The sequence below is a fragment of the Salvelinus fontinalis genome, chromosome 14, assembly GCF_029448725.1.
Source record: "Salvelinus fontinalis isolate EN_2023a chromosome 14, ASM2944872v1, whole genome shotgun sequence".
NCBI lineage: Eukaryota > Metazoa > Chordata > Actinopteri > Salmoniformes > Salmonidae > Salvelinus > Salvelinus fontinalis.
Window position 1 is genome coordinate 51,058,613 of NC_074678.1, and position 144,179 is coordinate 51,202,791.

Sequence of the window (144,179 nt, forward strand, 5' to 3'; positions counted from 1 at the left end):
CACCTCCACTACTGTTCTAACAACATTTACATTTACATTTAAGTCATTTAGCAGACGCTCTTATCCAGAGCGACTTACAAATTGGAAAGTTCATACATATTCATCCTGGTCCCCCCGTGGGAATTGAACCCTGGTCCCCCCGTGGGAAATGAACCCACAACCCTGGCGTTGCAAGCGCCATGCTCTACCAACTGAGCCACACTGCATATGGCCATAGGCTCACTCCATTAGCAGTAATCAATCAATAACATGCATTTATAAAGCCCTTAATGGCACCAAGTACCAGAGATAGTTATGGATTTGAAACTCAAAGAGTTTTCCCTAATTTGTCCTTCTGTGGCGTTCACACCTGTGAAAGTGGCTCTCTTGAGTTGTTGGTTCCCTCGGGTAGAGGGTGTATTTGTGCGCATTTAGATGCCAAATGTTAAGCTAATGATGATGTCACGATCGTCATAATGACTGGACCAAGGCTCAGCGTGCGTAGAGTTCCACATCTTTTTAATAAATCGAAACTCAAACAAAAACAATAAAGCACAAACGAAACGTGAAGCTACTGGTGTGCACACAGGTAACTAACTTGTAGACAAGATCCCACAAATCACAATGGGGAAAATGGCTACCTAAATATGATCCCCAATCAGAGACAACGATTAACAGCTGCCTCTGATTGGGAACCATATCAGGCCACCATAGAAATACAATTCACCTCGATGACCCACCCTAGTCCCTATCACACCCCAACCAACATAGAGAATAAACAGCTTTCTATGGTCAGGGCGTGACAGTACCCCGCCTCCAAAGGTGCGGACTCCGACCGCAAAACCTGACTCAATAGGGGAGGGTCCGGGTGGGCATCTACCGTTGGGGGCGGCTCCGGTGCGTGGCGAAGTACCCACTCCGCTCATAGATACGTCTTTATCCATGGCGGCTCTGGTGCGGGGATCATTGCCGGAAGCTCCGGACCGTGGGTCGCCGCCGGAGGCACCGGACCGTGGATTGTCGCCGGGGGCGCCGGACCGTAGATTGTCGCAGGAGGCTCCGGACCGCCGACCGTCGCTGGTGGTTCCGGACCGCCGACCGTCTCAGGAGGTTCCGGACCGCGGACTGTCTCAGGAGGTTCCGGACCGTCTCAGGAGGTTCCGGACCGTGGACCGTCTCAGGAGGTTCCGGACTGTGTGTTCCGGACTGTGGACCGTCGCCGGAAGCTCCGGACTGGGAACCGTCGCCGGAAGCTCCGGGCTGGGAACCGTCGCCGGAAGCTCTGGAATGGGGAGGCACACTGGAGGCCTGATGCGTGGGACCGGTACAGGTGGCACCGGGCTGATGACACGCACCTCAGGGCGAGTGCGGAGAGGAGGCACAGGACGTACTGGACTGTGGAAGCGCACTGGATGCCTGATGCATGGGACCGGTACAGGTGGAACCGGGCTGATGACACGCACCTCAGGGCGAGTACGGGGAGGAGGCACAGAACTTACTGGACTGTGGAGGCGCACTGGAGATCTGGAGCTTAGAGCTGGCACAACGCGTCCTGGCTGGATGCTCACTTTAGCCCGGCAAGTGCGGGGCGCTGGCATAGGACGCACTGGGCTGTGAATGCGCACTGGTGATACAGTGCGTAGAGCCGGCGCAGGATATCCTGGACCGAGGAGACGTACTGGAGACCAGGAGCGCTGAGCCGGCACAACCCGTCCTGGCTGGATGCTCCCTTTCACACGGCAAGTGCGAGGAGCTGGCACAGAACTTACCGGGCTGTGAATGCACACTGAAGACACGGTGCCTGACCGGTCACACGCTCCCCACGGTAAGCATGGGGAGATGGCTTAGGTCTAAACCCTGACTCCACCAATCTCCCCGTGTGCCCCCCCCCCCCCCCCCCCACACAATTTTTGGGGGGAGCTGCCTCTCGGGCTTCCGTCGTTGACTTAACTCCTCATATCATCACCATTCCTCTCTCGCTGCCTCCATCTGCTCCCTTGGACGGTGATACTCTCCGGCCTGCATCCAGATTCCTTCTCCATCCAGGATGTCCTCCAATGTCCACTCCTCCTGGCCACGCTGCTTGGTCCGTTTTTGGTGGGATCTTCTGTCACGATCGTCATAATAATTGGATCAAGGCGGAGCGTGCGTAGAGTTCCACATCTTTTTAATAAATCGAAACTCAAACAAAAACAATAAAGCACAAACGAAACGTGAAGCTACTGGTGTGCACACAGGCAACTAACTGTAGACAAGATCCCACAAATCACAATGGGAAAAATGGCTGCCTAAATATGATCCCCAATCAGAGACAACGATAAACAACTGCCTCTGATTGGGAACCATACCAGGCCAACATAGATGTATAAATCACCTAGATAACCCACCCTAGTCACACCCCGACCTAACCAACATAGAGAATAAAAAGCTCTCTATGGTCAGGGCATGACATATATCTAAAACCTTTTCATTCTTACCATTACTTGAATACTGGCTTTGGGCCATGTGTATTAGTCACAGCATCTGTTTTCAAAGATATGATAAGTGTATTCATATTCAAAACTGACAAACATATAAATCAGTCTGGTAATTTCATAATAATGCAAATAAAGTTAGCATAAGGCAGTGGCCTCAAGGCTTCAAATGAAACATTGGCTGGCCCAACTCTTACAACGATATGTTGATAAGTCTTTGGGTGTTGTAGCCCAGGAGATGTGTTCATGACGCAAATAAAGTAATTAATCAATATGAAAACGCAAATTAAGTAATCAAATGTGATCAAATCACAGGTTATTTCTTTAGATTTTATAGAGCAGCAGTCATAAGGACAGGTTTTAGCCACCAGCCCTTCGTCTTATAAGCAGACAAAATATTCTGAACATAAATATAAACGCAACATGTAAAGTATTGGTCCCGTGTTTCATGAGCTGAAATTAAACATCAGACTCACAAAAAGCTTATTTCTCTCAAATGTTGTGCAGAAATGTGTTTACATTACTGTAAGTAAGCATTTCTTCTTTGCCAAGATAATCCATGCAACTGACAGGTGTGGCATATCAAGAAGCTGATTAAACAGCATGATCATTACACAGGTGCACCTTGCGCTGGGGACAATAAAAAGCCACACAGTTTTGTCACACTATGTCATAATGTGCAATTGGCATGCTGACTGCAGGAATATCCACTAGAGTTTTTGCCAGAGAATTTAATGTTCATTTCTCTACCATAAACCACCTCCAACATCATTTTAGAGAATTTGGCAGTACGTCCAACAAGCATCACAACCGCAGAACATGTGTAACCACGCCAGCCCAAGACAGCTTCAGTCTACATCTAGCTACTTCGCCTGCGGGACCGTCTAAGACAAGCCACCCGGACAGCTGATGAAACTGAGGAGTATTTCTGTTTGTAATAAAGCCCTTTTGTGGGGGGAAACTTATTCTGATTGGTTGGGCCTGGCTCCCAAGTGGGTGGGCCTATGCCGTCCCAGGCCCACCCAGGCCCAATTAATTTATGTCAAATTACTGATTTCCTTATATGAACTGTAACTCAGTAAAATCATTGAAATTGTTGCATGTTGCATTTATATTTTTGTTCAGTATAGATATGATGATACTTGATACTGATGATACTGTATATGCAAAGGTGAGAATTAAACACTTTTTTGTTAAAGAGCATAATACTTCTATTATTTTAAATAACACAAAAGTATATTTTTGTATTTGTTTCATTAGTCCATTGTTGATATCGTCCCAAAATCTTTTTCATGTCAGCAATCAAGTTTCCACAATATTTAACTTTCAAAATACAAAAATACAGCCTGTATGATGCATTTAGGATATGATGCTGTGTTTTGCATCATACCGGAATTTTCATTTAATTTATACATTTTCAAAACTGTCAATAATATAAGCAATGAGTCTTAAAATGTAATATCAGTAGCAATATTGCACAGTTATTATATAATATGATAATAATGACATAATAAAGTGAATATAAGGTAACGGAACTGGGTTGACTTAAGGCTTTAGCAGACCAAGCACACCAAGACAGTCGTGAAGAGGGCACGACAAAACCTATTCCCCCTCAGGAGACTGAAAAGATTTGGCACGGGTCCTCAGATCCTCAAAAGGTTCTACAGCTGCACCATCGAGAGCATCTTGACTGGTTGTATCACTGCCTGGTATGGCAACTGCTCAGCCTCCAACCGCAAGGCACTACAGAGGGTAGTTGAACGGCCCAGTACATCACTGGGGCCAAGCTTCCTGCCATCGAGGACCTCTATACCAGGCAGCATCAGAGGAAGGCCCTAAAAATTGTCAAAGACTCCAGCCATAGACTGTTCTCTCTGCTACCGCACGGCAAGTGGTACCGGAGCTCCAAGTCTAGGTCCAAGAGGCTTCTAAACAGCTTCTACCCCCAAGCCATAAGACTCCTGAACACCTAATCAAATAGCTACCTAGACTATTTGCATTGCCTACCCCCCCCCCCCCCCTCCTCTTTTACACCGCTGCTACTCTCTGTTGTTATAATTTATGCAATTTATGTCACTTTAATAACTCTACCTACATGTACATTTTACCTCAACTAACCGGCACATTGACTCTGTACCAGTAGCCCCTAAATATAGTCTATATATAGTCTCGCTATTATTATTTTACTGCTGCTCTTTAATTACTTGTTACTTTTATTTCTTATTCTTATCCGTATTTTTTAAAACTGCATTGTTGGTTAGGGGCTCGTAAGTAAGCATTTCACTGTAAGGTCTACAGCTGTTGTATTCTGCACATGTGACTATTAAAATTGTATTTTATTTTATTTGACTACATTTGATTATAAATAAAAGAAACAGATATGTACAAAAGTGACAAAGACATGCCTCAAACATGTAAGGATAACTTCATAATAACATTCATGAATATGCGTCAATAAATTACTTATTAACTATTCAAAAATCCTTTATTTCATTATTTACTATTTTAAAAAGTACAACATATGCTTGATGTTGGGCAATTTATCAACCCCAAAGGTTTTTCTCAAGCTAGAGGTCATTTGTGCAGGCAGCTTTCCTTTCTCACAATAGCTACCCAAACACCCCATAATGCTCTTTCAGCTCATCCTTACGGGTTAATCTGAAATCAATAGCAGATTTTTTAAAAAGCAAATCTTTTTCTGTTTTCTGGTCAGCAAATAATTTCTAATAAAAGCATCAGCCATGCGCAAAGACCACATGCGTATGATTTATTATTGACCTTTTTCAGATATGACCTGGGATGACTCTTCGTACCCTTTTTACCATTTTAGAATGTGTGGGCCGAACATTTTAGAATGTGCCGAGTGATCTTTGGTCAATTCTGTTTGTTTACTGTGCTCTCCCAGCCCACAGTGCGTGGCTAGAGGTCAGAGGTGACTATGGCCAGGACCGCTCTCCTGAAAAAGCTGGCCACACAATGCCTGACTTGTTACCACTGGTGCACTCTGGAAGTGGGCCCAAACCAAACCGTAACACAGTTCGCAGTCACTGGCAAGAGTCAACCCTCGGACCAGCACAAATAAACATGACCAGCTACGCAAACAGTTGGGCCTATTTGGAAGAGCCTGCACACAAGTTTTTAGGGTCCGTTTCTAAGTAAGGATGATGCAACTTAGTTTGTCAGGCAGTTAAGGTGAGATGTGCCATTGTAACCAAACCTCATTGCAGAATTAGATATATTTCCACAAACTGTCAGAACTAATATACTTAATCAAATAATGCCTAGGGAGTTGTGTTCATTTATGAACACTCAATGCTGCAACACATGTCGCTGTTCTCGAAGTTTATATGAGATATTTATATCCTGGATTAAACTAACACTAAAAAAACATTTGAATCAAGTCCTTTGAGAAAGTATATGTAAACGTGTAATATGATAGTCAGTCAAGCCAAAACTGATGTAAACAAACTTGGTTCTTTGCTCTTTAGCAGCCTATTAAAAGGACACTCTAAATATTGGTGAAAACAACACTGATTTGATTGCCATCCCATCAAAAATTTTGCTGTACATCACAAAAGAATCGCTTAATTCTTTAGAGTCTAAAACATTTGGAGACAGGGGGGTGCTAAGCCGACACATGGAATTGTATTAAGATGGTCATACTATGGATCATGTAGGACCTCTTGAAGTATCAAATAAAAAATATATAAAAATGATTTGATAAAATATTGCTGTAGGTATCCTGGAGGGCAGGCAGTTTGCCCCCAGTGATGCATTGGGCAAACCGCACCACCCTCTGGAGAGCCCTGCGGTTGCGGGCGGTGCAGTTGCCATACGAGGCTGTGATACAGCCTGACAGGATGCTTTCAAATGTGCATCTGTAAAAGTTTGTGAGGGTTTTAGCTGCCAAGACAAATTTCTTCAGCCACTTGAGGTTGAAGAGGCGCTGTTGCGCCTTCTTCACCACACTGTCTGTGTGGGTGGACCATTTCAGTTTGTTGGTGATGTGTATGCCGAGGAGCTTTCCACCTTCTCCACTGCGGTTTCCTGAAGTCCATGATCAGCTCTTTTGATTTGTTGATGTTGAGTGAGAGGTAATTTTCCTGGCACCACACTACCAGGGCCCTCACCCTCCCTGTAGGCTGTTTTATCATTTTTGGTAATCAGGCCTACTACTGTTGTGTCGTCTGCAAACTTGATGATTGAGTTGGAGTGCGTGGCCACGCACTCATGGGTGAAAAGGGAGGAAAGGAAGGGGCTGAGCACGCACCCTTGTGGGGTCCCTGTGTGGAGGATCAGCGAAGTGAAGATGTTGTTTCTTACCTTCACCACCTGGGGGCGGCCTGTCAGGAATTTTAGGACTGCAGTGGCACAGGGCGGGGTTCAGACTCAGGGCCCCGAGCTTAATGATGAGCTTGGAGGGTACTATAGTATTGAATGCTGAGCTAATATCAATTAACAGTATTCTTACATAAGTATTCCTCTTGTCCAGATGGGATAGGACAGTGTGCAGTGCGATGGCGATTGCATCGTCTGTCGATCTATTGGGGCGGCAAGCAAATTGAAGTGGGTCTAGGGTGTCAGGTAAGGTAGAGGCAATATGATACTTGACTAGTCTCTCAAAGCACTTCATGATGACAGAAGTGACTGCTACAGGCCGATAGTCATTTAGTTCAGTTACCTTTGCTTTCTTGGGTATAGGAACAATGGTGGACATCTTGAAGCATGTGAGGACAGCAGACTGGGATACGGAGAGATTGAATAGGTCCGTAAACACTCCAGCCAGCTGGTCTGCGCATGCTCTGAGGATGCGGCTAGGGATGGCGTCTGGGCCGGCAGACTTGCGAAGGTTAACACGCTTAAATGTTTTACTAACCCTAACCCTAACCCGCAAGGCAATCAAACAAGCTAAGCGTCAGTATAGAGACAAAGTAGAGTCACAATTCAACGGCTCAGACACAAGAGTTATGTGGCAGGGTCTACAGTCAATCACGGATTACAAAAAGAAAACCAGCCCCGTCGCGGACCGGGATGTCTTGCTCCCAGACAGACTAAACAACTTCTTTGCTCGCTTTGAGGACATTACAGTGCCACTGACACGGCCCACTACCAAAACCTGCGGACTCTCCTTCACTGCAGCCGACGTGAGTAAAACATTTAAACGTGGTAAGCCTCGCAAGGCTGCAGGCCCAGACGGCCTCCCCAGCCGCGTCCTCAGAGCATGTGCAGACCAGCTGTCTGGTGTGTTTACGGACATATTCAATCAATACTTATCCCAGTCTGCTGTTCCCTCATGCTTCAAGAGGGCCACCATTAATCCTGTTCCCAAGAAAGCTAAGGTAACTGAGCTAAACGACTACTGCGAACACAAAAGGGAAAATGGCTAACTAAATATGATCCCCAATCAGAAACAACAATAAACAGCTGCCTCTGATTGGGAACCATATCAGGCCACCATAGACATATAAATCACCTAGACCTACAACAACCCTTGATATACAAAAACCCTAGACAATACAAAACTAACGTACCCACCCTAGTCACACCCTGACCTAACCAAAATATAAAGAAAACAGAGATAACTCAGGTCAGGGCGTAACACATATATTCTAAATTCCATTCCCTTACTTTAGATTTGTGTGTATTGTTGTGAAATTGTTAGATATTACTTGTTAGATATTACTGCACTGTTGGAGCTAGAAATACAAGCATTTCACTACACCCGTAATAACATCTGCTAAACACGTGTACGTGACAAATAAAATTGGACTTGATTTGACAACAGTTCGCCAGAGGTTTTTTTCTGGCGAACAATTCTCTCGAGATTCTATTTTAATCTGTGGCAAGCCTGTGGCAACAATATTTACTGCCACTACGAGCAAACAGTTTACCATAATTTGTTTATGGGGAATATATAACTTCCAAGACCAGTAACCAGGTGTGCAACTTTCAGGGGACACGTCCCCCCACATTCTGAAACTGCATTTTTGTCCCACCCAGTTTTATCATTGGAATGTGATACAAAACGAGGCAATGGTGTAATTTAGGACCATGCGTACGCCTCCGAGAGGTCGGGGCGGCTGTTTGGAGTGTTTATCCGACTGGATAATAAAATTAATAAATAAATAATTATGACCTTCCCCCACTTCTAAAACCAAAGTTGCGCCCCTGCCAGTAACCGTTGAGGGTAGCAGAAAAATCAGTTGCAAATGGAAACCAAGCAATATACCTATCATAGTTGACTGGTAAGTGTGTACAGTAACTAATTGATTAATTAAACATCCTAATAAACTTTAAAATGTGTTAGCTAATTGATGCCTGGTTTGCAGTGTCATGTTTTATGGGATAGAGTGAAACACACTTTGTTAACTATATCAGTTTCAATCTGTCAGCACCACTGACAGGCTAGCTAGCTAGCTGATGCTTAGCTAGCTAACGTTTGCTATCATATTTTTTGCACATTTAATGTGATAGATGGCTAACTAACTAATGATTTGCCGGATATTTTAAACATTTATATTTTTAGGTGAAGACGTTGTTGACTTTTAATACCTACAGTGCCTTCGAAAAGTATTTAGACCCATTGACTTTTTCCACATTTTGTTATGTTACAGCTTTATTCAAAAATGTATTAAATATTTTTTCCCATCAGCAATCTAAACACAATACCTCATAATGTCAAAGCAAAAACTGTTTTTTAGATTTTTTTGCAAATGTATTAAAAATGTAAAACAGAAATAGCTTATTTACATAAGTATTCAGACCCTTTGCTATGACACTCGAAATTGAGCTCAGGTGCATCGTGTTTCCATTGATCATCCTTGAGATGTTTCTACAACTTGATTGGAGTCCACCTATGGTAAATTCAATTGATTGTACATGATTTGGAATGGCACACCCCTGCCTACATAAGTTCCCATGGTTGACAGTGCATGTCAGAGCAAAAACCAAGCCATGAGGTCAAAGAAATGTTGGTATTTTATTAGAATCCCCATTAGCTGTTGCAAAAGCAGCAGCTACTCTTCCTGGGGTCCACACAAAACATGAAACACAATACAGAATGACATAATACAGAACATCAATAGACAAGAACAGCTCAAAGACAGAACTTCATTAAAAAAATGAAAGGCACACGTAGCCTACATATCAATGCATACACACAAACTATCAAAGTCAAATAGGGGAGAGGCGTTGTGCCGCGAGGTGTTGCTTTATCTGTTTTTTTAAACCAGGTTTGCTGTTTACTTGAACAATATGAGATGGAAGGAAGTTCCCTGCAATTAGGGCTCATATAATACTGTACGCTTTCTTGAATTTGTTCTGGATTTGGGGACTGTGAAAAGACCTCTGGTGGCATGTCTGATGGGGTAAGTGTGTGTGTCAGTAAGTTGACCATGCAAATAATTTTGGATTTTCAACACATTCATGTTTCTTATAAAAAGAAAAGGGATGCAGTCAGTCTCTCCTCAACTCTTAGACAAGAGAGACTGTCATGCATAGTATTTATATCAGCCCTCTGATTACAATTAAAGAGCAAAACGTGCCGCTCTGTTCTGGGCCAACTGCAGCTTAACTAGGTCTTTCCTTGCAGCATTCTCCATAGAGGTTCGAGACCAGATTGTGTCGAGACACAGATCTGGGGAAGCGTACCAAAAGATGTCTGTAGCATTGAAGGTCCCCAAGAACACAGTGGCTTCCATCATTCTCTAGAAGAAGTTTGAAACCACCAAGACTCTTCCAAACTGCGCAATCGGGGGAGAATGGCCTTGGTCATGGAAGTGACCAAGAACCCGATGGTCACTCTGACAGAGCTCCAGAGTTCCTCTGTGGAGATGGGTGAACCTTGCAGAAGGACAACCATACCTGCAGCACTACACAAATCAGGCCTCTATGGTAGAGTGGCCAGATGGAAGCCACTCCTCAGTAAAAGGCCCATGACAGCCAGCTTGGAGTTTGCCAAAAGGCACCTAAAGACTCTCAGACCATGAGAAACAAGATTCTCTGGTCTAATGAAACCTAGATTGAACTCTATGGCCTGAATGCCAAGCTTCACGTCTGGAAGAAACCTGGTACCATCCTTACAGTGAAGCATGGTGGTAGCAGCATCATGCTGTGGGGATGTTTTTCAGATGCAGGGACTGCGAGACTAGTCAGGATCGAGGCAAAGATGAACGGAGCAAAGTACAGAGAGATCCTTGATGAAAACCTGCTCCAGAGCGCTCAGGACCTCAGACTGGGGGCGAAGGTTGACCCTAAGCACACAGCCATGACAATGCAGGAGTGGCTTCGGGACAAGTCTGAATGTGCTTGAGTGGCCCAGCCAGAGCCCGGACTTGAACCCAATCGAACATCTCTGGAGAGACCTGAAAGTAACTGTGCAGCAACACTCCCCTTCCAACCTGACAGAGCTCGAGAGGATCTGCAAAGCGGAATGGGATAAATTCCCCAAATACAGGTGTCGAGCTTGTAGCGTCATACCCAAAAATATATGAGTCTGTAATTGTTGTCAAAGGTGCTTCAACAAATTAAACTGAGTAAACGGTCTGAATACCTATGTAAATGTGATATTTCAGTTTTTAATTTTTAATACATTTGCAAAAATATGTAAACCTGTTTTTGCTTTGTCATTATGTGGTATTGTGTAGATTTTTGAGGGAAAAAAACAATTGAATACATTTTAGAATTAGGCTGTAATGTAACAAAAAGTGGAAAAAGTCAAGGGGTCTGAAAACTTTCCGATTGCACGGTATATGCATGTCAATATGCTAGCGTCACTGTTCAGTATCATGTTAGCTAGCACAACAGCGAAGGTAGCAATGATATGAGCTTACATCAAAACATCACTTTTGCAGAACGATACCCTTCCCCTACCCGTGGTGTTGGAAGAGTCTGCACGGGGATGAAGATGCATCGACACATTGGAAAGATGTTTGTGGTGCACTCAAGCTTGATAAGGTAAGAAAATGCATGTATAATTCACATAAATGTAGCCAATAAATTCATGCTTTGTGACAATCTTTCATTGCTTTAAACTAGCAGCTAGCTCATGTTGTTCTTTCTCTTTCTTTCTAGAAGCAATCAGTTGCCAGGCAAAAAGACAGATTGAAGCCTTCAATGAAACGGACATAGAAATATGTGTGCACCAGGCCAAGACTTCTTGCATCCATGGCCTTGAGATGTAAGTCAACAATAATTTATTTTGGAAAAATAACATGAATTAGTATATTAGGCATAACTCAATTTTATGTTGTTTTTCTTCCACCCACGCATTATACACCTGAGTCAGGAAGAAGAGACAACGATGTCGTGTTGTGACTTGCATTACTAACTATGTTTAATTGTTACTCGATTAAATTAATCATATAACAATTAACTCATTAGGAATTTCGGGCACCACGGGAAATGTTGATTAACGAGTTACATCAATAACAGTCCCTTATTAATATTACCTCATCAGTCTGATTCTGAATGTTGCATGCTCCTTGATATCTGCAAGAACCCTAACCTTACTGATGAATCAACAATACACAAATTGGCTTAATTATTTATTTACTAACTAAATAAATAATAACACAGAATAGACAGTCACACTTAAGTGAGATAAAAGTCCCTAGTGGACTGACAAGATATGACAGCTTGTTACACATATGGAGAGGGAGGGATAGGTATTTTATGGGGAGAGACAAAGTAAGAACACTTGGATACATTCGGAACCTACGCTCAAAGTAATAGTAACACTTTGCACATGAACCACCGCCCATTCAGATAAGAAATGCAATTTAAACAGTTGAAGTTGGAAGTTTACATACACTTGGGTTGGAGTCATTAAAACTAGTTTTCAACAACCACAAATTTCTTGTTAACAAACTATAGTTTTGGCAAGTCGGTTAGGACATCTACTTTGTGCATGACACAAGTCATTTTTCCAACAATTGTTTACAGACAGATTATTTCACGTATAATTCACTGGATCGCAATTCCAGTGGGTCAGAAGTTTACATACACTAAGTTGACTGTGCCTTTAAACAGCTTGGAAAATTCCAGAAAAGGATGTCATGGCTTTAGAAGCTTCTGATAGCCTATTTGACATCATTTGAGTCAATTGGAGGTGTACCTGTGGATGTATTTCAAGGCCAACCTTCAAACTCAGTGCCTCTTTGCTTGACATCATGGAAAAATCATAAGAAATCAGCCAAGACCTCAGAAAATAAATGTTTGACCTCCACAAGTCTGGTTCATCCTTGGGAGCAAATTCCAAATGCCTGGAGGTACCACGTTAATCTGTACAAACAATAGTATGCAAGTATAAACACCATGGGACCACGCAGTCGTCTTACTGCTCAGGAAGAAGACGCGTTCTGTTTCCTAGAGATGAACATACTTCGGTGCGAAAAGTGCAAATCAATCCCAGAACAACAGCAAAGGACCTTGTGAAGATGCTGGAGGAAACGGGTACAAAAGTATCTATATCCACAATAAAACGAGTCCTATATCAACATAACCTAAAAGGCCACTCAGCAAGGAAGAAGCCACTGCTCCAAAACCGCCATTAAAAAAGCCAGACTACGGTTTGCAACTGCACATGGGGACAAAGATCGTACTTTTTGGAGAAATGTCCTCTGGTCCGATGAAACAAAACTTTAACTATTCGGCGATAATGACATTTGTTATGTCTGGAGGAAAAAGGGGGAGGCTTGCAAGCCGAAGAACACCATCCCAACCGTGAAGAACGGGGTTGGCAGCATCATGTTGTGGGGGTGCTTTGCTGCAGGAGGGACTGGTGCATTTCACAAAATAGATGGCATCACGAGGGAGTAAAATTGTGAATATTTTGAAGCAACATCTCAAGACATCAGTCAGGAAGTTAAAGCTTGGTTGCAAATGGGTCTTCCAAATGGACAATGACCCCAAGCATACTTCCAAAGTTGTGGCAAAATGGCTTAAGGACAACCAAGTCAAAGTATTGGAGTGGCCATCACACAGCCCTGACCTCAATCCTATAGAACATTTGTGGGCAGAACTGAAAAAGCATGTGCGAGCAAGGAGGCCTCAAACCTGACTCAGTTACACCAGCTCTGTAAGGGGGAATGGGACAAAACTCACCCAACTTATTGTGGGAAGCTTGTGGAAGGTTAGCCGAAATGTTTGACACAGATTAAACAATTTAATTGGCAATGCTACCAATTATTATTGGAATAATAATATATAATATTATTATTATTCTGACATTTCACATTCTTAAATTAAAGTGGTGATCCTAACTGACCTAAGACAGGGAATTCCTACTCGGATTAAATGTCAGGAATTGTGAAAAACTGAGTTTAAATGTATTTGGCTAAGGTGTATGTAAACTTCCGACTTCAACTATATATTTATGCGTAGCTGTCCTTGATCGTCGTCTCTCTGTTGAACCACTTTCTAACAAAGGGTTTGAGTGTTCCCATCCCACTTGGGTGGAGACTCGGCTGGTCTTGGAGTGTTCGTTGGAATAGATACTTCAGATGTACCAATGATAGTCTGAGATGGGGATTCTTCCTTCCAACCTTGTGTCTTTAGTCAAAGTTCTAGGACCACTTTTACATGCACAGTGTTGAGAGTTTCAGAGTTTCTAGCCATTTCAACATTTAGCCACCGCTCCACGCTTTCTGCTCTGGTAGTTTCAATCATTCGTAATGTCCAGATCACCGTCCCTCTACTTAGTCTAATGTAAATTTCGTTACCATGGCTTTTATCCTCAGGTAAAAAGAGGGCGTTCCATCACTCCGACACAATGACTGTGCTCAGTTGGGCGTGGTTACTGACTGGATTTTTCTTCTTCTAATTTCGAAGGCTAAAATCACATTGCTATCTTCACAAAAGTATTCTCATATTTAATCATATATTTTATACAACATCTCGATGTAAAGTTGATACATAGAATGCGTACACTTTACAGTTACTTTGTTATACCATCCTTAATGACATCACAAAATAATAAACAATATGACAGGATTATTCTTTAGATCCCCACGGACCATTCTTAACATTCCTAATTTAAGAATATTGTTCCAAAGTTCATTCTCTTGGAGAAAAAAGGTTTTGGTGGCAAAAGTCTCTGGAACAAAGAGGTTTCAGTCTTCCCATACTAGAGAGCCAGAGGGAGAGTTTCCGCAAACTAGGGCTAGGGTCCTTTTTTCTCAATTTCCGCCTGACGGATGTGCCCAAAGTAAAGTGGCTGTTGCTCAGGCCCTGAAGCCAGGATGTGCAAATAAATGGTACCATTGGAAAGAAAACACTTTGAAGTTTGTTGTCATGTTAAAATAATGTAGGAGACTATAACACAATAGATATGGTAGGAGAAAATCCAAAGAAAAACCAACCGGAATTTTTATTTTTTGAGAGCCCATGCTCTAACAATAGAAAGTATAGGGGTAAACTGAATTCTAGCTCCCAGGATGCAATACCTATGGCTTCCACAGGGTGTCAGCAGTCTATGTTCAATGTTTCAGGTTTGTAACTTCCAAAACGAATAAGAAATATGAGTTTCAGTACAAGGACACAGTGTTGTAAATTCGTGTTTGGGTGCACGATGAAGACAAGATGTGCCTGCTAAAATCGGTTTCCTATTGAACACACTTCTTTCCGTAAGAAATATTATAGTTTGATTACATTTTAGGATATCTGAGGAGTCAATAGAAACGTATTTTGACTTGTTGAAACAAAGTTTAGTGGTAGATTTTCGGATTCCTTTCTCTGCATGTTGAACGAGTGGATTACTCATATCGATGGCGCCAACTAAACCGACTTTTTGGGATATAAAGAAGGATTTTATCTAACAAATCGACAGTACATGTTATAGCTGGGACCCTTTGGATGACAAATCAGAGGAAGATTTTCAAAAAGTATATGAATATTTAATCGCTATTTGTGAATTTATGAAGCCTGTGCCAGTGGAAAAATATTTTGATGTGGGGCGCCGTCCTCAAACAATCGTGTGGCATGCTTTCTCTGTAATGGCTACTGTAAATCGGACAGTGCAGTTAGATTAACAAGAATGTAAGCTTTCAACCGATATAAGACACTTGTATGTACCTAAATGTTTAATATTCATAATTTTTATGATTATTTATTTGAATTGCGCGTCCTCCAGTTTCCCCAGAAGTTGTCCCGCTAGCAGAATGCCTAGCCCTATTAAGAGTAAAGATGGTGATTTGGCACCTTTGATCCTCACCAAGGAGAGAGAGTCATGACAACTAATAGACACCTGTTTCTTAATGAGGAAGTCTTCAGTCTAGAGTCAAGACCATAATTAGTTGATTCATTTGAATCAATTGTGTTGATGCTTGGCTTGATAAAAATCTTGTTTACAGTTTCAACTAACTGTAGAGGCTGGTGGGAGGAGCTATAAGAGGACGGGCTCATTGCTCAGTTATCACTTGGCTAATGTAAATTCTGTAGTTGCTCATTTAAACATAAGGTTAACATCCCCATAGTGTTCACTTTTCTCTCATGTAAATGTTGTAGATACATAAAAAGATTAAATAAACAGATCTGGGAAATATTTAGTCTTTGCTCTTGTCTTCATTAGAATTCTGATTTCAAGGTTAATATTTTGCCGCCCCTGGCATAATGTTTTCATTGTGAAATAGATAAGAAAGTTGTATTGGATTAATTTTTATCTGTTAAGACATTGAATACATATTGCTTAGTATATTTTGTACATTTAGTATGTTGAATTTTCTCTGTGAGAAGCAAGTTCATTTCAAGTTATATGTGATTTGGTTTAATTAGAAGACATTTCAATGTTGCTATACACAAAGTAAGCAAAAACCTTATCTAATTTGCATATTCATAATGAGTTTGCAGCAAATTTGTAGCAAACAGTAGAATGTTCGCCGCAAGTTTCCCAGAGATCACAAGTCGCCGCTAAGTTGCTGCAACAGTTTGCTACATAACTAATTTGCATGTGAAAATATATGCTTGCCCCAAATTTACTCAAGATTTACCACAAATCTTTGCCAGAAGCCTACTTTTTCTGTAAGGGCGGGTGCTTTCACTGATCTTGGGCTAGGCAACACCCTGAACATTGAAAGATTAAATAAATTCTATCAGTGATTCATTTTTGAATTAAAAATATAGAGGGATAATGTTCTTATTGGCAAGCTGAGAGACAGAAAGACCGCACTAGACGCAGACATACTGGCGATAGCTCTGATTCAGAGGGGTTGAGTTAAATGCGGAAGACATATTTCAGGTGAAGGCATTCAGTTGTACAACTGACTAGGTATCCCCTTTCCCTTGCCCTCGCTGCATTGAGCTCTGTCAGCAAATGGATCGTTCCATGAAATGAGTCCCTTTTGGGTAGTGTAAATTGATTTGGGGAAAAAATGTTTTATTTCACCTAATTTAAAAATTCTGTCACGAAGAGCATGTTTTCCCATCTCAAGAGGTTAAATAAAAAAAATAGATACTAAGTGCATTTAAAGGATTGCTTCACAATTTTGAACCGAATCTGTATTTTTGATGTAAATGGCATGTTACAGAAGGGTCCAGACACTTTTTTAGCGATTTCACCTGGTTTTGAGAAACTTACCCCAACCGCAATAGACTTCTTCATTGTGCATTCTGCAGTATGTGGGCTTTGGAAAAAGGCTCCAAAAACATCACAATATGTAATTGTAGAAACATTCATAATCATACACTACATGACCAAAAGTATGTGGACACCTGCTCGTCAAACATTTAATTCCAAAATAATGGTCATTAACCTCTCTGGTAGCGTCCCACCTCGACAACAGCCAGTGAAATTGCAGGGCGCCAAATTCAAAACAACAGAAATCCCACAATTAAAATTCCTCATACATACAAGTATTATACACCATTTTAAAGATAAACTTCTTGTAAATCCAACCACGGTGTCCGATTTCAAAAAGGCTTTACGGCGAAAGCACACCATACGATTATGTTAGGTCAGCGCCTAGTCACAGAAAACCATACAGCCATTTTCCAGCCAAGGAGAGGTCTCACAATAGTCAGAAACAGCGATTAAATTAATCACTAACCTTTGATGATCTTCATCAGATGGCACTCATTGGACTTCATGTTACACAATACATGTATGTTTTGTTCGATAAAGTTCATATTTATATCCAAAAATCTCTGTTTACATTGGCGCGTTATGTTCAGAAATGCATTGTCTCAAACAAACATCCGGTGAAAGTGCAGAGAGCCACATTACATTACAGAAATACTCATCATAAACATTGATCTAAGATACAAGTGTTTAATATACATTTAAAGATAAACTTCTCCTTAATGCAACCGCTGTGTCAGATTTCAAACAGGCTTTACGGCGAAAGCACAAGACGCGATTATGTTAGGTCTGCGCCTAGCCACAAAAACCATACAGCCATTTTCCAGCCAAGGAGAGGGCTCACAAAAGTCAGAAATAGCATTGAAATGAATCACTTACCTTTGATGATCTTCATCTGGTGGCACTCGAGGTCTCTATGTTAGACAATAAATGTTTGTTTTGTTCGATAATGTCCCTCTTTATGTCCAAAAACCTCAGTTTTGTTGGTGCGTTTGGTTCAGAAATCCAAAGGCACAATGCGCGCTCTCAACATCAAGACGAAAAGTCAAAAAAGTACATTGAAAGTTAGTAGAAACATGTCAAACGATGTTTAAAATCAACCCTCAGGTTGTTTTTAACATAAATAATCAATAACATTTCAACCAGACAAAATCTTCGTCAATAGAAAAGGAGAAATAAGAAATGCGCGCTCCCGATCATGCGCAGGACTCATGGCTGAAAATTTCCACTGGCCTCTCATTGAAAGTGCTGTATCGCCCTCATTTTTTAGAGTAAAAGCCTGAAACAATGCCTAAAGACTGGCCACATGTAGAGGAAGCCATAGATATCGTGAACTGGGTCCTAAATCTTTGTATGGTGGATAGACTTTCAATGGAAAAACAGCCTTTCAAAATAATAGTACTTCCTGGTTGGATTTTCCTCAGGTTTTCACCTGCCATATCAGTTCTGTTATACTCACAGACATTATTGTAACAGTTTTGGAAACTAGAGTGTTGTCTATCCAAATCTACTGATTATATTCATATCCTAGCTTCTGGGCCTAAGTAGCAGGCAGTTTAATTTGGGCACGCTTTTCATCCAAAATTCTGAATGCTGCCCCCTACCCTAGTGAAGTTGGTCCCCCTCTGCTGCTATAACAGCCTCCACTCTTCTGGGAAGGCTTTCCACTAGATGTTAGAACATTGCTGTGGGGACATGCTTCTATTCAGCCACCAGAGAATTAGTGAAGTCGTGAACTGATTTTGGGCAATTAGGTCTGGCTCGCAGTCGGCATTCCAATTCATCCCAAAGGTGTTGGATGGGGTTGAGGTAAGGGCTCTGTGCAAGCCAGTCAAGTTCTTCCACACCAATCTCGACAAATCATTTCTGTATGGACCTCCTTTGGCATTGTGCATGGTGAGCTTAGGCTTGTGTGTGGCTGGAAATGGAAACCCATTTCATGAAGCCCTCGACAAACAGTTCTTGTGCTGACCTTGCTTCCAGAGGCAGTTTGGAACTCGGTAGTGAGTGTTGCAACCGAGGACAGACGATTTTTACACGCTACGCGCTTCAGCACTCGGGGGTCCCGTTCTGTGAGCTTGTGTGGCCTACCACTTCGTGGCTGAGCCGTTGTTGCTCCTAGACATTTCCACTTCACAATAACAGCACTTACAGTTGACCGGGGCAGCTCTAGCAGGGCAGAAAGTTGAGGAACTGACTTGTTGGAAAGGTGGCATCCTGTGAAAGTCACTGAGCTCTTCAGCAAGGCCATTCTACTACCACTGTTTGTCTATGCCGATTGGATGGCTGTGTGATGCATTTTATATACTTGTCAGCGACCTTTATTATTTATCCACCAATTTTAAGGGGTGTCCACTCAAAAATATCTACATATTAGCCTTAAACATGATTGTTAACAAGTGAGCATGTAGGCTACAAGATATGGACTCCCTCCCAGAACCAGTACACCCTTTTCCCCAAAAAGTGAAATAAAATAAGTATGATTGATTTGTCAATATAGTCTAACACATTAGTCTATCTGTAAGTCACTCTGGATAAGAGATGTAAAATGCATTCAGTAATCTATTCACACCCCGCCTTGAATTTCTCCACATTTTGTTGTGTTTCAGCCTGAATTTAAAATGGATTGAAATTAGACGTATTTGTCACTGGCCTACACACATTACCCCATAATGTCAAAGTAAATTTTTTTTTTTTACAAATAATAAAAAATGGAAAGCTGAAATGAGTCAATATGTATTCAACCCCTTTGTTATGGCAAGCCTAAATAAATTGAGGAGTACACACTTGCTTACCAAGTCACAAAATAAGTTGCATGGACTCTGTGTGCAATAATTGTGTTTAACATGATTTTTGAATGATTACCTCATCTCTGAACCACACACATACAGATAATTGTCCCTCAGTTGAATAGTGAATTTCAAACACAGATTAAACTGCAAAGACCAGGGAGGTTTTTGCAAAGAAGGCCACCTATTTGTTACATTTACATTTACATTTACGCCATTTAGCAGACGCTCTTATCCAGAGCGACTTACAAGTACATACATTCATATTTTTTTTGTACTGGCCCCCCGTGGGAATCGAACCCACAACCCTGGCGTTGCAAGCGCCATGCTCTACCAACTGAGCCACACGGGGCCCGTGTGTTAGATAGGTAAACATTTTTAAAAAGACAATGAATATCCCTTTGAGCATGATAAGGTTATTATTTAGACTTTGGATTGTGTATCAATACACCAAGTCACTACAAAGATACAGGCTTCCTTCCTAACTCAGTTGCCACAGAGGAAGGAAACTGCTCAGGGATTTCACCATGAGGCCAATGGTGACATTAAAACAGATACAGAATTTAATGGTTGTGATAGGAGAAAACTGAGGATGGATCAACAACATTGTAGTTACTCCAAAATACTAACCTAATTGACAGAGTGAAAAGAAGGAATCCTGTACAGAATAAAAATATTCCAAAACATGCATCCTGTTTGCAACAAGGCACTAAATTAATAGTTTAAAAAATATTCACTTTTTGTCCTGAATACAATGTGTTATGTTTAGGAAAAATTAATTAAACTTATTACTGAGTACCACTCTCCATATTTTCAAGCATAGTGGGTATGTTATGGGTATGCTTGTAATCGTTGAGGACTGGGGAGTTTTTCTGGATAAAAAATAAATGGAATGGAGCTAAGCACAGGCAAAATCCTAGAGGATAACCTGGTTCAGTCTGCTTTTCACCAGACACTGGGAGAGGAATTCACCTTTCAGCAGACCAAATCTACAATGGGGTTGCTTACCAAGTAGACAGTGAATGTTCCTAAGTGGCTGAGTTACTGTTTTGACTTAAACCTACCTGAAAATGGTTGTCTAGCAATAATCAGCAACCAATTTAACAGAGCTTGAAGAATTTAGAAAATAATAAATGTACAAATGTTGCACAATCCAGGTGTGGAAAGCTCTAAGAGACTTACTTTGAAAACTTACATCTGTAATAGCTGCCAAAAGGTGATTCTAACATGTATTGTCTCGGGGGTTGAAAACTTTAAATCAAGATATATTGCTATTTTATTTTTCATGAATTTCTTACAAAATGTTAGAATTTTTCTTCCACTTTGAAATGAAAAAGTGTTTTGTGTAGATTGTTGACAAAAAATACAATTAAATCAATTTTAATCTCACTTTGTAACACAACAATGCTTTCTGAAGGCACTGTTTACAGTATATATTTTTTAAGAACCTGTAAGCTACATTTTTATATTTGAACTACAGTATATGAACTTGTATTTGCAGTGAGCCGAAATTACTTTTATTTTTCTCTACAGTAGCTCTTCTTTTTGTCCAGCAAAAACAGAAATCCGTTGAGGTGAAGTGCAGACAGACTCATCTTTCTCACCCTTAATTAAACCTCTGTAGCGAGGGCCATTGTTTAACTCCAACAATTGTCATTGAATTAAAAGTGTTGCTGTCTTTTGTTCTGGCGATGTGTGCTGCTGTCAGGGGTCCTGTCGTTAATGTGCCATCACCACACATCATATCCGCATTAGACACCGCCATTATTATTTCCTCTGTCTGTTTGTGTGTGTGAGTGTCTCTTTTTCTCTCTCTCTGTCCTACATATCCCTCAGCAGGAGAGGAAGAGTGGAAGAGCAATATGGTGTGAGACAGTGATGTCATCCAACATCTGAGAGACCTGGGGCTCTGTGATACACACACACACACACACACACACACACACACACACACACACACACACACACACACACACACACACACACACACACACACACACACACACACACACACACACACACACACACACACACACACATTGTATACACATACAGGACAAACAATAATAGGAATATATTATTTAATATTGTATCGCATTACTACAGTTGGATTCCTACCTTTTTCTATGAATGAGCAGTCTTTTTCCTTTTTTGATTTGGGTGTGGCACTATACAGCATAGTGACGAACATGTCCTGGAGTCTACAATGCTTCTGTGAATGGGTGTTGGCCAGGCAGATAGTGAGACAGACAGGAAAGGATCATCCATGTGTCACCCTCACAATTATCACTTAGTGTCCACAAGGTAGAAATATAGTGCCTTCAGAAAGCCTTCACACCTCTTGACTTTTTCCAAATGTTACAGCCTGAATTTTACATGGATTAAATTGAGTTTTGCTTGTCCCTGGCCAACACACAATACCCTATAATGTCAAATTGGATTTATGTTTTTCGATATTCTTACAAATTAATTAAAAATTAAACTTGAAACTTGACTCAATAAGTCTTCAACTGCTTTGTTATGGCAAGCCTAAATAAGTTCAGGACTACAAACTTGCTTGTCAAGTCACATAATAAGTTGCATGGACTGTTTAACTTGACTACCTCATCTTTGTACCCCACACATACAATTATATGTAAGGTCCCTCGGTCGAGCAGTGTATTTCACATACAGATTCAACTACAAAGACAAGGAAAGTTTTCCAATGCCTCGCAAAGAAGTGCACCGATTGGTAGATTAGTAAATAAAAAACATACATTGAATATCCCTTTGAGCGTGGTGAAGTTAATAATTACACTTTGGAGGGTGTATCAATAGACCAAGTCACTACAAAGATACAGGTGTCCTTCCTAACTCAGTTGCCGGAGAGGAAGGAACCTGCTGAGGGACTTCACCATAAGGTATTCGAGGAGAGGCTGCGAGGAGAAGGAAAGTTGAGCTTGTATGAAGTTGGTGTCAATTAGTTCTTTGTCCAAGATGGCGTAGCAGTGTAGGCGTGTTTTGTTTCGTCCTCTCGTGTACTTTTGTATTTTCCGTATTTTTTGTATATATTTTAATTTTGTTTTCTATCTCTTTTCGATTTTTAATTCGATTATACCTTCCGGTAACCTACCTCACCCAATGTGATACGGAATCGCTATTATTTTTTTTACTTTTTTAACTCTGGAACACATTCAAGAACCCCCAGTAGCTAACCAGCTAATCAGCTACAAGCTATTTAGTCATTTTTAGCCACTGCTAGCAGCCTTTACCTTCTGCACAGACACCAGCCCTGTTATTAGCCTGGATATTACTCACCAATTTACCAGCATCGGACTGTCTCTCCACAACAACGCCGGATTCCTGCCGTAATCCCTGAGCCACTACTTCTGATCCTCACAGCTAGCTTGCAGCTAGCGCCACTGCCACGAAGCTAGCACCAGTTAGCAAACAAAATTCTACAATACCTCTTTCGCCATCTGGCTTGGATTCTCTGTCGACACGGCACCCCGCCGCACCACCACGTCTGGTCTGCCAACGAATACCCCATCCGCTGTGCCCTCAACCGGCCTCCGTCTGAGCAGACCCCCTCGGTCTGAGCAGACCATCCCCGGGCTACTAACTTTAAACGCCGCGTGCTAGCGTAGTGGCGGCTTCCCTGCTCCATCTACGGCTGCCCCCCGGACACTATGATCACTTGGCTACATAGCTGATGCCTGCTGGACTGTCCATTAATTCACGGTACTCCATTCTGTTTATTTGTGTTTTATCTGTCGGCTCTGTGTTTTAACTCAGGCTCTGTGTGTAGTTAATCCGACCCTCTCTGCCTAGTCATCGCCATTTTACCTGCTGTTGCTGTGTTAGCTGACTAGCTGCTGTTATCTCACCTGTTGTTTTAGCTAGCTCTCCCAATCAAGACCTGCAATTACTTTATGCCTTACTGTATGTCTCTCTCAAATATCAATATGCCTTGTATACTGTTGTTCAGGCTAGTTATCATTGTTTTGGTTTGCAATGGAGCCAGTAGTTCCACTCCCCGTACCTCTGATACCTCCTTTGTCCCACCTCCCACACATGCGGTGACCTCACCCATTGAGACCAGCATGTCCAGAGATACAACCTCTCTTATCATCACCCAGTGCCTGGGCTTGCCTCCGCTGTACCCGTGCCCCACCATACCCCTGTCTGCACATTATGCCCAGAATCTATTCTACCACGCCCATAAATCTGCTCCTTTTATTCCTTGTCCCCAACGCTCTAGGCGACCAGTTTTGATAGCCTTTAGCCACACCCTCATCCTACTACTCCTCTGTTCCTCGGTGATGTGGAGGTAAACCCAGGCCCTGCATGTCCCCAGGCACCCTCATTTGTTGACTTCTGTGATCGAAAAAGCCTTGGTCTCATGCATGTCAACATCAGAAGCCTCCTCCCTAAGTTTGTCTTACTCACCGCTTTAGCACACTCTGCCAACACTGATGTCCTTGCCGTGTCTGAATCCTGGCTTAGGAAGGCCACCAAAAATTCTGAGATTTCCATACCCAACTATAACACTTTCTGTCAAGATAGAACTGCCAAAGGGGGAGGAGTTGCAATCTACTGCAGAGATAGCCTGCAAAGTTCTGTCATACTTTCCAGATCTATGCCCAAACAGTTCTAACTTCTAATTTAAAAAATTAATCTCTCCAGAAATAGGTATCTCACTGTTGCCGCATTCTACCGACCCCCCTCAGCTCCCAGCTGTGCCCTGGACACCATCTGTGAATTGAGAGTTTGTTCTGTTAGGTGACCTAAACTGGGATATGCTTAACACCCCGGCAGTCCTACAATCTAAGCTAGATGCCCTCAATCTCACACAAATCATCAAGGAACTCACCAGGTACAGCCCTAAATCCGTAAACATGGGCACCCTCATAGACATTATCCTGACCAATTTGCCCTCCAAATACACCTCTGCTGTCTTCAATCAAGATCTCAGCGATCACTGCCTCATTGCCTGTATCCGCTACGGGTCCGCGGTCAAACGACCACCCCTCATCACTGTCAAACGCTCCCTAAAACACTTCTGCGAGCAGGCCTTTCTAATCGACCTGGCCCGGGTACCCTGGAAGGATATTGACCTCATCTCGTCAGTTGAGGATGCCTGGTCATTCTTTAAAAGTTACTTCCTCACCATATTAGACAAGCATGCTCCGTTCAAAAAATGCAGAACTGGCCTCCCGGGTGGCGCAGTGGTCTAGGGCACTGCATCGCAGTGCTAACTGCGCCACCAGAGTCTCTGGGTTCGCCCCCAGGCTCTGTCGCAGCCGGCCGTGACCGGGTGGTCCGTGGGGCGATGCACAATTGGGCCAGCGTCGTCCGGGTTAGGGAGGGTTTGGCCGGTAGGGATTTTCTTGTCTCATCGCGCTCCAGCGACTCCTGTGGCAGGCTGGGCGCAGTGCGCGCTAACCAAGGGGGGCCAGGTGCACGGTGTTTCCTCCGACACATTGGTGCGGCTGGCTTCCGGGTTGGAGGCGCGCTGTGTTAAAGAAGCAGTGCGGCTTGGTTGGGTTGTGCTTCGGAGGACGCATAGCTTTCGACCTTCGTCTCTCCCGAGCCCGTACGGGAGTTGTAGCGATGAGACAAGATAGTAATTACTAGCGATTGGATACCACGAAAATTGGGGAGAAAAGGGGATAAAAAAATAAAAATAAAAAAAAAGCTGGGAGGAGGTGCTCTTGTTCTCCATGGACTTTACAGTGTCCCAGAACTTTTTGGAGTTAGAGCTACAGGATGCAAATTTCTGCTTGAAAAAGCTAGCCTTTGCTTTCCTAACTGACTGTGTATATTGGTTCCTGACTTCCCTGAAAAGTTGCATATCGCGGGGGCTATTCGATGCTAATGCAGTACGCCACAGGATGTTTTTGTGCTGGTCAAGGGCAGTCAAGTCTGGGGTGAACAAAGGGCTATATCTGTTCTTAGTTCTACATTTTTTTTGAATGGGCATGCTTAAGATGGTGAGGAAAGCCCTTTTAAAGAGCAACCAGGCATCCTCTACTGACAGGATGAGGTCAATATCCTTCCAGGATACCCGGGCCAGGTTGATTAGAAAGGCCTGCTTGCTGAAGTGTTTTAGGGAGCATTCGACAGTGATGAGGGGTGGTCGTTTGACCGCGGACCCATTACGGACGCAGGCAATGAGGCAGTGATTGCTGAGATCCTGGTTGAAGACCACAGAGGTGTATTTAGAGGGTAAGTTGGTCAGGATGATATCTATGAGAGTGCCCATGGTTATGGATTTTGGGTTGTACCTGGTAGGTTCCTTGATAATTTGTGTGAGATTGAGGGCGTCTAGCTTAGATTGTAGGACGGCCGGGATGTTAAGCATGTCCCAGTTTAGGTCACCTAACAATATGATCTCTGAAGATAGATGGGGGGCAATCAATTCACATTTGGTGTCCAGGGCACAGCTGGGGGCTGAGGGGGGTCTATAACAGCGGCAACAGTGAGGGACTTATTTCTAGAAAGGTGGATTTTGAAAAGTAGAAGCTAAAATCATTTGGGCACAGACCTGGATAGTATAACAGTAGATCTCTGCAGTAAATTGCAACTCCACCCCCTTCGGCAGTTCTATCTTGTCGGAAAATGTTGTTGTTGGGGATGTAAATTTCAGAATTTTTGGTGGCCTTCCTAAGCCAGGATTCAGACACGGCTAGGTCATCAGGGTAGGCAGAGTGTGATAAAGGAGTAAATAAAACAAACTTTGGGAGGAAGCTTCTGATGTTAACATGCATGAAACCAAGGCTTTTACGGTTACAGAAGTCAACAAATAAGAGTACCTGGGGCCTGGGAATAGGTGTGGTGCTTGGGGAAACAGGGCCTGGCTTAACTTCTACATCACCAGAGGAACAGAGGAGGAGTAGGATAAGGGTACGGCTGAAGGCTAACGGCTATAAGAACAGGTTGTCTAGTGCGTTGGGAACAGAGATATTAAAGGAGCAGATTTCTGGGCGTGGTGGAATAGATTCAGGGCATAATGTACAGACAAAGGTATGGTAGGATGTGAATACAGTGGAGGTAAACCTAGGCATTGAGTGATGATGAGAGCGGTAGTGTCTCTGGAGGCACCAACTAAGCTAGGTGAAGTCTCCAGGGGGTGGGACAAAAGAGCCATCTAAGGCATGTAGGGTGGGGCTGGGGGCTCTACAGTGAAATAAAACAATAATAACTAACCTAAACAGCAGTAGACAAGGCATTTTGACATTAGGGAGAGGCATGTGTAGCCGAGTGATCATGGGGTCCAATGAGCAGCAATAGGTGGGTCAGGGAGCCGTTCGGTAGTTGCTACTACGCTAGGCGAGCTGGAGACACGGCGATTCCGAAAGCTAGCGGGCCGGGGATAGCAGATGGGTCTACGGCGAAGTCGCAAAGGAAAAGCCTGTTGAAACCTCCTCGGACAATTACGTCGGCAGACCAGTTGTGATGGATCGGTGGGGCTCAGTGTTGGCAAAAAGGGTCCAGGCCAATTGGCAAAAGAGGTATTGTAGCCCAAGAATTAGCTGGAAGACCTCTTCGGCTAGCCGAGAGATGGGCCTAACTCGAGGATAGCTCAAGGCTAACTGGGGCTTGCTTCGGGACAGAGGCGTTAGCCAGCAATAGCCACTCAGGTTGCAGCTTGCTAGCTCCGGTGTACTGGTCCAGAGCTTGCAGTAGGAATCCGGTGATGTGATAGAGAAAAAGCAGTCTGATATGCTCTGGGGGGATATCGCTCTGTGCAAACTGGCAGGTATTGACCGAGCAGAAGCTGGCTGGTGTCCGTGTTAACAGTGAAGACCGCTAGCAGTGGCTAACTGCCTACTAGCTAGTTAGCTGGCTAGCTTCTGATGGGGGTTCCGGTTCTAAAGTATAAAAATAGCAGATCCGTACCACATTGGGTGAGGTGGATTGCAGGAAAGTATATTCAGTCCGCAGATGGAAAGAGTGATTCAAATATATATGAAATATATACGGAAAAAAAATTATGAAAGCAACTATTTACACAGGACAAGACGGGACAAGACAAAACACACTGCTACGCCATCTTGGAAATGTTTTAGAATAGAGCTAGGCACAGGCAAAATCCCAGAGGAAAACCTTGTTCGTCATAATGATTGGACTAAGGCGCAGCATGGTATGTTTCCATCCTTTTATTTGGAATAGAAAACTCAAAGAGGAAAAAACAATAATGCGAATAACCGAACCGTGAAGCTCAAAATAGTGCTCACAGGCAACTATACCTAGACAAGATCCCACAAAGCACAATGGGGAAATGGCTACCTAAATATGATCCCCAATCAGAGACAATGATAAACAGCTGCATCTGATTGGGAACCATACCAAGCCAACATAGATATATAATTCCCCTAGATAACCCACCCTTAATCACACACCGACCTAACCAACATAGAGAATAAACAGCTCTCTATGGTCAGGGCGTGACAATGCTTTTGGTTACAACATGATTCCATATGTGTAATTTCGTAGATTTGATGTCTAAACTATTATTCTACAATGTACAAAATAGCAAAAATAAAGAAAAACCCTTGAATGAGAAGGTGTTCAAAACCTTTTGACCGGTAGTGTATAAATATAGGACAAAACACACATCACGACAAGAGATACAACAGAACACTACATAAAGAGAGACCTAAGACAACAACTTAGCAAGGCAGCAACACATGACAACTCAGCATGGTAGCAACACAACATGACAACAACATGGTAGTAACACAACATGGCAGCAGCACAAAACATGGTACAAACATTATTGGGAACAGACAACAGCACAAAGGGCAATAAGGTAGAGACAACAATACATCACGCAAAGCAGCCACAACTGTCAGTAAGAGTAAATGCTTGAGTCTTTGAATGAAGAGATTGAGATAAAACTGAGTTTGAGGGATTGCTGCAGGTCGTTCCAGTCGCTAGCTGCAGCGAACTGAAAAGACGAGCAACCCAGGGATGTGTGTGCTTTGGGGACCTTAACAGAATGTGACTGGCAGAACGGGTGTTGTATGTGGAGGATGAGGGCTGCAGTAGGTATCTCAGATAGGGGGGAGTGAGGCCTAAGAGGGTTTTATAAATAAGCATCAATCAACCAATGGGTCTTGCGACGGTTATACAGAGATGAGCAGTTTACAGAGGAGTAAAGAGTGCAGTGATATGTCCTATAAGGAGTATTGGTGGCAAATCTGATGGCCGAATGGTAAAGAACATCTAGCCGCTCGAGAGCACCCTTACCTGCCGATCTATAAATTATGTATCCGTATTCTAGCAAGGGTAGGATGGGCATTTGAATCAGGGTTAGTTTGGCAGCTGGGGTGAAAGCGGAGTGATTTACGATAGAGCAAACCAAGTCTAGATTTAACTTTAGCCTGCAGCTTTGATATGTGCTGAGAGAAGGACAGTGTGCTATCTAGCCATACTCCCAAGTACTTGTATGAGGTGACTACCTCAAGCTCTAAACCCTCAGAGGTAGTAATCACACCTGTGGTGAGAGGGGCATTCTTCTTACCAAACCACATGACCTTTGTTTTGGAGGTGTTCAGAACAAGGTTACGTGTAGAGAAAGCTTGTTGGACACTAAGAAAGCTTTGTTGTAGAGCATTTAACACAAAATCCGGAGAGGGGCCAGCTGAGTATAAGACTGTATCATCTGCATATAAATGGATGAGACAGCTTCCTACTGCCTGAGCTATGTTGTTGATGTAAATTGAGAAGAGCGTGGGGCCTAGGATTGAGCCTTGGGATTCTCCCTTGGTGACAGGCAGTGGCTGAGACAGCAGATTTTCTGACTTTATACACTGCACTCTGTGAGAGAGGTAGTTAGTAAACCAGGCCAAAGACCCCTCAGAGACACCAATACTCCTTAGCCGGCCCACAAGAATGGAATGGTCTACCATATCAAAAGCTTTGGCCAAGTCAATGAAAATAGCAGCACAACATTGCCTAGAATCAAGGGCAATGGTGATATCATTGAGGACCTTTAAGGTTGCAGTGACACATCCATAACCTGAGCAAAAACCAGATTGCATACCAGAGAGAATACGATAGACATCAAGAAAGCCAGTCAGTTGATTATTGACAGGTTTTTCCAACACTTTTTGATAAACAGGGCAAAATAGAAATAGGCCTATAACAGTTAGGATCAGCTTGATCTCCCCCTTTAAATAAAGGATGGACCGTGGCTGCCTTCCTGACTAAAACTGACTAAATCTATCTATTTTTTAAAAACATGCTGAAAAATGTGGGAGCTCATCTACTCACCTGCTGTTCAAAATATAAAAATATAAGTTTCAGATAAAAACCGTCAGGGAACCATAGTAAAACGTTTCAGAACTTCCCTGCAACCTAAAAATGAAGGTTCCCAGAACAGGCTAAATTTTCACTTCCGTTATAAAAACGTTCCGTTTTACGGGTCAGGAAATGTATGGCTTCATTCCCAGAACCAATAGGAAACCAAAAATGTACATTCCCACAACTTCCAAGGAACTAAATGTGCTACCTGGGGTTGGCCTGATAGTGCCTAGGTTCATGTCCCAGTAGGGCTATCCCCAAATTTACAGATCGGTGTCAGTCAGAATCCAAAAGTGGGACGTCACAAATATGGAGACCATCAGAAGTATATCCCATCATTCCAGGCACAAGGTTTAATAGTGAAGCATGCTGACATGCTGTTAGTCTGCCGAGTCAGACTGTTTACTTTTGCAATCTTTGAATGGTACACTGTTGTGTCGTTGTCTATTTATCTCAGGTTTTGGGGATATCTGAGACTAACATTGTCTGAAGGAAGGGGGTAGTGCAGCATCCTTAGTACAACTCTCCCAGCTAGCACATAACGTTCTGAGAACCATATATTTCTTAGAGCATGGTGAGTGCAAAAAAAGTTTATATCTTGGTATTTTATTACTTTAACAGAATGTTACATTTCATTTCAATGTTGGTAATGTTCTAGGAGCGTTCTCCAACTGATTTGACATTGGGAATTTTTTCAAATAGTTCGGAGAACGTTAAGAAACAACATTCTTCTGTGGGAATTTCAGTACTTCAGCATAACGTTTAGTACAGGTTTCCACATAGTTCTATTTAAATTCATATTATCAAATTGTTCCAAAAACATTAAGAAACAACATTCTTCTTTGGGAATTTCAGTGATTCAGCGTAACATTTCCTACAAGTTACCTCATGGTTCTATTTAAAGTCATGTTCTCAAATTGTTCCGAGAACTCTAAGAAAACTTTCCATAAAAACTACAAGAAAACTTAAGTAATGTTCAGAGAAGGGTTTAAGAATGTTATTTTAAAAACATAAACATTATGTTCTCAGCATCAACAAAACACTTTCTATCCTCTATCTTGTTAAGTGTGTTGTGTTGGCCGCACCCACTAATTTGCCACACATGGTCTTAATAGGCTAAAATGAACAGCTTTGTTTGCGTAAATATTTTTTCATGCTAGCTCCAACCTCGTGGAGCAGTGTAGTAATTCCATGGAAGAAGAACAGATTATAGGTTTGAATCTCACTGATGCCGTGTCACAATAAAATGTTTTATGTGTTTGCATGATTAATCCCTAAATAAATGAATTTCTATCTGTGCTTGGAGTTTAAAAACAAGTTTACCCCAAAAAGGCTAGCAGTGTTACATTCAGTGAAAGTTTTAACGAACTTATTCAAAAACCTCCAAATAACTTTGTCAGAGAATTAATAAAACCTCCCAGGAAAACCTGCAAGGAACCATTGTAAAATATTCTCAGAACCTCCTTGCAACTTCAACATAACGTTCCCAGAACAGGCACAATTTTCTCTTCCACTCTCCGATTCTTTAGAAAAATAAAAATAAATTTTACCGGTCAAGAAACATACGGCTTCATACCCAGAGCCAATAGGAAACCAAAAACTTGCGTTACTACAACTTCCAAGGAACTAAATGTGCCAGCTGGCCTTGTACTGACATTCAAATCTGTTTCATGGCTAAGATGTTGGACTGAGAGTTGCAGGGACCACCACAATCAGGATATAAGTCCCATTCCAAATGTTGTACTAATGAAAGCACTCTTAGATTCCTTCAAATATCATCCATAAGGACCATATGCTTCATCAGGGCAAGTTTTGTTTAGGTTTGACTGTGACTATATTCAAATACTGTACATCAGAAAAGTTTAACTAGGCCTACGGTTGTTTTTTCTGTAAAATTAGTTTTCATTCACCACGCGCGGGAAGTAGTTTGGGGGTGGAGGTGCTGTTTATTTGTATTTATTCTGTTTTTTTATTTTTTCAAGGGGCGGTGCTCAACATTATTTTTTGCATGCGCTACAGACGCTATATCAGTCCGTTAATTCAGCACTATTAAAGAGAAAATGTTTTGTTTTTTTTCTTCAGATTTTTCAGGGGGTACTGCAGCATCCTCAGCACCCCTACTTCCAGCGGCTATGTTTACATCAGATGAATATCACTGATATTTGGCATACAATTATTTTTGTGCAATAGAATAGACATCAGCTCAGCTCAGCCTCATCACTAAGCTCGGGGCACTGGGTCTGAATCCCGCTCTATGCAACTGGGTCCTGGATTTCCAGACAGGCCGATCCAAATGATGAAGGTAGACAACAACACCTCCACCACGCTGATCCTCAATATGGGGGCCCACAACGGTGCATGCTCAGCCCCCACCTGTACTCCCTGTTCACCAATGACTGCTTGGCCACGCACGTCTCAATCATCAAATTTGCTGACGACACAACAGCCTGATTACGTACAGGAAGGAGGTAAGGGCCCTGGTGAAGTGGTGCCAGGAAAATAACCTCTACCTCAACGTCAATAAAACTGAGGAGCTGATCGTGGACTTCAGGAAACTTGTAAACTTGTAAGATGCAAGATGTAAGATGTGAACATGGTATTCAAACTGATTATAAGCTAAATTGATGAAAACAGTGAAAAAAAAGTACCTCATAATCACACCCTGTTATTTATGACCAGCAGATGTCACTAATGTGCATTGTGAACAGATAATGAAGCTTAGTGTTTTCGGGCACAATGGCTAGGGCTGCCTGCTCTGCCCCGAGAATATGGGGAGGAGCAGAAGGGCGAGAACGAAGAAGAAAAAACGCAAGGAAATCAAAAGATAGCAGTGGCAGCTGCACAGATCCAAAGGGCTTTTACTTCTCAAACACGGCAGAAAGCTTAAATGATGTCCCATCACCTTATTAATTCAGTAACTTACTTAGATAACTAGCAAGTTAAACTTAGGGGTTGCGTTAACGCAGAATTCTTAATTTTTCATGCAGGAAAAAAATATAAAACGTGTAAGAAATTTCTTGCTGCAGACCAATTTTGTGCTTCAGTTGCATTTCTCCACTTGGATGAAAATTCATGAATGGGCATTCTATCAGCAGACTGGTCTTTCTCTGGTATTTTCTTGGTGTAGCCAACCTACTTTTCTCCGGTAAAATTCAAGATGCACTTTAAGCGAAACATTAGGGAATGTAGCTGGATATATTATTTCTATGATAAACATTAGAAAATTCGTAAAAAAAAAAAAAAGCCTTATTTTTCATTCTAAGCTCATTTCCTTGTGTGGCTGCCATCCAAATAGCATTGCATTTCGTTGTCATCTGATGAAGATGAAGCTATTTTCTGCAGAATCTGTTGCACTAATGTATTTTCTGTGAAGGAAAACTATAGTTGCAAGTCCCTGATCCCTCTGTTTAAGTAAAAAAAAACACTGTTGACTTTCAATATAAAACACAACCCCTGTCAATAGACAGCTGGATTCACCAGCTCCCGCTTTCATCCATTTTGCTATTTTCAAACAAACCCTTGACTGGCTCAACCATTCTCGGTAACTATGGTAAGCTCATAAAGTAAAATAATGTGACAGGTGAAATGAAGAACGTGATCTGGTTTATCTCCTAACGTATTTCACAAGTTGACTACAGGTATTTACTTAAAAAGTAGCCACAAATGTACACATGTATTGATAAAACTTTCCAAATAGCCCTGTATAAGATATATACCGTATACCACCTAAGCATAAAACAAACACTTGCAAAGCATGCTAGTTATTATTCTAACGAGCTCTGCCTCCAAACAAGTACACAGTTGGTCGGTCAGGACCAGACCAAATCTGAACGAATCATAGACCTCTAGGCTGTTTCACAAGTTTGAACCGCACAGGACATTAGTTTTATTCAGTAGAGTACATTACAGTATAGTATAGTATGGTACAGTACAGAAGAGTTGAATTCAGTAGAGTACAGTTAAATTCAGCAGAGCATATTAGAGTAAAGTAGGGTACAATATAGTACATTATACTGTGCTGTACTCTACTGTACTGAACTACACGTTACTCTACTGAGCTCTATTGTACTGTGCTGCACTGTCCAAACTTGTGAAACATAGATGTCAATGATTTGTTTAGATTTATTCCGGTAGGACCTATTATTTGTTCAGATAATCTGAACAAATCATAGACATTTTTGGGAGAAATTAAGACCGTCTATGTGGACGTTGAAATCAAGACAGATCTGTATCTGACCCAATATTAACCAAACATAGATGTCTATGTCGGCAGAAATTTCACGAGCCTACCTTGGACAATTCAATTTTTTTCAAGACACAAGTGTCTGGGGATATTAAATGTGTTTTAGATACCTTATTCTTTCAGAATAATAGCAAATCACCGTGTCCCCTCCGAATGATTCACTTCTCCAATAATTTATTACGCCAATCATAGACAGGACGCCAATGCGCAACTCTCCCAGAGTGCTGTGCGTTTTTTTTTGCCATCTTGTCGAGTGGTGGAGAATGAGCAGAGCCATACTTGAGCTAGCCTGCTAGTAAGTGAATTTCAGTCACAGTAGGAGTTCTAAAGAGTGAGAGAACCCGAGGACGGGGAAGCTGAACTTTCTTCAATTCAGGAATTTATGTCTACCGTAGGAGGATATAGATTCCATGTGACGAGTTGAAGAAGGATATGGACTTGTTTATATGATGTCGTGCAGGCCGGTTCCTGTGTAGGGAGAGAACTAACGATAGCTATTTGGCTAGTTCGCTTTTAGCTACATTAGCTGGCTAGCTAGCTAAAAGGGAGAGTGGTGAAAAACGGGGCCCGCCAGTCAGACTGAAGTATCGGCAGAAGCCGGTGAGCAGTAACTGCGACAGCGGCCTGCTGGCAAATCCGGGGCCGTAAAAATACCTCACACGGGAGGCCAGGTCTGGAAGAACCGGAGGAGAGGAGACGGTGGTATCGGTTGACTTGTCACATTTCGTGCTGACGGAGACTAGCTAGCTAGTTACCTTGTCCGAGTTCAGAGGAAGTGTGCTTGTTCGTTTTTACACTCAGACACACTCTGCAACAGGAGAGGGGAGCAAGGAAGATGTCGCATACTTCTCTCGTTATAAACTGTGCGTTCTTTAGATAAGTTAGAAGACTAACTTATTGAGCTCATACTTAACACTTTAATCTGGAAATAGAGAGCTGGAGTGACTTCCAAAATAAACATGTCAAAAATGCCAGCAAAGAAGAAGAGCTGTTTTCAAATCACAAGTGTGACACAGGCTCAGGTGGCGGCCAGTAGCATCACGGATGACACCGAGAGTCTGGACGACCCTGACGAATCCAGAACCGAGGATGTGTCATCAGAAATATTCGACTTGTCCCGGGCCGATATTGACACGGGGGTATGTGACAGAAGTTCATCCGAGGAAACCTTAAACAACGTAGTGGAACTGGAGGCTGCTGTCATGGCGTTACATTTACCTCAAGAGCAAGAGGCTGCAACAGGTCATTTTAACGGGGGGCACGCTTTTAGAAGTACAGGCAGAAGTCATGTCAATCAAAACCTTTTAGGGGGTAGTGTGCCTGTACCAGCCGCGAGTAAGCCATCCATTCCAACCTTGGCCACTCAGCAGCCAACAACAGTCAATGCTGTCCCTGCTGCGAATGTCTCCCCAACAAGTGTGTCTCAAACGCCCCCAACTGCGTCTAGCACAACAACCACTGTAAGCTATAGTTCACGTTTCAGGGTCATTAAACTTGACCATGGTACAGGGGAGCCCTTCAGACGGGGCAGATGGACATGTACAGAGTTCTATGAGAGAGATTCTGAGGGCTCTGGCATGAGCAGGACTGTGGATAGCATAAAACACACTGTCACCCTTGACCACAATGCAGACCGGGACACTGGGCTTGGGGCCACAGGAGACTATGTGGTTGCTTCTAGTACCCTGTCCACACAGGCTCAAGAGTCCACAGGTGATAGTGGCTACTCCACTATCCACCATGGCCATCCTCCGGAGCCTCAGCAGCAAGGCTACTGCCTAGCGCCCGAAATAGGGAACGGGGGGAGTGCCTTCCAGCCCATGGGTTACTCAGCAGTTGTATCCCAGGCCCAGGTCAACGTTCAGCCCTCTGTCCCCCAAACACTTCACCCTACTGGCCTCAACGGGGTGCCCCAAGGTGGCATGCTGAAAAAATATCCTCTTATGCCTCTTGCCACGCAGGCCCAGCAGTTTGCCTACTCTGCTCATCCCTCTGGAACGCTCCCCAGTCAGCTGGACCCTCACCAGCCTCAGAGCTCCAGCACTCAAACCCTCCCTATGGCCTCCCTCTCTGTGGGGCCTCCTGCGAGCCAGGGCCCCTCGCCTGTCATCACCCCAGACGGCCCCAGTGCTCAGGTGCAGGGGTTGTTTGCTCAGGCCGGGGAGCTGACTGGGTCTCTGCACAGCGGTCCATCACCGATGGCCCCTCGCCTGCCCGGGCACCCTGTGAGTCAGCCCCTGCCTTCAGGTGGAGTGGGCAGTGTCCTCGTACCTTCCACAGCCTCCATTGTTCAGAACGTGCCTGCCACAGTGCCCAGCGCCACCAACACCCCCCCAGGCCCAGGAGGACTCGCCCAGGTAGTTTGCAGTGGGGTCACGGCGGGATCTGCTGGGCAGGGCCTTCCCGCAACCAGCCAAGAGGATGACAGCCGCAGGAGGTCGGACAACCTTCCTCAGCCCAACGCCACCCTGGGAAAAGATTTCATGAGGCCTTTCATCCCAGAGAGCCTGCAGCTGGCCAATCCCACCGTCAACAGTCTGTTCGGGATAGCCATTCCCATGGATGGGGATGAGGATGGGTAAGAAAGATGAATGTTTCAATTTCATTTAAAATGCCAGTGGCCACTCCCTATCTCAATGTTCAACCTTATTGTATTCTTTAGTGTACACACAAGGTGTTTATGCATTCACACTCAACAGGTGTCAATAGGCATCATGTTAAGATGGAAAAAAACAACTTTTAGAAAACTGATTAACACTGAGGGATTAGGTGAGTATCTGGAAGACTGCCATCATGTTTTACATCACATTCTGCAGCAATGCAGTCATACTCACTCGACATTGTGTAGTGAACACCTCCCCTTGCCAAGGCTGGTGTGAGGTATGCTATTCCTGGAATTGTTTAGTTGTATGTAAAACATGTTTTGCAGTTGTGTTCAGAGAGTAAATTTGGAGTTTGGCAGGCGGGAGTGCGGCTGGCAGGGAGGAGCATTGCGTCAGAGTGAAATGTCATGGGGTTTTAGTGTTTTTCATTAGTGCCCACAAACAGGGGGCACAAAATACGTGAGGATACGTGTGGATAGCTCACGTACTATGGATATGACCCTGTTCGAGAATTGAATTTCTTAAAGACCCGAAACATATAATCATTATGCTTAATTCTAATATAAAAATGTCCATTGTTCTGCATATCTAAGCATACCTCTTGAGCTCTCTGTATCCTACTTGACTAGTGGTTCTATTTTTAAAGAAACTAAATATCCATCTCTGCAAAAGCTGGATAAAAGATTTAAATGGTAGTCTTATGTGAGTTTTATTCTTCACAATTAGTTATTGCTTGGTTTTCTAAAGTCTACCAGCCTTGCCAGCAGGCATGCTAGCTAAGATAGTTAGAGACACAGGTGGCGAGTGAGTTGTTTTAAGTTTTGGGAAGATAATTTTGACCATAATAATGCACCATTATAATAAAGCATTCTGTGCGTTATCGCATTTGCAGACTTTTATGTAAGATGGCATACTGTTCCTAATGTCATGAGTAGATTGCATAGTCCTAATTTGGGCTAATAACATAACTCAATCTCTTTTTTTTAATTAACATATTTCATGCAAATCTACTACACTTTATATGACTGGATGGTGGAGACATTAGCAGAATATTTTATAATATGACAAAAATGACAGGGTAGCCTACTTTGCTGACACTGACAAACAGATGAATAAAAATGGCATTGTCTGATCCATCTCATAGTCCTACGAGAAGGGGAGACAAATACAATTTGACATCCATCTAACCTGGAAGAGGAAATTATTGTCCAAAAACAAACTTTCAAGTGGCATTGACCCACCAATGATAGAGTGAATATACGCACTCACCGGGAATATGATCGATACTCTCCACAGGTGCCAATAATATAGGCTATACTGTTAGCTCAATTAAGTTGAGAATTTCTTTCTTCTCTTTACAGCAATAGCCATTTGTTTTCCAAACTACGTTTTCCCGCGATTGTGTTTAGAAATATTGCGATATGCCTGGCTGGGCATCTACTTTTCACTGACAGTCGCAACTCGGTAATAATCTATTTGGTTTTTGCCGCTCGTGCTGCTGAAATTGCGTGCCCTTCCGACTGTAGACAATGCGATTTAAAACAATATATTTTTAAAGAAGCTTATGATCCTCTGTGTCTAAATCATACTTTCTGTTGTAGTAGCCTATTTTGAATGATTTAATTTATTTCTGTATTGACAGGAGTAGGCTAAATAATTTTGGCAATTTAATTCAGTTTACATTAGGGTAAGCTTAGCCTTATGGACGTCCCACCTATGGCTAGACAAGCTAGCTACTCTAACTTTATTGATAGCCTGAAATGGCTTCTTGGTAGCTAGCTATGAGGTTGGGAGGTTGGGAACCTATCTGGGATAGCTAAAGCCAACTTGATAAAGTTGCTAGTAGTATACAGAGAAACAACAAACATTTTTTACAAGACAAATCTGAGGGGGCACATGCTCTTGTAGGCATGACGCCTCCACCCACAAATACTGGATAATAACCCACTTCGTTGTAGACAATCAGTACCCCTTATTTACCACGTCTCCTTTTTGGGTTGAGGGCTCTCAAATAAATGACACTAAAAGTAATTGTTTTGCAGCTGACACTTTAACTGAAGTGAATACTCTCCTAGCATGTAGCCCTGTGTTTTGTTCTCTATATGGTGTAGAATATCTCCTGGCTCTCGTCCTAGCATGCCACCTCACCAATAACCACTTTTCAATTGTCTATAGTATAGCGGGGTGTGTGTGAAATGAGGTCTGATTGTATTGTCCCGATGCTATTTTCCTGAAACGAATCATTGTTTACCGAGAGACTTTGTTCCAGGCCAGCATCACAGAGTTGTTGGCATGATAAGGGAGAGAAGGGGGAATGGTGGTGGACAGATCGAGTTGTTGCCAGTGTGATGTCATCGGGGAACAGCCGTGCCCATTTCCTAATCGTTCTCTTATGTCGGCCATGACATCAGGGGAGCCCTGTGTAACCAGCACTACTTTTGACCAGAGCCCTACAGGGTGCCATTTGGGACACAGCCCAGGACAGGTTGTGTTGGAGGTGGAGTGGAAAGACAGAGGGGACAGGTGGCGATGATAGCCAATGGATCTGGGGCCCAGTTAGCTATGACATGACATGGCTCGATTGAGTCACCAGGCCTCGCCTCTGTCAACTGCCTCGATCGGTCCTGACCTGGGGTGGTTGATGTTGGGCTTTTTTCTGTCCTTAATCTCTCATTGTTCAGGCTGACTCTTGCTGGCTTTTACTCTCACTGTTTATAGACTCTTGGGGGGATCTCCAGAGGGTTCCTATAGATGCACACCAAAACACGTGTGTAGAATGTTCCTGTGCTGAAGTTTGGTTAACCTTGGAGTGTGTATGCTGGTAGGCTAGCCTATATTTGTTTATTTGGATCTCCATGAACTTTTGCAGAAGCAGCAGCTACTCTTCCTGGGGTCCACAGAAAAAGTAACAAAAACACTAATACACTGATGCCAAGAGTGTGCAAAGCTGTTATCAAGGCAAAGGGTGGCTATTTTGAAAAATCTAAAATATATTTAAATTAACTATTTTTTTGTTGTTGGTTACTACATGATTCCATATGTGTTATTTCATCGTTTTGATGTTTTCACTATTATTCTAAAATGTAGAAAATGGTAAAAATAAAGAATCTCTTGTGGTACTGTATATACGTTGCATTCAGAAAGTATTCCGAGCCCTTATTCTAAAATTGATTAAAAAATGTTTTTCTCTCAATCTACACACAATACCCCATAATGACAAAGTAAAAACAGGTTTTTATGCATTTTTGCTAATTTATAAAAAACTGACATTACATAATATTCAGACCTTTTACTAAGTACTTTGTTGACAGGGATTAGTCTCAAGTCTTCGGTATGACGCCATAAGCTTGGCACACATTTATTTGGGGAGTTTCTCTCATTCTTCTCCTCAGATCCTCTCAAGCTTGGTCTAGTTGGATGGGGAGCGTCGCTGCACAGCTATTTTCAGGTCTCTCCAGAGATGTTCGATCGGGTTCAAGTCCGGGCTCTGGCTGGGCCACTCAACGACATTCAGAGACTTGTCCCTAAGCCACTCCTGTGTTGTCTTGGATGTGTACTTACGGTCGTTGTCCTGTTCGAAGGTGAACCTTTGCCCCCAGTCTGAGGTCCTGAGTGCTCTGGAGCAGGTTTTCATCAAGGATCTCTCTGTACTTTGCTCTTGTTCATTCTGGCCAAAGAGTTCAATCTTGCTTTCATCAGACCAGAGATTCTCGTGGTCAGAGTCCTTTAGGTGCCTTTTGGCAAGCTCCAAGCGGGCTGTCGTGCCTTTTACTGAGGACTGGCTTCCGTCTGGCCACTCTACCATAAAGGCCTGATTGGTTGAGTGCTGCAGAGATGGTTGTCCTTCTGGAAGGTTCTCCCATCTCCACAGATGAACTCTGGAGCTCTGTCAGAGTGACCATCAGGTTCTAGGTCACCTCCCTGACCAAGGCCCTTCTCCCCTGATTTCTCAGTTTGGCCGGGTAGCCAGCTCTAGGAAGGGTCTTGGTGGTTACAAACTTCTTCCATTTAAGAATGATGGCGGCAACTGTGTTCTTTGGGACCTTCAATGCTGCAGACATTTTTTGGTACCCTTCCCCAGATCTGTACTTTGACACAATCCTGTCTTGGAGCTCTACGGACAATTTCTTTCGACCTCATGGCTTGGTTTTTGCACTGACATGCACTGTCAACTGTGGGACCTTATATAGCCGTGTGTGCCTTTCCAAATCATGTCCAATTAATTGATTTTACCACAGGTGGACAAGTTATAGAAAAATCTCAAGGATGGTTAATGGAACTAGGATGCACCTGAGCTCAAACTGTTTTTGCTTTGTCATTATGGAGTATTGTGTGTAGATTGAGGGGGGGAAATGATTGAATCAATTTCAGAATAAGTCTGTAACGTAACAAAATCTGGAAAAAGTCAAGGGGTCTGAATACTTTCCAAATGCACTGTATTTGTTATTTCTCAGCTCTCAATTTTGGGCTCAATAGCAACTATTTTACAACTAAGATATTTGATATGGCTTTGATATGCAGTGCGTGCGAAATACGCAGTGGCCATTGCGTTGGGCGCTAGGCTACAACTGCAACATTTTTTGGGACATTAAACATTTCTTAGATCAATACAAGGCTACTAGCAGTGGGTATTATATTTAGTTTGATCTAGCTAATATGTTTTTTCGTTTCCACTTACGTAGGTGGTGAATTAGCCCCAAATAAATTAGCCTATGATATTAGTGCACTTAAAGATACAGCCCAAAAAAATAAATATCTATCTATCTATATTTTTAAACATGCTTTAGCCCTATTTTAACATTAAAATATAACAAAAATACATTTAATTTTCATGCTTTATCTGATTAACCTTTCACGAGTATCTACCCCGGATCCGGGAGCACCCCCCAACCCCCCCCCACACTGATTAGCATCGCTAGCATAGCGTCACAATTAAATAGTAGCATCTAAATATCATTAAATCACAAGTCCAAGACACCTAATGAAAGATACAGATCTTGTGAATAAAGTCACCATTTCAGATTTTTTAAATGTTTTACAGGGAAGACAAAATATGTAAATCTATTAGCTAACCATGTTAGCAAAAGACACCCTTTTTCTTTGTCCACCATTTTTTCTCAACACCAGTAGCTATCACCAATTCGGCTAAACTAAGATATTGATAGCCACTAACCAAGAAAAAACCTCATCAGATGACAGTCTGATAACATATTTATGGTATAGGATAGGTTTTGTTAGAAAAATGTGCATATGTCAGGTATAAATCATAGTTTGCCATTGCAGCCAGCATCACAAATCTCACCAAAGCTCCTAGAATTACTACAGACAGCAACCTGTATTACCAATTTACTCATCATAAAACATTTCTTAAAAATACACAGCACATAGCAATGGACAGACACAGATCTTGTGAATTCAGACAACATTTCAGATTTTCTAAGTGTTTTACGGCGAAAACACAATAAATCGTTATATTAGTATACCACATACGCAAACGTTACCCGAGCACTGATTCTAGCCAAAGAGAGCGATATCATATCATCGCCAAAATATATACATTTTTTCACTAACCTTCTCAGAATTCTTCAGATGACACTCCTGTAACATCATATTACAACATACATATACAGTTTGTTCGAAAATGTGCATGTTTAGCCATAAAAATACGTGGTTATACAATGAAAATAGTAGCAAAACAAGCCTGGAAATGTCGGTCGCCATCTTTGAGTGATCTAGTTTAATCAATAGCTAATCATATACTTGACTAAAAAATACAGGGTTGACAGGAATCGAAAGACAAATTAGTTCTTAATGCAATCGCTGATTTACATTTTTTAAATTATCCTTACTTTTCAATACAGGTTGCGCCAAGCGAAGCTATACAAAACAAGATGGCGGCGTAAGCTTTAACATTTTTTCGACAAACACGATTTATCATCATAAATTGTTCTTACTGTGAGCTGTTCTTCCATCAGAATCTTGGTCAAAGAATCCTTTCTTGGGTCTAATCTTCTTTTGGTCGAAAGATGTCCACTTGTCCGTCGAAATGCCCACTAACGTACGACCGGGAGCCCGAAATGTGCCCAGCGCGTCAAAGTGCACAACAAAGCAATGCCTCAAAATCGCACTAAAAGGATATAAATTGCTATACAACGGTTCAAATTAACTACCTTATGATGCTGTTAACACCTATAACGGGTGAAAACATGACCGGAGAAATATTACTGGCTACACTAATGCTTGGAAAAAGAGCAGGGCGGTGTCCACCGCGCGTCCGGCGCAGCTGGAAAAGAGTTCCTACCTACAGGTTTTTTTCTTTTATAGTGGCTGTGATTGCGCAATCGATACCATTCAAAGCGTCATCACGTAAAGGCATCCAGGGGAAGACGTAAGCAGTGTCCGTATCCTCATAGCATTTACAGTGGCCTTTAAACTGACTCCAGATCAGGGGCCAAAATGTGTGAAATCTGACTCCATGTCAGGGAAATTGCTGTAGAATGAGTTCTGTTCCACAAATTCCAACGGCTATAGAAACTAGAGTGTTTTCTATCCAATAATAGTAATAATATGCATATTGTACGATCAAGAATTGAGTAGGAAGCCGTTTCATCTGTAGAGACAATTATGCTAATTTGAAACAGCACCCCCTATAGTCGCAAGAAGCTAACTTTGTAGGAAATGACTTGACAGTCCATATTCATGAGAAACAACTGTAGATATGTTATCTTATAAAAAAACAACACTGAAAATAACTACAATTAAAAATAAAAAGTGCCTCTGAAACTGTATCACTAACCCTGTTTTACAAAATGACCTCAAACGGTGTGTTTCCTAGAGTAATGTTGATTACTATTTTAGAATGTGCTTTTTAAATAGTGTGTGTACTGTTACTGCACTAAGCAGACACGGTAACCTTTTCACTTAGCAACTACACACTTGTATCTAACTTATTATAACGGCATCAGACATTTTTACTGTGGAATTTTAAGGTTATTGATACAGCAAATGGCCCATTCAAAATGTTCAATTCCATCCTCATGGAACGACCCCTGACCTCTGTGTAAAATATGAAGACCTAATAGTAGATCTGTTTTGGATCTGGGAAGTAGTCCTAAAATGGTGTTTACAGTAGCTTAACTGTATCTCTTTCCAAGTTCAAGATAAGTTCAACATTTTCATTTTGAATGGCCGTTTGCCATATTAATAACCTTAAAATTCCACAGTAAAAATGTCTGACACTTAAGTTTTAGCTACAAGTGTGTATTTCAGCTTCCACGGACAAGGGTCCCTCTAAGAAAAACAACTCTCAAGGCAAAACAACAATGTTCTTGTTTGAGTCCATACTAACCCAGTTTACATTTGGAATTGAATTAGCCCCATAGTGTGTCACAGGCGGTTCCCAGAATGTTGACCATGTACAAACAACTGTGCCTGTTGGCCAGGCATCTCTCTCTTGCTGTCTCCCTCTTGCATTCTATCGCTCTCTTGCTTTCTCTCACTCTTCCTTACACACCTTCTTTTCATAGTGGTTACAGTATGTGAAGTATCTCTGTGCTTCATTTCAAAGGGAAGTCTCAAGACCGAAGAGAAATTGTCAAGACCTTGTTATCGTTCTCGGCCCACTAACCAAGTGGACGACTGTTCTCCTGACGATGACTAATGGACCCCTTCAGATTCTTAGAAATGTTCAGAGAGTCCTTTGGGTGTCCTCTGACCTGTACTAGCCTATGTCCTGGGCTGCTTGTTTTTTTGTAGGTTACATCAGATGACTTGACCGAGTCTCATAAGTTCACCTACATATTTCAGAAATGTAATTTGTATTTCATTACATTGGTTACGATCATGGCTCGAGACTTAACTTTTCCCATCACAGTCCCAGAATTTTCCCAAAATACAATTTAAACCGTCCCAAACTGAACATGAACTGTCCCAAATTAATTTAATAAATAAAAAAATATATACACACACACACACACACTACCATTCAAAAGTTTGGGGTCACTTAGAAATGTCATTGTTTTTGAAAGAAAAGCAAAACATTTTGGTCCATTTTTAAAATAACATCAAATTGATCAGAAACATTGTTAATGTTGTAAATGACTATTGTAGCTGTAAACTGCAGATTTGTTGTGTGGAATATCTACATAGACGTACAGAGGCCCATTATCAGCAACCATCACTCCTGTTCCAATGGCACGTTGTGTTAGCTAATCCAAGTTTATAATTTTAAAAGGCTAATTGATCATTAGAAAACTCTTTTGCAATTATGTTAGCACAGCTGAAAACTGTTGTTTTGATTAAAGAAACAATCAAACTGGCCTTCTTTAGACTAGTTGAGTATCTGGAGCATCAGCATTTGTGGGTTTGATTACAGGCTCAAAATGGCCAGAAACAATGAACTTTCTTCTGCAACTCGTCAGTCTAATCTTGTTCTGAGAAATCAAGGCTATTCCATGCCAGAAATTGCCAAGAAACTGAAGATCTCGTACAACTCTGTTTACTACTCCCTTCACAGAACAGCGCAAACTGGCTCTAACCAGAATAGAAAGTGGCCTCGGTGCACAACTGAGCAAGAGGACAAGTACATTAGTGTCTAGTTTGAGAAACAGACGCCACACAAGTCTTCAACTGGCAGCTTCATTAAATAGTACCCGCAAAACACCCGTCTCAACGTCAACGGTGAAGAGGCGACTCCGGGATGCTGGCCTTCTAGGCAGAGTTCCTCTGTCCAGTGTCTGTGTTCTTTTGCCGTCTTACTCTTTTCTTTTTATTGGCCAGTTTGAGATGTCTTTTCCTTTGCAACTCTGCCTAGAAGGCCAGCATCCTGGAGTCGCCTCTTCACCCTTCTCCCCGATTGCTCAGTTTGGCCGGGCTGCCAGCTCAATGAAGAGTCTTTTAGTTGTTCCATACTTTTTCCATTTAAGAATGATGGATGCCATTGTTTTCTTGGGTATCTTCAATGCTGCAGACCTTCAATGTTGCAGATCTGTGCTTAATTCTGTCTTGGAGCTCTATGGGCAATTCCTTTGACCTCATGGTTTGGTTTTTGCTCTCACATGCGCAGTTGACTGTGGGACCTTTTTATATAGACAGGTGTGTGCTTTCCTAATCATGTCCAATCAATTGAATTTACCACAGGTGGACTCCAGTCAAGTTGTAGAAACATCTCAAGGATGATCAATGGAAACAGGATGCACCTGAGCTCAATTTTGAGTCTCATAGCAAAGGGTCTGAATACTTATGGAAATAAGGTATTTTTGTTTTATTTTTAATAAATGTATATTATAACTTTGTTACTATGGGGTATTGTGTGTGTATATTGATGATGAAAAAAAATATTTAATTCATTTTAGAATAAGGCTGTAACTTTACACATTTTGCTAAGTATTCAAAAGGTCTGAATGCTTTCCGAATGCACTGTAAGTCCGAAATGGAAGGGAAACAAATTGTCACCTATAGCACCGTAGACTCCACTGATCAGCCAAAACAAGCTCAATATCTCAATGCATGCAACACAATCCCTATTTAATATATATTCACCTGTATTGTGAGTAGGCCTATGCCATCTTAATTTACCCAGTTTGTCAAGAGATTTACCATTCAAATACAATTACTTTCATGGTTATGTAGTTCGATTGGTAAAAACAAACTCAAACGTATTGTTTTGATTTTTCAATTGATGCATTATTGTGTAACTGGCTGTCTCTGGGAAATTGTCAGATTTTTCAAATTTAATATTGAATATCGGCCTCCTTGACAACCCCCCCCCCCACCCCCCCTCAAAATCGGTATTGGCTCTAAAAAAAAAATCCATATGGGTCATTCTCTACTTCCTACGGCAGCTTGTGAATCACTCAGGGCCTCTGATGGGACTCTCCTCCATGCAATTCCATGTCTCTGAGCGGCCCTCTGTTGTCATTGAATGAGATCATTTGGATGATCTCGGATTTTACAGAGCATCGCTCTGTTCCCCCAATGTGCCGCCTCCGTGAGGTGTCTTCAATAGACTGGTTTAATGGTAGGCCTTCTTGTGTTAGGGCTCTCCATATGTTCTGAGGAACAGGGCTTGGATGTTGAGCCAGGTAGGCTGCTGCAGAGAGCTGCTGTGTTTGTCTGGATAATCTCTTCTGAGAGATTTACCCATACACAATCCAAATTGTCTTTCAAATAAACCAGGGGCTGTTTCCCCCTTTGGCTCTTTCAACTCTAAACAGGCTCCTCTTTAGGCCTTGCTCCTGCTGGATGTGCCCTTGCCGCACTTGGTTGTGAGACAGTGGAGGTTTAATTTTTGCCGGGCCCAGCTATGGCACAGTCAGGCTGAGGTTTCCCATTGAGGGTGGAGGAATTGAGTTACCCATCCGTGGGAACACCTGTATCCCCTTCCATATCCAGCCGAAGGACCACTTAAGGCAGGTTGACTATTTTAAGAATGCGCTGGGTAAAGGTAGCAGCTGATACAGGGGGCAGGTGTCCCGGTGAGGACAAGGATAGGGCAGAGAGACTTGAGGTTCCGGTTTAGACAATTAGATTTTTAAAATTTTCATCAGGTTTAATTTCCATCGTTGATTCCTTAGTGTGATTAAAAATTTAACAGGATATGCAAAACCAGATTAACATATTTTCATATAAAGAATCCACATTATCATATTGCATATAATTTTTATTCTTATACCATAAATTCCCCCCGAAACAAAATAGGTTCATTATAATTTCATGATTACATCATTTTAATTCATATCCAAAGGGTATCCACACAAAGCACCGATTAGTGTCACCTCGTTAGTCAGTGTGTGTTACACTTGTGCTGGTTGCCATCTCGTTAGTGGGAAGGGGTTTCACCTATGCTGGCCCAGTGCTCCAGTTGTCTTGAGAGAGGTGGAGGGTCTACACCTTTTAGTTGGCGCTCCCTATTTTGATTTCTAGACAAACAATCCTTTCTGTTATCTGATTTTGCTCCACCTTTTTGGTTTGCTACCTTTCTTTACGTTTGGTGTGGGTTTTAATTTAGTTTGCCTGTTCTTGGGCAAATGTAGTGGGTGCTCATGGTGGGTGTCATTTTAAATCAAATCAAATGTATTTATCTTACATCAGCTGATATCTCAAAGTGCTGTACAGAAACCCAGCCTAAACCCCCAAACAGCAAGCAATGCAGGTGTAGAAGCACAGTGGCTAGGAAAAACTTCCTAGAAAGGCCAAAACCTAGGAAGAAACCTAGAGAGGAACCAGGCTATGAGGGGTGGCCAGTCCTCTTCTGGCTGTGCCAGGTGGATATTATAACAGAACATGGCCAAGATGTTCATAAATGACCAGCATGGTCAAATAATAATAATCACAGTAGTTGTCGAGGGTGAACCTCAGGAGTAAATGTCAGTTGGCTTTTCATAGCCGATCATTGAGAGTATCTCTACCGCTCCTACTGTCTCTAGAGAGTTGAAAACAGCAAGTCTAGGACAGGTAGCACGTCCGGTGAACAGGCAGAACAGTTGAAACTGGAGCAGCAGCACGGCCAGGTGGACTGAGGACAGTAAGGAGTCATCATGCCAGGTAGTCCTCAGGCATGGTCCTAGGGCTCAGGTCCCCCGAGAAAGAGAGAATTAGAGAGAGCATACTTAAATTCACACATGACACCGGGTAAGACAGGAGAAGTACTCCACATATAACAAACTGACCCTAGCCCCCCGACACATAAACTAATGCAGCATAAATACTGGAGGCTGAGACAGGAGGGGTCAGGAGACACTGTGGCCCCATCCGATGATACCCCCGGACAGGGCCAAACAGGCAAGATATAACCCCACCCACTTTGCCAAAGCACAGCCCCCACACCAATAGAGGGTTGACTTCAACCACCAACTTACCATCCTGAGACAAGGCCGAGTATAGCCCACAAAGAGCTCCGCCACGGCACAACCCAAGGGGGGGCGCCAACCCAGACAGGAAGACCACGTCAGCGACTCAACCCACTCAAGTGACGCACCCCCCCTAGGGACGGCATGGAAGAGCACCAGTAAGCCAGTGACTCAGCCCCTGTAATGGGGTTAGAGGCAGAGAATCCCAGTGGAGAGAGGGGAACTGGCCTGGCAGAGACAGCAAGGGCGGTTCGTTGCTCCAGAGCCTTTCCGTTCACCTTCACACTCCTGGGTCAGACTACACTCAATCATAGGACCTACTGAAGAGATGAGTCTTCAATCAAGACTTAAAGGTTGAGACCGAGTCTGCGTCTCTCACATGGGTAGGCAGACCATTCCATAAACATGGAGCGCTATAGGAGAAAGCCCTGCCTCCAGCTGTTTGCTTAGAAATTCTAGGGACAATTAGGAGGCCTGCGTCTTGTGACCGTAGCGTACGTTTAGGTATGTACGGCGGGACCAAATCGGAAAGATGGGTAGGAGCAAGCCCATGTAATGCTTTGTAGGTTAGCAGTAAAACCTTGAAATCAGCCCTTGCCTTAACAGGAAGCCAGTGTAGGGAGGCTAGCACTGGAGTAATATGATCAAATTTTGGGGTTCTAGTCAGGATTCTAGCAGCTGTATTTAGCACTAAGGAGAGCATTGCAGTAGTCTAACCTAGAAGTAACAAAAGCATGGATACATTTTTATGCATCATTTTTGGACAGGAAGTTTCTGATTTTTGCAGTGTTACGTAGATGGAAAAAAGCTGTTCTTGAAACAGTTTTGAAATGTTCGTCAAAAGAGAGATCAGGGTCCAGAGTAACGCTGAGGTCCTTCACAGTTTTATTTGAGACGACTGGACAACCATCAAGATTAATTGTCAGATTCAACAGAAGGTCTCTTTGTTTCTTGCGACCTAGAACAAGCATCTCTGTTTTGTCTGAGTTTAAAAGTAGAACGTTTGCAGCCATCCACTTCCTTATGTCTGAAACACAGGCTTCTAGCAAGGGCAATTTTGGGGCTTCACCATGTTTCATTGAAATGTACAGCTGTGTGTCATCCGCATAGCAGTGAAAGTTAACATGATGTTTTTCAATGACATCCCCAAGAGGTAAAATAAATAGTGGAAACAATAGTGGTCCTAAAACGGAACCTTGAACACTGAAATTTACAGTTGATTTGTCAGAGGACAAACCATTCAGAGACAAATTGATATCTATCCGACAGATAAGATCTAAACCAGGCCAGAACTTGTCCAGGTAGACCAATTTGTGTTTCCAATCTCCAAAAGAATGTGGTGATCGATGGTAACAAAAGCAGCACTAAGGTCTAGGAGCACGAGGACAGATGCAGAGCCGCGGTCTGACGCCATTAAAAGGTCATTTACCACCTTCACAAGTGCAGTCTCAGTGCTATGATGGGGTCTAAAACCAGACTGAAGCATTTCGTATACATTGTTTGTCTTCAGGAAGGCAGTGAGTTGCAGCGCAACAGCTTTTTCTAAAATTTTTGAGAGGAATGGATGATCCGATATAGGCCGATTCGTTTTTTTTATATATATTTTTTTTTTAGTGAGTTTGGTACACATCCGGTGGATAGAGAGCCGTTTATTATGTTCAACATAGGAGGGCCAAGCACAGGAAGCAGCTCTTTCAGTAGTTTAGTTGGAATAGGGTCCAGTATGCAGCTTGAAGGTTTAGAGGCCATGATTATTTTCATCATTGTGTCAAGGCTACAGTTGTTTTAGGCTACAGTTTTTGTTACTAGTCAAGTTTCAGTGGGGAAAGGGTTGTACATCTGAATGCCTTCAACTGAATTTAAACCAACCCCTTTGAATCAGAGAGGTGCGGGGGGCTGCCTTAATCGACATCCACATATTTAATATGACCTTGAAATCATCATCCAATGTCTCCTGGCTTTCCAGTGATTAAACCACACTAGAAAGGTCATTCAAACCCTTCAAAGAAGTGTTACTTTATTAGATTATGTAAAAACAGTCAAAACATTTCATACATTTCAATTTCCAGGTTCACAGTAAGTTTCTCCAATACATTTTTTTATCTGAATACTTCGCATGTTCAATTAAAACTCAGAAAATAAAAACTTCAGAAAATTCTGTATGTGTGCCTTTTTAAGATGCCTCGGCACTAACCCAAATTCAAAACCAGTACATTTGTGTGTGTGGTAAACCTTATGGCAAAAACAAACAAAAATGGGATTGATTTGCACTTTTCGCACCGAAGTATGTTCATCTCTTGGAGACAGAACGTGTCTCCTTCCTGAGCGGTATGACGGCTGCGTGGTCCCATGGTGTTTATACTTGCGTACTATTGTTTATACAGATGAACGTGTGGTACATTCAGGCATTTGGAAATTGCTCCCAAGGATGAACCATATATTTTTCTAAACCTCTACTTCAAAATACTCACCTGCAACCCGCCTCACCCAATGTGGTGTGGATCTGCTTTTTTTCTAAAGTATCTTTCTTTACTTCGGAACTGGAATCCCCCAACAGAAGCTAGCCAGTTAACTAGCTAGTAGTCAACTAACCACTGCTAGCGGTCATCAGCTAACCTTTAGCTTGGAAATCTCTCGCCAGTTTGCACAATGCGATTCAAACCAGAGCTTACCGGACCTATTTTCTCTCCATATCCCCGGATTCCTACCACAAGTTTATTTGTCACATGCGCCGAATCCAACAGGTGTAGACCTTACAGTGAAATGCTTACTTACAGGCTCTAACCAAAAGTGTAAAAAAGGTATTAGGTGAACAATAGGTAAGTAAAGAAATAAAACAACAGTAAAAAGACAGGCTATATACAGTAGCGAGGCTACATACAGACACCGGTTAGTCAGGCTGATTTGAGTTAGTATGTACATGTAGATATGGTTAAAGTGACTATGCATATATGATGAACAGAGTAGCAGTAGTGTAAAAGAGGGGATGCTGGGTGGCGGGACACAATGCAGATATGTGCGGGAGCACTGCTTGGTCTGCCCAATTGAGGTAGTATGTACATGAATGTATAGTTAAAGTGACTATGCATATATGATAAACAGAGAGTAGCATCAGCGTAAAAAGAGGATTTGGGGGGGGGGGGGGCACACAATGCAAATAGTCCGGGTAGCCATTTGATTACCTGTTCAGGAGTCTTATGACTTGGGTGTAAAAACTGTTGAGAAGCCTTTTTGTCCTAGACTTGGCACTCCGGTACCGCTTGCCATGCGGTAGTAGAGCAAACAGTCTATGACTGGGGTGGCTGGGGTCTTTGACATTTTTAGGGCCTTCCTCTGACACCGCCTGTTGTCAAGATCCTGGATGTCAGGATAATGTCAGACAATAATCACTAACCAGAACAGCAATGGACAAGGCATATTGACATTAGGGAGAGGCATGTGTAGCCGAGTGATCATAGGGGTCCAGTGAGTAGATTAGGCCTCCTGGAGACAGCGATTCGGCGATTCAGACAGCTAGCAGGCCGGTGCTAGAGGAACGTCGCGACGGAGGAGATCTATTATAGCCTCCTCGTGCAGTTACTACAGTAGACGAGTCGTGATGTATTAGTAAGGTTCCGTGTAGCAAAGGGGCCCAGTCCAATTGGCAAAATAGGTATAGTGGCCGATGGATCTATTCAGCTAACAGTCCAAAATGCTCTAGAGAGTTAGCTGGCCGCGGCTAGCAGGCTAGCAGATGGGCATTCAGGGGACGTTGCGACGTAGGAGCCAGTTGAGTAACCCCCCTCGAGCAGATTACGTCGGTAGTCCAGTCGTGAAGGATCGGCGGTGCTCCGTACCCCGTATCGGCAGTAAAAGGGGTCCAGGCCAGTTGGCAAAATAGGTATTGTAGCCCAGGAGTGGCTGATGGACCTCTTTAGCTAGCCGGGAGATGGGCCTAGCATGGGCTAGCTCCAGGCTAATTGGTGCTTGCTTCGGGACAGAGACGTTCGCCAGGAGTAGCCACTTGGATTGCAGCTAGCTAGCTTTTCTATAACAAGGAGGACGCACAAGACATTCTCCAAACATCCCACAGGGCCGACATCCCCGTTATTTGCAAGAGGAAGCGACACAGGTACAGCGGACAAAGAGCCGGACACCTGGTCAGGACCCGGAGAAGGAGAGTGGGAAAGCTGCCGTTACCGTCAATACTACTCGCCAACGTGCAATCATTGGACAATAAATTAGACGAGGTACGATCACGAATATCCTACCAACAGGACATCAAAAACTGTAATATCCTATGTTTCACGAAATCGTGGCTGAATGACGACATGGATATTCAGCTAGCGGGATATATGCTCCACCGGCAAGATAGAACAGCACACTCTGGTAAGACAAGGGGGGGCGGTCTGTGCATATTTGTAAACAACAGCTGGTGCATGAAATCTAAGGAGATTTAGATTTTGCTCGCCTGAAGTAGAGTATATTGTGATAAATTGCAGGCCACACCACTTGCCTAGAGAGTTTTCAGCTGTACTTTTCATGGCTGTTTATTTACCACCACAGACAGATGCTGGCACTAAGACCGCACTCAGTCAGCTGTATAAGAAAATAAGCAAACAGGAAACCACTCACCCAGAGGCGGCGCTCCTAGTGGCCGGAGACTTTAATGCAGGGAAACTTAAATCAGTTCTACCAAGTTTCTATCAACATGTTATGTGCAACCAGAGCGGAAAAAAATCTAGATCACCTGTACTCCACACACAGACTGGATGTGCCCTCCATTTGGTAAATCCGACCACAACTCTATCCTCCTGATTCCTGCTTACAAGCTAAAATTAAAGCAGGAAGCACCATCAATAAAAACGTGGTCAGATGAAGCAGATGCTTAACTACAGGACTGTTTTGCTATCACAGACTGGAACATGTTCCGGGATTCTTCCGATGGCATTGAGGAGTGCACCACATCAGTCACTGGCTTTATCAATAAGTGCATCGAGTACATCGTCCCCACAGTGACTGTACGTATATACCCCAACCAGAAGCCATGGATTACAGGTAACATTCGCACTGCGCTAAAGGGTCGAGCTGCCGCTTTCAAGGTGCGGGACTAACCCGGAAGCTGGCAATAAATCCTGCTATGCCCTGCACCGAACCATCAAACAGGCCAAGCGTCAATACAGGGCTAAGATTGAATCATACTAAACCGGCTACGACACTCGTCTTATGTGGCAGGGCTTGCAAACTATTACAGACCACAAAGGGGAGCACAGCCGCGAGCTGCCCAGTGACACAAGCCTCCGTAGCCGACGTGAGTAAGACCTTTTAAACAGGTCAACATACACAAGGCTGCGAGGCCAGACGGATTACCAGGACGTGTGCTCCGGGCATGTGCTGTCCAACTGGCAGGGGTCTTCACTGACATTTTCAACATGTTCCTGATTTGAGTCTGTAATACCAACATGTTTCAAGCAGACCACCATTGTCGCTGTGCCCAAGAACACAAAGGCAACCTGCCTAAATGACTACAGACCCATAGCACTCACATCCATAGCCATGAAGTGCTTTGAAAGGTTGGTAATGGCTCACATCAACACCATTATCCCAGAAACCCTAGACCCACTACAATTTGCATACCGCCCAAACAGATCCACAGATGGTGCAATCTCTAGTGCACTCCACACTGCACTTTCCCACCTGGACAAAAGGAACACTTATGTGAGAATGTTATTCATTGACTACAGCTCAGCGTTCAACACCATTACTAAGCTTAAACCATGTGACATCACCTGGTTTAAATGTGTCGAGAGACAATATCTCTCTCATCATCACTCAATGCCTAGGTGTATCTCCAATGTACTTACATCCTACCATACCTTTGTCTGTACATTTAGCCTTGAATCTATTCTATCGCACCCAGAAACCTGCTCCTTTTACTCTCTATTCCGAACGTACTAGACGACCAGTTCTTATAGCCTTAAGCCGTACCCTCATCCTACTCTTCCTCTGTTCCTCTGGTGATGTAGATGTTAATCCACGACCTGCAGTGCCTAGCTCCACTCCTATTCCCCAGGTGCTCTCATTTGTTGACTTCTGTAACCGTAAAAGCCTTGGTTTCATGCATGTTAACATTAGAAGCCTCCTCCCTAAGTTTGTTTTATTCACTGCGTTAGCCCACTCTGTCAACCCAGATGTATTAGCCGTGTCTGAATCCTGGCTTAGGAAGACCACCAAAAACCCTGAAATTTCCATCCTTAACTATAACATTTTCCAGAGAGAGTCTGCAGAGTTCTGTCATACTATCCAGGTCTGTACCCAAACAATTTGAGCTTCTACTTTTAAAAATCCACCTTTCCAGAAACAAGTCTCTCACCGTTGCCGCTTGCTATAGACCATCCTCGGCCCCCAGCTGTGCCCTGGACTCCATGTGTGAATTGATTGCCCCCCATCTATTTTCAGAGCTCCTGCTGCTAGGTGACCTAAACCGGGACATGCTTAACACCCCGGCCATCCTACAATCTAAGCTAGACGCCCTCAATCTCACACAAATTATCAAGGAACCTACCAGGTACAACCCCAAATCCGTAAACACGGGCACCCTCATAGATATCATCCTATCCAACTTGCCATCTAAATACACCTCTGCTGTTTTCAACAAGATCTCAGCAATCACTGCCTCATTGACTGCATCTGTAATGGGTCTGCGGTCAAACGACCACCCCTCATCACTGTCAAACGCTCCCTAAAACACTTCAGCGAGCAGGCCTTTCTAATCGATCTGGCCCGGGTATCCTGGAAGGATATTGACCGCATCCCGTCAGTAGAGGGTGCCAGGTTATTCTTTAAGTGCCTTCCTCACCATCTTAAATAAGGATTTCCCATTCAAAGAAATTTGAACCAGGAACAGATATTGGTTCACTCCAGACCTGACTGCCCTTGACCAGCACAAAAACATCCTGTGGCGTACTGCATTAGCATCAAATAGCCCCCGTGATATGCAACTTTTTCAGGGAAGTTAGGAACCAATATACACAGGCAGTTAGGAAAGCTAAGGCTAGCTTTTTCAAACAGAAATTTGCATCCTGTAGCACAAACTCAAAGTTTTGGGACACTGTAAAGTCCATGGAGAATAAGAGCACTTCCTCCCAGCTGCCCACTGCACTGAGGCTAAGAAACACTGTCACCACTGATGAATCCATTATAATTGAGAATTTCAATAAGCATTTTTCTACAGCTGGCCATGCTTTCCACCTGGCTACCCCTACCCCGGTCAACTGCCCTGTACCCCCACAGCAACTCGCCCAAGCCTCCCCCATTTCTCCTTCACCCAAATCCAGATAGCTGATGTTCTGAAAGAGCTGCAAAATCTGGACCCTTACAAATCAGCCGGGCTAGACAATCTAGCCCGCTCTGGACTCGCTCTTTCTAAAATTATCTGCCGAAATTGTTGCAAACCCTATTACTAGCCTGTTCGACCCCTCTTTCGTATCGAGATTACCAAAGATTGGAAACTGCCGCGATCATCCCCCTCTTTAACCTGTTTGGGCTGCAAGCCCGAAATCGGACGAAAATGACAACAGCTGCAGGGCGCAAAATTCAAAATCTATTTTTTTAAAATATTTAACTTTTACACATTAACAAGTCCAATACAGCATTTTTATTTATTTATTTATTTAACCTTTATTTAACCAGGTAGGCAAATTGAGAACACGTTCTCATTTACAATTGCGACCTGGCCAAGATAAAGCAAAGCAGTTCGACACATACAACAACACATAGTTACACATGGAGTAAAAACAAACATATAGTCAATAATACAGTGAAAAAAATAAGTCTACAGTATATACAATGTGAGCAAGTGAGGTGAGATAAGGGGGGTGAAGGCAAACAGATATATGTATAAATAAATAAAAATATAAAAAGGCCATGGAGGCGAAGTGAGTACAACACAGCAAGTAAAATAAAAACTAAAAAAAACACTGGAATGGTTGGTTTGCATTGGAAGAAAGTGCAAAGTAGAGACAGAAATAATGGGGTGCAAAGGAGCAAAATAAATTAATAAATAAATACAGTAGGTAAAGAGGTAGTTGTTTGGGCTAAATTGTAGATGGGTTATGTACAGGTGCAGTAATCTATGAGCTGCTCTGACAGCTGGTGCTTAAAGCTAGTGAGGGAGATAGGTGTTTCCAGTTTCAGAGATTTTTGTAGTTCGTTCCAGTCATTGGCAGCAGAGAACTGGAAGGAGAGGCGTCCAAAGGAAGAATTGGTTTTGGGGGTGACTAGAGAGATATACCTGCTGGAGCGCGTGCTACGGGTAGGTGCTGCTATGGTGACCAGCGAGCTGAGATAAGGGGGGACTTTACCTAGCAGGGTCTTGTAGATGACCTGGAACCAATGGGTTTGGCGACGAGTATGAAGCGAGGGCCAGCCAACGAGAGTGTACAGGTCGCAGTGGTGGGTAGTATATGGGGCTTTGGTGACAAAACGGATGGCACTGTGATAGACTGCATCCAATTTATTGAGTAGGGTTTTGGAGGCTATTTTGTAAATGACATCACCGAAGTCGAGGATTGGTAGGATGGTCAGTTTTACAAGGGTATGTTTGGCAGCATGAGTAAAGGATGCTTTGTTGCGGAATAGGAAGCCAATTCTAGATTTGACTTTGGATTGGAGATGTTTGATGTGGGTCTGGAAGGAGAGTTTACAGTCTAACCAGACACCTAGGTATTTGTAGTTGTCCACATATTCTAAGTCAGAGCCGTCCAAAGTAGTGATGTTGGACAGGCGGGCCGGAGCAGGCAGCGATCGGTTGAAGAGCATGCATTTGGTTTTACTTGTATTTAAGAGCAGTTGGAGGCCACGGAAGGAGAGTTGTATGGCATTGAAGCTCGCCTGGAGGGTTGTTAACACAGTGTCAAAAGAAGGGCCAGAAGTATACAGAATAGTGTCGTCTGCGTAGAGGTGGATCAGAGAATCACCAGCAGCAAGAGCGACATCATTGATGTAAACAGAGAAGAGAGTCGGTCCAAGAATTGAACCCTGTGGCACCCCCATAGAGACTGCCAGAGGCCCGGACAACAGACCCTCCGATTTGACACACTGAACTCTATCAGAGAAGTAGTTGGTGAACCAGGCGAGGCAATCATTAGAGAAACCAAGGCTGTCGAGTCTGCCAATGAGGATGTGGTGATTGACAGAGTCAAAAGCCTTGGCCAGGTCAATGAATACGGCTGCACAGTATTGTTTCCTATCGATGGCGGTTACGATATCGTTTATGACCTTGAGCGTGGCTGAGGTGCACCCATGACCAGCTCTGAAACCAGATTGCATAGCGGAGAAGGTGTGGTGTGATTCGAAATGGTCGGTAATCTGTTTGTTGACTTGGCTTTCGAAGACCTTAGAAAGGCAGGGTAGGATAGATATAGGTCTGTAGCAGTTAGGGTCAAGGGTGTCCCCCCCTTTGAAGAGGGGGATAACCGCAGCTGCTTTCCAATCTTTGGGGATCTCAGACGACACGAAAGAGAGGTTGAAGAGGCTAGTAATAGGGGTGGCAACAATTTCAGCAGATAGTTTTAGAAAGAAAGGGTCCAGATTATCTAGCCCGGCTGATTTGTAAGGGTCCAGATTTTGCAGCTCATTAAGAACATCAGCTGACTGTATTTGGGAGAAAGAGAAATGGGGAAGGCTTGGGCGAGTAGCAGAGGGGAGGGCAGTGCTGTTGTCCCGGGTAGGGGTAGCCAGGTGGAAAGCATGGCCAGCCGTAGAAAAATGCTTATTGAAATTCTCAATTATAGTGGATTTGTCGGTGGTGACAGTGTTTCCTATCTTCAGGGCGGTTGGAAGCTGGGAGGAGGTGTTCTTATTCTCCATGGACTTTACGGTGTCCCAGAACTTTTTTGAATTTGTGTTGCAGGAAGCAAATTTCTGCTTGAAAAAGCTAGCCTTGGCTGTTCTAACTGCCTGTGTATATTGGTTTCTGGCTTCCCTGAAAAGTTGCATATCACGGGGGCTGTTCGATGCTAATGCAGAACGCCATAGGATGTTTTTCTGTTGGTTAAGGGCAGTCAGGTCAGGAGAGAACCAAGGGCTATATCTGTTCCTGGTTCTAAATTTCTTGAATGGGGCATGCTTATTCAAGATGGTGAGGAAGGCATTTTTAAAAAATGACCAGGCATCCTCTACTGACGGGATGAGATCAATATCCTTCCAGGATACCCCGGCCAGGTCAATTAGGAAGGCCTGCTCGCTGAAGTGTTTCAGGGAGCGTTTGACAGTGATGAGTGGAGGTCGTTTGACCGCTGACCCATTACGGATGCAGGCAATGAGGCAGTGATCGCTGAGATCTTGGTTAAAAACAGCAGAGGTGTATTTGGAGGGCAAGTTTGTTAGGATGATATCTATGAGGGTACCCGTGTTTACGGAATTAGGGTGGTACCTGGTAGGTTCATTAATAATTTGTGTGAGATTGAGGGCATCAAGCTTAGATTGTAGGGTGGCTGGGGTGTTGAGCATGTTCAAATTTAGGTCACCTAGCAGCACGAGCTCTGAAGATAGATGGGGGGCAATCAGTTCACATATAGTGTCCAGAGCACAGCTGGGGGCAGAGGGTGGTCTATAGCAGGCGGCAACGGTGAGAGACTTGTTTTTAGAGAGGTGGATTTTTAAAAGTAGAAGTTCAAATTGTTTGGGAACAGACCTGGATAGTATAACAGAACTCTGCAGGCAGTCTTTGCAGTAGATTGCAACACCGCCCCCTTTGGCCGTTCTATCTTGTCTGAAAATATTGTAGTTGGGGATAAAAATGTCTGAATTTTTGGTGGTCTTTCTAAGCCAGGATTCAGACACGGCTAAAACATCCGGGTTGGTAGAGTGTGCTAAAGCAGTGAACAGAACAAACTTAGGGAGGAGGCTCCTAATGTTAACATGCATGAAGCCAAGGCTATTACGGTTACAGAAGTCATCAAAAGAGAGCGCCTGGGGAATAGGAGTGGAGCCAGGTACTGCAGGGCCTGGATTCACCTCTACATCACCAGAGGAACAGAGGAGAAGTAGGATAATGGTACGGCTAAAAGCTATGAGAATTGGTCGCCTAGAGCTACCAGAGCAGAGAGTAAAAGGAAGTTTCTGGGGGCGATAAAATAGTTTAAAGGAATAATGTACAGACAAAGGTATGGTAGGATGTGAATACAGTGGAGGTAAACCTAGGTATTGAGTGATGATGAGAGAGATCTTGTCTCTAGAAACATCATTGAAACCAGGTGATGTCATCGCATATGTGGGTGGTGGAACTGCAGGGTTGGATATGGTATAGAGAGCAGGGCTAGAATCTCTACAGTGAAATAAGCCAATAAACACTAACCAGAACAGCAATGGACAAGGCATATTTACATTAAGGAGAGGCAAGCTTAATCAAGTGATAAATAAGGGTCCAGTGAGTAGAGGTTGGTTGGGGTCGTGGCGATCCAGACAGCTGGCCGGGTATATGGCTATCGGTAGCAGCATAGGATGGAGGTCTGTTTGTAGATACCTCGTGCGTTTCCGTCGGTAGGTTCCGTGTAGTGGGGTTTTGTTCAGATAGCAGCCGATAAGACAGCTAACGATTAGCGGGCCTCAGATGAGCGTTCAGGTAACGCCGGGACGGAGGTGCCGGTTGGATAAATCCCTCGGGCAGATAACGTCGGCAGTCAGTCGTGAAGGCCCGGTGGGGTTCCGTATCTGCAGCAGCATTTGAAAGATAAACATCTTGTCAATCCAGCCAACATGTCCGATTTTTTTAAATGTTTTACAGAGAAAACACCACATATATTTATGTTAGCTCACCACCAAATACAAAAGTGGACAGACACGTATGGATATGATTATGAAGTATGAATTATGATTGAAGTAGCATGCACAAGCCAACCGAAATAAACTAAAACCAACCTAAAGAGCCCAGAAAAAACTACCTCAGATGACAGTCATATAACATGTTACACAATAAATCTATGTTTTGTTCATAAAAAGTGCATATTTTAGCTATAAATCAGTTTTACATTGATGCTACCCAAAAATGCTAACACATAGCTAGAGTCTGAATCCAGACGGGAGTAGCCAGAGAAAATACATACACCAACGTCGGCTACTAATTACACCTCATAAAACATTTCAGAAAAACATATGGTGGATAACTAATGAAAGACAGATATCGTGTGAATAAAGCCAACATTTCCGATTTTTGAAGTGTTTTACAGCGAAAACACAATATATCGTTATATTAGCTAACAACATAAGCTAGCATAAGTCAGCACTAGCATTGGTCAAGCGCTAGCCTAGCACAGTTAGCCCACTTAGCACAGCTCAACAGATATATGAAAAAGCATCCCAAATTGGGTCTTATCTTTGTTGATATTCCATCAGAATGTTGTAACGGGGTCCAATGTCCAGTAGAGTCTTTAGTTGGGTTCCAGAACGAATTATTTCCCTCTTTGGTTAGCTAGCACAATAGCATTGCGGCGCTACACAGCGTTTCTTCAAAAAATTCTTCCGTCGTATCACATCTAAAGTCCAGAATAAATTGCAATAATATAATTAAAGTATATTGAAAAAACATACTTTAGGATGATTTTGTGACATGTATCAAATAATATCGTAGTCAGACATCATATTCACCGTTATCTACCTTGTTCCAGAAGCCGAGACCAAATTATGCTTCGCGCCCGGAATTTTTTTTTAACTGCGCAGGTCTCACAAGAAGGTGTGTTATTCAGTCCATGGACGAGATATTCGACTCCTTTCAATTCTCACTTCCGCATTACAGCCTGACGAATGCGTGTGACGTGTCCCTATGGTCCCAAGTCAAAGGGCCTTTTATAGAGAAGGTCTTAGAGACACATCGCATTTTGGAAATCTCAATTCGGCTGGGAAAATGGCTGTAAAAATATTTCTGTTCGACTTAGAGAAACAATTCAAACCTTTTTAGAAACTATAGACTGTTATCTATCCAACAGTAGTAAATATATGCATATTGGAAAATAAAAAGTTTCTTAGGAGGCCGTTTGAAAATGTGCACACATTTTCCAGTTTTTTCAATATTCAGCTTGCAGCCCAAACAGGTTAAAAGGGGGAGACACTCTAGACCCAAACTGCTACAGACATATCTATCCTACCCTGCTTCTCTAAAGTCTTTGAAAGCCAAGTTAACAAACAGATTACGGACCATTTCGAATCCCACCGTACCTTCTCCGCTATGCAATCTGGTTTCAGAGCTCGTGATGGGTGAACCTCAGCCACGCTCAAGGTCCTAAACGATATCGTAACCGCCATCGATAAGAGACATTACTGTATATCCGTATTCATTGACCTGGCCAAGGCTTTCAAACTGTCAATCACCACATTCTTATTGGTAGACTCAACAGCCTTGGTTTCTCAAATGACTGCCTCGCCTGGTTCACCAAATATTTCTCTGATAGAGTTCAGTGTGTCAAATCGAAGGGTCTGTTGTCCGGACCTCTGGCAGTCTCTATGGGGGTGCCACAGGGTTCAATTCTCGGGCCGACTCTCTTCTCTGTATACATTAATGATGTTGCTCTTGCTGCTGGTGATTCTCTGGTCGCAGATCACACCATTCTGTATACTTCTGGCCCTTCTTTGGACACTGTGTTAACTAACCTCCAGACAAACTTCAATGCCATACAACTCTCCTTCCGTGGCCTCCAACTGCAAAATGCAAGTAAAACTAAATGCTCTTCAACGTGTGGAGTGGTTGAAACACTTATTTTGGAGTCATTAAAACTTGTTTATGTAAACTTCCGACTTAAACTGTACCTGTTTACCTCATTTAACAAAACATTTTATCCATTACATTACATACAAGTCATATGGCCTCTCAAGGTGTAATGCAGTCTAACTCATTTGTCAGCTCAAGCCATCTCTGGTGACCATACGCCCAGATTAGCTGCAGGGAACTGGAGTGGAGACCATTAAAAACATAGACACTAACAGGACAGAAATATCCTATTTGTTTCAATTGCTAACTGTTAAAATCACATTTCTCTATCTACCCCCACCTGTTTCGTTTTGATTGTTGGTCAGTGACTCTCTTTTTGTTAGTTCTCCCTTCTGTTTAAGTGACATTTTGGGGTTTTCTTGCTGGGGAATGTACTTTTTTATATATTTTATACCGTCTGACCTGATTGTTGCATGATTTCACCTAGATTACACGTTGGCGCTTAATTCCTCCTGCGCGCGCCCCCCCCCCCCCCCGGTACACATTTTGGTTTTTGCCCTAGCACTACACAGCCGATTCAAAGCTTTGATAATTTGAATCAGCTGTGTCGTGTTAAGGCAAAAAAACTAAACGTGGACCCCTTGAGGTCCCGAGGACAGAGTTTTGGAAAAGCTGTGATGGGGAGAAGGTGAGTGTGGGGACAAGTAATAGAATTCGATTCACTTTGTTCCAGAGAGATTTCTTATGTGAAAACTAATCTCGGAATCCCAGAACTAAAATCTTGCGTAATTGTGTCAGATCCAGTGACGGAAAACCAAAGCACCGTAACTACTGTTGCTCATTAGTCATTGTATCAAACAGTATTTTGACAGACATTACGATAGCATTTGTTACATAGTCTGTCCACAAGAGATAAGGCCTTTACAGTCTGCCAACATGCAATAAAATAAACAATGAAGCAAAAACCATCTACCTGCCTCTATAAATGACTACCTCTTGTTTACTGCTTCAGATGTTGCAATGAATGCTAGGCGTGCCGCTGTGGCCTCACCCTGCCTTTCTGTCCATTCCCATTGACTGACATAAAAAGCTAGCCGATCTAGCCCTTTCAGAAACTATAGAGCTGTGTGTTGCAGCCAGTCGACTCACGGGGAGTGACGCTTAACAAGGAGGTTTCTGTGCAAATGGTCTCCTCGGAGCTGAAATGACGACTGAATAGTGAGTAATGAGGATGTGTGGAAAGCATGGCCGACAGCTGGGTCTGAGTCATCAATACTCTCTGTACTCTCTCTTTCTGGGTGTCGGTAAGGAATAAGGCTTTACTCTCTGTGTTAGGCCTGTCTCTCTGGGAGTGTGTTTGTGTGAGAAAGTTGGAGGGAGAATGATCAGTTTGTTAATTTCCCTTACTGTGTTGGGCTGTATAGGCTATGATACCAGTCCTGCTCTGGCTGTCTCTTTCCCTCACTGTGTGAGTGATATGGGCTGGGGGACTTACAGAACTCTGGAAGCCAGAAAATATACAGTGTAAGTGAAACGTATAGAGGCCATCTGATGTCTTTCCTCTGCAATTGAAATCTGACAATGCAAATTCTTCTGGGGGCTTTTCTCTCATTTCAGATCTGGCTTAAAAGATCCAATGCAGACTTTTTTCTTCTAAATATCAAATCATTTCTGGGTATCATTTGAGTACCTTACTGTGATTTGTTTTCAATTCAAATGGTAAAAAATAGTTTCTTAGCAAAGAGCAATTTCTCAAGTAAGAATTTTACTAGGACTGTCAGAGTGGTCTGTGGGAAGGGAAAAACTGAAAACTAGCTGTTATTGGCAGAGAGGTTTGGAACTCTTTATTATTGGCCTATTAATTAATTTACTGCCTGATGTCACCAAGCAGGCCAAAACTCTATCCCACCAAAACAGGCTGGAATTTCAGGCAGTTCTTTCAAACAGTTCTTACACTAAAGGGGCGTAGTCACTTTAACTCTACCTATATGAACATATTACCTAAATTACCTTGACTAACCTGTGCCCCCGCACATTGACTCTGTACCGGTACCCCCTGTATATAGCCTCGCTACTGTTATTTTACTTATTTTTTTTTAACTTGAAACACATTTTAAAACTTAAAACTGCGTTGTTTAACTTCTTTGGGATAAGGGGCAGTATTTTCACGTCCGGATGAAAAGCGTGCCCAGAGTAAACTGCCTGCTACTCAGCACCAGAAGCTAGGATATGCATATTATTTGGATAGAAAACACTCTGAAGTTTCTAAAACTGTGTGAATGATGTCTGTGAGTATAACAGAACTCATATGGCAGGTGAAAACATGAGAAAAATCCAACCAGGAATGGGAAATCTGAGGTTTGTAGTTTTTCAAGTAATTGCCTATCCAATATCCAGTGTAAATGGGGTCAGATTGCACTTGTTGTTTCAGGCTTCTATTGTGAAAGGGGAGCGAATAAGAGCTTTTTCAACAAGTGGTCAGCCTGAAAGCCATTAGTTGAGCCATTAGCTATTGACAACTGAATTGTCCGGTTGGAATATTATTGAAGATTTATGATAAAAACATCCTAAAGATTGATTATGTACATCGTTTGACATGTTTCTATGAACTTTAATGGAGCTTTTTTGACTTTTCGTCTGGACTTAGTGCCCGTGCATTTGGATTAGTGAACTAAAAGCGCGAACAAAGGGAGGTATTTGGACATAAAGATGGACTTTATCGAACAAAACAAACATTTATTGTGGAACTGGGATTCCTGCGAGTGCGTTCCGATGAAGATCATCAAAGGTAAGTGAATATTTATAATGCTATTTCTGACTTTTGTTGACTCCACAACATGGCGGGTATCTGTATGGCTTGTTTTGGTGGCTGAGCGCTGTACTCAGACTATCGCATGGCGTGGTTTTGCCGTAAAAGCTTTTTTGAAATCTGACACAGCGGTTGCATTAAGGAGAAGTTTACCTTTAAGGGCTTGTAAGTAAGCATTTCACTAAGGTCTACACCTGTTGTATTCGGCACGTGACGAATACAATTTGATTTGATTATCATCTTTTTCACTATCAGTGTTATTCCAACCTCGTAGTGTGGAAATATACAGTGTATTCAGAAACGCTCGACTTTTTCCACATTTTGTTACGTTACAGCCTTATTCTAAAATTGATTACAAACTAACTCTTTTTTTTTTTTTACAAATCTATGCAAATTTATGAAAAATAAAAGCCATAAATATCTTAGTATTCAGACCCTTTGTTATGATACTTGAAATTGAGCTCAGGTGCATCCTGTTTCCATTGATCATCCTTGATCTTTCTACAACTTCATTGGAGTACACCTGTGGTAATTTCAATTGATTGGACTTGATTTGAAAATGCACACACCTGTCTATATAAGGTTCCACAGTTGAGAGTGCATGTCAGAGAAAAAAAACAAGCAATGTTGTCAAAGGAATTGTCCATAGAGCTCCGAGACAGGAGGGTGTCGGCACAGATCTAGGGAAGGGTACCAAAAAATGTCTGCAGCGGTGAAGGTCCCCAAGAACACAGTGGCCTAAATCATTCATAAATGGAAGAAGCACCAAGACTGTTCCTAGAGCTGGCTGCCCGGCAAAACTGAGCAATCAGGGGAGAAGGGCCTTGGTCAGAGAGGTGACCAAGAACCTGATGGTCACTGACAGAGCTCCAGAGTAACTCTGTGGAGATGGGAGAACCTTTCAGAAGGACAACCATCCCTCCAGCACTCAGCCCTTTATGGTAGTGGCCAGACGGAAGCCACTCCTCAGTAAAAGGCACATGACAGCCTGCTTGGAGTTTGCCAAAAGACACCTAAAGGATCTGCAAAGAAGAATGTGAGAAGCTACCCAAATACAGGTGTGCCCAGCTTGTAGCGTCATCCAAGAAGACTTGAGGCTGTAATCGCTGCCAAAGGTGCTTCAACAAAGTACTGAGTCAAGGGTCTTAATACTTATGTAAAACTGATATTCCAGTTTTGAAAAATGTATATATTTGCAAAACTTAAAAAAAACTGTTTTTGGTTTGTCATTGAGGAAAAAATATAATTCTATCCATTTTAAAATATGGCTGTAACGTAACAAAAAGTGGAAAAGGTGAGGTGGCCTGAATACTTTCCCCGAATGCAATGTGCAGTAGCAGGGCTGGGCGACATGGCCTAAAAATCATATCTCGATTCATGATATATATATATCGATAGATGTGAACAATTGTACATGTTTTCTCTAAGCTTTGTTGTACAATCTGAAGGTCAAATACGCTGCATTTCAAACAGTCAGTAAGCAATAATCTAATGAATTAAGGTTGTGAAATTATACCTACGCTAAATATATATATTTTTTTATGTAACCTTTTATTTGGCAAGTCAGTTAAAAGCAAATTCTTAATTACAATGATGGCCTACCTCGACCAAGCCTGGACGACGCTGGGTCAATTGTGCACCGCCCTATGCGACTCACAATCACTGCCGGATTTAATGCAGCTTTTATTTATTTATATATATTACACACTACCGTTCAAAAGTTTTGGGTCACTTAGAAATGTTCTTGTTTTTGAAAGAAAAGCAAAACAAGTCCCTTAAAATAACATTATATTGATCAGAAATACAGTGTAGACATGGTTAATGTTGTAAATGACTATTGTAGCTGGAAACTGTTTTTTTTTTTTAAAGGGGTGGATCAGCTTAATATTGCGGAAAGATTGTTGCTTCCAATGTAGTTGTCTGCCTCATTTTCAATCCCCCATATATTTTTTGGGGTAGATATATGTATCCATATACATACACGTACATACCCATACATACGTATGTATACACACACACACACACACACACACACACACACACCTATATAGACATACAGTTGAAGTTGGAAGTTTACATACACTTAGGTTGGAGTCATTAAAACTTGTTTTTCAACCACGCCCCAAATTTCTTGTAAACTATAGTTTTGGCAAGTTGGTTAGGACATCTACTTTGTGCATGACACAAGTCCTTTTTCCAACAATTGTTTACAGACAGGTTATTTCACTTATAATTCACTGTATCACAATTCCAGTGGGTCAGAAGTTTACATGCACTGATTGACTGTGCCTTTAAACAGCGTGGAAAATTCCAGAAAATGATGTCATGGCTTTAGAAGCTTCTGATAGGCTAATTGACATAATTTGAGTCAATTGGAGGTGTGCCTGTGGATGTATTTCAAGGCCTACCTTCAAACTCAGTGCCAAAAGAATTCAGCCAAGACCTCAGGAAAAAAAACTGTAGACCTCCACAAGTCTGGTTCATCCTTGGGAGCAATTTCCAAACGCCTGAAGGTACCACATTAATCTGTACAAATAATAGTACGCAAATATAAACACCATGGGACCACGCAGCCGCCATACCGCTCAAGAAGGACACGCGTTCTGTCTCCTAGAGATGAACGTACTTTGGTGCATAAAGTACTAATCAATCTCAGAACAACAGCAAGGACCTTGTGAAGATGCTGGAGGAAACGGGTACAAAAGTATCTATATCCACAGTTAAACGAGTCCTATGTCGACATAACCTGAAAGGCCTCACAGCAAGGAAGAAGCCACTGCTCCAAAACCGCCATAAAACAGCCAGACTACGGTTTGCAACTGCACATGGGGACAAAGATCGTATTTTTGAAGAAATGTCCTCTGGTCTAATGAAACAGAAAAATAACTGTTTGGCCATAATGACCATCTTTATGTTTGGAGGAAAAGGGGGAGTCTTGCAAGCTGAACACAATCCCAACCGTGAAGCATGGGGGTGGCAGCATCATGTTGTGGGGGTCCTTTGCTGCAGGAGGGACTGGTGCACTTCACAAAGTAGATGGCATCATGAGGGAGTAAAATGATGTGGATATATTGAAGCAACATCTCAAGACATCAGTCAGGAAGTTAAAGCTTGGTCGCAAATGGGTCTTCCAAATGGACAATGACCCCAAGCATACTTCCAAAGTTGTGAAAAAATGGCTTAAGGACTAGAGGTCGACCGATTTTAATCGGAATGGCCGATTTTAATTAGGGACGATTTCAAGTTTTCATAACAATTAGGGCCTTCATTGCACGCAGAATCAGGGTATATGCAACAGTTTGGGCCGCCTGGCTTGTTGCGAACTAATTTGCCAGAATTTTACGTAATTATGACATAACATTGAAGGTTGTGCAATGTAACAGGAATATTTAGACCTGTGGATGCCACCCGTTAGATAAAATACGTAATGGTTCCGTATTTCACTGAAAGAATAAACGTCTTGTTTTCGAAATGATAGTTTCCGGATTTGAACATATTAATGACCTATGCTCGTATTTCTGTGTGTTATTATGTTATAGTCTGATTTGATATTTGATAGAGCAGTGGTAAGCAGCAGCAGGCTCGTAAGCATTCATTCAAACGTTTGCCAGCAGCTCTTCGCTGTGCTTCAAGCATTGAGTTGTTTGACTTCAAGCCTATCAACTCCCGAGATTAGGCTGGTGTAACTGATGTGAAATGGCAAGCTTGCTAGCGGGGGTGCGCGCTAATAGTTTTTCAAATTGTGACGTCACTCGCTCTGAGACCTTGAAGTAGTTGTTCTCCTTGCTCTGCAAGGGCCGCGGCTTTTGTGGAGCGATGGGTAACGATGCTTCGAGGGTGGCTGTTGTCGATATGTTCCTGGTTCGAGCCCAGGTAGGGGCGACGAGAGGTACGGAAACTATACTGTTACACTGGCAATACTAAAGTGCCTATAAGAACATCCAATAGTCAAAGGTATATGAAATACAAATCGTATAGAGAGAAATAGTCCTATAATTCCTATAATAACTACAACCTAAAACTTCTTATCTTGGAATATTGACTCATTTTAAAGGAACCACCAGCTTTCATATGTTCTCATGTTCTGAGCAAGGAAGTTAAACGTTAGCTTTTTTACATGGCACATATTGCACTTTTACTTTCTTCTCCAACACTTTGTTTTTGCATTATTTAAACCAAATTGAACATGTTTCATTATTTATTTGAGGTTAAATTGATTTTATTGATGTATTATATTAAGTTAAAATAAGTGTTCATTCAGAGTTGTTGTAATTGTCATTATTACAACAACAAAAAACAACAACAAAAATGCTAAAAGAAAATAGGGGGGAAAATCTGCCTTTTTTTAAATTTTATTTTTTATCGGTATCTGCTTTTTTTGCCCCTCCAATAATTGGTATCGTTATCGGCGTTAAATCATAATCCGTCGATCTTTTAGGACAACAAAGTCAAGGTATTGGAGTGGCCATCACAAAGCTCTGACCTCAATCCTATAGAAAATGTGTGGGCTGAACTGAAAAAGAGTGTGCAAGCAAGGAGACCTACAAACCTGACTGTTACACCAGCTCTGTCAAGAGGGTCAAATTTCACCCATCTTATTGTGGGAAGCTTGTGGAAGGCTACCTGAAACGTTTGACCCAAGTTAAACAATTTAAAGGCAATACTACCAAATACTAATTGAGTGTATGTAAACTTCTGACCCACTGGGAATGTGATGAAAGAAATAAAAGCTGAAAAATCATTCTCTCTACTATTATTCTGACATTTCACATTCTTAAAATAAAGTGGTGATCCTAACTGAATTTTTACTAGGATTCAATGTCAGAAATTGTGGACAACTGAGTTCAATGTATTTGGCTAAGGTGTATGTAAACTTCCGACTTCAACTGTACATACTTTTTTTTAAAGAATATACCTTTATTATTCCCCGCAAACCCTACCACCCTTCCCCCAATTGGAGTTAACAAATAAACAATAACACTTAGGCTTCTACCTTGAGTTTATACATATTATACACATTTTACAGACACAATCTATTTTACAATACTTATATTTTGTTTGTTTTTAGTCCTTTATTTATGATGTCCATCCAATTTGATTTCTATTTGTAACTGTGCTATTTCACATTTCTTAACCTATATACATTTTACAGACCCCGTATGTTTTACATTGGTTCTTATTAGTCCCACCCTTCAGCTCCATTTAACCCATCCCATCTATCTCTTAACACCATCCATTTTGGATTTCTATTTGCCGTATATTTTTCAACTGTGCTGCTTCACAAAAGTACAAAACCTTTCTATTCTCATAGCTTCTACAGATTTTTTTTTTGTTGTTGCTAAAATAATTATATTATTGACTGACTATGGCTTTTCAAATCACCCTGTATTGCTGACTGCGGCGTTAGTTCAAGGCAAATATTGCAATTCCTCAGCCATTCCTGGACCTGTGACCAAAAACGAGCTACATATGAACAGTGCCAAAATAAATTATCTAATGACTCCGCCTCCTCACAGCAAAATCTGCAGAGCTTGGAAGATTGTATCCCCCATATATATATATATATAACATTCTATTGGTTGCAAGAATTTTGTATAGTAATTTAAAAATTTGAAGTTTTGAATCCGGCATTGTTTTGCGTGTCATTTCATTAACCATGTGCCAATGGAATGGGTACATCGCAAGTCTCTTCCGAACTATTTAGCAATTTATATGGCACAGCTGTCATTTTTTTGGTCCTTAAATGAAATTGGTATGTTTTTATTTTCACATTCTTTAACCATTTATGTTCTTTAACCTTTTACGGGGGCAGCCCGACACCGGTACACTTATGACAACATCCAGCTCAAAGTGCAGGGCGCGAAATTCAAAATCTATTTTTTTTCCCAAGACACCAGATGAAAGGTGCACATCTTGTGAATCAAGCCAACATGTCCGATTTTTTAAATGTTTTACAGGGAAGACAAAATATGTAAATCTATTAGCTAACCACGTTAGCAAAAGACACAACTTTTCTAACTCCATCAGTTTCTTACTCCATCAGGTGCTATCACAAATTCGACAAAATAAAGATATAAATAGCCACTAACCAAGAAACAAATTCATCAGATGACAGTCTGATAACATATTTATTGTATAGCATATGTTTTGTTTGAAAAATGTGCATATTTCATGTATAAACCATAGTTTACATTTCAGCTACAATCCGAAATTGCACCGAAAGCAGCCATAATATTTACAGACACCAACGTCAACTACCTAATTACTCATCATAAAACATTTCAGAAAAATATATGGTGTATAGCAAAATGAAAGACAAAGATCTTGTGAATACAGACAATATTTCCGATTTTTTTAAGTGTTTTACAGCGAAAACACAATATCGTTATATTAGCTTACTGCAATGGCTAACACACAACAGCATTGATTCCAAGTAATCGGTAGCGATAGCACAGCTCGACAGATATATGAAATAGCATCCCAAATTGGGTCCTTATCTTTGTTGATCTTCCATCAGAATGTTGTAAAGGGGTCCATTGTCCAGAACGGTCTTTGTTTGGATCCAGAACAAACTATTTCCCTCTTGAATTAGCAAGCACACTGGCCGTGCGGCGCTAACCTTTCCTTCTTGAAAAAATTCTTCCAACGCATCACGTCTAAAGTCCCGAATAAATTTCAATAATATAATTAAACTATATTGAAAAAACATACTTTAGGATGATATTGTGACATGTATCAAGTAAAATCGAAGCCGGAGATCATATTCACCTATAACGACGGTTTTCCAGGAGGCAATTCCAGGTCCAACTTCGCGCCTTCGGAAAAAAAAATTATGGCGGACCTCTTCACTCCAAGATGATGTATTCAATCCCAGAACGAGATATTCAAGTCCTTTCTGCTCTCACTTCCGCATGACACCCAGGGGAAGGCGTATGACGTGTTTCTATAGTCCCAAGTGACATGCCCTTTTATAGACAAGCTCTTGAAAAAAGACCTCGCTTTTGGAAATCTCACTTCCGGATAGGAAATGGGCTGCAGAAAGAGTTCTGGTTCACTTAGAGAAATAATTCAAACGGTTTAAGAAACTCGAGTGTTTTCTATCTAATAGTAATGATAATATGCATATTGTACGAGCAAGAATTGAGTAGGAGGCTGTTTGAAATGGCCACCTCTTTCCAGGTTACTCAGTGCTGCCCCTTGCAGTCATAAGAAGTTAATAAAAGATTCCCCAAAATTGAAATATTCTAGGCATTTATATAAAACTCGTCGTACTTTATCAAAAGCCTTTTCAAAATCGACTATGAAAACCAGGCCTGGTGTCCCCGATATTTCATAGTATTCTATTGTTTCCAGTGCTTGTCTTATATTATATTGTCTTATATTATCTCCAATGTATCGTCCATGTGATTAGGATGAATAATCTGACAATACTTTTAAAAAATTTCTATGCTCCAAGCATTATCTAGGACTTTTGCATCACAATACTGATGTGTAAGAGGCCTCCAATTTTTTTAATGGGCTGGGTCTTAATATATACCACATGGGTCCTGTTTCAGTAATAATGATATCAGACCTGCGTGTTTGATAATATACCATTTATTTTGGAGTGGTTAAAACATGCTAGTAATGGTCCTCTGAGTATATCAAAAACTGTTTGGTATACTTCCACTGGTATGCCATCCAGCCCTGGATTTTTCCCAGCCTTAAAGGCTTCAAGAAGTTCCTCCTCTGTAATTTGGCCTTCACATGAGTCTTTCTGTACATTTCTGTACATGTTCATTTTACATTATTATTAGGAAAAAAATCCATACAATTAGCTTCGGTTAGTGGAGATGGAGACTGAAAAGAAAACATATTATTAAAGTACTTTACTTCCTCTTTCAAAATATAATTCGGTGAATCATGCGTGACTCCATCCTTTGTAACAAGTTTCAATAAAACATTTTTGGTAGCATTTCTATATTGAAGATCGAAAAAGAATTTGGTTCATTTTTCCCCGTATTCCATCCAGTTCCCTTTATTTTTATAATATATTACACTGGATCTTTCTTGAATAAGTTCCTGCATTTCTTTTAGTTTTTCCTCTAACTTATTCTGTGCCTCTATGGTACAGTTTTTATTGCTTTCTAACTGTACTGTTAGTCCTTCAATTTCCTTTGTTAATATGAGCTCTTTTGATCTAAATTGCTTTTGTTTTATAGATGTGTACTAAATTGCATGGCCTCTAAAGGTACATTTAAACGTGTCCCATACAATAAGGGGATCTGCTGTAAGTATGTTATGTCTGAAAAAGTTCTAGTTATAAACTTTTTATAAAAGTTATAGTTATCTGTCCGAGTTAAACAATTTATCATCTAGTGGGCTTTGATTACATTTCCAATATCCTCACCCATGTGGAAGTAATGTGTGTAAGTATGTATGTGAGTGATCCGACCGCATTCTGTCCCCTATCAACACTTTACTTTTGGTGCCAGAGAGAATGACAGCGTATATCTCACTAGGTCAGGGTATTTAAGCCTCCATATATCCACTAATTCCAATATATCCATGACATTCATTATTTCCTTAAGTGCCTGAGGGTGATTTCCTTTACGGTCCATAGAGGTATTTAAGACTGTATTAAAATCTCCCACCATAATAATAGTCTAATGTTGCTTGTAGAGTTGATAAATTCTTGTATATATTTTCAAAGAAGCTTGGATCATCATTATTTGGACCGAATGTGTTAATAAGCCATATCTGTTTATTATCCAATAACATATTTTAAATAATCCATCTACCTTGATGATCTGTTTGGACAATTTGCACAATGGCTGATTTTTAAACAACTTTTTTAAAATTGAATTTATACATAGGCGTACAGAAGCCACACATACACACACTACCGTTCAATAGTCACTTAGAAATGTCATTGTTTTTGAAAGAAAAGCTATTTTTTTGTCCATTAAAAAAAAACATCAAATTGATCAGAAACATTGTTAATGTTGTAAATGACTAGTGTACCTGTAAACTGCAGATTTTCTTTTGTGGAATATCTACATAGCCGTACAGAGGCCCATTATCAGCAACCATCACTCCTGTTCCAATGGCACGTTGCGTTAGCTAATCCAGGTTTATCATTTTAAAAGGCTAATTGATCATTAGTAAACCCTTTTGCAATTATGTTAGCACAGCTGAAAACTGTTGTTTTGATTAAAGAAACAATAAAACTGGCCTTCTTTAGACTAGTTGAGTATCTGGAGCATCAGCATTTGTGGGTTCGATTACAGGTTCAAAATGGCCAGAAACAAAGAACTTTCTTCTGAAACTCGTCAGTCTAATCTTGTTCTGAGAAATGAAGGCTATTCCATGTCAGAAATTGCCATGAAACTGAAGATCTCGTACAAATCTGTGTACTACTCCCTTCACAGAACAGCGCAAACTGGCCCTAACCAGAATAGAAAGTGGGAGGCCTCGGTGCACAACTGAGCAAGAGGACAAGTACATTAGTGTCTAGTTTGAGAAACAGACGCCACACAAGTCTTCAACTGGCAGCTTCATTAAATAGTACCCGCAATGAAGAGGCGACTCAGATGCTGGCCTGAATGGTAGGACTTTAGATCAGTAGAATGCATTCACCACAAGCCACAAAATACACCTGAATGGATTTCTGCAAATATGTTAATACCACGGGAGTCCTCTTACATTTGGGAACTTTATAGTCCTGTTGATCAAACAACCATGAAAATGTAGGCTCCCTCTCCCTCAGTTATGCACATCAACAAGTAATGCTAGCCAGAGCGAGATGAGCTAAAATCGAACGAGTGAACATTAGATAAACCCGCTCAAACCTTTTCAGCTAGTAGGCCGTCAATATTGCACTGATAACCAATGGGGAATAGTTTCCTGCTCGTCCTTCTCCCTCTTGCTTGCCAATGCATCCACGTTTTGACAACTAAATGGGAACTTGCCTGCCTGCCTGCCCATTTTTGATCAATGCCAAAAACATTTGATTGACAACTAAGGGTGCGTTTATAAATTGCCTCCAGTATGTCAATGTGTGTAAATTTAGAGCGTTGTCAGATTGTCTGTTCGTGAATTCAGAATTTCGCTCTCCGAGTGTTCAGAGCGCGTACTGCAGGATTGACACTGGACGCTCTGGTCGAGGAGTAGGGTTGATCCGAGCTTTCCTCACACAACTGCAGTCAAGCACCCAATTCAACTGGCTAAAGTTGGCAAGCTTGGTAGCTACTTCCAAACACAAATGAGAGCACATCTTACTCTGCCCATTTTACTCGCCTTAACATTTAAACTGCCGAACCAGCTCTGCTATCTAGTGCGTTTGACTTACATTTTTTGCTGACATTTACTGACTCCGGTCATATTCAGCAGATTTTTTTTATTTATTCATTCTCAGCCTTAGTAACATTCCTGTGTTTTTGTTCAAAATATTGAGTCATTGAAACTGATTCAGTGCATCTTGAATGGGTGGAGGCAGCAAACAATACCTCTTATGAAGTTTGTTTTATAGTATAAACTGGGAATTTAACTTTGTTGACTGATGTTATGATTCTGTTTGTTTCATATCGGCAAAGTATACTGAACAAAAATATAAACGCCACAATTTTAAAGATTTTACAGAGTTACAGATCATATAAAGAACTCAATTGAAATAAATTCATTAGGCCTTAATCTATGGATTTCACATGACTAATAAGCTTGTTGTGCGTATGGAACATTTCTGGGATCTTTATTTCAGCTCATGAAACATGGGACCAACAATTTCCATGTTTAATACATTTTTTTGTTCAGCTGTGTTAAAATGCTGTCAATTCCACTTTAAGCACAAGCCTGCGTGCTAGTTAGTAGCCAGCTGCTCTTTATATTTCAAGTTTAGCCAACTTCGCTAGCTAACAAGGTAGAACAGTCTAATTGTTATGGACACACCCTTCTGTCCGTCTCCAGCTGTTTGAACAGCATGCTAGCCGGTCTAATTTTTTAAGATGTTGAAATGAAATGGCCTATCTTCTTAGAATGAGTTGCCAATTCCCTATATAATTGTGTTTTATGCTTATTGCACATTTCTAAAGGAGACTAGACATCTAGTATAAAGGTCATTGGCAAAAATTCTGCTAGCGGTAGCGCAGCATGTCTGCTTTGCGTGTAATTTGAGGACATAAAAAGGGTATTGTTAGAAAGGTTAACTTCTCCTCTAAATCTGAAATGCAAATAGCGATTTGAAACCACTTGTCAGGGAGGAAGAAGTGATCTCTCATCTTTGTTGTTGTGAGTGGCAGGCAAAGGAGCTTGTGTGTGTGTGTAAATGGGAAGGTGCACAGTCACAGCAGAAGGAGCAAAAGACACGAGACAACATGAGAATAAGCGGACATAATTGCTCATTAAAAACAATATCAAATAAAAAAAACTTGGTTCTTGCAATACAGGCATTTGGAATTTAATTTGATATATTGCCCAGCCCTATAGAGTAGCTGTTATCACACTTGGATTGACTCATTGTGACAGTGCCAGTAAAGATGCCCAAATAATTTGAGTGGAATTTAACACCCGTGGCATTTTTCAAATCTGTGTGACATCTTTGGTGCCCACCTTTCACAGATTTTTACATTTGGCCAGCTACTGGAGAGGTGCTTGGATCTTCTTTTATCACTGCGAAGCCCAGGGTTGTGATCTTTCTGGTAGCGCCTTGTGCAGATACCTCTCCCATCTCCCCGTTCACACACTGTGTTTGGATGTTTGGCGAGACGCCCGCCCACACCCTGCCGACTGTGACCCGCCTCATCCTCCTCCGTGTCCTGACTACTCCTAAGGACGGAGGCAGGGATGGGTGATGGTTAGCAGCACAGATGGCACGCTGCCTGAGTCAGTATGACTGTAAGGTTGGCCCCATACTGAGAGTCATGTCGCCCTCTCCCAGAGCGTAATCCATCAGCTCTTATGAGAGTAACTCTCCTACTGCAGCACACTCACTCACTGTAGTTTGAGTCCCCATCCAGCTGACTTACTCTGCACCCTGTCACAGTCATCAGTCTGTGCACTGAGCTCACACTCCCTCTGTCATTAATGTCTGTGTATGTAGGGCTGGCACAATTACCATATAACTGTGCAACCAACGGTTATGGATGAAGACGTCATTAAAATAACCGTCATAACTGTAAAATAATTGTGTGTGTGGAACAAACATCTGACTAAAGACGGGATTGCCGGGCATTTGTGCGGTTGATTCCGTTTCGGACATAACAAGCAACTTTGTTGAGCCTTGCTGAAACAATGCAGCAGCACACATAGCAATAGAATGGGCTTGGAACCTCTAACCCTGGCAATTTGACTGGTAAATTCATGGATACACTCACATGGTTGGCTGGTATTGTGATGCAATAATGGTCATGGTAATGTAGAATGTTCATTAAATGATAACTGATGTGGCTCATGCAATGGAATATATTTTTTTGTAATGGCAGATGAGTTGAATCAACAAATCCCAGCACATATTTTACTTCCTGCGTTGTGCCCATGGGTACACTAGCAACCATTATACCCTCATTGACTTGAATGGGGATGCCCGTTCTACTTACTCTATTTCAATTCCAGCACGTCTTCCCTGCCTAAGCAAGTTCTGTCTGACTTTAGCATCATAATTGAGAAGAATGGGATAAGTGATGCTTTTTATCATTTTATCTCGACAGGCTTTTTACTTGAGAGAAACGGTGGTGTGGTTGACCCTGGTCAGACAATTGACCGCTTTTCCCTCTGCCAGCCTCTAGCTGATTTGACGGTTAACCCGTTACCGTCTAATGAAGCTTAGTCAATTGTTGAAATGAAAACAATCTGTAAAGTGGGGCTCCCTAGTGGCGCAGTGGTCTAAGACAGTGCATCTCAGTGCATTAGGTGTCACTGTAGTCCCTGATTCAAATCAAGGCTGCATCACATCCGACCTAGATTGGGAGTCCCATAGGGTGGAGCACAATTGTCTCAGGTTTGGCCGGAGTAGGCCGTCATTGTAAGAATTTGTTCTTAACTGACTTGCCTGGTTAAATAAAAAATCTACTGGAGCTCATATGCTTGATCCATTTTTTGCTACAGCTCTCTGCCTCACTGCTGAATCATTAACCCATATTTTCAATCAATCTCACAATTATATCTGGTACTATCCCCAGGGTTTGGAAGGTGGCCCCCTTAACAAAAGTGGTGACACTAGTGATCTAAATAGTAACTTTCTTGCCTAGCTATAGTCCTCGATTAATTATCAGCTCAGATCTTTCTGATCTTTTAAATGTATTCTAAATGTTCATTAGTTGGGTTTTAGACCAGGTCATAGCACTATCTCTGCTGCATCCAAAGTTATAAATGATGTGGTTAAACTGTATGGATAAAAGGCAACGTTGTGCTGCCCTCTTCATTGACCTCTCAAAGGCTTTCGATACTGTTGATCACTCACTGTTAATTCGGGTGCTTTTCTCAATTGGCTTAGACCAGGCTGCATGTAACTGGTTTAAAAATGACTTGACATAAAGAACGCAATGTCTATCTACTGATTGTGTTAAATCAGGTTTCATGGATATTACGGAATGTGTAGAGCAGGGGTGAATTCTGAGTCCTGTACTTTTTACTGTTTACATTAACAATATCCACGTCTGTAAAAATGTGTAACCTGCACTTGTATCCCGATGAGACTGTTGCGTATGCTATTGCCCTCACGGTTGACCAGGGGGAACTACAGTCTGCCTTCATTGTATTACAGAAAAACTTTATTGACTTGAAATTTAGCACTGATTGCAGGTAAAACGAAGTAATATGTTCTCTAGAGCGCATACAAAATAAATCTGATTTAAGCATATGTACTTTGGATGGTGTCCATATTGATCGTGTCCGTGCTTACAAATATCTGGGCATCTAGATAGAGGAAAATTTGTCTTTTTAGAGAGGATATTGATGAGGTAGTTAAGAAGCTGAGAAGAAAAACCAGCCGTGGCTGACAATCCCTAAGTTTGCATGGTTGAAAGCATGGCATTGTGGGAAGAGTTGGGGCAGGTTGGAGTTTCTCAAGTCAAACTTTATTTGCAACATGCACCAAATACAACAAGTGTAGACTTTACCGTGAAATGCTTACTTAGAAGCCCTTAACCAACACTGCACTTCACACACAATTCAGGCAACACTTCAGGACCTGTAGACATTTTTAGTGTGGCAGTATACCAGTCACAAGGACCCAGCATTCAAGTGTCTTTTGCCCCGTAGGTGTACAGAGTACCATATATCCCATATTACGATGCAACTTACGTAATATTTTGTAAGCTCTGTGTTGGAATGTTTGGGAGAGCTGAAGAGCAGATGATTGGTAAATACCTTCACCTCGTTTAACCTTTCTAGGACACACGTTCCGCTAGCGGAACCCCTTCACAACATTCCCCTGAAAAGGCAGCGCAGGAAATTCAAAAATATTTTTTTGAAATATGTAGCTTTCACACATTAACAAGTCCAATACAGCAAATGAAAGATAAACATATTGTTAATCTACCCATCGTGTCCGAATAAAAAATAAAATAAAAAAAATGCTTTACAGCGAAAACACAACATATGATTATGTTAGATCACCACCAAGTTCAAAAAACACAGCCATTTTCCCAGCCAAAGATAGGAGTCACAAAAACAGATAGCGATACAATTAATCACTAACCTTTGATCTTCATCAGATGACACTCATAGGACATGTTACACAATACATGTATTTTTTTGTTCGATAATATGCATATTTATATCCACAAATCTTAGTTTACATTGGCGCCATGTTCAGAAATGCCTCCAAAATATCCAGTGATTTTGCAGAGAGCCACATCTAATAACAGAAATACTCATCATACACTTTGATGAAAGATACATGTTTTACATAGAATTAAAGATACACTTGTTCTTAATGCAACCGCTGTGTCAGATTTCAAAAAAACTTTACGGAAAAAGCACACCATGAAATAATCTGAGACGGCGGTCAGATAAAAACAACATTTCTCCGCCATGTTGGAGTCAACAGAAATACGAAATTACATCATAAATATTCCCTTACCTTTGATAATCTTCATCAGAATGCACTCCCAGGAATCCTAGTTCCACAATAAATTGTTGTTTTGTTCGATAATGTCAATTATTTATGTCCAAGTAGCTACTTTTGCTAGCGCGGTTAGTACACATCCAAAGACTCGTGCAAGTCACGCATAACGTCGGACGAAAACTTCAAAAAGTTATATCACAGGTCGAATAACCTTGTCAAACTAAGTAGAGAATCAATCTTCAGGATGTTGTTAGCATATATATATATCCAATAACGTTCCAACCGGAGCATTCCTTCGTGTCTGTAGAAGTAATGGAACACAAGGCGACTATGTGGAATGCGCGTGACCAGGAACTGGCAATCTGCCAGACCACTGACTCATTCCCCTCTCATCCAGCCCCACAACACAGAATAAACTTCATTCAACATTCTACCGACTGTTGACATCTAGTGGAAGGCGTAGGAAGTGCAAACAAATCCATATCTTCCTGGGATTTGAATAGGCGATGAGTTGAAAAACAACCAGCCTCCTGTTTGGAAGTTTGCCTGCCATATGAGTTCTGTTATACTCACAGACATAATTCAAACAGTTTTAGAAACTTCGGAGTGTTTCCTATCCAATAGTAATAATGTGCATATATTAGCATCTGTAGCAGAGTAGGAGGCAGTTCAATTTGGGCACGCTATTCATCCAAAGTGAAAATGCTGCCCCCTATCCCTAAAAAGTTTAACCCAGGCAAGGTATTTTTTGCTCAACCATTAGCCTTAGTGATTTGATGATTATCTAAAATATCACTGTTGCATAGAAAATTATTACGTACAAAACTGAAGATGAACACCCCAAAAAAGTTCAATATTGAATTCGAAGATAAACCAGGCAGTGAAAGAGGACATATATTTTCTATGTTGACGTGATTGATGGAACTCCCTTAGTGAAGTATCAGTTCAGTCTTGTTTGGAGTTACTGGCGTCAGCTAATGACTAATCGATAACCAACTGTGAAGTGACCCAGTAACATGGTTTTGGCTTGTTTGACCACACCTAACTCCTATGGAGCATAAATCTTTCACTTGCATTAAATTGACAAAATAACTTTCACACTCTTAACTGTATGTATCGAAGGTGAAGAGTAAACGTGTGCATTATTGAAACACTTGGAAAAGTGTTATTATTAGTATTGGATAGAACACACTCTGAAGTTTCTAAAACTGTTTGAATTATGTCTGTGAGTAAAACAGAACTCCATATGGCAGGCAAAAACCTGAAGTTCCACTTCCTGTTTGGATTTTTTTCTGGGGGTGGCAGATTTTAACCCAAGCTCTCATTGAAATTACAGCGAGATATGGATGAGTTTTCACTTCCTACGACTTCCACTAGATGTCAATATAACTTTGTCTGATGACTCTAATGTGAAGGGGGGCCGAAGGAGACAGGAATTAATCACTGCCATGAGCTGACCATGCGCGTTCACATGAGGACCTCCGTTCCACCGCTCATCTGAAGTCAATCTAATTCTCCGGTTGGAACGTTATTCAAGATGTATGTTAACATTCTAAAGATTGATTCACTACATCGTTTGACATGTTTCTACTGACTGTTACGTAACTTTTGGACATTTCGTCACGTTATAGTGGACACGCTTTGTGACTTTGGAATTGTTTACCAAACGCGCTAACCAAAGTAGCTAATTGGATATAAATAACGGACATTATCGAACAAATCAAGCATTTATTGTGGACCTGGGACTGCATTCTGATGAAGATCAAAGGTAAGGAAACATTTATCATGTATTTTCTGGTTTCTGTTGACTCCAAAATGGCGGCTAATTTTATTATATTTCTGAGTTCCGTCTCAGATTATTGCATGGGTTGCTTTTTCCGTAAAGTTTTTTTGAAATCTGACACAGCGGTTGCATTAAGGAGAGGTATATCTATAATTCCATGTGTATAACTTGTATTATCATCTACATTTATGATGAGTATTTCTGTTGAAACGATGTGGCTATGCAAAATCACTTGATGTTTTTGGAACTAGTGAATGTAACGCGCTAATGTAAACTCAGATTTTTTTATATAAATATGAACTTTATCAAACAAAACATGCATGTATTGTGTAACATGAAGTCCTATGAGTGTCATCTGATGAAGATAGTCAAAGGTTAGTGATTCATTTTATCTCTATTTCAATGGCTGTGCTTTTTGTGGTTTGGTGGTGACCTAACATAATCGTTTGTAGTGCTTTCGCTGAAAAGCATATTTGAAATTGGACACTTTGGTGGGATTAACAACAAGATTACCTTTAAAATGATATAAGACACATGTATGTTTGAGGAGTTTTAATTATGAGATTTCTGTTGTTTGAATTTGGCGCCCTGCACTTTCACTGGCTGTTGTCATATCGATCCCGGTAGCGGGATTGCAGCCATATGAAGTTTTAAACTCAGTTTTGAACCATTTCTGACATTACGTCCAAATAAAAATTCCCTGTCTTAAGTCAGTTAGGATCACCACTTTATTTTAAGAATGTGAAATGTCAGAATAATAGTAGAGAGAATTATTTCTTTCAGCTTTTATTTCTTTCATCACATTCCCCGCGGGTCAGAAGTTTACATACACGCAATTAGTATTTGGTAGATTCAAAAGTTTTGGGTAGCCTTCCGCAAGCTTCCCACAATAAAATGGGTGAATTTTGGCCCATTCCTCCTGACAGAGCTGGTGTAATTGAGTCAGGTTTGTAGGCCTTTTTGCTCGCACAAGCTTTTTCAGTTCTGCCCACAAATGTTCTATAGGATTTAGGTCAGGGCTTTGTGATGGCCACTCCAATACCTTGACTTTGTTGTCCTTAAGCCATTTTGCCACAACTTTGGAAGTATGCATTTGGAAGACCCATTTGCGACCAAGCTTTAACTTCCTGACTGATGTCTTGAGATGTTGCTTCAATATATCCACATAATTTTACTCCCTCATGATGCCATCTATTTTGTGAAGTGCACCAGTCCCTCCTGCAGCAAAGCACATGACGCTGCCACCCCTGTGCTTCACAGTTGATGGTGTTCTTCGGCTTGCAAGCCTCCCATTTTTCCTCCAAACATTACGGTGGTCTTTATGGCCAAACAGTTCTCTTTCATTAGACCAGAGGACATTTCTCCAAAAAGTACGATCTTTGTCCCCATGTGCAATTGCAAACCGTAGTCTGGCTTTTTTATGGTGGTTTTGAAGCAGTGGCTTCTTCCTTGCTGAGCGGCCTTTCAGGTTATGTCGATATAGGACTCGTTTAACTGTGGATATAGATACTTTTGTACCCGTTTCCTCCAGCATCTTCACAAGGTCCTTTGCTGTTCTGGGATTGATTTGCACTTTTCGCACCAAAGTACGTTCACCTCTAGGAGACAGAACGCGTCTCCTTCCTGAGCGATATGACGGCTGCGTGGTCTCATGGTGTTTATACTTGCATACTATTGTTTGTACAGATAAACATGGTACCTTCAGGCGTTTGGAAATTGCTCCCAAGGATGAATCAGACTTGTGAGGTCTTGGCTGATTTCTTTAGATTTTCCCATGATGTCAAGCAAAGAGGCACTGAGTTTGAAGGTAGGCCTTGAAATACATCCACAGGTACACCTCCAAACTTCTGACCCACTGGAATTGTGATAGTGAATTATAAGTGAAATAATCTGTAAAATGACTTGTCATGTACAAAGTAGATGTCCTAACCGACTTGCCAAAACTATAGTTTGTTAACAAGAAATTTGTGGAGTGGTTGAAAAACGAGTTTTAATGACTCCAACCTAAGTGAATGTAAACGTCCAACTTCAACTGTATATGCGTATTGTAAATCAATAATTGAATCTCTTTTTGTAATGAAATATACTATTGGTAATACAAGTGATGATGTTGGATAATATTGAGTTGAAGAGGAATCCAGGTGTTTTGATGTGGTGGGAGAGGAGCATGCATTACTCATGTCCCTGTTTCGAAGATGAAAGACTTTCCCATGTGCTGTCTCATGCCTCTGCAGTGCCTTGGCTCTCTGCCATGGACGTTATTGGCTGCGAGCAAACACCTTTGTTTTATGAGTTAGCTGGCAGTACACATCTCATTCATGTCTGTTTGTCGAGATGTCGTAGCTAGGGTCCGTATACATAAACTCTGAACTCATGGTTGATGTAATGAGAGGTCACCCATGAACAATGTGCTTTTTGTGGTACAGGGTTGTGGTAGGTATATAAAGTGCACCAGTGGGTAGCCTATGCTGAAGCTATCTCTAAGGAGGTGGTTCTCAATAGTTTCTCAATTTCCATATTCAATTTCATGTATTGTCACTGCCATAGAAGTTTGCATGCAGGGTGGGGTACGTTTTCTATTGCTGTTTTGTCACACTTGGCAAGAGATGAGATTTTTCCACCTCTGTTTATTTACACACAAGTCAGCTAGGGCTGGGAATTGCAATGAACCTCACGATATTATCACAATACTTAGGTGCCGATACGATATGTATTGCGAATCGATATTGCTCGCTATATGTCTGCTGCAGAGAGACGAGAGGGCATGAGAAAACAACTTTTGATCAGTCGTTGAAACAAAAGCGCTGAAAACATGTTGGTTAATTAAATGGAGAACAAGCTGTCGTATGAAACGCATCCAGAGTTTTGGCGCAGGTACAGCCGACTAGCGCTAGTTAACACAACCTTCAGTAACCAATATTTCATTTTGGGAGGTCAAATATCTATATAATATTGCAATATACAACTGTATGTAACTAAAGTCAGCCGTCACAAAACGCAGGCTCCGTAACCTTTACCAATAGAGTTCAGTACAATAGCCCTGTACGTCATGAATAAACAATAGGTATTTGTGTGATTGCCACGCTGAGCATGAATGGCAAGGTCCGTATGGCCGCGTTGTTCTTCAAAAGGGGAAGCAGGGAACCTGCTGTTGAAATGGGTTGTGTTGGGGTAAACAACAGTAGCCGGGTTGTGCAAGAGCTGTGGCTGTGTGCCGTGGGTACACCGGTTATGTGTTTGATCCCCATCCAGCTGAAGTGCCTGTGGGCTGCTGTAATGAACAGTGAGTCTTTATTCCCAACTCTTTCAACAAACCACAGGTAAACCTGAGAGCTTCCTCCCATCCACCCTGCCTTTTGAATGGAGTCAGCTAACTCTGCTCCTCTACAAGGTCTGACTTGTTGGAAAGGGGAAAACATGTTCAACAGCAATTTGAGGACAAAAGCACTTTAACTTTTTGACCAAAGTCAAACCGTGTGGTAGGTGCAGGGCTGGGAATTGCCAATGACCTCACGATACGATGTTATCACGATACTTAGGTAACAATAAAATATGTATTACAGTTGTCATGATTCTAAATGTATTGCGATTTGATGTTCAAAACATTTTGTTCACCATATGTCTGCTGCAAAGGGACAAGAGAGAGCCATGAGAATAACAGTTTTGATCAGTCATGGAAATAAAAGTGTTGAAAACAAATTGGCCCCCTTTTAAAAAGATGGAGAAGAAGCTATGAAGGAAAAATACTGGAGGTTTTGTGCAGGTACAGCCAACTAGCGCAAAAATGATATTGTCAAAACGATACAATACAAAATATCGTCAAATTATATCCCGATATGTAACTGTATCCATTTGTTTTCCCCCATCACGAGATATGTGGGTCAGATCAGTCACTGTTTTACGTCTCCATCGATGCCGTTTTCGTTGGCTTATCCCTAAATTATATTATAATTGCCATTCGAACTTTATAGTGCAACCACTGGTGTAAGCCAACACAGAAATTGCGTTGGTCTCATGTGTTTCCTTTGGTTACTTTAAAACGGGTGTTGTGTAAACTTAAGTGACTCTGCTCACATCTCTACCTGTTATGGGATACCTTTAAACAGCAAAAAGCAGAGCGATGACAAAATATTTGGCCGCCATAACGGAATTAGAACCCCAAACTAAAGTAACAGAGGTCTTCTCTTTTTTTACTACCCATATCCCTGAATAAAATACTTTATGATTATAGGCCATAAAAGTAGACAGATTTATATTCATAGTGATTGCATCTCACTAGTCCCCTGTCGGTCTGGTATAGAGGGTGATTTGATCCAGATCAGGTATAAAATAGCATTTTATTGTGTCGAGAGAGGGGTTAACTCAGTCGTGAGAACGCAGGGGACTTTGTTATTGATGCACTTCGTTAGTGCCCTATGTGATCATGGAGTCCGTTAACGCATTTAGTAGGACACAATTCAGATAGACCAACTTTAAAGGTTTTGCTCATTCAATGATGATGCTTTTTCGGGTCACAACAACAATGATATAAGGTTGTTGTTTCAACCAATACCCCCTTACTACTCCTGAAGTAGCCTCAATTTGAAGATGGGCCTAACACCCCAGAGTATAATTGCTAACAGGCCATAGTGTATTTCTTATACAGGGGCCTCCAAAGCTCAATTCAATTTTATAGGTCCCTTTCTAAGCGTGTTAAGGAACACACATACCGATAAGTAGATCATTTTAAGGGGATTACATGGTGCCTCCGCTGCAGGCAAAATGTCACATCTCTATCTACGGTGCCTGATGGACGTTACACAAGCCAATCACACTAATCTTTTGCTTTACGACTTGGGGGGCTGGTCATCATGGCAAAGGGTGATATAAATAACTTATGTAAGGAGCTCCCATTCCTAGAAGACGCCGCTACCTTGCCAGCCGTATAGAGTCAACATTTTAATCTTGGCAAACCTCTCCACATCGTGACTGCTGCCCTTTTCATGCCACCCATTGGGGCCAATCCAGTTGGCTCTGAGCAGACATGGAGAAGCTCCCACTTGTCAGCATTCACATCAGGGCAAGAAGTAGCTACAAGCAGATGAGAGCCTAACCCCTTGTGTTACGCGACAACCTGTAGGCTCTTTTTACATTGAAAAGGATTAAGGAGCTTCTCGAGAGGTATCGATTCTCGAGAGACACTGCTGTAATGTAAACTTCCAGATTTCTCACGTCTCGAACGCTATCTTAGACAGTTGTCCCCCTCTAAGCAGGGCAATGTAAACAGAATTGTCTCATTGAGTCCAATATTTCTACAGTAAAAATCATAATAGCAGGGCTAATGTTTTTTAAACTGCTAGAATGTGTAGACATTTTCATTATATTTGAGACGTGTTTTTTTATATTTAATTTTACCTGAAATTGCAGTAACAGCCTGTTACATTCTGAAATTGTCACTGTGGCTTTAAGAAAAGGAATCTCAAAAGTGTGTTTTTTCCCCCTTGGCTGCAGTGCTCTGAGCCACCTTCCAGGCAAAAAGCCATACAATCTAGCTATGTAACAAGAAGCTGATCAACTCCCCAGGAAATGATCAATATTTTCAGTCGCAATTTGGCTTTACCTCATATAATGACTTCCATGATATTAATAAAATGAGGCCTGTTTTTTTTCTAAGCTAACTTTAATACGCTACAAGTGTAATTTAGCTTGGCCTAAGAGCTAGCTATCTAGCTATGGTTGAGCTAACGTCTGCTCCTTTAAAACCATTGAAAACTACGTGCCGTTTTCAAGGGATTGTTAAATAAATGGTATAACTATTTGGTTTAAATATCATCACCTCTTGAATAGTATAGTTTGAACTACACATTTCTGATTATTCCACATTCAGTTCTTTCAGAGTTATACAGCAAGTAACTGAATGTTATTCATTATCAGTAAACATCAATTGATCATGTATTTTCAGATATGTGAGGGTAGGCAGATCCATTTTGCATATAGATGGCAAGCTAAGCAACCTGTCATTTAGCTTGCTTAGCCTGTTAAGGCTAGGGGGTGCTGTTGTCACTATTTATGGAAATCGTGTAATTTTTGAAACGGCTTCCTACAAAATTCTTGATCGTACAATATGCATATTATTATTATTATTGGATAGAAAACAGTCAAGCACATGTGCTATGCTAATATAACGATTTATTGTGTTTTCGCTGTAAGACACTTAGAAAATCTGAAATATTGTCTGTATTCACAGGATCTGTGTCTTTCGATTAGTGTATGCTGTGTATTTTTACGAAATGTTTGATGATTAGTAGTTAGGTAAACACGTTGCTCATTGTATTTATTCTAGTCCATTTGTGACGGTGGGTGCAATTGTAAACTATGACATCTACCTGAAATATGCACATTTTTCTAACAAAACCTATCCTATACCATAAATATGTTATCAGACTGTCATCTGATGAGCTTTTTTCTTGGTTAGTGGCTATCAATATCTTAGTTTAGCCGAATTGGTGATAGCTACTGGTGTTGGTGGACAAAGAAAAGATGGTGGATTATGCTAATGTGTTTAGCTAATAGATTTACATCTTTACATATTGTCTTCCCTGTATAACATTTTAAAAATCGGACATGTTGGCTGGATTCACAAGATCTGTGTCTTTCATTAGCTGTATTGGACTTTAATGTGTGAAAGTTAAATATTTTTAAAAAATATTTTTTTTTAATTTCGCGGCTCTGCCTTTTCAGTGGGGGTGGGGGGGGGTGGGGGGGGGGGTGCCGCTAGCGGCACCCCGGGGCTAGACAGGTTAAATTAGGCTTTTGTAAAGAGCTTGACATTGGCAAGTCCTCATCCTGGTAAAGTTATCAGTCGGACTACTGTCATCACTATAGATAGCAAGCAAATCAAACAATATTTGGATATAGCCATCTAGTTTATCCCCTTAAAGTTAGCTTGTTAACTAGCCTTATTGACATGATCTGTTAGCCAATTTGACGTGGTCCATCAATCAATCAATGTAGCCTATCATGTCTGTCAACGTGATCGTGAATCGTGAACACTATTTTAAAAACAATGTTGAAAGGGGGATAATGTTACCTAACTTAGCTAGGTAGGCCTACGTTGGTTAGAGAAAAAAGTACATTAGGTCTACTTACCACTGTTTAGCCAACTGTACAAAGTTTCTACCGGTAGCTTACAAAGTAAACATTATCAGCTAACAGTAATGTTACATCGGGAAATGCGCCCTTCTACTGCGTGACGGGCAGAGCCTACTGGGAAATTAACCGAAACCACTCATACTTGTCAGGTATAGTTCATTTTTATTTAATATTACTCAATTATCCAAATAATGGTGGCCAATATTGAGAGATATTAAGGCTACCCTCACGTAGCCTATCTGAAGTTACATATTCAATTCATGTTTGTTTACTGATTTATGAAAAGCATGCAGTTACTTGCTGTAGCCCTATAACTCTGATAGAGCTAAATTTGTGCAATTGTTTTGCATGGAATAATCAAAAATGTATATTTCTGACTATGCTCTCTAGAGGTGATATTACAACCAAAAGTTAACATTTAACAATCCCTTGAAAATGGCACACACTCTTACTGGTTTTAGCGGAGCTGCGGATCTCCTTGCCCCCCAGCAGGTAAATCAAGCATTGCACCTTATTGTGACGTTTTATTGATAACGACCTATTCGTTTGAGAGGGGTCAACATTCATGTTTGATATGCTAACGTTACTAGCTAGCAGTAGTTAGCTAGCAGTAGCTAGTATCGTCTTGCAAGCTCCATTTAACCTGTTTGGTGTGCAAGCCCGACGTCGGTACATTTATGACAACAGCCAGCTCAAAGTGCAGGGCGCGAAATTCAAAAGATATTTTTTTTAAATATTTAACTTTCACACATTAACAAGTCCAATACAGCATATGAAAGGTACACATCTTGTGAATCAAGCCAACATGTCCGATTTTTAAAATGTTTTACAGGGAAGACACAATATGTAAATCTATTAGCTAACCACGTTAGCAAAAGACACCACTTTTTTTACTATAACAGTTTATTACTCCATCAGTAGCTATCACAAATTCGACCAAATAAAGATATAAATAGCCACTAACCAAGAAACAAATTCATCAGATGACAGTCTGATAACATATTTATTGTATAGCATATGTTTTGTTCGAAAAACTTGCATATTTCAGGTATAAATCATAGTTTACATTTCAGCTACAATCAGAAATTGCACCGAAAGCAGCCATAATATTTACAGACACCAACGTCAAATACCTAATTACTCATCATAAAACATTTCTGAAAAATACATAGTGTACAGCAATTGAAAAACAGGCATCTTGTGATTCCAGACAATATTTCCGATTTATTAAATGTTTTACAGCGAAAACAAAATGTAGCGTTATATTAGCGTAGCCACAATAGCCAGAAACACTTGGGCGCCCACGACCAGTTCACATGCACAACAGATATTAGAAATAGCATCATAAAATGTTTCTTACTTTTGGTGATCTTCCGTCAGAATGTTGGACAAGTTGTCCTTTGTCCAGAACAGTCGTTGTTTGGATCTGGAACGGCAAATTTCCCTCTTCATTTAGAATGGGCACTTGCCAAGTGGCACGGATCTCTCCAACGTCAACAAAGTCAGAGAACGGAACACGGCAAAACTCCCGAAAAAATTGCAATAATCTGATTAAACTATATTGAAAAAACATAATTTACGATGATATGATCACATGTATCAAATAAAATCCGAACCGGAGATAGTAGTCGTCCATAACGCCAGCTAAACAGAAGGCAATCCCACTGTCCAACTGGCGCTGCCAAGAGTACCGGAAATGAGGGACACGTCATACAAAGAGCTTGTATTCCAATTCAGAACAAGATGAACACAAAATTTCTTCTCTCACAGCCTCTTGACAACCAGGGGAAGGTGTATGAAGTGTACGTAGACTCTTACGTTTTATGCCCATGTATAGGCAGGAAGTTGAACAGAGCATCGATTTCAGACATTCCACTTCCTGGTCAGGAAATGTGCTGCAGAATGAGTTCTGTTTCACTCAGAGAAATAATTCAAACGGTTTTAGAAACTAGAGAGTGTTTTCTATCCAATAGTAATAATAATATGCATATTGTACGAGCAAGAATTGAGTACGAGGCCGTTTGAAATGGGCATCTTTTATCTGGCTACTCAATACTGCCCCTTGCAGCCATAAGAAGTTAATGTGTGTACGAACGAGAAAATAAACCATTGTAAATTGTTGCATTATTCAAGAGTGTCATATGGTTTGGTTACATTATTCAAGAATGAGCTAGCTAATATGTTTCAGAGGAAAGGTTGCTTGCATTGTTGAATTATGCTTACTAGCTAGTGTCTCCTGTAATATTGATATTTATGGTAAATTTGGAGCTGCAGAGCAAAAAAATGTCACATTGCCAGTGTAACGGATGTGAAATGGCTAGCCAGTTAGCGGGTACGCGCTACTAGTGTTTCAATCAGTTACGTCACTTGCTCTGAAACCTAGAAGTTGTGTTGCCCCTGGCTCTGCAAGGGCTGCGGCTTTTGTGGAGCGATGGGTAACGACGCTTCGTGGGTGACTGTTGTTGATGTGTGCAGAAGGTCCCTGGTTCGCGCCCGTGTCGGGGTGAGGGGACGGTTTAAAGTTATACTGTTACACCAGCCACAACGAAGGTGTTAGGAAATGATGTAATGTAAATTGAAACGTTTATGTACATATTACTTAAATTGAAATCTCGTTGCGGTGCCTCCTTAAAATGTAATCATTGGGAGTAGCCCCATAGTGCATCTTAACGTTGAAAGGGGATCCTCAGCTGCTCCACAGCCCTAATTGAGTCTCTGTACCTGATCCTGTGACTTTGATCTGATGAATACAGAGGCTCATTAGCAGCCAGCCACTATTTATTCTCTTAACTACTGCCCTCACACCAGGAGGTGGGACTGTGGAGGTAACACTACTCCACCACTACTTACGCCTTACTTTTTCCACATTCAATGGAGATTTACTCCCTCTTAGACCCAGTGGGTGAAGCAGAAGTCGAAAAGGAAAAGCTGAGATTTTGCAACAAAAGAGAGCGCTGTAGTGCCAAACCACTGACCTGGGCCATTTGTCAGCTGTGAAACCCTTGACAAAGTGGTTATTGGAGTGTAGTAGAATGGGCTGGCCTCCAAATCTGTGCTAGTTCCCCACTGAGTTCACATATGGAGTTTGATGGTTACATTATACCCGTCCTCTTTAGTCTCATGTCCTCACGAGCCCAAGGGGTTTATGCCCACTCCCTGGTAAGCCAGGATTCTAAGCAATTTAACAACCTTCCCAGCTGGAAGTTATTTTAGCACAACATAAAAGCCCAGCATAGCTACAGCAGACTTTAGAAGTGTCTAACGTGTGAGGAGCAAACTTTCGCCACTCAGATCCAAAGCATCTATAATTCTACTTACTGTATCTCTCCCGAAAATAGGAAATATGATGGAGCTATATACTTTTTAAGTATGGTATATATTTTTTTAACTAACAATCACAAAAATAAAAACTTGTCAGTCAAGGAAAATCTAAAATTCCAAAAATGGCATGGCATGGGGCCCTCATTAGATTTTGTTATGTTTTTGTCACTCACAAGCGTAAGCACACATAAGCCATGGTAAATTACAATACATGACCAAAAGTATGTGGACAACTGCTTGTTGAAATTCTCATTCCAAAATCATGGGATTTAATATGGAGTTGGTCCCCCCTTTGCTGCTTTAACAGCCTCCACTCTTCTGGGAAAGCTTTCCACTAGATGTTGGAACATTGCTGCGGGGACTTTCTTCCATTCAGCCACGAGCATTAGTGAGGTCGAGTGAATAGGCCTGGCTCGCAGTCGGCGTTCCAATTCATTCAATAGGTGTTTGATGTGGTTGAGGCTCTGTGCAGGCCAGTCAAGTTCTTCCACACCAATCTCTACAAACCATTTCTGTATGGACCTTGCTTTGTGCACGGTGGCATTGTCATGCTGAAACAGGAAAGGGCCTTCCCCAAACTGTTGCCACAAAGTTGGAAGCACAGAATTATCTAGAATGTCATTGTATGCTGTAGCATTAAGATTTTCCTGAACCATGAAAAACAGCACCAGACCATTATTCCTCCTCCACCAAACTTTACAGGTGGCACTATGCATTGGGGCAGGTAGCGTTCTCCTGGCATCAGCCAAACCCAAATTTGTCCATTGGACTGCCAGATGGTGAAGCGTGATTCATCACTCCATAGAACGAATTTCCACTTCTCCAGATTCCAATGGCGGCGAGCTTTACACCACTCCAGCCAACGCTTGGCATTGCGCATGGTGATCTTAGGCTTGTGTGCTGCTGCTCGGGCATGGAAACCCATTTCATGAAGCTCCCGGCAAACCATTATTGTGCTCACGTTGCTTCGAGGCAGTTTGGAACTCTGTAGTGAATGTTGCAACCGAGGACAATTTTTTTATGCCCTACCAGCTTCAGCACTCAGCTGTCTAGTCCTGTGTGCTTGTGTGGCCCACCACTTTGTGGCTGAGCTGTTGTTGCTCCTAGACATTTCCACTTCACAATAACAGCACTTACAGTTGACCGGGGCAGCTCTAGCAAGGCAGAAATTTGACTTGTTGGAAAGATGGTATTCTATGATGGTGCCACGTTGAAAGTCACTGAGGTCTTCAGTAAGGCCATTCTACTGGCAATGTTTGTCTATGGAGATTGCATGGCGGTGTGCTCGATTTTATACACCTGTCAGCAACGGATGTAGCTGAAATAGCAGAATCCACTAATTTCAAGGGATGTCCACATACTTTTGTATATTCAGTGCCTTCGGAAAGTATTCAGACCCCTTGACTTTTTCCACATTTGGTTACGTTACAGCCTTATTCTAATTTTTTTAAACATTTTTTATAAAAAATATCTACACACAATACCCAAAAATGACAAAGCGAAAACAGGTTTTTAGACATGTTTGCAAATTTATTATAACAATTACAAAACAAAATACCTTATTTACATAAGTATTCAGACCCTTTGCTATGACACTCGAAATTTAGCTCAGGTGCATCCTGTTTACATTGATCATCCTTGAGATGTTTCTACAACTTGATTGAAGTCCAACTGTGGTAAATTCAATTGATTAAACATGATTCCAATTTGTAAGTCGCTCTGGATAAGAGCGTCTGCTAAATGACTTAAATGTAAATGTAAATGTAAATTTGGAAAGGCACACTCATGTCTATAGGGTCCCACAGTTGGCAGTGGCATATCAGAGCAAAAACCAAGCCATGAGGTTGAAGGAATTGTCCGTAGAGCTCCGAGACAGGATCGTGTCAGCACAGATCTGGGGAAGGGTACCAAAAGATGTCACCAGCGTTGAAGATCCCCAAGAACACAGTGGCCTCCATTTTTAAATGGAAGAGGTTTGGAACCACCAAGACTGTTCCTAGAGCTGGCCACCCGGCCAAACTGAGCAATCGGGGGAGAAGGGCCTTGGTCAGGGAGGTGACCTAGAACCTGATGGTCACGCTGACAGAGCTACAGAGTTCCTCTGTATAGATGGGAAACCCTTCCAGAAGGACAAACATCTCTGCAGCACTATATGGTATATATGGTTTTTATGGTAGTGGCCGAACGGAAGCCACTCCTCAGTAAAAGACACATGACAGCCCGCTTGGAGTTTGCCAAAAGGCACCCAAAGAGTCTCAGACCGTGAGAAACAAGTTTCTCTGGTCTGATGAAATCAGGATTGAACTCTTTGGCCTGAATGCCAAGCGTTATGTCTGGAGGAAACCTGGCACCATCTCTACGTTGAAGCATGGTGGTGGCAGCATCATGCTGTGGGGATGTTTTTCAGCGGCAGGGACTGGGTGACTAGCCGGGATTGAGGGAAAGATGAACAGAGTAAAGTACAGAGATCCTTAATGAATACCTGCTCCAGAGACTCGAGGCTGTAATCGCTGCAAAAGGTGGTTAAACAAAGTACTTAGTAAAGGGTCTGAATACTTATGTAAATGTGATTTTTCAGTTTATTATATACATTTGCAATCTATTTTAGAATAAGGCTGTAACATAACAAAATGTGAAAAAAGTAAAGGGGTCTGAATACTTAATGAGTGCATTGTATAGTGTATGTAGAATTGCAGGAAATAGCTTTAGAACTGCAAATTCTCTCTCAGCCCTATGGAAAATATGTATGATTGCAGGAAATTAGCTTAAAAGTTTTTTTCTCTCACAGCCCCATGACAAAATGTGTAGAATTACTGGAAACTTGCCTTAAAACTGTAAAAAATAAATAATAATAATCTGCCCCAATGGCGAAATCTGTAGAATTACGCTAACTTTGCCACCGCTGCGGCGAAAAATCATAGGGGAAACACTGCAGCCTATAAGCTCACAGTGCAGCATGCAAGGGACATCTGCAGCTGATTGTGCGTGCGTACATGCACCCGCCCAAGGATTATGCAACAGGACAGTGAACAAGCTTTTCAGTTTTTTATTAAGGCCTGTTTACAGGATAGGCATGGGAGGAACACTGCTCGTGACTCTTATTTCGCGCTGGAAAAATACCACCAGTTGTCTGATGGTGTGCAGGCCAGGGGCGGTTGAAGCTGTCCACTCTTACGTTCTCTGTATCGTTTCTATTGCGTCAACCAATCCCCATGTATAGTAGACGACATATCCTAACAATGCAGCCTCAGAAAAACCCTTGTTCAGATGAACCTGTTTATCCATTTCCCACATCCTTCAATTGTTGTCTTTCATGGAAAGATGGCATTATTCCTTTCAAAGGAATTGAGACCGGCAGATAGTCTTCTGCATTGTGTGTTTGTGTGTGTGCTGCTTCATGTATGTGTGCTGCTTCATGTATGTGTGCTGCTTCATGTATGTGTGTGTGTGTGTGTGTGTGTGTGTGTGTGTGTGTGTGTGTGTGTGTGTGTGTGTGTGTGTGTGTGTGTGTGTGTGTGCTGCGTCGTGTGTGTGCTGCGTCGTGTGTGTGCTGCGTCGTGTGTGTGCTGCGTCGTGTGTGTGCTGCGTCGTGTGTGTGCTGCGTCGTGTGTGTGTGTGTGTGTGTGCTGCGTCGTGTGTGTGTGTGCTGCGTCGTGTGTGTGTGTGTGTGCTGCGTCGTGTGTGTGTGTGTGTGCTGCGTCGTGTGTGTGTGTGTGCTGCGTCGTGTGTGTGTGTGTGTGTGCTGCGTCGTGTGTGTGTGTGCTGCGTCGTGTGTGTGTGCTGCGTCGTGTGTGTGTGCTGCGTCGTGTGTGTGTGTGTGCTGCGTCGTGTGTGTGTGTGTGCTGCGTCGTGTGTGTGTGTGTGCTGCGTCGTGTGTGTGTGTGTGCTGCGTCGTGTGTGTGTGTGTGCTGCGTCGTGTGTGTGTGTGTGCTGCGTCGTGTGTGTGTGTGTGCTGCGTCGTGTGTGTGTGTGTGCTGCGTCGTGTGTGTGTGTGTGCTGCGTCGTGTGTGTGTGTGTGCTGCGTCGTGTGTGTGTGTGCTGCGTCGTGTGTGTGTGTGCTGCGTCGTGTGTGTGTGTGTGTGTGTGCTGCGTCGTGTGTGTGTGCTGTGTGTGTGTGTGCTGCGTCATGTGTGTGTGTGTGTGCTGCGTTGTGTGTGTGTGTGCTGTGTCGTGTGTGTGTGTGTACTGCGTCGTATGTGTTTTAAATGTGTAGACCTATAAATGTGTGTGGTTTTTGTGGCATATATTTGTAAGGACAGTTTAACTAGATTTTAACTACGCACACTTAGTACTGTAGCATTTTCCTTGCTGATCTCCACTGGCTACTTGTTCCTCAAAAAATTTACTATAAAATGTTCCTCGTCTACAAAGCCCTAAATGGACCTTCCTACCTGTCAGACCTACTCCCCCCCCCCCCCCCCCCCCCCCCCCCCCCCTATGAACCTCCACCCAGCCTACGTTCAAGCCACACCAAACTGCTCCATGCCCCCAGGACCAGGCTTCCCATAATGGTGTACCCTGCCTTTTCCTCCCACACACCACACCTATGGAACTGAAAACATGTGAAACTCTATCTACCATTTCAAACAGTTTCCTAAATAATACTCCTTATGTCGACCCCCCCCCCCCCCCCCCCCCCCCCAAATAGTTTTTTAGGAACCAGCACTTGCACTTGAATCCCCCCCCCCCCCCCCAAATCTACACACAATACACCATAATGACAAAGCAAAAAAAATGTGAAACTGAAATATCACATCTACTTAAGTATTCAGACCCTTTACTTAGTACTTTCTTGAAGTACCATTGGCAGTGATTACAGCCTTGAGTGTTGGGTGTGACGCTGTATTTGGGGAGTGTCTCCCATTGTTCTCTGAATATCTTCTCAAACTCTATCAAGTTGGATGGGGAGCGTCGCTGCACAGCTATGTTCGATCGGGTTCAATTCCGGGCCCTTGCTGGGCCTCTTAAAACATTCAGAGACTTGTCCCGAAGCCACTCCTGCATTGTCTTTTCTGTGTGCTTACGGTCGTTGTCCTGTTGGGATGTGAACCTTTGCCCCAGTCTGAGTTCCTGAGAGCTCTGGAGCAGGTTTTCATCAAGGATCTCTCTCTACTTTGTTCCGTTAATCTTTCCCTCCATCCTGACTAGTCCTCACAGCATGATGCTACTACCACCATGCTTCACTGTAGGTATGGTGCCAGGTTTCCTCCAGTCGTGACACTTGGCATTCAGGCCAAAGAGGTCAATCTTGGTTTCATCAGACCAGAGAATCTTGTTTCTCATGGTCTGAGAGCCCTCGTTTGCCTTTTACTGAGGAGTGGCTTCTGTATGGCCACAATGCCTGATTGGTGGAATGCTGCAGAGATGGTTGTCCTTCTGGAAGGTTTTTCCATCTCCACAGAAGATCTCTGGAGCTTTGTCAGAGTGACCATCAGGTTCTTGGCCGCCTCTCTGACCACGGCCCTTCTCCCCCAATTGCTCAGTTTGGCCGGAGGGCGGGCTCTAGGAAGTGTGTGGATGGTTCCTTCTTCCTTTAAAAAATGGGGTCTGAATACTTTCCGAATGCACTGTAAATGTTCACTCTTCAGGCTTTAACTTCTTGAGAATACAGGGGGTGCTGTTTTCGCATTAGCATAATTTCCTCTACAGATTAAACTGCCTCTTATTCAATTATTGCTCTTACTATATGCATATAATTAATACCATTGGATAGAAAACAATCTATAGTTTCTAAAACCGTTTCAATTTTGTCTCTGAGTGAAACAGAAGTCATTTGACAGCACTTTCCCTGACCAAGAAGAAGAACGCAAGATGTGTATGCTCGCTTCAACGCTCTGCCTATATATGGTCACGCCACCAATGACCCGAAACACACTTCATTCGTCTTCCTCTGGGTGTCAAGAGGACGTCAGAGGATAATTTTTTTGTTTATCTTGTACTGACGTGAAATAAGACCTATTTCTTTGGCGTGACCGACAACTTCCGGTTCTCTGAATCGCGCGTTTTGGAGGTGCGATTGTCTTTTGTTTTGCTGCCGTTACGGATGAAAACTATCTCCGTCTCGAAGTTTGTTTGATACATGTGACCATATCATCTTAATGTATGTTTTTTCAATATAGTTTAATCAGATTATTTGAATTTTTTCGGGAGTTTGCCGTGTTCCGTTCTGAGTTTTTTTACTTTGGACAGAACCGTGCCAGTCGACCAGTACCTATGCTAAATGAAGAGGGAAAGTTGCCATTATGAATGGATTGAACGACTCATCAGGACTAAGGACACCTTGATCAACATTCTGATGAAAGATCAGCAATAGTAAGACCCAATTTACGATGTTATTTCATATATCTGTCGTGCATGTGAACTGGTCGGGGGCGCCCAGCTGGTTCTGGCTGGCGTGGCTATGCTAATTTAGCGCTACATTTTGTTTTCACTATAAAACATTTAATAAATCGGAAATATTGTTTGGATTCACCAGATGTTGGGCTTTCAATATCTGTACGCTGTGTATTTTTTCTGAAATGTTTTAAGACAAGTAATTAGTTATATGGTCTCTTGGTCTCTGTAATTGTTCTGGCTGCGTCGGCACTATTTCAGATTGCAGCTGCAATGTAGAACTGTGATTTATACCTGAAAAATGCACATTTTTCAAAAAAAAACTATGCTATACCATAAATATGTTATCAGACTGTCATCTTATGAAGTTGTTTCTTGGTTAGTGGCTATATATATTTTTATTTAGTCGAATTAGTGATAGCTACTGACGCAGGAAAAAACTGTTGGAGTAAAAAAATGGTGTCTTTTGCTAACGTGTTTAGCTAATAGATTTACATATTGTGTCTTCCCTGTAAAACATTATAAAAATCTGAAACGGTGGCTTTATTCACAGGATATGTATCTTTCATTAGGTGTCTTGGACTTGTGATTTAATGATATTTAGATGCTACTATTTAATTGTGACGCTATGCTAGCGATGCTAATCAGTGTGGGGGGGGTGGGGGGTGCTCCCGGACCCGGGGTAGGTGCTCGGTAGAGGTTAAGTCACCTTTATCGGCTGGGCTGCCGTTATGGCCTTCCTCCTAGACTTTGATTGTTGCTTTCGTGCTATGTTTTTTATATAAATCATATATTAAACCAATATTTTAAACTATTTCTGTTATTTTTTATTTTATGCACTCATAATATTTAACCAGCTGCTCTTAGCGAAAATGTGTTAGGAGTGACCTTTCTAGCTAATAGGCTATGATAGAGTTCACACTTCCTCTTCCAATTATAATGTGGGGTGGTCAAAAATAATGAAAAACTACAGTATCTACCAAATCTATTCATTCCTTACTTCTCCTTGCCATTCACCTGATAATAAGACAATAAATGTTTTTGCTAACGCATGATGGGTTTGCCTGGGAGGGGGTACCAGGGCAAGATAAGGTTGAAGACCCCTGACTTAACATGATCCACACACACACCCACATAGTTGTCAATGGGGCACGACATCCCCTCTTCCCCCTCAGGAGGCTGAAAAGATTTGACATGGGTCCTCAGATTCTTAAAGTTCTACAGCTGCACCATTGAGAGCATTGGTATGGCAACTGCACCGCCCTCGACAGCAATGCGCTACAGAGGATGGTGCGGATATCCTAGTACGTCACTGGGGCCGAGCTTCCTGCCATCCAACACCTCTATATCAGGCAGTGTCTGAGGAAGGCGTGAAAAATTGCCAAAAACTTTAGCCACCCAAGCCATAGACTGTTCTGCCTGCTACCGTCCGGCAAGTGGTACCATAGTTTCGGGTCTCGGACCAACAGGCTCTGAGACAGCATCTATCCCCAAGCCATGAGACTGCTAAATAGTTAACCAAATAGTTACCCGGACTATCTGCAATGACCCGATTTTGCACTGACCTTATTCACATTCACAAGACTCTACCCACACACACTACACTGACACACTACCTCGTACCACTGTACATTGATATGGTACTGGTACTCCCTATATATAGCTTATTTCTTCTATATTTTTATTCCTCTTGTGTTCTTCCTTTTTATATATATATATATTTTTTTACTATGCATCTTTGAGAAATGGCTCTTAAGATGATAAAGTCTACCCATGTTGTATTCGGCGCATGTGACATACAATTTGATAAGATTTTTTTGGTATCTGACCCATACCAATTCAAGAGACTCAAAAACAAGCTTGGACCTGGTTTGAATTGCACTGGTGTCCATTGTTGCAAAACGCATCTATCTAAAACGGCGTTTCTTAAAGTATGGAACACGACCCAAAGTGTGTCGCAGACCTGTTTATGGTGGGTCGTGACGTAAATGTATAATTATTTCATTAATAACTGGAATTGATTTGGCCAAGTGCAACTGCGAACTCGGTTCAGTGCGCTCTCTGCTTAGCATCGGTCCCTGCCCAGTTTGGCAGCTGTGGGAGAGGAAGAGTGAGATGCCCGTGTGCTTGGCAGTTATCTGATTTTCTGCAGGTTTCTTGAAGATCACTCCTCGACCCACACACTGCAGCGATGTCATTCAAGCCACTGACTTGTTATTCCCACTCGCCATCACTCACCGCTGTCATGAAATGGACTCATGCTAGCCACAAGTTCTGATTGAGCTCAATCGTCATGAAACGCAAATACAGTGATGACTTTTTGTCTTTCTTACAAACTTTGAGAAATGATGTGGAGCGCCCACAATGTGTGGGGAAGTGCTTAGTAATGAGTCTTAGAACTAACAAATTAATAAAACGACACGTCCTGATCAAACATCCAGGCACAACATGACGGTAAACCCAGGGAGTTCTTTCAGAACAGGGCAGAATGCTTCAGGAAACAGTGCTTCGAAAGTGGGAAAGTAAGTCAACTAGCAAGGCACAACTGTTGCTGTTGCAAGTAATACTTTTTATTCTGAACTGGAATAAACTGATTGAAGCAAGATGCTTTTTGAGGCAAACACTCACACAGTTCTGGGTTACTCATCTGCATCAGGAAGCGGTCTCCTGCCTGACTGAGAAAGCAGTAGATGTTCTGATCCAGTTTGGCATCACATACCTATGCAAGTCAGGGTTCTGACGTACAGAAACAGTCTCAATGTTGAGCATGACCTCAATGTTGCACTGTCAAAAACTGAGCCCAGAATAGACACGCTTGTTGAAAACTTCAACCAGCCACACACCTCTCTTTAGGACTGTGTGTTCCTGTGTGTTTTCTGGTCTAAATCTGTGTGAGGTGATTAATCAGTTTCTTCCAATTTAGAATTTAAAATAAATATTCAGCAACAGTTCCAACCAAGACTTTCTATCAACAAAAATGTATACAGTAAGATGTACAGTCGGCCTGAAGTTTTTATCTGTACTGTTACTTAAGGTTGCACGATCAAAAAGCCTGTGTGTGTGTTCTGTTATACATCTGTGGGATGTGATCAATCCATTTATTCCCGTTCAGAATGAAATTATTTATTGTATTTTAACAGCAACAGTTCCAACCTAGACAGTGTTTTTAATGGGGGAAAATAAACATGAAAATGTATTTAATTATTTGTTTTTGTCTATATTGCATTTTTTTATGCATAAGGGCAATGAAATGTACCAATATTTACATATAGTTGCATGTTTTCCTGAGTTTGGGTCCCAGGAAAACACAGAATTTCTCATTTGGGTCCCAGGATGAAAAAGTTTAAGAACCCCTGATCTAAAAACATTGATCCCTAGTGTTCTGAATATTGACTTTGATCTCAGGCCCTTATGAACAAATCTTTCTTTTATTAACAAGTCTTATAAATGTATATATTCTTGCTACAACTTATTAGCGTACACCTAATATGTTCCCCCTGTTGATGATGCTCATTATACATTAAGGTTGAACCAAAAGATTACATGTAACAAATATGAAATGAAATACGAAACAATTATGTGAAATTGAATTAAACAATAATGTATGTTGATGCTAATATGATGTACAATATTCAATTATGTTTCTATATGATAACAATAGCGTGATATATTTATAATTTATTTTTGTTTTTTTAGGTTTACTAATTTTAATTAACTTACTCATTATGACACACCCCTCACTATTGTCATTGGTTGCACTAATTGCACTGTTTGTCTACATAACCTGGTTCAAGTATTCATAACGTTACCCTGAGGAAGGCACAGTGATGCCGAAACGTTGGTAAATACCCATCAATTGCTGGGAGTTTATATATGGAGTGTGCGACTTTATTTTGATAGTTTACAGCAAATCGCATCTATAACATAGTCTACAGCAGTGATTTCCAACCTTTTTTAACCTGTTAGTGTGTAGGGGGCGCTATTTTCACTTTGGGAAAAAATCGTGCCCAAATGAAACGGCCTTGTACTCTGTTCTAGATCGTACAATATTCATATTATTATTACTATTGGATAGAAAACACTCAAGTTTCTAAAACTTATCCTAACTTATTTCTAAAACTTATAACTTAACTTCTAAGTCCTATTATCCGCACTTTTTGCGGGCGCTGTCTCGCTATAACGTAAGCTGTTTGTTATGGTAAAGCTATTTTAAAAAATCTAACACGGCGGTTGCATTAAGAACTAGTGTATATTTAATTTGCTATCCAACATGTATTTTTTAGTAAAGTTTATGATGAGTTCTTTGGTCAGATTAGGTGAGTGTCCAAAATATCTCCGGACAATTTGGTGAATCGATGCTACATATTCACAATATATAACCACGGTTTGCAGCTCTAAATATTCACATTTTCGAACAAAACATAAGTGTATTGTATAACCTGATGTTATAAGACTGTCATCTGATGAAGTTGGTCAAGGTTAGTGATTCATTTTATGTCTTTTGCTGGTTTTTGCGATCACAATTTTTTGCTGCTAATAAATGCATTTTTGTGTTTGGCTATTGTGGTAAGCTAATATATTTCTATATTGTGTTTTCGCTGTAAAACACTTAAAAAATCGGAAATATTGGCTGGATTCACAAGATGTTTATCTTTCATTTGCTGTACACCATGTATTTTTCATAAATGTTTTATGATGAGTATTTATGTATTTCACGTTGCTCTCTGTAATTATTCTGGCTGCTTCGGTGCTATTTGTGATTGTAGCTGCAATGTAAAACTGATTTATACCTCAAATATGCACATTTTTCGAACAAAACATAAATGTATTGTGTAACATGTTATAAGACTGTCATCTGATGAAGTTGTTTCTTGGTTAGTGACTAATTATATCTATATTTTGTCGGGTTTTTTGAAAGGTAACATAAATAAATATTGTGTTTTCGCTGTTAAACATTTTAAAAATCGGACATGTTGGCTGGATTCACAAGATGTTTATCTTTCATTTGCTGTATTGGACTTGTTAATGTGTGGAAGTTAAATATTTCTAAAAAATATTTTTTGAATTTCGCGCTCTGCGACGGCAGCGGAATGTTGTGGGTGTTCCGCTAGCGGAACCCCGGGGCGAGAAAGGTTAACCTGGGCACAGCTTGATGGGGGAAAAAAATGTTGGGCATCCCTAAAATGTCCTTATTAATTAATTTATTATATAGACCTCATCTGCTCCATACTGCAAATCATTTTTCTTTTGGTGAAAAACATTTTTTATAGATTAAATAGGTTTTATTTGAACTATTTTCATAATTCTGTACCTCTTTCAGGTGCGTTTTGCGAATCAGTGCTAAAAATATTTGTTTGTATAGCTCCGTTAAAATAAGTATTTTAGTTTTGAACGGTTTGTGCTAGAGACGAGCGGTGCAACAACGGACACAAAGCCCTGCTCCGTTTGTTTCTATGGCAGAGGCATTGGTACAGCTAAGCCTAATCAGACTTGCCTCTGCTAGCGGTTGTCACAGGCGACGTGAAATGAGACAACTGACATTGCTCGTGATGTGCACTCCTCAAATGATAAATGTAACAGCCTGAACACACTGGACTTGAAACAATGATCGAGATGTAATCATGTACCATTCGTATATTATCTGAGCGGCACTGATGCTCCCAAATAAAAATTCCATGTAGATTCGACATACATCTAAGGGTTTATATGTGAGTGTATCGAAAAAATTATCAAGATTCAGAACGGTTTTGTGGCACACGAGAGTTCCTCAAGGCACACCAGTGTGAATCAGGGCACCCATGTAAGCAGTCGAAATATAGAATAAGTAAGAATAACATTGGTTTAGACTCATTGTTTTAGGGCACGCCCCAGAGTCCCTGCATATCAGTAATTTGAACCCTGTATGTAAATGTTCCTCCTGGCTCCTCCCTATTTGATTGAAAGGTCATTATTAGCCCAATAGCATTCCTAGGACCCTTAGGACCCTAGAGACCCACCTCCGGGCAGGTTTATACTGGGCTCCTTTCTTAAATAATGGGTACCATCAATTAAGGCAATGGAGGAGCGAAGCTGGTTTATAACAATGTTATTTGTCTTTCAGGACCATTGTCCTTTAAGTCTTCTTGACTTGGGTGAACATGGACAAAATATAAAAGTGTTTATCAAGATACATTTTATAACTAAGCTTATTTTTTTCTGTTTGACATGGTTCATAATCAGCTGGAGTCGTTCCTCTTTAGATTTAGGTGAGGATTAATGGCTAATAACTCAGACTCTGCTGACATCAACTGGTCTAGCGCCTGTAGTGCAGCTTTTGAGAAGATTAGAGGCGCCCATATGCTGTTAACTCTGGGGATAAATAAGGTCTCCGCATATGAAAGAGTCTAGCAGCTTGTCGTCAGTCAATAAGATCTTCTCTTAGCACCCCCCCCCCCCTCTCCATAGTTTGAGATCCATTGGCCAAGGGGAACGGTCATTGAAGTATGATTTGTACAGCTGCCTTCACCTAGTGTGGTGTTCGTATGGGTTGGCAGGGTGAAGTGTGCCTGTGCGTCTGTCCCTTAACACATTGGATTTTTGGTCTCCGAAAGCATGTGATCAGACGAGAGAAAAGGGGAGACCGTACTCTCTGCCCTCGCACGTGTTCTGTGTTTTCTTCTCCCCTTTATCCGGTCAGCACCCCAAACCCCGAATGTGGGGTGTTTTGGTTCTGCCGGTGCCCCGTCGGGGGTGAGGTGACTTCGATTTGCGGTGTTGGGGTTTATGCCGCCGGGGCGACTGGAATGTGGGGTGTTGTGTTCCTAGGGTTGTTTGTTGTCTTGACACACACACACACACGTGTGCACTGTTGTGGTCAGCACAGGTCCTTGTTGTGGGTGACACACACAGCAAGCCATCTCTTATATAAACAGCCCATATTTCCCCTCCCGGAATAAAATGTACAGGCCGCCTTGTTTTCCTTGGATGCTGATTGCCAACAAATTAGATTTGGCTGCCAGTGCCTGCCCTCCACTTCCTTTTAACCCCTCCCCGCCCATCATCCTTTCCCATCTCTCATTAGGCAGAGACACAGCAGAACATTGCCGACTGCTGTCACTGTGTTTTGATATGGTTGTTTCAGAGGAGGAAGAATGTATTATTCTCTCCTTGTTTATCAACCACTCAGATTGCAATCAAGGCGGGCCAAAGATGTGGAATGCGGGCAGTTCATTTTGCAGTTTCGCATGTTATTGTGGACCTGTCAGCATAGCATAACATTCCCCTCTTCCCCGTATGTCGAAAGTAGGTCATCACAGCAGGAACAATAGCTCCTCAATGGTCCACTTTTGAGTAGACACCGGAAAAGGTCAAATGGTATAACGATCCAGTTTTATTTTTCCATCTTTTGATACCTGCTTTTGATAGTTGGACATTTGCATTTTGAAACCGCTTCAGACTGGACAGAGAGGACATTGTTGACATGAGGAAAGTTTAGTTGGAAATTTGATTAGTTTAATTATTTGAGGAAATTCACGAACAGAACACGTTTTAATCATGGGATTAGGCTAATATTAAAAACTCTTAAATCACTGTAACGAGTACAATCTTATGACTAAAATCTGGGTAACAATGTAATAGAGAAATATAGGTTCCCAGTTGATAGGGTTGTAGCAGTTTGCTTCATGTATGTGTAGTCAGCCACAAACACTTAAAGAATAAATGCTGTGCTCTAAACTTTAAGGGTTTTGCGCATTGGAGCTTTTAAATAAAGTTAAGGCAAAGTAAATGAAAGGCACCACACAACCTGAAAATATTAACTAGCACCCTGAATATCCATATTCAGTAATGTAGTTATTTAAAAGTCAGTGCCATAATTTGGTTTTGAGAGAAATCAAAGGAACATCTAATGTGCAGATTTGAAGAGATTTATGAGTAAACTTCTTTTTAAAGACTCATTTAGTAACAGTCTATATGGATATAATAAAGGTGTGGGTTGACACATGCGGTGTGATAATGTAATTTGGCAGTGAACGTCAATAAATGTGATCATATAAGCCTGTCGCACGAGAAGGCAAATGAGAATGTCAAGCGCACCAAACTCCTCCCCTAACATTCTCCCAAGCAAGTCGATGTGAGATGTAAAAAGGCTTTTAAAGACTGGAGACACACACACAACCATCAAAACACTGATACCTATGACTGAGAGTTGTGTTTAGGGAACTTTTGGGCATCATGCGTTGCAAAATGAGCTACAGTCTTCCCTGCACGCCAGGAACCTCACCCGCATATTCAGGACGTTTTGTTTCTTACAGAGCACGATGCAGGTAATAGCTTTTGAGTATTTGGATACATTTGTAGTACCTCATCATTGTGTAGCTGTCTTTGCTATGGTATGAAAAAGACTAGTCAATAATGCTTGATTTTATCAATGTTTTTGAGTGGGATTTTATCAACTTGCTCTAGTTTTGTATCAATGATCAGTTACTAGAAGAACAACGTATCCCTTTTAGAGGTGTTACTGTATTTTCTCATTGGTCGTGTTGTGCCTCTGTATTACAATTTGTATCGACTCTGCAGTGATTCAAGGGCTTTGGCTTCTTTCTTGTAGCATCAGTGACTTTAATGCGGTGTGACATTTTGATGGGCGGTTGTGACTCTCTCTCTGCAAGTCCAATCATAGCCTTGCTGTGCTGCTGCCAGTCACACACAGAGCCTAGGCAGTACCATAGCATCGATGATTGACAGGTGCCTTGTTTACATTGCATGGAGGAGTCTATGGCATTTCTGGAATACTCGGGACCTGATTTTGAAAAGGATGGCGTAGTTTTCTGCAACAGTTGAGAGACCATGACACAGACACACACAAGCATGGCCACTCAAGACTTTAGCCCATGCTGGTGATGCGTACTAGTACTAATTGTAAAGGGGCAGTTGATACATATTTACAGCAAATTCTGTATGCTGTTCATGTTTGATTTGTGCTGAGGAAACCTAAACATTTCTGCAGTCATTGGAGCAGAACAGCATGTGCCGTATAGTTTTACCTCACCCGTCAATATGGAGGAAGAATAACGTTTCATGTATTTAGCTGGTTCAGTCAAATTTGAAATCACACAAACTTCTACAGACCTGCACAAAATGCTATCTTGCCAGAGCACCTTCTAGTGGCGTGTTGCGCCCCTTTGTTCAGTCGTGCCTTTGCAGGGCGGTGTCGTACAGGAAAGGCAGCCGACTGCGCGTTGGTCTTTGTAAAGGATCAAAAAACGACAACCTTTGGGGATTAAATAGTGGCGTGAGATTATTTCATGTGTCAACGAGACGGTGGGCCCTGAACGAGGTGAGCATTGTGCATTTTCTATGAGGATAAGGCATTTAAACGAGAGGTATGGGGAACCATCATAAAAAGGGGACAATAATCGCGGTGTATTCGACTGTGATGTCGATTAGACAACAAAAGATTGCAACAAATAGTATCCTCAAACCTGTCGAGATAAAACATGACAAAAAAGTATGGTTTTATATTGTATTACATCTGGAAGGAGAAATATTTATTCAGAGGATGGTGTTTGAAAACATTTTTCCCGGACAGTTTTCACTGCACGCGGTGGTTGAGAGCACTTCACGCCTCTTGTGCATTTGCATCAAAAAGAGATGCACGGTTGTGAGATTAGTCCATTTACGTATGATTTGATTTGCATTAGAAGCGGAAATAATACAAAGTTTCACTTCCTATAACAATCCGTTTTTGGTCCGTTCTGTTTTGCGTGGCATGTTATTATTCTGCCTCTAGAATGCAGTGACCACCAGTTGCCCGCCCACAAATTGTTTATATTCTTCACTACAACAATTGAATGGGAATTCGCTTTTTCCCTAATCCTTGGGTTTTGTATGCATTGTATTAGATATCATATTTGAGTATTTGCACAGGGTGCGCCGACGAGGCTCGCCTATGCACCCCAGTATCTCAACTTGCACATTCATCCTTTGCACATCCTACCATTCCAGTGTTTATTTGCTATATTGTAATTACTTTGCCACCATGGCCTATTTATTGCCTTACCTCTCTTATCCTACCTCATTTGCACATGCTCTTTTTAGATTTTCCTACTGTATTATTGATTGTATGTTTGTTTATTTAGTGTGTAACTCTGTGTTGTATGTGTCGCACTGCTTTGCTTTCTTGGCCAGGTCACAGTTGCATATGAGAACTTGTTCTCAACTAGCCTACCTGGTTAAATAAAGATGAAAAAAAATAAATGTATCCTCCCATGCTTATCCTCCCCCATCCTCCCATTTAAAGCGCTGCTGATCAGCGCCTTAATGATGCCTATTAAAAGAGCACAGTATCACGAAAGATGATTTTCCAGTACAATGGAGCGTGCAATGAGGAGGAGGATGGTCGGCCGGCCCGCGGATTAGGCGGCCGCCTGGAGCGGCAGATTGTCAAGGGCAGCATTTCCCGAGCTAAACTGACCAAGAATCACCAACAACACCCCAAAACATGGAAAACTTGTCTCACCCAGTGGTGGGCTATTGAGGTGAGCACTGATGATGCCCCATTATAAGCAGTGCCTACTTTAGCAAAGGCAGGGAAAATATGCATATTGTCCATACACTGCGGTGCTCCACCACCACTCTGTCAAAGTCATCTAACATAAATCATGTAGCCTGTACAGTAGAGGGTATATAGCCTCTGTGGCCTTTTCTGTCTCCTACAGAATGTCATGGACACTTTTTATAATATGCGTGCTTCCGATCAAATAGCCTAAATGGCGCCCTATCAAAAAATGTTTGCTTCGATATGAATATGAAGAAACATGTTAACAAACATACCATATCCTAAAAACAACAGGTCAAAGTAAAATGGACAATAGCCTATGGAATGAAATTAGGCTACTCACAACTGCTGTCCGGGAGTTTCACTCAGTGGGCTATAGTGTCAGGGTAATTAGGGATTTTGAGTTTGTAGGCCTATTCGCCGATTTCTGAGCTAATCATGGCGAAGAAGAAAATATGAACTGCATTTTCCAAGAACGCGATGCCTGATAAATGTGGGTAGGACTATAGCTGACATAGGCGGCGCGTGAGTTTCTGCATGACAGTTATGAAGGTGTTTTATGAAGTGTCCACTGGATATATGGGATCATCAGAGCATGACATTTTGCTCTTTCACACCGAGACTTGGTGATTATCGAGGGGGAACTATTAGCCTCTCATTTGCAATGGATTTTTATTTTTTAGAAGGTACGCTGTCCCCCGCAGCAATGTTACAACATATAGTGGGAAGCCTTCCCAGAAGGGTGGAGGCTATTATAGCAGCAAAGGGGGGACCAACTCCATATTAATGGCCATGATTTTTGAATGAGATGTTCAACAAGCAGGTGTCCACATGTTTTTGGTCAAGTAGTCTACCTTGGAAGAGCAACATACATTCGAATGTGTAATAGATGATTTGGTGATTATCTTCAAAGGAATAGGGTGGCCTCTCTTTTCCTCATTCCTTCGATATTAACATTATTTTTCTCTTATCTCCACAGTGCTTCCGGAGCCAGTGTTGTTGCCATCGATAACAAGATAGAGCAAGCAATGGTGAGTGTGTCTCTCATTTGACCTAACTAGGCACTACTAACATATTGAAAAGTTGAAGTACATGATTTGACCTGAAGTCAGTGGTAAAGTTTGTGAGTAATGTTTGACATGGTATTATATCTCTCTTGCTAGCCCTCTGACAATCTCTCTTATCTCTGTAGTGTGTGTGCATTGCTGTATGGTCCTAAATTGTTGTGCTAATGGCAGGCCTCTCTCTCCTCAGGATCTAGTGAAGAGCCACCTGATGTACGCAGTGCGGGAGGAAGTGGAGGTGCTGAAGGAGCAGATCAAGGAGCTGTACGAGAGGAACTCTCAGCTTGAGCAGGAGAACGCTGTGCTCAAGTCCCTGGCCAACATGGACCAGCTCACCCAGCTGTCGTCCACCCAAATCAGCCCTGCCGGCAGCACCTCCCCACCTCAGCAGCTACCCTCCACCAATAACACCAATACCAGCACCCCCCTGGAGGGTGAAACCCAGGCTTTCAGCCTGCCACAGCAGCCCAACGTCACCTCTGTGTGATCCCATGCCCTCGTAATACACCTCCCCGACATACGGGAGGAGGAGACCCCAACAAACAACCAACCCCTGCCTCTCCCGCCGCCTTGCAACATAAAAAAAAGAGCTCAGAACTGCATTTGATTTGTTTTTTAGAGGCAAAAATAACAAGCAAAATCGGCTTTTGTTTGCCACCCTTGTCTTCGACTCGTGTGAAGAGCCATGCTTCATTTTGCGTGCTGCTGCTGTCGTCGGGCCTTCCCAGTATTAGACAATCATCATCCTGTGATAGCATTCTTTTGGCCGGGTGTCCCGCTGTAAGTCTATGGGGAGCTGGCCAAGGGAGGAGTGCGGTGCAGGGCCACGGGGGGTAAGAGGCAATCCGGCGCATGGGGGCGGTAGTGGAGGTGGTCAAAGAGGCCGAAAAATGTGGGGGGGATCCTACGTCCTGGGAGGCCCTTGACTGTTCTATCCCTCACTCCACAATGGGTTGTTGGTAGAAAGTGGAAAAGAACGGGGGAATGAGAACGACAAATAGAGACTGAGGTGGAGGAAAGGATTCCCCCCACCATAGGAAGAATGTGTCTCACGCCGTGAGAAGACCAAAACTAGTTTTCCCAGAGCAACCACACTTTGACACAAATCAAAACATACCTTCATTAGTTCAGTTTTAATGTTTGCATTTATTTATTTCAGGGATACTATTTTCATAATGTAAATGAACAATGTCACAGAAATACATGTTATTAAAAAAAAAACTACTTTCTCTTTTGGTTTCTGGTATGTTAGATTATCTGTCAGGCAGTCAATTGGTAGTCTAATGCAAAAAGTAGTTCCGTAAATGCAATAGGTTCTTTTAAAAAGGCAATTCCCATGGCATAGCACCGCTAACACTAAAAGGCAGTTAACTTAATTAAATTAATCCAGGTTGAATGTACATTTTGTAAAGAGTAAAGTATTACAAGCATAGAGGGATTGTACAGGTGAACGCCAGTTATTGAGATATGAATCGCTGGTAGTTATATTTTGATAAACTTTTGCTGTAGTTTTTTTGTCGCCAAAATTGAAAGACAATTGCCATACTTTTCCCAACGTTCTAAAAATTCTATTGCACATATTTACTTTCTGGGCTGGGGGTAAAAAGCTGTGAAATTGTTCAACCTACTTTGTAACCAAAGACTCAAAGCTGTGTAATTATTTAATTTTTAATGCACACATTCTTTTTATTTTTTACTTCCTAGTTTTTTTGTTTCTGTTTAGCATGTTCTGCATGATCTATAATTAAACCACTTTCTTACCTCATCTTTTTATTTAGCACTCTTATTGTAACGTAAAGTTAGTCTGCTCTGTCCTTTACCCATCGTTTACAAAGAGCTGCCAGTTAGAACGAGAGAGGAAGGAGAACGGAATGGAAAGAGAGGGGGAGAGAATGAGGGATTAAGAGGAAGGGAGAGTCAGAAGCACACACTAGCAGAAAATGAAGTTTGAGCCATCTTTTTGTTTATGTAAATGTTTGTTTTGAATTTCATATGCAGACCAAAAAAGTTTTGTTAAATTGCAAATGTTACTGTATTTAAAGGCCCAGTGCAGTCAAAAACGTGACTTTATATTTCCACACTGAGGTTGGAATAATACTGTGAAAATGATAATGCCCTTTTAGTGTAAGAGCTGTTTGAAAAGACCACCTGAACTGTCAGCCTGTTTTGGTGGGATGGAGTTTTGGTTTTCCATGGTGACGTCACCATGCAGTAAATTAGTTAATAGACCAATAAGAAAGAGTTCCAAACCTCTCAGCCAATAACAGCAAATTTTCAGTTTTCCCCTCCCCACTCAAACCACTCCCAGACAGTCCTAGCAAAATTCTTGCTTGAGAAATTGCTCTTTGCTTAAGTAGCTCTTATTTATTTTTGACCATTTTAATTAAAAACAATCACAGGAAGGTACTGAATTGTTACTCAGAAAGGATTTGATTTTGAGATTTTTTTAAATGTCTGCATTGGACCTTTTAAGGAATGCAAACATTTAGATTCTGATTGTAGTGTACCAACACATACTTCAATAAAAAAACTGCTAGACTATAATAACTTACAAACTTAACGGAAACTATTGTACACATTTCACAACTCCAGCTTGAATCTGGTAAACAATTGAATGAGCATATTATGGTATGTCCTGTCTGCGTTACATGTCTTTTGTGCTTCCTGTACCATTCTTTGTGGCTTAGAACCAAACCAAAATCTTTAGCAGGATGAACTTAGATTTTACCTTTTGCAATTGGGTATTTTTTTGTTTGTTTTGAAGGAGATGCCATGTACATGCCAGGTGTGTACTGTATGAACGTGATGATCACTGAGCCTTGGAGAAAATATCTTAACGATGCCCTTGTAATGTGCTGTTGTGGCAACAAAAAAAATAAATTACTGTTTTATTAAGAATGTCAATGTCTTGCCCAGTGCAAATTGTGTCTTGTTTGTGTGTCTTCTTACAATGAATGACTAATAATCAACCTTCTGGTTACTGATGACTGACTTAGTTGTTACACAAGTATGACACATGCTGTATCCAGGTTATAGAGATGCCAAAACATGTATCTCTCACCTCAATCTCTTCTTGCTGTACTTTTCTCTAGGATCAACAAGAACTGAATTGACGTACGCTAGGCTATTTTATTTACTCATAGGTACGGTTTTGTGCTCAACGTATTGGGGCAGTGATACATTTTGATTTTTGGCTCTGTACTCCAGCACTTATGATTTGAAATGATACGATGACTGAGGTTCAGGCTTTAATTTGAAGGTATTTTCATCCATATCGGGTGAACCGTTTAGAAATTATAGCACCTTTTATACATAGCCCCCCCCATTTTAGAGTACCAAAGGTATTGGGATGAATTCATTTATGTGAAAGAAAGTTAGACAAATATCATACCCCCGCAAATGCTAACCTTCCCTGTTATTGTAATGGTGAGAGGTTAGCATGTCTTGGGGGTATGATATTGGTGCATCTGTAACTTCCTCACCCATCATTATTCACCATTAATTTAGCCCTATCCGTAATCATGGTAGCATCCACATAAATGTAGAAGTGTTTAGAAACATTCTTATTAACAATAAAAGTGACTCCTAAATGACACATTATTTACGATTCGTTTCTATTCGGCACAAAATAATCTATAAAACAACCAAAACAAACAGCAAATGCATCCAACAAGTTTGTAGAGTCACAAGCTTGATGTAATCATTGCATGCTTGGAATATGGGACCAAATACTAAACCTTTGACTACTTTAATACTCGCAATACTTTTGGTCCCCTAAAATGGGGGGATCATGTACAAAAAAGTGGTGTAATTTCTAAAAGGTTCACCTGACACGGATGAAAATACCCGAAAATTAAAGCTGACAGTCTGAACTTTAACCTCATAGTCCTTATAATATTTCAAATCCAAAGTGCTGGAATGCAGAACCAAAACAAAAAAATGTGTCACTGTCCCAATAGTTTTGGAACTCACTATAAATATTCTGAACCAGGATCCTGATAGAGCAACATAAATTAGATTGAACACAAGTTACCTCTCCACAATGTAGGTGCTTTGAAACCTAGTGAAAAGTACAATATAATGTATGTTGGTATGAAGACAGATTATGAGCACTCACTACTCTGCTCAGTCAATGACGCCTGAGATGTCACCGGCCACGGCTCCCTTTTACCTCAACTGAATAGCTTTATTATACAGTCATTTAATAAACTGGTCTTTGCAGAGACTTGTTACTGGGGAGGTTGAGGAAGTTTATTCAGGTATGTGCATGAGTGGAGCCTACACACAGTTATTTAAAGAATACAGGAAATGGGCCAACAAAACGTGACTCACCCACTGGCATCAGTCATTCGATCTCTGATTCACCTGCTCAGGAGTAATGGACCCAACAGGGCTGTAGCCGTCTGAGGATACTGTCATTTTTCCACGTCTGTAAATCAAAAATGGTGTAGATGACACCACTCTTTTCCAAGAGCAGAATTCCTCTGATCTTTTTGAAATCGGTCTATTCATAGTTTGCACTCCATCAAGATGGTTAAGTTAGAGCTAAGAGCTGAATAGGAAAGTGCCCAGGGGGCTAATACCTGTTTCCAATTTATCTAAATGGAGCATACAGGTTTTACATTTGGAACTGAATTAGGTAGCGATTTATTATTATTTAGCTGGTATTTCCCTAGTATTTCCTAAGAAATTATGTGCTAATCGATCTGGGTTCGATCGATCTGTACTTTCTGATACTTCATAAATTGGCACTAACTATCTGGTACTGAATAGTACAGCATGTTGCTTGTTTCCATGAATACCTAAGACAAAAATAGGTAGTAATAAGCTTCTACTACTTTACTAGCCTGTGGAAGAGGTTTAAATACCTGGGGCATAATTTTTAAACCATGCGTATGTACAGTGAGCAAAAATATAAACACAACATGTAAAGTGTTGATCCCTTGTTTCATGAGCTGAAATAAAATATCCCAGAATTATCCATATGCACAAAAAGGTTATTTCTCTAAAATGTTGTTCACAAATTTGTTTACATCCCTGTTATTGAGCATTTCTCCTTTGTCCAGATAATCCATCTAGCTGACAGGTGTGGCATATCAAGAAGCTGATTAAACAGCATGACAATTACACTGTGACCCTTGTGCTGTGGACAATAAAAGGCCGCCAGAGCTGTTGCCAAATAATAAAATTTCCATTTCTCTACCATAAGCTGCCTCCAACATCGTTTTAGAGAATTTTCCAGTACGTCCAACCGGCCTCACAACCGCAGACCATGTGTATGGAGTCGTGTGGGCAAGCGGTTTGCTAATGTCAACATTGTAAACAGCGTGAACAGTGTGCAGTGGTAGCAGTGAGGTTGTGGTATGGGCAGGCTTAAGCTATGGACTACCAACACCATTGCATTTTATCGATGGCAATTTGATTGAAAAGAGATACCGTGATGAGATCCTGAGGCCGATTGTCGTGCTATTCATCCGCCACCATCACCTCATGTTTCAGCATGATAATAAACACTCCCATGTCGCAAGGATCTGTACACAATTCCTGGAAGCTGAACATTTCCCAGTTCTTCCATGGCCTGCATACTCACCAGACATTGACCCATTGAGCATGTTTGGGATGCTCTGGATTGATGTGTACGACAGTGTGTTCCAGTTCCCGCCAATATTCAGCAACTTTGCACAATCATTAAAGAGGAGTGGAGAAACATTACACAGGCCACAATCAACAGCCTGATCAACTCTGCGAAGGAGATGTGTCGCGCTGCATGAGGCAAATGGTGGTTACACCAGATATTGACTGGTTTTCTGATCTACGCCCCCACAATAATACATCTCAATATTTGTGTATGTGCACAGACGTTTTCAGAAATGGCGCACACAGACATTTTGGCTGAAATTTACGCAACAGTTATAAATAACATCCTTCTTAATTCACTTGTCGGAGAGGAAGGACACCACTCAGGGATTTCATCATGAGGCCAATGATGATTTTAAAACAGTTTAATGGCTGTGATAGGAGAAAACTGAGGATGGATCAACAACATTCTAGTTACTCCACAATATTAACCTATATAACAGAGTGAAAAGAAGGAAGCCTGTACAGAATAAAAAATATTCCAAAACATGCATCCTGTTTCCAATAAGGCACAAAAGTAATACTGCTAAATATTTTGCAAAGAAATTAACTTTTTGTCCTGAATACAAAGCGTTATGTTTGGGACAAATCCAACATAACACTGAATACCACTCTTCATATTTTCAAGCATGGTGGTGACTGCATCATGATATTTTGCTTGTCATCGGCAAGGTCTATGGAGTTTTTTAGGATAAAAATAAACATAATACAGCTAAGCACAGGCAAAATTCTAGATGAAAAACTGGTTCAGTCTACTTTCCAACAGACACTTTCACCTTTCAGCAGGACAATAACCTGAATCACAAGGACTTAATTACCAAGAAATGTTCCTGAGTGGCCAAGTTACAGAATTGCCTTAAATCGGCTTGAAAATCAACAACCAACTTGACTGAGCTTGAAGAATTTAAAAAAGAATAATGTACAAACATTGTACAATCCAGGTATGCAAAGCTCTTAGAGACTTACCCAAAAACACTAACAGCTGTAATCATTGCCAATGGTGATTGGCAATGGTGACACCAATGGTGTCTCAGCCTCCAGTATTTATGCTGCAGTAGTTTGTGTCGGGGGGCTAGGGTCAGTTGGTTATACCTGGAGTACTTCTCCTGTCTTATCCAGTGTCCTGTGTGAATTTAAGTATGCTTTCTCTAATTCTCTCGTTCTCTCTTTCTTTCTCTCTCTGAGAACCTGAGCCCTGGGACCATACGTCGGGACTGCCGGGCGTGGTGGCTCCTTGCTGTCCCCAGTCCGCCTGGCCTTGCTGCTGTTCTGCCTGCGGTTATGGAACCGCCACCTCTCCCAGACCTGTTGTTTTTCAACTCTTAATGATCGGCTATGAAAAGCCAACTGAATATTATTCATGATTATTATTTGACCATGCTTGTCACTTATGAACATTTTTGAACATCTTGGCATAGTTCTGTTATAATCTCCACCCGGCACAGCCAGAAGAGGACTGGCCACCCCTCATAGCCTGGTTCCTCTCTAGGTTTCTTCCTAGGTTTTGGCCTTTCTAGGGAGTTTTTCCTAGCCACCGTGCTTCTACACCTGCATTCTAGCTGTTTGGGGTTTTAGGCTGGGTCTCTGTACAGCACAGAGACATTAGCTGATGTACGAAGGGCTATATAAAATAAACTTGATTGATTGATTGATTCTAACATATATTGACTCAGGGGGTTGAACACTTATCTAATCCAGATATATTAGTGTTTTATTTTTCATTGTAGAATTTTTCCTCCACTTTGACATAAGAGTATTGTGTGTGGATCGTTTGCAAAAAAAGGACAAATAAATCAATTTTAATCCCACTTTGTAACACAACAAAATGTGTAAAAGGTCAAGGGATGTGAATACTTTCTGAAGGCCCTGTATACACAATCACACACACTACACAGATTCACAAACACACACGCATACCGACAACACACTTTTACACTCATCATACGCTGCTGCTGTACCTCTGTTCTTCATTTTACTCTTCCTATTATCTATCCTGATGCCTAGTCACTTTACCTTGTCTTCATGTACATACTGTAGCTACCTTAAATACCTCACACCCCTGCACAATGAGCTGGTACTGGAACTCCCTGTATATAGCTCCATTCTTGTGTATTTTATTCCTCTTGTGTATTTTTCTTTTTATTATAATTTTCTAACTGCATCGTTGGGAAGGGCTCATAAACAAGCATTTCAAGGTTAAGTCTACACCCATTGCATGTGACAAATAAAAATTTATTTCATGTACTTGGAGGAATTGCACCGGAGGAATATTGTACATAGGACTGAAAGCCCTTTCTTCTTCTTTTCACCAAAGTAGGACATGTCAGCAATTGAAAATATGAAATACTGTTTTTTCCTCTCTATCTTCTGTTTGCCAACATGACCAGCGATGAGAGATGCATGTCCCCTGTAGGTAAGGCTGTCAAAATGCATGTGGCTCCTGGACATAATCTTTTGTTTGTTTGTTTGTTTGTTTGTGTGTGTGTGTGTGTGTGTGTGTTTTTTATGCACATGAACAGCTTATTGAGCATACAATAAGTGATTGGCACACAAGGCCAGGGGTCCGCATAGATTAGGAATTGCTATTCACACATGGTATAAAGATGTGGATGTGTTTAACTATTCTTGTGGGGAACAGAAGTACCCACAAGAATAGTAAAGAAACAAAAATTTGGCCAACTGGGGTCATTTTGTTTGTCCCCACAAGGTCAAATTCTATTTCTAGGGGGTTTAGGGTTAAGGTTAGAATTGATGTTAGAATTACGTTAAGGGTTAGGGTTAGGTTTAGGGTTATAAGGTTAGGTTTTTGGGTTAATGTTAGGGTAAGAGTACAGGTTAGGGAGAATAGGATTTTTAATGGGACTGAATTGTGTGTGTGTGTGTGTGTGTGTGTGTGTGTGTGTGTGTGTGTGTGTGTGTGTGTGTGTGTGTGTGTGTGTGTGTGTGTGTGTGTGTGTGTGTGTGTGTGTGTGTGTGTGAGAGAGAGAGAGAGAGAGAGAGAGAGAGAGAGAGAGAGAGAGAGAGAGAGCGAGAGAGAGCCCTTCACCACCAGCAGGTGGTATCATTGTCAAGCTATTAGCAGGTTTGGCATAAAAAGCAGGGTTCTAGGCTGTACTGAAATTTTCTAGAAAAGTAATTCATGCATTACCCACCAGTTACAAATAGTAATGTGAAACTTTATATTGAATGTCACTGACTTTATTTAACAGAGAATGGAGGATAATTGAATAAGGTAGCAAATGTGCAGGCATCTTCATTTGAACAGTTATAAATTCAGCATAAGGCTATTTTGCAATAAATAGCCTAGGAAAAATAAATCTCAATCTATCACTTCAAAAACAACCTGTGTCAAGGAGTAGGAGTCTTTGAAACATCAACCCCGCCCACTACTGATGATGGCGAGGTCATGCGGTTTTGTGTTTCTGTTTGGGCCCCATGCAATTTTTGACACTGACAGCGCTCGTATTGGACTACACCAGTCACCACTCCTACTAGCCAAAGTGAATGCGTCGAGATAATGTTGAGCCACTGGCTGTAAGCGGCCGGTGACTTGTGTATACTGGAAGTGAATTTGGGGGAAGCTGATACCGTATTCGGTTTCCCCCGGTTCGAGGAAATGGAGATTACGGCGGAGGCTGAAGCCGAGGAACGCAGGTGAGGGACTAGGTGGGGAATCGGCTAACCAAGCTAGCTGTTTGCTAGCTAGCTAGCTTAGCCGGCTAGCTCGTCTGGTAACTAACTAGCTACATAAAGGTTGTTCACGGATGAAAACAAGTCTGAAATTGGCCAATGAACTTCATACGTTGCCCTCAGTTACATGCAATATATAATACTGTCCATGACAATATGTATTTGCTAACTAGTAACGTTAACTAGGTAGCTAACTAGTGTGTTAACTAAATTAGCGAACGTTAGCTAGCTAACTTGAGTTAGCATTATTAGCTAGTTGACGCTAAACTAACGTTAACTTGATATGTAGTTATCTTGCAAACTGGAAGGAAGTGCAATTTTGTTCTGGCAAATTCTCTATTACAGGTGCTGTACAAGAGGGGTATTTATAGAATTCACCGGGAGTGAGCCAGGTGCCCCGCTCTATCCGACGTGAAAGCGGCTCAAAACAAAAGCGGTGTAATTAAATTATAGTAATCAGTAGGATTCTACGTTTTCCCATATAAAAGCGATTGCTTTTGATTTTTTTTTAAACTCTCCTTCCCAATTAAAACTAGTTTGAAAATGAAAACATTTATAGAATCTCTCGTGTGTTTCTGGATGATGCACTATGCTGTTTTGTTGACAACATGACCGAGAGGTGCAGGTTACTGTTCGATTTAAGAAGGGCGCTCCTTTCCTGATTAGGCCTGATGATGTGACGGGCCATAGTAAAGTGTATCCCGGGCCAGATTAATCTAACCACCTCAATGATCGAGATGCAGTACTGTAGGTGAGTGTCAACATGACCTGGATGATGGGCACTTTGGGGTGGACCCACCGGTTTAAATCAATGAGAGAATATTTCAAATAGATAAATTGGCGATGTACACATTGTTGGATTACTTCATGGAATAAAAATGTATTATTTTTAATAATGGAGCATCTTCTAAATTGAAACGCACCACCTGCAACTGGACACAGACATTTTAGAAGAAGATCGGCCAAATCAAGAACTAATATATTATGGGCAAATTTAAGGTTGGTAGAACAGGATCTTAATCTGTGCTACACCAAACAGTACCTAACCTGTAACTCTCATTAATGGATACCAAAAAAAACTATAATCACTGACAGACTCCTTCAGTAGTCATGAAACAGTGGCACACACTTCACTAGGTTCATCCTTAAAACCCCTTCTCCTCCAACCCTGTAACATGAATGAGCCCTGGATGTTTTAAGCCTAGTTTCTGTCATATTTGCTGCAGATGAGTAATGTGAAGTTTTTAATAAGATACTTTTTACTAGAAAACTAGATCTTTCTAAAATCTCCCTTCTGGTATTGTTCTTCATTGTTCCTCATTATTCAAGACTATTTTCCCAAGTGTGTGTGGGAGAGTGTGTGTCATTTTGTGTCAGCATTGAGTTCCAGCTAGCTGCTGACTTAAGGAAAAATGAGTAAGTCCTGGGTATGAGCTTGCACTTTGTCTGTTGGATTTTGTGCTCAGTTTGGTTTTTTTTTCTCTTTTTTTTATTTTCCTCAACATCAAATAGGCTACTTTAAGCAGCAAAATCAAAAGTGAATCTATGCCTATCTCAATACAAGCGGAAAGTGAAACACAATTCACTCACCCAAAACAACAATATGTTAACTCTTTGTACTCAATACTGTTGTTTTAAAGAGTTTGCCATTGACCTATGCCAATTGGAGGTTGTAGCCCACATCACCTAGTGTCTTACCTACAGTGCATTCGGAAAGTATTCAGACCCCTTGACTTATCACATTTTATTATGTTACAGCCTATTTCTAAAATGTATTACATTGTTTTTGTTCATCAATCTACACACAATACCCCATAATGACAAAGCAAAAGCAGGTTTTTCTGAAATAAGTATTCAGACCCTTTACCCAGTACTTTGTTGAAGCACCTTTGCACGTGATTACAGCCTCGAGTTTTCTTGGGTATGACGCTACAAGCTTGGCACACCTGTATTTGGGGAGTTTCTCCCATCATTCTCTGCAGTTCTTCTCAAGCTCTGTCAGGTTGGATGGGGAGCGTCACTGCACAGCTATTTTCAGGTCTCTCCAGAGATGTTCGATCGGGTTCAAGCCCGGGCTCTGGCTGGGCCATTCCGAGACAATCCTGCGTTGTCCTGTTGGAAGGTGAACCTTCGCCCCGGTCTGAGGTCCTGAGCAGGTTATCATCAAGGAACTCTGTACTTTTCTCCGTTCATCTTTGCCTCAATCATCAGTCCCTGCCACTGTAAAACATCCCCCACGGCATGATGCTGCCACCACCGTGCTTCACTGTAGCGATGGTGCCAGGTTTCCTCCAGATGTGACGCTTGGCATTCAGGCCAAAGAGTAAAATTTTGGTTTCATTAGGCCAGAGAATCTTGTTTCTCATGGTCTGAGACTCTTTAGGTGCTTTTTTGGCAAACTCCAAGCGGCCTGTCATATGCCTTTTACTGAGGGGTGGCTTCAGTTTGGCCAGTCTACCACAAAGGCCTGATTGTGGAGTGCTGCAGAGATGGTTGTCCTTCTGGAAGGTTCTCCCATCTCCACAGAGGAACTCAAGAGCTCTGTCAGTGACCATCGGACCAAGACCCTTCTACCCCGATCGCTCACTTTTGCCTGGGCGGCCAGCTCTAGGAAGAGCCTGGGTGGTTCCAAACTTCTTCCATTTAAGAATGATGGAGGCCACTGTGTTCTTGGGGACCTTCAATTCTGCAGAAATGTTTTGGTACCCTTCCCCAGATCTGTGCCTCGACACAATCGTGTCTCAGAGCTCTACGACAATTCCTTCGACCTCATGATCGACCTTGGTTTTTGCTCTGACATGCACTGTCAACTGTGGGACCTTATATAGACAGGTGTGTCCCTTTCCAAATCACGCCCAATCAGTTGAATTTACCGCAGGTGGACTCCAATCAAGTTGTAGAAACATCTCAAGGAGGATCAATGGAAATAGGATGCACCTGAGCTCAATTTCTAGTCTCATAGAGAAGGGTATTTATGTTTTGTTATTTTTAATAAATGTGCTAACATTTCTAAAAACCTGTTATCTTTGTTATTATGGCGTATTGTGTGTAGATTTCTGAATAAATATATTTAATCAATTTTGGAATAAGGCTGTATGTCTATGGTCTCAGTATACTTTAGAATAATTAGCCTATATCTACTTAGCCTAGTTCAATGCATTTCATTGGGCGCTGTATATGCAGTACACAGCCAGTAGTTTTTAGTCACAATAGTTCATTCGGAGTCATTGCACAGTAGTTTGTTTGTTATGGCAGATTCTTACTGTGTGATTTCTTCTCAGTCAGTCAATGCTGGTTTTAATTTTTCTGCTCAACTGTCTACTCTAGAATGTTTGGGTGAGGGACAAGTTCAGTCAAGCCTATACCTACCTCTTCACTCTCTTCCTCCATTCTCTCCCTCCTCTCTTTCCAGGAGGGAACACTGGAAGCTGCTCTCCAGTCTGAAGACCACGGTGGAGGGCCTGGTGTCCACCAACAACCCTAATGTGTGGTCTCGCTACGGGGGTCTACAGCGGCTGCACAAGGACATGAACCACATCCTCAGCCACGGCCTCAAGCACGAGCAGGTCAGGCCTCATGAACAAGTACTCCTTTACTTACTCTTAACTCTTTTACGCTATCATTTGTGTTTTCAATGAAGGTAATAATAAGGCCTTCTTATTTGGCTGTTTTTCAGCCTCTTTATTTAAATTCACTAATATTATTGCCCTGGGTAAGAGCCTCTGCTAAGTGGGAATTCAGCGTTTGTTCCCTGCATTTTCTTTGAGGCAGGGTGCAAAAGAGCTGCTGAGAATGAACATTTCATAGTTCTACTGCTTTTTCCTCTGAATCTGTTTTCTGATGTTCTGTTTTTATCCTGTCCCGGTAACCCAAATGTAAGATGGATAGGGAAAAACTGGTGGAAATGTGGTCATAACAGCACACTGTGGCCTTTCATCGGCCATAAGTAGGACAATGCCATTGTACTGTAGTAAACGCCGGTTTTGTGTTGCAGGTGTACTACAAGCAGAAAGACTACTGGCCCTTTGTGTGTTGTGTCCGCTACATCAGCCCTCACCTGGCCTCGCATGTAGAACAGGTATTGTACTCTAGCAATCTCTTTACGGTGATTAATCATCCCGTGTATATGATGGTGGAGCCAGTACAGTTTGTTGTGACCACAGACATTGGTTGCATGGCACCCTATGGTGGACTACTTTTGACCAGAGCCTAGTGCTGAGCAATTAGTGCTTTTTAAAGTCGGTTCGTCTCGGGTTATTAAAAAAATAATTGCTGGTATCTTATTCGCAAAAAAAATGTCAACAACAAATGCATTATAAAATAAAGGCAAATTATTTTGGAGCTTTTTAATGGAAATCACAAAGCCCAAAATAGTGAACATTCAATTGCTAAAACATCCTATTGTCTCCATCAGGTCCACATTGGCTAAGACCTTAATAGGAAATTACTATGAAATAAAATATTTACTTAGTTTTTATTTCATTACTTTATTATTTTTCATTCCTTAAAGGTGCACTATGCTGAAATTGCTCTGCCATTTCCTTGTTGCTAAAATTCTAATAGTTCCCCTAATTTCCGCAAGTATAGAGAATCATTGAAATATGTTTTCATAACCAAAAATATTGTATTTTCAGCTGTTTGAAGCTGGTGTACAAAACCGAAAGTAAAAGACACATAGTAGCTGCCTAAGTATTCTGCAGAGCTGTCTGACAAAATCGTTTGACTAGTTCTTCGAAGTAAATAAGGCATACTTTCAAGACTGCTTATTACCAACTACAACTATCAATCAGAGCTACCTCACGAACTGTCTCTATCCCTCTCATCTTTGTGTTGTTTACATTCCTCTCTCATGTGGTCTGTGTTAAGGCTATCAGTCTCTGTCGAGCCGGGAAGAACAGGCGCAATGAATTATGGTCATTATAGTTGATTACCACGTTTCTTTGCTGAACTAGGGTGAATATTTGCCTAATGAAAACTACAACTACCTTCAGCCCAGCATCCCACAAAGAAAGTTCTTGACTTAATTTCTCTCGTGAATTATTTCATTTCTTTCTAGATAAACAGAGCGTTGAGCTCACAAAAAATGAACTAATGGAATTAAAGCAATTGAGCTGATGTTTTTTATATTTTATGAAGCCCCTTTTACGTCCGCAGTTATCACAAAGTGCTTATACAGAAACCCAGCCTAAAACCCCAAACAGCAAGCAATGCAAATGTAGAAGCACGGTGGCTAGGAAAAACTCCCTGAAAGGCAGGAAACTAGGAAGAAACCGAAAGAGGAACCAGGCTCTGAGGGGTGGCCAGTTCTCTTCTGGTTGTGCCGGGTGGAGATTATAAGAGTACATGGCTAGATTGTTCTTCAAGATGTTAAAAAATTAATAGATGACCAGCAGGGTCAAATAATAATCAGTGGTTGTAGAGTGCGCAACAGGTCAGCACCTCAGGAGTAAATGTTAGTTGGCTTTTCATAGCCGAGCGTTCAGAGGTCGAGACAGCAGGTGTGGAGCTGCAACATGACCAGGTGGACTGGGGACAGCCAGGAGTCATCAGGCCAGGTAGTCCTGAGGCATGGTCCTAGGGCTCCGGTCCTCCGGATGGGTGCGTACTTGAATTCACACAGGACACCAGGAAAGACAGGAGAATTACACCAGCTATAACAAATCTAGCCCCCCGGCACATAGACTATTGCTCTCTGAGCTCTAGTCAAAAGTAGGACACTATGAGGGGTTGCGTTAATGCAGAATTCTGTGTTTTTCACACATATTTTTTTAAATAAATGCATAAGGAATATCTTGCTGCGTTTTGTAAATGCAGATCTAAAATGCTTCTTATTGTTATTTATGCTTTTCATCAGACAAACGTTGTGCTTCAGTTGCCCTTCTCCCCTCAGGAGAGAGAAACAGCATTCTATCAGCAGACAGCACTCTGACTGATGTGTAGCTATTTTTCTCCGGGTACTTTTCTCAGTGTAGCCAGCTAGCTTTTCTCTGGGAAAATGCAAGATTAACTTGAAGCAAAACATTAGGAAATGTAGCTGGCTACATTCTTTCTATGATAAACATTAGAAAATATGATGGCCATGCATCATTTAGCAAAAAAATACCTTGTCTTTTCATTGTAAGCTCATTTGGCTGCCAGCCAAATAGCGTTGAAAATGAAGCTATTTTCTGCCGAATGTGTATTTGTGCCTAATGTATTTTCTGTGAAAAAAACTATAGTTGCACGCCCCTGATCACTATTGAAAATGTAAAAAATATGATTGACTTTCAATATAAAACATAGGTGAAATGATTTAAATGCAGATTTCGGTAGGTCTGTGTTATGAAAATGCAGATTTATGAACACTAACGCAACCCCTTACTATATAGGGAATAGGGTGCCATTTGGGACACAGACATTGTTGAATCTATATAGTTGTGACAACAATACAGTGATTAGCCATTGTGTAACCGAATGATAAGTAGTGGTTCTAAGTTGATGCTAAACCTGATCTTAATGGTAGGCTGGCCCACAGTTGACAATGAGTTGAAACGAGGCAAGGAAAAGCTTTAGTGAATGAATAGACACAACTTTTGCACTCTTACCAGGGTAATGCTTCATCAACACCCTTCTCACATGCTACTGTTGTGAAACCCAAATGCCCTTTAACCTTTTAGCCCCTGACCTCTTTCCCGTCTTGTTGATGTGCTAATGTTTTTTGTGCAATCTGCTGTATCTTCAGAAAACTCTCTCGATGATCTCAGCTACTGCCTGTTACATTATCACAGAAGGTACAAACAGATCTGGGTGGGTCCAGCCAGCTAGCCAGCCACAGGTTCACCTGTTTATATAGTGGTCATCTCTCTAACCATCTCTTTTCTCTTTCTGTATTATTCCTCACCCTTCCCCTCTGTCCCTTGCCCTCTCCCCTTACTCTCTCTCCCATACACTCCTCCTTCAATCTCCCCTATCCCTCCCCCCTCCGCTCTCTCTTTCTCTCCCTCTACCCTCACTTCTCTCCCTCCTCTCTCCCGCCCCTTTCTGGGCCCTGTAGTTCAGTAAGCTGGAGCCCGTGCTAAACAGGGGTATACAGAGTGTTGGGGAAGGCTACAAGGCCGAGCGCTGGCTATTGCACAGCCTTCAGGTCCACCTGCTCTCCGCCCAGCTCAGACCCCTGCTCAAACACCAGGGACACACCCGCAAGTACTACAACGGTAAGGCTGCGTGTGAGTGTGTGCGCCCCGGCCAAACCAAGACAACTGTAGTTAAGTTTGTGGACTTGATGAAGGAATTAGGGCTGGCACGGTAAATGTAACCGTCGATTCTGGATGAAAATAAAATAACCTTCATAACCGTTTCACTTTTAATTTTTTCATATTCAAACGGAAAAAACGTCATCCAAAATTCCATGACCATCATAGCCCTAGAATTAATCAATGTTTTGGGCCTGTGATATCGTTTGGACTGTGTCTGTGGTATTGCCTTGTCCTATTGACCTTATCTTGACTTTCTCCCTTTCTCGGTCAGTTGCTCGCTCTTTCTCACGCCTCTCCCCCTTTCCTTCTCTCTCTCCCTCTCTCTGTCTCTCAGAGGAGGCCTTTCTCCTAAAAGAGCCCCATGTGACGGCCATGTTTCAGTATCTTGAGGCCGTGGAACAGAACAACCCCCGTTTGCTGGCACTCGTTGACACTGTCAAGGTGGGCACCTCGCGCACACACACACACACACCAATACACACCAATCATACTCTCTGTCTGTATATCTTGGTGTCTTAAGTTCCTGTCCCTGATATCCACTTAAGCATTAGTGGAGGATCTCTCTCCCTCCATCTCTCTATTTGTCTTCTCTTTTCTGATACAGCTCAACCATGCCTTACACATAAATTGTCTCTTGCCATGTTTTTTTTTCTGTTTTTACTATACCTAATTGTCTGTGCCTGCATTGATCTCTTACCATCTATCTTACTGTACCTCTCTTTCACATTCTAATTTGTCTCTAATCCTCCCTCTGTTTTTCTCCTTCTTTCTCAGCTGTCCACTCTGAAGGGCCCTCCGTGTGTGGGGGGCCTGTTGAAGAGCCATAGTCTGTGTGAGCTGCCTGGGGCCGGAGGAGGCTGGAGGGGCGGGCTGGTCAAGGGCCAGGGGCCCCCCAGGGAAGAGCTCAACCACAGGCTCACCACCTCCCAGTGCTCCCTCTCCCACCGAGACAGAGGACACACACTGAACAGCATAAACACAGGGGTCATCTCAGAGAGGAACTCAGGTGAGGGGTCGAAGGAGGATAGGAGAGAGAGAGAGAGGGAGACAGGCTCCCACTGAGACAAAGGACACACAGCCAGCAATAACACAGGGGCCATCTCAGAGGGTAACTCTGCTCAGGTGAGGAAATAGGGAGCTGAGGGAGGTTAGCAAATGGAGCAAGGAAGAAGGTGAGTGATAGGAATGAGGGTGTGAGAGTGGGAAAGAGAAAGTGGTACCCAACACTAACACCACTACGGTCGGCCACATTAGAGAGCAACACAGGTGAGGATGGAGGGATAGGAGGGAGAGATGGAGGGGTTGGGGTAGGGAGTGAGAACATGGGACGAAGAGCAACACCAACACAGATCAGGAGATATGAGGGATTGAGTGGGAAAGCAGAGGGATTGAGTGCAAGGAAGGTAGACGGGAAAGAAAGGGGAGAGTAATAAATTAAACACAGATTAAAGCAGGGAATGAAGTAGTGGTGGATGAACTGTACAGTAGGGTAGAATTTCAGAGGGAGGATAGAGGGATGGAGCAGTAGTCTGAGAAGGAGAGGAACAGCATTGTGAATGGAGGTTAGGCAGGACATGTGCATCCTGTTATCACATTATCATTTCAGAAGGTCAAGGTCCACAATAAGTCACAATAGCTGAATTCACTACAGTGCTTGTGATCGCCGTGAGCCTACACAGGCCTGATTTGTAAATGGAGATGTGGTTTATTGGCGATTTGTAAGTAGAGGGATTGACTAAAACTCCTATCTGCCTCATCTCTCATTTGGTGTGTCTGATAGAAACATTCAGAAGTTTGAAGATAGATATGGGAAGTATAGAAGTGACACTAAGAATTATTTCTGCTCTGTTGTTTTACAGTTCTAGTTGAAAGTCTCAGAAAATGTCAACCACCTTATATTAGCTGCTTCCCTTGATGCCTAAATTCCCTCGTATCTGCTTTTGAGGTCACTGAGTCTACACCGACCTGATTGTGTAAGGAGATGCGATTTGAATAAAGCATTGATGAAGTTTCTTCAGAAAGCAGTCTGACTAAAACTCTCTTCTTGTTCCCCCTCTACAGACTCTATTCCATCAGCCAGCGCCCCGGGAGCCCCTTGGGGGTGCGTGTCAGGGTCCGGGGGGGAGGGCGAGAGGGGTGTGACTCCTCCTCCCCGCTCCTTGGCAGCTGTCCCCCACATCGCCCTGACCGAGCCCGCCTCCCCAGGCCCTGCCCACTCAGACACCCTAGACTCTGGTGAGGGCGACGACGGCCCAGAGTACCTGGCCATCGGTAACCTGGTGCAACGCTGCAATCGCCGTGACTCCCAGAGCTCCACCCCCAGCAGCGAGCCCGGCGGGAGTGACGAATCAGGTGGCGAGGTTCCGGTCCAGCCGCCTATGCGGAGCTCCCTGACTGTGGTCCCGCCTCCCGCTCCGCGAAGGTCATCCTTCTCGGAGGGACAGAGGGGGCAGGGTCGCGGGGGCAGCAAGGGGCACATCCGCTCGATGTCTGACATGGGGATCAACCACAAACATAGACATGGTGAGTGTGTGAGTGTGTGTGTGTTTGTTTGCATGTGTGTAGCAGGTGAGAGGTTAGGGTATGTTTGCTGAGCGTGAGTGCAAACCAATACGTGTATGTTTCTTTGTGAATTTTTATTTCAAATAAGTAATTGAAGGTTAATGGCTGCAAGACTAGTGTTTGTATAAGAGTGTGTGTATGCAGCAGGTTAGCGCCTGGGAGAGAGAGGGGGTGTGTAGTTGCAGTGCTATGCGGTGTGGACCACATCCAGCATTTGCCACAGTGCGTTTTCCTTTTCCTCTATTTTCTCACGGCTAACCTCCTCTCTCTGTCTCTGTCTGCGTGAAGGAGGGGGCCACAGGAAAATCACCATTATAATAGAGGACCCTGTAGCAGGTTGGCAGTGCAGTTCTTCTGTGCTCCGTCTTCTTCCTCTCTCATCTCCCTTTCCCTGCATGATAAATCCCTACTTCTACTTCTCTTATCTCTGGCCTTGGTTTTGGTTCCTCATTTGTGCTGTTCTGTTTTTTGGTTGTTGTTTGGTTGATTTTTAGGTCGAACCAAGGTCACTCAAGACCCTAGGTCTTTGATTTAATGTTTGGCTGGTTTTAGGTGAAACCAAAATCAAGACCGTAGGCCAAAACAGCTCGCCATGTTCATTCATTGTGTTGGATAATGTTTGAATACACGCTACTTTCATTACATTGTGACGTTTTAATGTTGTTTTTTGGTCTTTCATTGATTTTACTCTTCATTTTTTACAAATGTTACCTTTTATCTTTTTTTTTCTAAGGTCATTATAACTTCAATGTATTAGTTGCTTATGTGGTCAGAATCACTGTCAGCAATCATTAACGTATCATCACAATATTCGCCTTGGATTTGCAGTGGAAAGGAGACTTCATGTAGTACTTCATATTTGATCTAATTTTATTATTATTTGTTTTTTACCCTGATGTCATTTACCTAGCTGATAACAAAACATTGATGTGTTCATTGATACATTTACTTACGATACATCCTTTGTGGGTGTCTGACTGAGCATATCTCAAAATGGATATTAAAGTTGAAATGTCAAGCTACTACGACACTGTTCAGTTAAGTCTGTTTCTGCTTTCTTTAGCCAACTTTAGCACAAATGTTGAGCACAGAAAACATCTGGTAACCAGGCTATTTGGCCCTTGATATGACACTGATCTTCCTTCATTTTTGTGGTCAATCTAACATCAGCGGTGTGTACTGTTTGTCAGAATCGTTGGTTGGAGTGGACTGCTGTGTCACGGCCTACAGCCCCTTCTCCCCTGCCATCAGTGATGTCAGCACACCCAGCTCCCTCTATATGGAGTCAAGTGAGTACACTGGTTCAAACATGACTACCTAGCTGGCAAAATAAATGTCATTATCAATGTCCATCACCTTACCTGAGGTATATATGCCAGTGACACCAATACTAATCAACATACAGTGTTTGAGGCTTGTCTTTGCTGAAAATGTGTGGGTGTGTGTGTGTCTCTGCATGTATGTGTTGTCTCTCTGCAGATGGCTCCCAGTACAGCAGTGTTCCAGACGGCATGTTCCGGAAGCCGTCAGAGGGCCAGAGCCTCATCAGCTACCTATCGGAGCAGGACTTCGGCAGCTGTGCTGACCTGGAGAAGGTGAGCCTGGGGAGGGTTCATAATCCCACATCATCTGACCCCTGACCTTTTGAGTGATTAGAATCGGAACGTCTAATTCTCCCGAAGTCTGCACTCGTGCACTTTTCCCCACACATTTTAAAGCATTGGATTTGTGTACCATAGTTTCTTACCCTAGAACTTGCCTTTTTAAAGGAAATGTGTGAGTGCACTCTAAGGACAGAAAGTTAGAGAATAGGGAGAGTTATGACCTAATTGGAATGGTATCATTTAGGAGACTCTTACACTCACCTCTCCAACTGTGTGAAATCAATCATAACTTCATTTTGAAAGTGTTACAGCAAGGCCTCACTCTCCCCCCCGCCCATCTGCGTGTCTCATTCCAGGAGAATGCCCACTTCAGCATCTCTGAGTCTCTGATTGCCGCCATCGAGCTGATGAAGTGCAACCTGCGGCGGCGGCGGGAGGAGGAGGAGGATGGCGACGACAGCGACTCAGAGATCCAGCAGTTAAAACAGAAGATCCGCCTGCGCAGGCTGCAGATCCGACGCACCTGCCTGCCACCCTCACAGCACTGTAAGAGCTTACGCATGGCTGGACATACACATGCACGGATGCATGCACGCACAAACAAACAACTCCCAACTTAGTCCCCATGTCATAATTTTGCTGCTATTGATTTTAATCCTGTCTCCCTTCCTCCAGTGTTCCACTCCACAGACAGCGGAGGCTCCTGCAGGAGCTCCCAGGATTCCTTTCACATGTCCGACTCGGGCTCTGCCGAGGAGGTGGAGGAGTGTGAGCTGAGAGGTAGAGAGAGGGAACGAGGGAACCTTAGGAAGGATTGTGGACTTGGATGGAAGGGTTTATATTATATACACATCATGCAAGCTTTGTGTGCCATTAAGTTCACAACCTCATTGTCACGTCCCACATATCATTCATCTACCCACTAAGGCTGGAAACGGCTCCCATTTTTAATGGTATTCATTAACATTGCTCTCTGGACTGTTGAGGCAAGGTAGCTAGGTCTTTGATAAATGTGTGTGTTTGTTCTAAAAGTAGCCTTCATGCGTGTGTGTGTGTGACTACTTCCTCCTGTTTATGTGTGTGTATACACAGTACTACTGTGTGTAGTCAAATAGTGCATTTGGAACCCTTGACCTTTTCTACATTTTGTTACGTTACAGCCTTTTTCTGAAATGGGTTCATTTTAAAAAGTTATCAATCTACACACATTACCCCGTAGTGACAAATCTAAATACAGGTTTTTATACATTTTTGCAAATGTATAAAAAAAACTGCTTTTTTTACTTAAGTATTCATACTCTTTGCTAGTCTCAAAATTGAGCTCTGTTGCATCCTGTTTCCATTGATCATCCTTGAGATGTTTCTACAATTCAATTGATTAGACATGATTTGGGAAGGCACACACCCGTCTATATAAGGTCCCACAGTTGATAGTGCATGTCAGAGCAAAAACCAAGCCATGAGGTCGAAGGAATTGTAGAGCTCCGAGACAGGATTGTGTCAAGGCACAGATCTGGGGAAGGGTACCAAAAAATGTCTGCAGCATGGAAGGACTGCAAGAACACAGTGGCCTCCATCATTCTTAAATGCAAGAAGTTTGGAACCACCAAGACTCTTCCTAGAGCTGGCCGCCCGGCCAAACTGAGCAATCGGGGTAGATTCTCTGGTCTGATGAAACCAAAATTGAACTCTTTGGCCTGAATGCCAAGCGTCACATCTTGAGGAGACCTGGCACCGTCCCTATGTTGAAGCATGGTGGCGGCATCATGCTGTGGGGATGTTTTTCAGAGGCAGGGACTGGAAGGCTAGTCAGGATCGAGCTAAAGCTGAACGGAGCAAAGTACAGAGAGATCCTTGATGAAACCAGCTCCAGAGCGCTCAGGACCTCAGACTAGGGCAAAGGTTCACCTTTCAACAGGACAATGACCCTAAGCACATAGCAAAGACAATGCAGGAGTGGCTTCAGCACAAGTCTCTGAATGTCCTTGAGTACCCCAGCCAGAGCCTGGACTTGAACCCGATCGAACATCTCTGGTGAGACCTGAAAATAGCTGTGCAGCGACGCCAAAGCTTGTAGCGTCATACCCAAGAAGACTTGAGGCTGTAATCGCTGCCAAAGGTGCTTCAGGCCCCCATTAAAATTGACAGGGCTGTTGTGGAGCGGGTCGAGAGTTTCAAGTTCCTTGGAGTCCACATCACCTACGAATTATCATGGTTCAAACATACCAAGACTGTCGTGAAGAGGGCACGACAAAAACTTTTCCCCCTCAGGAGACTGAAAAGATTTGGCATGGGCCCCCAGATCCTCAAAAGGTTCTACAGCTGCACCATTGAGAGCATCCTGACCGGTTGCATCACTGCCTGGTATGGCAACTGCTCGGCATCTGACCGTAAGGCGCTACAGAGGGTAGTGCGAACGGCCCAGTACATCACTGGGGCCAAGCTTCATGCCATCGAGGACCTATTTAATAGGCGGTGTCAGAGGAAAGCCCATAAAATTGTCAGAGACTCCAGTCACCCAAGTCATAGACTGTTTTCTCTGCTACTGCACGGCAAGCGGTACCGGAGCGCCAAGTCTAGGACCAAAAGGCTCCTCAACAGCTTCTACCCCCAAGCCATTAGACTCCTGAACAATTCATAAAAATCGCCACCGGACAATTTACATTGACCCCCCCCCCCCCCCGTACACTGCTGCTACTCGCTGTTTGTTACCTATGCACAGTCACTCAACTAGCCTGTACCCCTGCACACTAACTCGGTGCCCCCTGTATATAACCTCGTTATCCTTATTGTGTTACTTTTTATTTTTGCCTACTTGGTAAATATTTTCTTCTTCTTGAACTGCACTGTTGGTTAAGGGCTTGTAAGTAAGCACTTCACAGTAAAGTCTACACTTGTTGTATTTAGCGAATGTGGCAAATAAAGTTTGACTGGTAAATACTGGTAAAGGGTCTGAATACTTATGTAAATGTGACATTTGCAAACATTTCTAAAAACCTGTTTTTGCTAAGTCATTATGGGGTATTGTGTGTAGGTTGATGAGGAACAAAAACAATTTAATCAATTTTAGAATAAGGCTGTAACGTAAGAGTCAAGGGTTGTGAATACTTTCCAAATGCACAGTATATGTGGTGGTGTGGAGCCAGTGCTGAGTGTAGTCTCTGTCTCTCAGATGGCTGTGAGGGCCAGTCCCTGATGGCGGTGTCAAGGAGCGGCCTCTCCCTGTCGCTCGCCTCCCTCTTCTCAGGTATCTGATTTGGTGTGGGGTACAAGAGACAGGGCTAGGGGGGCACGAGAACTACGAATGTGGAAGGCTGGACAAATGTAGCTGGATTCCATGGCTCTTTCTCAATGAATCTTTCTGCGATTCCTCCCGTCCTATTCTCAACTGTATTGAAGGACGAGGTTCAAGGTCCCTCCCCTCTGACCTTCTCCAATGTGTTTTGAGGAGGAGGTGGCGTGGAGTGAGGAATTGTGTGAAGATGAAGTGAGGAAGAACTCTTACCAAAACAATTATTTCCCCTTACTCTCTGCATTTGAGTGATTGATGTTCACGGTTAGCATCATATGGACTCTACCTTTTTCCTTTGAGCTTTCAGTTTAATTTGGTATCATTTCTACCAGATTGGTGCCCATTGGTACCTAGTCATTTTAGTGACGTCTACAAGTGGGAAAAAGGTTTTCAGTTTGGAATCCAGCTAGTTGCTGCCCTGGCTTGTGTGCTTTGTGGTGCCTTTGCTGCTCCAGAGTTAGGGAGACCGGCGATGAGTGTATAGACATCTATGGTTTGATGGGGGGTTAGGGTCTTCAGTAGACTAGTACATTTGCGGTCAGCAGTGTATAGCTACTGCTGCTATTGGGCATTCATGAATATTCATTCATCCATCCATTGATTCACTCAACAATTAATTTAGGCTTTATGTGTGCATGAGATTGCATCACTGATGCACATCCAGTTGTGTTAGTGCTCAACGCGATCTCACTGCTTTTGAGTTCCCCCTAAAACCAGGAACTGCTTCATATTAATTCCACCTTGCCAAGTTGCCTATTTCTAGCATGCTGCAGTGGTAGCAAAGAAATAGTCTGGCTTGCATTAAAAGAAACATCGGATATTACACGTGCGAGACTAGACTTAACGGCTTAATGGGCTGCGAACAAAATGACTCCCACAGTCTTATTCTATATAAGTATAGCTGTTAATAAGATGATAATACATTTTTGTTTGTGATGCTGCTGCTGCGTAGTCGGCTTTCATAAGAAAAAGGATACTTGCTGATTATGTCATTTGTTGCAGCCTAACATTCAAATCTAGCATCCCTTTGGCATATCGTTGTTTTTGGATCTTGTCAGAAGGGCTTTGGATTTGCATCGACAGCACAAATCCACGTATGAACATATTCTGAAATAGACAAAAAAAAAATAGTTTTAGACTGAACCCCTGGTCTATATTGGTCAGAAACTGGGTTGCAGTTGTGGATTTGGGATTGGGTCATTGTCTGCTGGCCTACCTGTCAATGACCTATATTGAATATGCTAGTTCTTTCATCCCCTAGCCTAGTGATCCGTAATGCCCTAGTTTCCATGAGATTTTCCAGAGGCTTATAGCTCTTTATCAGATTCATGTTCTTTGAAATCCCTCATGTTTTCAACTAGCCAAGGCTTTCTAATCTCTCGCCAGCAGCACACTAATATGACACCTTTTAAAAGTCCCTATGTGAACTCTCTGCCACACATGTAATGTCTGATGCTTTTGTGCCTTCTATAGGACTTGTCATATCTAGGACAAACTAGTTTTCTCCTGAAACACCACCCTCAAATTATTTGCTGTAAATGTTTTTATTTGTGATTGTCTGAATTTGATGCCTGCCTTTAGAACCAAATTATGCTAGATAGTGTGATTGATGTGCTTTAAAAGAACTGAGCCTAATCTCTCTCTCTCTCTCTCTCTCTCTCTCTCTCTCTCTCTCTCTCTCTCTCTCTCTCTCTCTCTCTCTCTCTCTCTCTCTCTCTCTCTCTCTCTCTCTCTCTCTCTCTCTCTCTCTCTCTCTCTCATATATACAGATGCAGACATAATGCGCAGTGTGACGTCCAGTGGCCGCTCGTTCCTCACCTCAGAGTCTATGTAACAACTGCTCCCACCACACACTCACACTCTAGCCTTGTAGATGTAGGCCCAATCCCAAATTTACCCTAGACCAGGGGTGTCAAACTCATTTCGCATCGTGGGCCACATACAGCCTAGGGAGATGTCAAGTGGGCCGGACCATTAAAATTATACCATACTCTGCTATAAATAACCAAAATATCATGTCTTTCCTTTGTTTTGGTGTAAAGAAGCACAAGAACATTAGGAAAATATTGAAATTTAATGAACTATCCTTTTACAAAACATTTCATGAAACACCTCATATTTCCTTAGACAAATGTGCAATTTACTTTTATCATTCACAAATATGCATTGCAACTGATCCCACTGATTGTACAAAGGCACAAAACTTTAATTGGTACTGAAAAATATAGTAATGCACTTTAAGATTAAATGAGACTTTTAAAGAAAGGAATTTTTAAACCACTTACACATACGCATATAAAATCTAAATGTAATCCCTGCGTACACCTTACAAACTAAGGAGAGTGATTTTAAATGTGTAATGAAGAAAGTGTTCGCCTGTCCTTGTACTTTGTCTTTGAACTTTGTCGCGACACCTGCTTTCTTTCCGACCATGGATGGCGCGCCGTCTGTAGCCAGGCTGACAGCGCGGGACCAGTCCACTCCAACTCTGTCCAATGCAGCAACGACAGAGCCGAAAATGTCCTCGGCTGTTGTGGTGTCCATCATTGGCACCAACTCAAGAAACTCTTCAGTAACAGTCAATGTCTCATCAACTCCTCGAATAAATATGGCCAGTTGGGCCACGTCTGTGATGTCAGTGCTCTCGTCAATTGCCACAGAAAATGCAATAAATGACTTGACTCTCTGTTTCAATTGACTGTCTAAATCTGCCGATAGTTCCGAAATCCTCTCTGCTATAGTATTCCTCGTCAGGCTAATATTGGCAAAAGCTTGTCGCTTCTCGGGACATACATGTTCAGCCGCCTTCATCATGCATCGTTTAACAAAGTCACCGGCGGAATACGGCTTCGATGCTAATGCTATTTCGCTAGCAATTAGGTAGCTGGCTTTTACCGCTGCTTCACTGACTTCTCGGCTCTGGATGAAAGTTGACTGCTGTTTCCTCAGACCCGCCAGCAATTCGTTAATCTTATCTCTTCTCAGTTGTCCTTGCAAGCCGTCATATTTTTCGCTGTGATGAGTCTCGTAGTGGCGTCGAATATTATATTCCTTCAATACCGAAACTTGTTGCAAACACACCAAGCACGAAGGTTTTCCGTGCATCTCTGTAAATAAATAGGACGTGGTCCATTTTTCTTTGAAAATTCTACACTCCTTATCTACTTTTCTCCGTTTGGATAACGACATTTTGGCTAATGAGGGTGTAGCGGAGAGGTAGAGACCAAGGTATTAACAACGTCGTAACAAGCAGCAGATGGCGCATTGATACCGTCTGCTGTTTTCAGTCTGTCTCAGTGATGCGGCTTGTCTTCTACTCTGATGGAAAGAGTGCGCCCCTTAGCGGATAATCCATGAATTGCAGCGAATTAAAAATATTAATTCCATGTCTTTTATGCATTTTTTCCACTTTCAAATTATCCTGCGGGCCTGATCGAACCTCCTTGGGGGCCGGTTCCGGCCCGCGGGCCGTATGTTTGACACCCCTGCCCTAGACCCTTTGTCCTATGCACTTGAGATTTGATAGGTTTAGGCAATTTTGTAACAGCACCAACTTGCCCTCTGATAGGATACGATAAGTCTCGTCTAACATCTCCACAAGTGTATAGAGCATAGTGTCTAGAGATGGATTTGGCCATTGTCTGCTGACCTGCCTGTCCATGTCAATGACATAGGTCATATGCTAGTTCTTTCATCCCCCGAGCCTAGTAATCCAGAATAGCCTAGTTTCCACAAATTTTCCAAAGGCCTTATAGCTCTTTACCAGATTTATGATCCTCGAAACCTCATGTTTTCAACTAGCCAAGGTTTGCTGACTTCTATCGCCAATATTGAATATTTTGACAGTGATTGCATGTGTGAATCTCCTGCATCTCACCTTGGCCACACCCTTTCTCCTATTGGCCCAATGAAGAATGGTAGTCCGTGGAGTGGGCCGGACTATAGACAGAATGTTTAGGTTTCGATCAAGCCCATATCAAGCACAGAGGTAACAGTAGAAAAAGAAAAGGCATGGTAGTTAGATAGCAGTAGTTAAAATTAGGCTATTGATTGCAGTAGTTGAAATGAAGCTTTTGTTCACGGTAGGCTACTTGGAAATTATGCTGTCATTTATGGAAGTTGATATTAGGCTGTTGCTCGCGGTAGTTGAAAATAAAAGGCTATTCTTTGTGGTAGTTGAAATTAGACAATTGTTTGATAGTGTGGCTATAATTTGCAGTAGTGGAAATGATCTGTTGTTCACGGAAATGTGTTTGGTATATGCTTCGTCACACTTCCTACTCCCTCTCTCAGCTCTCCGTCGTTCCTCCAGTCTAACTCGGCTGAGTCGGTGGCCATGGGCCTGCTCAGGCAGTTTGAGGGCATGCAGCTCCCCGCAGCCTCGGAGCTCGACTGGCTGGTCCCAGAGCAAGACGCACCGCAGAAGGTACGCTCACACAGACACACAAGCATGCAGACACATACATGCATGCATAGACACATGCATACATACAAGATCCCCCACACATACACCTACACTCACACAAACTGACCTGTATTCTCCCTCTACCCTTCAGCTCCTGCCCATCCCTGACTCCCTGCCCATCTCTCCTGATGACGGGGAGCATGCTGACATCTACAAGCTGAGGATCCGGGTGCGAGGGAACCTAGAGTGGGCCCCGCCCCGACCCCAGATAATCTTCAACATCCACCCCGCGCCCAAGTGAGTCCTTAACACACACACACACACACTGACTTCTCTCCCCCTTCTTGTTTGCCTCTCCCCCTTTTTGTTTGCTTGTCTGTCGCTCTAACCCTCCTATGTCTGTCTGTCTCTAACCATCCTCTTTCCCCTTTTTTTGCTCCATTAGGAGGAAAATAGTTGTGGCGAAGCAGAACTACCGCTGTGCAGGCTGCGGGACTCGCATAGACCCAGGTAAAAACCACATTGAAGACCCCCACCCTCCAAAACACTACCACACATGTTATCCTCATCCCACGGTGGTCATTTTGTGTCAAGCCTCACCCCCTGCCTCACTCTGTTACCACTACTCCCCTTCACCGGACAGACTACATTAAGCGAATGCGCTACTGTGAGTACCTGGGCCGCTACTTCTGCCAGTGTTGCCACGAGAACGCCCAGGCGGTGGTGCCGGGCCGCGTGTTGAGGAAGTGGGACTTCAGCAAGTACTACATCAGCAACTTCGCCCGGGACCTGCTGGGCAAGATTGCCGGAGACCCCCTGTTCAACCCCAACGACATCAACAGTGGCCTCTACAAGAAGAACAAAGCCCTGGAGACTGTCCGGGTGAGAGGACTGGACTTTAGCCTGGTTTAGATTAGTCTAGTTTGATGCTTAGTTTATGCTTATCTTCGGCAGTATTTTATTTTGCTTTAGTTTAGCCTACTCATACTAGAAAGAACATTTGTTCCGGTTATTGGTTGTGGTTTGAAATGTGTTCTATAAACGAAGTGCATTTGTACTATTCTTCAGGTTTTGAGGGTCCAACTCTTCCACATGAAAAACCTCTTCAAGACATGCCGCCTAGCTAAAGAGTAAGTTGTGTGCATGCATGCGTGTGCCGCCTCCTGCAATGAATGGTATTGTCGATATGAGAGTCCCTTTCTTTTACATGTTACATTCCTCCTAAAGTATTCTTCCTGTAATGAACTGTGCTATTGCTATGAGACGACACTGTCTGCGCTGTCAGGTAAAGTATTGCTGGTAGGAGTTCCCCTCGTGTGTCTTTGCGTTTGATCCCATAGAGTGCTGGACCAGTTTGACAGCCTCCCAGGTCACTTGACTGAGGACCTGCACCTGTTCTCCCTCAACGACCTCAGTGCTGTGCGCAACGGAGTTCTGGCCACCCGGCTTCGAGAGCTGCTGAAATTGGGTTCCGCGCACGTGGCTGGCTGTGTGGTGAGAATCTGTTGAATTATCCTGAACTACATACTCTTCCTGTTGTCACTAGTTCACTCTCAACTATAGATTTTCCTGTAATAGACATTCATTGTTATACTGTAATGTACATTTTGAATTGTCATTCTATAATAGAAAATATGAGTCAAATTACTATTTGCACCGTGTGTGACAGTGGACTTGAGGGTGTCATAAAGTGACATTTCCATTCTCAGTGCGTCCCCTTAATGTCAATGTCTCAATTTCCCCTCCCTCCTTCTTTGTCTCTCACAGCTCTGTCAGGCCAAGGGTTTTGTGTGTGAGTTCTGCGGCAACGACAAAGACATCATCTTCCCTTTCGAGCTGAACAAGTGCACACGCTGCGAAGGTGAGCTCCCCCCGTATCCAGATTGTCATAAATTCATCCATCCCAGGAAATTCGGTAATACCAGCACTGAACACAAGGGGTGTAATTTTCAATCCAAAGGTTAGCCATGCTAACGAGTACTTGTAAAATCCCATAGTGCATGCTAGCTAAATGCTAACGAACGGTCTCTGACATCCCAGCTCAGTTATACAAGTAACTAAAAAATTCTTCTCAGTTTAGCTGACAAACTTTTAGTTGTGAGTTCCATACTGTAACTAGATCACCTGGCGCGTGCTGCACCACAGTCATTGACTCACGATGCTCTGTTCTCTCACCGTGACTGGGGGACTGTAAGCTTCATACTGAAAAATTGTAAGACCGGTGAAATGAAGAATGAAGAATATGTAGTAACAAATGTATAAAATTGAAGCTTCCACACAGGTGTTACCTGAAATGGTTCAGTCACACATTCATATCTTTAGAAGCTGTGTGTCTCTCTTTTGAGAATAGGCTGCTCCTTGTTGTGTCTGAACTGGTTTGTGTGGTGCACTGACTTTTGGCAAGTTTCTCTGCATTTCACCACTCCTCTCCTGCCTTCTGCCTTGCCACCCTGACATGCCTCTTCTTTTATAGTCCCATGTCACCCCTTCCCCTCGCTTCAGAGACTGTCATTGGCTATTCTGCCGTGACATCACAGCACCTCAGTCTTCTTCCCATTGTGAACAATTTTGTCAAACCGGTTATTAGCGTTGCGGGAGCGCTCCCCCATGTTTGCTTAGAGCTGGTTAACAGGTGAGTTATGGGGTGTAACATCAGTAGGGACTAGGCTGTTGGCCATATATTTTTCTTGCGTCCTTCTACACATCAACAAAACCAAAGTATTTTTTTAAACAGGACTCCACCCATGTGTGTTTGTCTCAATCTTTTATGTCGCGTTTCAGTGTGGTTGCTTTTGCAATGACATCTCTCTTGTTATTGTCTTTGTCTTTCAGAGTGCAAGGCGTGTTTCCACAGCAAATGTTTCCGGGCAGGCAAGGAGTGCCCGCGATGCCAGCGCCTGGCAGAGAGGCGGGAAAGGATGGCACGCAAGAACATGGAGGAGCAGGAGGATAAGGAAGAGGACGAGGGAGGCGGGGGCTAGGATAACGAACTGAGAAACAAGGGAGAGAGGACTGGAGAAAGATTTAAAAAAGAGAACAATGATTTTACTGACTGACAGGGACCCTTATTCTTTCAACTTCTCCCTCCATCCCTCTCTTTTCCTTGAAATTGCAGCTTCTGGCTACTGGACGAGCTCTGATTTAGTTTTTCGGTTGCTATAGTGAAAGATTAGATTTTGTTTTTTCTTCTTCACCCAAAGTAACAGGATTCTTGCTTTTGTTTTTTGAATGCATTGTCAATATTCAAAATAGCATATTATATTAATATATTGGCTTGATTTTTATGGTTTGCTGCTCTGATTCCAAGTGCAGATATCATAATACAATAGAGTCCTGCCATGTACAGTATGTATAGAAGTGATTATTTTAAATAGAACAAGGTAGGTAGAAGTACTGAAATGTTATGCTATTTTAGCCAACCCTATGTGCCTCTGTCACCAATGTTCTTATACTGGCAGAGATAGCGCTCCATTTGGTTGTTTAAGAGGAGTTGGAATGACAGGTCTTTGGAGGGGGGTCTCTCAATCAGTATTGCACATAGTTGCGAATATTTTAAGATGATGCAGTGGAGACAGCATGTTTGTGTGCATGTGTAAAAGGTGATATTAGCATCTACTAAAAAGGTGTGGAAGTGTGTACTATGGAGTGTGTGTGTGTGAGAGAGGTTGTCCCTGTACCTACTGTACCATGCATCTGCAGAAATGTTTTGCACCAGCCTGATCAGGCACTTAAATATATCATTTTTTGTCTTTGTGTAAAATATGAAGTCTTTGTTATTTTTAACAATACTCTCGGGCGTATTGCTGATGTTCATCTCACACAAAGCATATAGGGTTTTCACATTTTAGAGTACCTTTCTCGCTCTTCTTTCTTTGCCTCGTATTGCCATCCTGATTCTGTTTTGCTACATGGATTAAACTTTGGCCTCTTGGGCTGAGGTCCAATGTTCCAAAATGGCATCCTTTCCTCGTATTTCCGTCATGATTGCTGTCTTGAATGGGCATGATGGGTTTTCACACTGTGGAAACCTATCATCCTTTCACCCTTATTGGTTATGACAAGGAAAAGGAGATAAGGAACGGTGTCCATTGAAGAGTTTTGGTACAGATCGGGACTTGGATGGCAGTCTATGGCAGGAGTGGTGCAAACAGACGCAGGTTTTAATTGGCTGATCTATCCATCACCATCTAGCACCTCCCCCTCTGTGGATTTCAATGGGTGAGCAGCGCAAGTAATCCGCTAAACAAAGAAGTGAGTTTGGGAAATCGGAAAAGTATGCATCTAAGAAACTCAGAACCAATCGATTTCTCAGCATTTTTAAAGTCCCATCTGATACAGCTGTGGCAGGCTTGCTCCCTCTCATGCCTTGATTTTAACCACACCCCTTTCTAATCCCACTTTGTTGCACAATGTTACCAGGCTATGCGTCAGCAATTCGAGCCTGAGGACGAGGTTAGCTATCCCCTGACTGTCAGACAATGACCGTGTGTATGGGGCATAATATGCACATTCACAAAGCTATTGGTAATAAGTAACATTGTGGCCTGATTTTTCAGACATCGAGGGAACTTAGTCTCTGACTAAGAATTTCAATGGAGAATTTTCATTAAACAGGTTTTCTGTTTCTGGGAAACTAGCACATAGATCACAGGACTATATTCAGTGCCTTCAGAAAGCATTCAGTCCCCTTGACTTTTTCCAAATTTGGTTACGTTACAGCCTTATTCTAAAATATATTTTTTCCCCCCTCAATCTACACACAATACCCCATAATGACAAAGCAAAAACAGGCTTAGATATTTTGGCTAATTTATAAAAAAAACTGATATTACATTTACAAATGTATTTATTTATAAAGCCCTTATAAATAAATATCAGTCGATGTCACAGAGTGCTATACAGAAACCCATCCTAAAACCCCAAACAGCAAGCAATGCAGGTGTAGAAGCACGGTGGCTCGGAAAAACTCCCTAGAAAGGCAGGAACCTAGGAAAAACCTAGAGAGGAACCAGGCTCTGAGGGGTGGCCAGTACTCTTCTGGCGGGGTTGGGTGGCGATTATAAGAGTACATGGCCAAGATGTTCAAATGTTCATAGATGACCAGCAGGATCAAATAATAATAATAATCACAGTGGTTGTAGAGGGTGCAACAGGTCAGCACCTCAGGAGTAAAAGTCAGTTGGCTTTTCATAGCCGATCATTCAGAGTTAGTGACAGCAGGTGCGGTAGAGAGAGGGAGTCGAAAACAGC

The 144,179-nt window shown here is 42.1% G+C and overlaps 2 protein-coding genes and 1 non-coding gene across 5 annotated transcripts; 2 read left to right on the plus strand and 1 right to left on the minus strand.

Moving 5' to 3' along the window:
* Positions 1 to 20,092: 20,092 nt before the first annotated feature.
* Positions 20,093 to 20,168, minus strand: trnaa-ugc (transfer RNA alanine (anticodon UGC)). Its single transcript has one exon. It is a non-coding gene; the product is annotated as a tRNA-Ala (tRNA).
* A 14,415-nt stretch (positions 20,169 to 34,583) lies between these two features.
* On the plus strand, positions 34,584 to 113,408 carry LOC129811089 (TSC22 domain family protein 2-like). Its single transcript, XM_055862248.1, has 3 exons — positions 34,584 to 36,925; positions 110,420 to 110,471; positions 110,695 to 113,408. Exons 1-3 carry the CDS (start codon positions 35,307 to 35,309, stop codon positions 110,989 to 110,991), a joined length of 1,968 nt encoding a protein of 655 aa, XP_055718223.1. The 5' UTR covers positions 34,584 to 35,306; the 3' UTR covers positions 110,992 to 113,408.
* Positions 113,409 to 119,541: 6,133 nt separating this feature from the next.
* LOC129811091 (run domain Beclin-1-interacting and cysteine-rich domain-containing protein-like) lies at positions 119,542 to 142,883 on the plus strand. Of its 3 annotated transcripts, XM_055862249.1 has the most exons (22): positions 119,542 to 119,795; positions 123,244 to 123,397; positions 123,826 to 123,909; positions 126,865 to 127,024; positions 127,401 to 127,507; positions 127,841 to 128,072; positions 129,128 to 129,589; positions 129,917 to 129,964; positions 130,819 to 130,917; positions 131,108 to 131,223; positions 131,589 to 131,778; positions 131,908 to 132,012; positions 134,405 to 134,479; positions 136,294 to 136,354; positions 138,818 to 138,950; positions 139,081 to 139,226; positions 139,375 to 139,439; positions 139,573 to 139,811; positions 139,998 to 140,059; positions 140,270 to 140,423; positions 140,697 to 140,790; positions 141,762 to 142,883. In XM_055862249.1, exons 1-22 carry the CDS (start codon positions 119,758 to 119,760, stop codon positions 141,908 to 141,910), a joined length of 2,973 nt encoding a protein of 990 aa, XP_055718224.1. In that variant the 5' UTR covers positions 119,542 to 119,757; the 3' UTR covers positions 141,911 to 142,883. The 3 variants fall into 3 exon arrangements, with proteins under 3 accessions (XP_055718224.1, XP_055718226.1, XP_055718225.1); XM_055862251.1 differs by lacking the exon at positions 134,405 to 134,479; XM_055862250.1 differs by lacking the exon at positions 129,917 to 129,964.
* The last annotated feature ends 1,296 nt before the right edge of the window (positions 142,884 to 144,179 follow it).

Coding starts and splice junctions, on each gene's coding strand:
- LOC129811089 (XM_055862248.1), top strand. CDS start 35,307: ATGTCAAAAATGCCAGCAAAGAAGAAGAGCTGTTTTCAAATCACAAGT. Junction 36,926..110,419: donor ATGGATGGGGATGAGGATGG/GTAAGAAAGATG, acceptor TTATCTCCACAG/TGCTTCCGGAGCCAGTGTTG. Junction 110,472..110,694: donor ACAAGATAGAGCAAGCAATG/GTGAGTGTGTCT, acceptor CTCTCTCCTCAG/GATCTAGTGAAGAGCCACCT.
- LOC129811091 (XM_055862249.1), top strand. CDS start 119,758: ATGGAGATTACGGCGGAGGCTGAAGCCGAGGAACGCAG. Junction 123,398..123,825: donor ACGGCCTCAAGCACGAGCAG/GTCAGGCCTCAT, acceptor TTTGTGTTGCAG/GTGTACTACAAGCAGAAAGA. Junction 140,060..140,269: donor ACATGCCGCCTAGCTAAAGA/GTAAGTTGTGTG, acceptor TTGATCCCATAG/AGTGCTGGACCAGTTTGACA.